General features: G+C 38.8%; 4 protein-coding genes and 1 pseudogene across 4 annotated transcripts in view; 4 read left to right on the top strand and 1 right to left on the bottom strand.

The window, feature by feature from the left end:
* Window positions 1-5,855: 5,855 nt before the first annotated feature.
* Window positions 5,856-22,944, top strand: LOC123326956 (zinc finger protein 585A). The gene is made up of 4 exons (XM_044922197.1): window positions 5,856-5,909; window positions 17,804-17,930; window positions 18,392-18,484; window positions 20,551-22,944. The coding sequence occupies exons 2-4, from the start codon at window positions 17,897-17,899 to the stop codon at window positions 22,566-22,568; spliced, it is 2,145 nt and encodes a 714-aa protein (XP_044778132.1). The 5' UTR covers window positions 5,856-5,909; window positions 17,804-17,896; the 3' UTR covers window positions 22,569-22,944.
* A 19,506-nt stretch (window positions 22,945-42,450) lies between these two features.
* Window positions 42,451-42,880, top strand: LOC110590149 (annotated as a pseudogene).
* A 30,050-nt stretch (window positions 42,881-72,930) lies between these two features.
* LOC110590103 (zinc finger protein 573) lies at window positions 72,931-91,624 on the top strand. Its single transcript, XM_021700820.1, has 2 exons — window positions 72,931-73,126; window positions 89,877-91,624. Exons 1-2 carry the CDS (start codon window positions 73,090-73,092, stop codon window positions 91,580-91,582), a joined length of 1,743 nt encoding a protein of 580 aa, XP_021556495.1. The 5' UTR covers window positions 72,931-73,089; the 3' UTR covers window positions 91,583-91,624.
* A 14,437-nt stretch (window positions 91,625-106,061) lies between these two features.
* LOC110590211 (zinc finger protein 420-like) lies at window positions 106,062-117,132 on the top strand. Its single transcript, XM_021700966.2, has 3 exons — window positions 106,062-106,182; window positions 108,670-108,765; window positions 115,595-117,132. Exons 1-3 carry the CDS (start codon window positions 106,062-106,064, stop codon window positions 117,130-117,132), a joined length of 1,755 nt encoding a protein of 584 aa, XP_021556641.1.
* Window positions 117,133-141,212: 24,080 nt separating this feature from the next.
* Window positions 141,213-144,179, bottom strand: part of LOC110590210 (WD repeat-containing protein 87-like) — a 16,507-nt gene continuing 13,540 nt past the window's right edge. The window contains exons 7-8 of the mRNA XM_044911378.1: window positions 142,270-143,480; window positions 141,213-141,984 (exon numbers count right to left, since the gene is read on the bottom strand). Coding sequence (XP_044767313.1) covers window positions 141,213-141,984; window positions 142,270-143,480 — 1,983 coding nt within the window. The remainder of the gene's footprint in view (window positions 141,985-142,269; window positions 143,481-144,179) is intronic.

Genomic DNA, 144,179 nt, shown 5'->3' with positions numbered 1-144,179 from the left:
AAAACTGACAGCACCCTTTTACAGATAACCAGCTCACGGTTTTATTAATCATATCTACTAGGATTTTTTTCCCTACTTATTTTATTAACATCTGTTTATCACATTAATTCCTCCTTTCCAATTTCTTTGGGAGTATTTAGTAGGACTTTAGTAGAATGTGATTGAATTAAAGCTTAATTAATTTGTTTTCACTCTTTCTAGTTCCCTAATTTTAGGTGAGATTTTCTTCTGGGTATCACTTTGGCCCATCCCTTAGATTTTTCATATGCAAGTACTATCTATCATTTTCCTCTTCATTCTAAATAGTTTGCAATAGCCAGTGTTATGTTGTCCTTAACCCCAGGATTATTCAGATGTGTGTATTTTAATGTACACATATTTTGAACATTTTATATATTTTATTGTCTGTTGGTTTCTATTTTCATTTTTATGTAGTCTGAGAGTATGGCATATGTGATATCAGTTTGGGGGGCTTTATACTGTCTTTTATGTCCTACTTTTTAGAGAATTTTTATGAGTGTTCCATGTATATTTGAAAAAATGTTCTTTTTCTGGTTAAAAATAAAACAAAATGTAGATATATATCAAGCAAATTACTTATGTTATCCCAATATATCTTTATACCTACCTTTCTTCTATTTGATCTGTTTCTGAAAGATATGTTAGTTTGTTACTGTGATTGTGAGTTCCTCAAAATTTCCCTATTTTACCAGTTTTTGCTATATATATTTCAGAGCTATATTGTTAGATAAATGTTATTAGTGTTGTATGCTCTTGGTAGCTGCATCTTATTAAAATTTGGAACATCTCTGTTAATATTGTTTGCTTTGAAATCTGTATAATGTAATACTATCAACACACCTGCTTTCTTCTTGATAATATTCCATTGTAAATGATTTTTATACTCCTTTTCTTTTTAAATTTTTACTGTGAAAATTTCACACAAATACTGAAGAAAACATTTTAATGAACTTTATGTATCTGTCACCTGCTTTCAACATTTACCAACATTCTGTTATTTTTTTATCCATCTACCCCTCCTCAGTGATGTTTTTTAAGCCAACATTTTGCTCGTTAGTATTTCTATAAAATCTCTAAAAGATAAGTCTCCTTTCTAACATAATCACACTACCAACAAAATTAAGTTATTCTTAGACCTCTGATAAAAATGTGTATTCACTAATAGATTTCCACAGATTTTTTTCCTTCAACCAGGCTTTGGGAGAAGGAGAACCTGGTGTAAGCATAGTCCAATCCTCTAACTGGCCCTATTTTTATTTTTATTTTTTTTTTATTTTTTTTTTTTTTTAAAGATTTTATTTATTTATCTGAGACAGAGAGAATGAGAGAGACAGAGAGTACATGAGAGGGGGGAGGGTCAGAGGGAGAAGCAGTCTCCCCGCCGAGCAGGGAGCCCGATGCGGGACTCGATCCCGGGACTCCAGGATCATGACCTGAGCCGAAGGCAGTCGCTCAACCAACTGAGCCACCCAGGCGCCCCTAACTGGCCCTATTTTTAAACTGAATCCCAGAGAGAGACATAACTAGCCTGAAGGTACCTAGCAGGCCCACACCAGAGCCTAGGTCTAGTTCCCTCAAAACACTTTCCCCACTTCTGGGACTGACACAGACTTTCAGTAAGTCATAGAACCTCCTACCACCGTCAGGTAGAAGAACTTCCTGGCAGAGGCAATATTTAGCGGGGTTTTGAAGAATGTTTAGGAGTTCACCAGATGAAAGGAATTGTGTCTTCACACGCCCCACCCCCAGACTTCAGGCTTCATTTACATCCCAAGGACGTTGTTATTACTTAGATTTTAATTTACAAAATAAATTTGTAAATTAAAACAGAAATAGCAGTTTTCCTTAAGTGCTTTTTGTCACACGTTGGCCATATTAAAAACCATTGTTGCCTACTAATGGAGATTGATGGGCATTCAAGGCTCCCATTTCCCTCCACCAGCCCTTCAGAAGGTGTCATCTTGCCATGGTAGTATCCTTCAGGAGAGGTCTGGACCACCACGACCTGTACCCTATTTCCCCAGGTGGTTCCTCCCATAAAAGGCTAAACGACCCTGCCTGCAGCCCATTCTGACATCTATCTTGCCGGGTGATTTCATCCAGGATGGGGCTCCCATTCTGACCTCTCCACATTCTCCCTAAGCGGTTTCTCCAAAAAGTAGACTGTACTGCCCTAACTTCTCCCCTCATCCCTTGATGACTCCTCCCAGGATTCAGTCGTAACATATAAAACGTCTGTCCTTCTCCTTTGGTGATTTTTCCTCCCTAGCTCCCCTCATTCCTGGTGGTTTCTCCCAGCAGATAATGGCTCTCAGCCAAGCGCCGTATCCCTAGAGGCAAACTAGCTTTTCTAAATATGACACAGAGTACGAGGCCCCATCGCCAATACCTTCTCCCTCACAGAAGCCTACCTCGACCAGGGCCTCACCCCTGCATTCTATGTGGCAATCCGGGCCTCGCTCTGTGAAAACCGGCGGGAAGCCTCTCCCTCAGCTGTGCGGAATGGACACGCCTCAAAGATGGCGGCTCGCGCGCAGAAGCACCATTGGGCGAGGCCATGTTCTCGGTCCGACAGCGTCTCTTACGAGAACCGCACCATGTTAACTGTTGGCATATGCGGCTTCCAAGGTAACTCAGAGCATGCGCACTAGCAACAGTTCATTAGAGGAGGTGCTAGAGGCCAGACCGGAAGCGGAAGTGGTCCTCGAAAGGTTTTTTTCGCCGCTAATGTCAGGAGTTTCTCCGCATTTTAATTCCGAGGGGTCTCTGAGGTGATTTTAGTTGGTCGTGATTAGGGATTCTGTGGCGTCGATGATGGGGGTGTTGTCCGCAGAGTGAGTGATGGTGGTTTCTGGGCTCAGTGGTGAAGAGTCTGTGGCGTCCGTTGCTGTGAGAGCAGTGATGGGAGTCTCTTGGGTCAGTGATGGGGATCTTTGAGATGAGTATGGGATTTGTGGGCTCAGTGATGGGAGTCAGTGGTCACTGAGCTATGGAGTCAGTTATGGGGGTCGGTGGGGTCTATGATGAGTTTGCTTTCTAAACATTAATAAGTTTTGATGTGTAGCATTTTATTGTTCAAATCTAAGTACTGGCTTTTTAAAAATTTTAGTGTTTTTCTTTCATCCGGGCGTTATTTAGAAGTGCGTTGTCTATTTCATGTAATGCCTCTGGGTAATGCTCGAGTTTAAAAATTTGCTTTACCGTTAGTTCTTGGTCGGTTTTCATAAATGTCACATCTATTGCATCAAAACAGTGTGTTCTCATTGTATTGTTTCATATATATTCTGTTTATCTTGTCTGCTTAATTAATTACAGAGAAAGGTAAACTCACTGGAGTGATTTGTCCACTTGTCCTTCCTTCTGTCAGTATCCGCTCTGTATATTTGAAACTATTATTAGGAACAGTTGCTTATTTTTAATAATAGATATGACTAAATAACTCAAAAGATACCATAACAATTCAGGCTCCCACCAGTAATTTATAAAACGGGTCATTTTCCCAAATGCTTTCCAGCACTGGATTTTTTAAAGTAAGTTTTTACTGGGCACCTTGGTGACTCAGTCAGTTGGGCGACCGACTCTTGATCTCAGGGTGGTGAGCTCAAACCCCGCGTTGGGCTCCACGCTGGCCTTGGAGCCTACTTAAAAAATAAAATTAAATTAATAAGTTTTTACTATTCTTAGGAGAAATTATATGTAATTGCTGTAATGTGCTTTCCTGGTAGTAAAATTGGCATCTTTTTGGTTAATTACTATTTAAATTTCCTTTTCTGTGAATTTTCATATCCTCTGTTCAGGGTTTTTTTCTGTGCTTTTTTTCCCATATTGATTGCTAGATTTTTTTTTTTTAATTTAGAGATAACTTGTTACATATTGAAATTTTATATATATCTTCATTTTTATTTTTAAAGTGTATTTTAATATATAATTAAGAAATATCCTCTAACCAGAAATATCCGTTTTTTTCTTTTATATCATCTGGGTTTTCTCATATACATAATAAGGATCTCTCCCACCCCACTACAATGTTCCTGCAAACATATACTACTAAAATTTATTTAAATATCTTTCGGAGTTTATAAAATACATATACTTAAATGTTTAGTCCTGCTGGAATTCAGTCTAATGTATAATGTGTGATGGGGATCTAGTTTGTTTTTTTTTCCAGGTGGATGGTCAATTATGTCAGTGCCACTTACACAATAAATGTCCTGTGCATACTCATTGAATGCCATTTTTGTTACATGTGTAAGTCAGTATTGTCTGAGCTGTTGTTTTCTCTGTTTGATTACATTGTTTTTATATTAAGTTTTAATATCTAATAGAGAATGGTAATTGCTGATATTTATTATGTGCTTCTTGTGTGCCAGGGAGATGTTGAATACTTTATGAGCATCATCTCATTTAATTTTTATAACTCTATGAAATAGATACTTTCATCCTTATTTTTGAAACTAAAATGGAAGGAACTTCTTCATATTCTCATAGTTGAAAGATATAAGAGCTACAGTTCAAATTTTAAGTAATATTACTCCATATCTCATGACTAATAATCCATCACAGCTTTCATTAAACTTTATATTCTCCACAGCATTGGTTCTCAAAGTGTGGTCCCTGGACTAGCAGCATCAACAGCACCTGGGCACTACTTAGAAATGCAAATTCTTGGACCCTGCTATGGTCTGAATGTTTGTGTTCCCCCAGAATTTTTATGTTGAAATCCTAATCTCCAGAAATACCATATCAATTGGTGAGGCCTTTGGGAACTGATCAGGTCATGGAGGTGGGGCACTCATAAGTGATTAGTGCTATTATAAAACATCCCACATAGCTCCTGAGCCCATTTTATCATGTGAAGACACAATGAGAAGCTGCTCGCTATGAACCAGGAAGAGGCCCCTGACTAAAATGCAACCATACTGTCTCCTTGATCTTGGACTTTCCAGCCTCCAGAACTGTGAGCAATAAATTTCTGTTGTTTATAAGCTACCCAGTCTGTGGTACTTTATTATAGCAGCCTGACTAGACTAAGACAATTGCTACCCAAGGCCTATTAAATCAGAAACTTGCAGTGAGGTTGAGGAATTTTAAACCTTTTTTTTTTTTTTTTTTTTTAAAGATTTTATTTATTTGACAGAGAGAGGCACAGTGAGAGAGGGAACATAAGCAAGAGGAGTGGGAGAGGGAGAAGCAGGCTTCCCGCGGAGCAGGGAGCCCGATGCGGGGCTCGATCCCAGGACCCTGAGATCATGACCTGAGCCGAAGGCAGACGCTTAACGGCTGAGCCACCCAGGCGTCCCGGTTGAGGAATTTTAACTGTATTCTAAGAAGTCCCAAGTGTTTTTGTTTTTTTTTTTAAGATTTTATTTATTTATTTGACAGAGAGAGAGAGGGAACACAAGCAGGGGGAGTGGGAGAGGGAGAAGCAGGCTTCCCACAGAGCAGGGAGCCCGATGCGGGGCTCGATCCCAGGACTCCGGGATCATGACCCGAGCCGAAGGCAGACGCCCAACGGCTGAGCCACCCAGGCGCCCCCCCAAGTGTTTTGAATCCACACTCAAGTTTGAGAGCCTCTGCTCTGTGTGTCTAGCTCAGGGAACTTCACCTTGGTGTTCACAGGAAAGGTTTGTGTGATGAATATCTAGTATCTGACTGTGTGGACATTGTCGTTCTAGGTTTTTTGGTGTCTCTGGGGAGCTCCTGGGTTAGATCTTCCAGACTTCAGCCTGCCTTTCTCCAGCAGCTCTGCTTGAGTTTACAGATGTCTACAAAGCTTTAGGCTCCTGAGAGAATAAAGTTTGAGACCTACCCTGATCATGTCAGCTAATCGGACCTCTCCCCAGAAATCCCTGGTCCAGGTTCCAGAGGAATGTGATAATTCATACGAGGTGAGAAGGAAGAATCCCAGGGGGTAGGGAATTTATCCTGCGAGTAGATACCTCTGATATGTCACCAGAGCCTCTGGGCAGCAGCAGGTGGGTCACAGGAAGCAACCAGACTCCTTTACTTCCCCGAAGCAAATCTTGATCTTTTCTGCCAAGAATGAGCAACACATGGGTGTCTCCACATCTAGAGGCCAACTGTATGACAGTGGAGAAGTAGAATGTCCAAAACTGCCTTTTATTTTGTCCTCATGCTATGCTGATCTTTGGCCGAGGATAAGATTCCTGATTAGAAATCGTTTTTGTGCGTAATTCTCAAAGTATTTCTCTATTTCTTCTTAAACTGTTTCTCCCCACATAAATATTTCTCTTCTTTTTTTAAAATTTGTTTTTTAGATGTTGGTTCTCCATTGATCTATTTTATGAACTACTTCCAAAAACATTAATTCAGGCAGACAAAAAATATGAAACCTTGCTATAATGTTGATTTTACTCTCTAACCAAGAGCATTAAATTAGAAATACGAAGTAAAAGACTTTTGCACAACTTTGGGAATAGACTTAATATCTGAACTATACATTTTAAAATGGTAAATTTTATGTACATTTTACAATTTTTAAAAAACAGTTTAAAAAAAGTAAAAGGCTAGCAAAAGAAACCCTCATATCTGAAAACTTTAAATTTTTTCCTACATAAATATTCTTTAAAGGGAAAACCATAAAGGATCTTAGAAAATTCCTTGAGTTTAATTTCCGTTAAATAAAGAACTACATTTTAAAGCTTGTGTGCAAAGCTAAACTATAGATAGAGGGGAAAAAATACAAATTTAAATGCCTTTTTAAGGAATCCTGGAAGTTTGGGGGAGAAAAGACCTAAGGTATGAGTAACACTTAGAACTGAAGAAGTTAGAAAAAGAATTCAATAAATAGGGCGCCTGGGTGGTTCAGTTGGTTAAGCGACTGCCTTCGGCTCAGGTCATGATCCTGGAGTCCCGGGATCGAGTCCCACATCGGGCTACCTGCTCGGCAGGGAGTCTGCTTCTCCCTCTCCCACTCCCCCCTCTTGTGCTCTCTCTCTCTCTCTCACTCTCTCTCTCAAATAAATCTTTTTAGAAAAAAAAGAATTCAATAAATATAAAATAACAATAAGGCCTAGAAAATAACAATAAAATAAGGGAAGAAATTAGTCACGTAGAGTCAAACATAATTGATGAAGATGTCTGACAGAAGCATAAGTGGCTTCTGAATGTGGTGGTGATCAAGAACAGGGAGTAAAGATACACTGGAAGTATGTAACAAAACAGGAGAGATGGTTACTGCTTTATCAAAGATTAAAACAATCTTGAATGAATATTATACAAAATCATAGAAAAATATGAAAACCTAAACAAAAGGGATACAGTTTTACAAAATATAAATGTCAAAATTGGTAAATACAGATGGTTCAGAAGCCCTTGAGGAAATTAAAATGTTTATCAAACATTTCCTATACAGTCAAATATGATGGAAAACATCATGTGGATTAATAGTTGATCTTTATGCCAAAGTTTCGGGTAAAGATGATGATCTAAAGTTATTCCCAACCTTGTTTGTGGTGTTTGTTTTATTTTGTTTACTATATGAATCTTGATGCCCAAACCTATCAAGAACAGTAAAAGAACTCGAAATTATGAACATAGATGCAGAAGTCATAAATGTATTAACTAACTGAATTCAAGAGTACATGAAAACAATAGCCAAATAGGGTTTATCATAGGGACACATGTGAAAGAGACATTATTTCCTCATTTAGCAGTCCACTCCAAAGTTAAAATAATAAAATATCTCAAAAATAATAAAAATGCTATATATCAAAAGATAAGATATACAGCAAAACAGTGTTCAGAAATAATTTAGAAAAATAATTTGTCTTATGCAAATAAATATAAAATTTAGATGGAGTGGATGAATTTCTAGGAACATATTAAATTTCTCACCAAATCGGGGCGCCTGGGTGGCTCAGTTGGTTAAGCGACTGCCTTCGGCTCAGGTCATGATCCTGGAGTCCCGGGATCGAGTCCCGCATCGGGCTCCCTGCTCAGCGGGGAGTCTGCTTCTCCCTCTGACCCTCCCCCATCTCATGCTCTCTCTCTCTCATTCTCTCTCTCAAATAAATAAATAAATAAAATCTTTTAAAAATAAATAAATAAATAAATTTCTCACCAAATCGTAAATTACTATTTACCACATTTTCACTTTTAGGTATTAAGATTTTTATTTAAGCTAATTCTACTTTTAATAAAATTAGGATGCAGCTTTGGAGAGATTTATTTGCACTGATTTTATTCTGCTTCGTGAAATGTTAAGTTTTGTGTAAAGTGTGTGTGTGTGCAAATTTTATGTTTAATATTTTTGAATGTTATATAGGCATATGAATTTTTTAGGATACAGAATTTGCTGTCTTACCAATAAGCTATCTTATGTAGTTATGACGTTTGTACAGTGTGTTTTTTGTTTTTACTTTATCTGTTGGAGCTGAGAGATACTGTTTCCCACCACAAATATATTTCTATCTATATCTGTAGTTTCTGTTCATAAACTTCGATGCTATGAAATTTGGTGTGATGATAGTCATGACATCTGAAATTAATTTTGGATTGTGTCCTTGTTATATTTAATAATTTTTCCCTAGAATTCAGCTCTATCTAATATTAAGATGGAGTTTCTTGTTTCTTTTCTATTGGCATTTCCAGATATGTCTTTTGCTCATCCTTTTACTGTCATCCTTCGGAGTCCTTGTGCACTTTTTCTGTACAGCAGTTTGGAAAGATGTATTTTACATACATTTCTGATAAAGATACTTCTTTTATATAGCTTTCACCTTATACTCTGTATTTTTACTTTGGTTCTGTGTCCGTTCTGGTAATTTGGAAGGTTTGGATTCTTTTCTGTATGGTTGGTTCTTTTAATATGATCTTTGTCACATTAACATCTTGAACTCAATCTTTTTTTTTTAATATTTCAAGTTTTTATCTAAATTCTAGCTAGTTAACATATAGTGTAGTATTAGTTTCAGGAGCAGAATTTAGTGATTTATCACTTACATATAACACCCAGTGTTCATCACAAGTGCCTCCTTAATCCCCCATCTAGCCCATCCCCTGCCAACCTCCCCTCCAGCAACCCTCAGTTTGTTCTCTATAGTTAAGAGTCTCTTATCGTTTGCCTCTCTCTCTTTTTTTTTTAACTAAATCTTTTAATCTCTTGTTTTAGACAATATCTATTAAATTTATACTGTGACTAATGATAGAAGTTCTATGCTTCCACTTCAAGGATTCTTTGTTGGTTAGATGTTTTTTTTTTTTTTTTTTAAGATTTTTATTTATTTTTTAGAGAGCGAGCGAGAGAGAAACAGCATGAGAGGGGAGAGGGTCAGAGGGAGAAGCAGGCTCCCCGCTGAGCCGGGAGCCCGATGTGGGACTTGATCCCAGGACTCTGGGATCATGACCTGAGCCGAAGGCAGACGCTTAACCATCTGAGCCACCCAGGCGCCCTGTTTGTTAGATGTTTTTATTGAACTCTATTTTTTATATTCTATTTTCCTTTAAAAGTCCTTATTTCCATTTCATGTTGCTCACTTGTCTTAATCTGCTCCTTGCCACTTTTTGTGTTTTCACATGGTGTTTTATTGCTTTCAGAGAGACCTCCCATTTCTGTATTGCTTGTTCATTTTCACTTCACTTTCACTTCACTTCTGCCAATTTATTTTTTAAAAATTTACATAACCATTTTCTTTAGGCTATTTGCCCATTATTTCTTCCTTGGACTCTTAGATTCCTATTTATTTTAGGTAGTTAATTGTTTTAGTGAATTCCTTGAAATCATGGTGAATGTGTTTTCTTCTGTATTGTGGTAATTTATTTCTAGCATGTTCCTTTTAATTTCTTCTTTTTTTTCTCTCATTCTTTTTGCTATAGTATCTTTGTACATCAGGAGATGTTTATTATTATCTTTGAATGAGGAGATTTTTTCCTGGACAAACTGTTTATAAGAAGCTCATTTGTTAGGGGCGCCCGGGTGGCTCAGTCGTTAAGCGTCTGCCTTCGGCTCAGGTCGTGATCCCAGGGTACTGGGATCGAGCCCCGCATCAGGCTCCTTGCTCTGCAGGGAGCCTGCTTCTCCCTCACCCACTCCCCCTGCTTGTGTTCCCTCTCTCGCTGTGTCTCTCTCTGTCAAATAAATAAAATCTTTAAAAAAAAAAAAAAAAAAGCTCATTTGGTAAGGAGTCAAAGCTACTAATATGACATCTTCTTTATTCCCCATTAAATTCTGATGACATTGGGTTTGAGGGCTGGGGTTTTGGTATATGTAGGGTATCAGTATCCAAGTGTGTGAAAGAGAAAAATCGGAGCTCATGTATTCTTTGCAAGTATATACGGAACATTTTCAAAGAAATGACAATGTTTTAAGCCTCATAAACAGAATCAACAAATCACAAAGAAACAAACTATCATCTGTGACCACAATTAAATGAAGAAATTAAAAAAAATCGTAATTTTAGACATTAAAAACCACAGATATCTAAGATATACTTTCCACAGATACAGATATACTTTGTCTATCCTTGTCCTCCCTGTATGCTCTTTCCCTCTCCTGAATACAGTGGCCTGCTCTGTACATACAACTCTTGAATCTTCATCTCCATGCTAGCTCTCTATTCAACTACTTAGCGTACATCCTCGTATATGTCTTATCACCTAAATTTCAATATGTACAAATCAACAGTTGTACTGAATAACTGATAATTGAGTCCCTTTTTCTCACCTTCACACCTGATGTCAATTTTATCTCCTTAATATCAATCCCTTCTATAGCTTTACTACTCCAGCCTTAACTTTAGGTAAGTAAGAAATTCATATTGTCTCACATGAATTGTGCAGGGGCCTCATGACCGACTTTCCACTCATGCCTATTCTGAAATGTTCTGTTTTGAGAATACACCTTCTTCAGTATATTTTTTAAGTCTTTTTATTTATTTTGAAACAATTCTAGATCCTCAAAGGGCATTGCAAGATACAGTGGTGGTGCATGATTCTTTTTGTTCATTACTGGTTGTAACTTGTTAATGTTTTGTTGAGGATGTTTGCATCTAAGTTCATGAGATATATTGTCCTGTAGTATTCTATTTTGTGCTGTCATTGTCTAATTTTGATATCAGAGTAATGCTGGCCTCACAAAATTAGTTGGGAAGTATTCTCTTTTATTTTCTAGATGAGATTGTGTAAAAATGAGACTAATGCTTCTTTAAATATTTAGTAGAATCCTCTAGTAAAACTATCTGGGCCTGGAGATTTCTTTTTTTCAGGAACTTTTAAATTAAGAATTTAATTTAATGGTTATAGGATCATCATCTTTTCTATTCCTTAATAGCTGACTTCTGGTAGTTTGTGGTTTTTGAAGAAGTGGTACATTTCTTCTACATTTTTGGGTCTATTAGCATAGAGTTTTTATAGTCTCTTATTTTCCTTTAAATGGCTGCTGGATCTGTTGTTGTTTTTTTTTTTAAGGTTTTATTTATTTATTTTGGAGAGAGAGCATGAGTGGGGGAAAGGGCAGAGAAATGGGGGGGAGAGGAACAAGCAGACTCTGAGTTGAGTGCGGAGTCTGATGCAGGGTTTGATCCCAGGACCCTGAGATCATGACCTGAGCCAAAACCAAGAGTTGGATGCTTAACCGACTGAGCCACCTAGGCACCCCTGGATCTGTATTGATATTTATTTCATTACTGACATTGATGATTTTTTTTTTAAGATTTTATTTATTTATTTGACAAAGAGAGAGAGAGCATAAGCAGGGGAGTGGCAGGCAGAGGCAGTGGGAGAAGCAGGCTCCCCGCAGAGCAGGGGGAGCCTGATGTGGGACTCAATCCCAGGACCCTGGGATTGTGACCTGAGCTGAAGGCAGTCACTTAACCATCTGAGCCACCCAGGTGCCTGACATTGGTGATTTGTATCATCTTTTTATTTTTGCCAGTCTGTTGACTATTAGGTCAATCAAGAAAGCTTATCAATTTTATTGATTTTTGTCAAATAACTGGATTGTGTTTTATTGATTTTTCTTGTTTTTTTAATTTTGTTTTCAATTTCATTGATACCTGCTCTTTATTACTTTCTTTCTTCTGCTTGCTTTGAGTCTGTTTTGCTCTTTTTCTAGTTTCTTGAGGTAGGAATTTAGTTTAGTGATTTAACAATTTTCCCCTTTATTTTATTGCTTTATGCTTGACATATAACATTATATTAGTTTCAGGTATATAACATAATATGATATTTGTATATATTGTGAAATGATCACCACAATAAGTCTAATTAACATTCATCATCACATATGGTTATAATTTTTTGTGTGAGTGATGAAAATTTTTAAGATTAAGCTACTCTTAGCAACTTTATACATTACAGTATATTACTAACTATAGTCACCATGCTGCAACATTATAGCCCCATGACATATTTATTTTATAACTGGAAGTTTACTTTTTGACTGCCTTCACCCATTTTGCCAACTACCCATCCCCCACCTCTGATAACCACGAACCTGTTCTCTGTGTCTGTGACTTTTGTTTTTTTATTTTGTTCTCTTTAGTTTTGAGATTCACATATAAATGAGATCATATGCTAATTGTACTTCTCTCTTTGACTTATTTCTCTTAGCATAATATCCTCTAGGTCCATCCATGCTGTCACAAATGGCAAGACTTCTTTCCTTTTTTATGGCTGAATAATATTCCTGTGTGTGTGTGTGTGTGTGTGTGTGTGTATGTATCACATTTTCTTTATCCATTCATCAATTGATGGACACATGTTGCTTCCACGTCTTGGCTATTATGAACAGTGCTGCAGTAAACATGCATATATCTTTTTTGATTTATTTACTTAATAAATAAGGGAGGGAGAGAGAATCCCAAGCAGATTCCATGCCGAGCGCAGAGCCCAATGCAGGGCTTGATCTCATAACCCCAAAAAAACCTATGAGATCATAACCTGAGCCAAAACCAAGAGTCAGATGCTTAACCGACTGGGCCACCCAGGCACCTATCTTTTTGTGTTTGTTTTCATTTCCTTTGGATAAATACCCAGACATGGAATTGCTGGATCATATAGTAGTTCTAGTTTTAGTTTTTAGAGGAACCTCTATACTGTTTTCTACAGTGGTTGCACCAGTTTACTTTTTTTTTTTTTAAGTAGGCTCCACACCCAGCATGGAGCCCAACATGGGGTTTGAACTCATGACCCTGCAATGAAGACCTGAGTTGAGGTCAAGAGTTGGTCGCTTAACCAACTGAGCACCAACCCCCCCCCCCGCCCCCGGCAAGTTACATTTTTACCTACAGTGCACAAGGCTTCCCTTTTCTTTACTTCCTCATCAGTAATTGTTACTTGTTTTTTGTTTTGTTTTGATAATAGTCTTTCTGGCAGGTATAAGGTATCTCATTATGGTTTTGATATGCATTTCCCTAATGTTTAGTGATATTGAGCACCTTTTCATGTACCTGTTGGCTTCCTATATGTTTTTGGAAAAATGTCTATTCACCTCTGCCCATTTTTTAATTAGATTGTTTCTGCTTTTCTAATGAAAGCATTTAGTGCTATGATTTCTCTTTCAGCATTGCTTTATGTGCATCCCAAAGGTTTTGATACAATGTATTTTCACTTTCAGTTCTGTGTATTTTCTGAATTTTCTTTTGAGAATTCCTCTTTGACTTACAGGTTATTTAGAAATGTTTTTTTTAATTTCCAAATGTTTTGTGGCTTTCCAGATAGTTTTTATTACTATTTTGTAATATAATTCCTTTGCAGATTTTTCTGTTGTCTTTTTAATTTGAGTCCATTATGGTCAGAGATGCTATGTATTATTTGAATTCTTTTAAATTTGTTGTGATTTGTTTCACAGGCTAGGTTATGGTCTGTCTTGGTCATTGTTCAATGGGTGCTTGAAAAGAATGTCTACTTCACTGTTGTTAGTTGGAGTAGTCTATAAATATTGATTAGATCCTATTGTTTGTTCTTTTATATCATTATTTCCTATCTACTGTTTCTATAAATTGCTGAGTGTGGGTATTCAGCTCCCTATAATCCTTTTTTTTAAAAGATTTATTTATTTATTTGAGAGAGAGGGAGTGTGTGAGTGAGTGCGAGGGGCAGAGGGAGAGAACCCCCCAAGCAGATTCCCCACTGAGCACAGAGCCAACATGGGACGTCATCTCATAACCCACAAGATCATGACTTGAGCTGAAACCAAGACTCGGACACTCAACTGATTGAGCCATCTAGGCGCCCCTCCTATAATCCTTTATTTTTTAAATGTGTGACTCGGGGCACTTGGGTGGCTCAGTCGTTAAGTGTCCGCCTTTGGCTCAGGTCATGATCCCAGGGTCCTGGGACTGAGCCCCACATCGGGCTCCCCACTCTGTGGGAAGCCTGCTTCTGCCTCTCCCACTCCCCGTACTTGTGTTCCCTCTCTCGCTGTGTCTCTGTCAAATAAATAAATAAAATATTTAAAAATAAATGTTTATGACTCTAGGTAAGAATTCCTTCAATTATGCATTTACAGATTAAATTTTTTTAATATGGAGGATCATGTTTTTAAAAAATATTTTATTATGAAAAGAAGTAAATGTATACAAAAGTAAAGAGAGTAGTTTAAGGAGCCCTTGTATCTGTTTTGCTTACCACCTAATGTTAGTAGTCATCAATATTCTGCCATTCTAATTCCACCTAAAACAACCCTCCTGCCCCCTTAGCTGCTGGATTATTTTATTTTATTTTATTTTATTTTTTTTTTTTTTTTTAAAGATTTTATTTATTTATTTGAGACAGAATGAGAGAGAGAGAGACAGACCACATGAGAGGGGGGAGGGTCAGAGGGAGAAGCAGACTCCCTGCCGAGCAGGGAGCCCGATGCGGGACTCGATCCAGGGACTCCAGGATCATGACCTGAGCCGAAGGCAGTCACTTAACCAACTGAGCCACCCAGGCGCCCAGCTGCTGGATTATTTTAAAGCAAATCCCAAACACCTATCTTATCTGCAGATACTTTGACATGTATCTCTAAGAGATGAGAATTCTTTTTTTCTTTCTTTTTGTTTAACATAACTAGTATGTCATTATCACACCTAAAACAACGGTAATTCCTAGATATCATCCTGTACCTGGTTATTGTTTGAGTTTTTTAAAATATGTCATAAATGTCTTTTTAAGGTAGTTTGTTTTAGTGAAGGGCCAAAGTCTACAAGTTGCATTTAGTTAGTATGACTCTTAATTCTTTTTTCTTTTTAAGATTTTATTTTTAAGTAATCTCTACACCCAGTGTGGGACTCAGACTCACTACCCTGAGATCAAGAGTCACCTGCTCTACCAACTGAGCCAGCCAGGCACCCCTTAAAGTCTCTTTTAATAAAGAAAAGATTCCCTTCCACTATCTTTTCTATTGTAATTTATTTTTTTGAAGAAATGGGCCATTTGCTGCCTTCCGGATTTAGCTGACATTTCCGTCTTACATTGTTCCATATGTTCTTCTTTCATTTTATCTATGGATGATTTGTTTGATCTGGAGGGTTAGAAGATTCAGGTTGGATTTTTCTTTTTCTTTGATAAGAATACTTGATGGTAATGAAATCAGTTACTATATCATTTCAGGAGGCACATAATTTTTGGTTCTCTCTTTTGTAATGTTAAAATTGATCGTTGGATGTAGATGTTATTAGCTGGTCCATCCACTGTAAACTCCTCAGCCTTTCTTTTTTTTTTTTTTTTTTAAGATTTTATTTATTTATTCATGAGAGAGAGAGAGAGAGGCAGAGGCAGAGGGAGAAGCAGGCTCCCCATGGAGCAGGGAGCCTGATGTGGGACTCGATCCCAGGACCCTGGGATCATGACCTGAGCCGAAGGCAGACGCTTAACTGACTGAGCCACCCAGGCATCCCTCTCCTCAGCCTTTCACTTGAAACAGTTAAGCAATCACTAATGATTACTGAATAAATTCATTATTTCATAGGAATTACAAAATTATGATATTCTAATTCTGTTCTAATGTCTTCATTTATTAGCTAGAATCATTCTGTAAGAAACTTTTCCTCATCATTTATTTGGTTATCCTGCAATAGGGATCTTATATGAAAAAAATTAATATAAATCTAATTAATTACCTTTACTGAAAGTAAAAAATCCTTACTTGTTTTGTGATCAAACTGTTTTCCATAACCACCTTCCTCTCATGACATGCAGACTTCTCTCCATTATATAGAGCTATTTAGTATTCCCCAAAGTCATCATGTATTTTCCTATCTCCTCACAAGTTTGTCTTCTTTGGGAAATGACCTTCCCTACCCTCCATTTTGTATTACACTTATCATCTTTCTTTTTTTTTTTTAAGATTTTATTTATTTATTTTTGCAAGAGAGAGCAGAGTATGCACACAAGTTGTGGGGGGTGCAGAGGGAGAAGCAGACTCCCCACTGAGCAGGGAGCCCAATGCAGGACTCGATCCTAGGACCCTGGGATCATGATCTGAACCAAAGGCAGATGCTTAACTGACTGAGCCACCCAGGCATCCTACACTTACCATCTTTCAACTTAAATTCAACTAATAAAAACTTACTGCCCCATGTCAAATACACCTTTTCCTTTTTTGGGTCCTCAGTGTGTTCTAAAGAGATTTACTTTTTGACACTTTAGTGAACTTGTGTCTTCTTTTTTCCTTCTTTTAAATCTTAGGACTTTTAAGTTGCTAGAAGATTAGAAACAATTCATTTCTTTTTTCCCAGGATTAGCATATTGACTGGTCCTAAATTGTTCAGAAACTGTATCACAAATTATTCATCCACTTGCTAGAAAACTAAAAGAGCCTATTTCATTTTTCAGTTTTGAAAAGTAATTAACTATAGTATAGAAAAAATGGCAGAAATTCTTTATTGGATTTCTTTCTTCTACAAAATATTGTGTAAAACTAGATATTCAATATGCACTCTGTAAAAAATACCATTTTTTAAAAGTTCCTGTATTAAACAGGTATATGTATTTATCAAAACTTCAAATGGTATATTGTGGATTTGTACATTTCATTGTGAGTAAATTTTACCTTAAGAAAGGTGAACAAATATTACACTCAGGTTAATGATTTGCATTCTCAAGTATTTAGGACAAAGTATACTGGCATTTACAGTTTACTCTGAACTGTATAAAAGTAAGATGGATTGATGGATGGATAGAAAGGATGGATAAATGTGTGAAAACAAAATGTTAATGATAGATCCTGAGTGGTGGGTATACAGATTTTCACTGTGCAGATTCTTTAAAATTTTCTGTATGTTCAAAATCTTCCATAATACAATGTTAGGGAAATGGGAGGTGAGTTTTTAAAAAGAGGAAGTAGGGGCGCTTGGATGGTGCAGTCGGTTGGGCGTCCAACTCTTGGTGTTGGCTCAGGTCATGATCCCAGGGTCATGAACTCGACCCCCACGTCGGGCTCTGCACTCAGCATGGAGTCTGCTTGAGATTCTCTCTCCCTCTGACCCTCCCACTCTTGTGCTCTCTCTCTCTCTCTAAAATAAATATATCTTGGGATGCCTGGGTGGCTCAGTTGGTTAAGTGGCTGCCTTCGGCCCAGGTCATGATCCCACGGTCCTGGGATTGAGTCCTACATTGGGCTCCTTGCTTAGCAGGGAGCCTGCTTCTCCTTCTGCTTGTGCTCTCTCTGTCAAATAAAATCTTTAAAAAAATGAAATAAAATAAATGTATCTTTTAAAATGAAAAAAAAAAAAGAGGAAATAAATTAACAACAAAACCCACTTTCCATATTCCTAAATATAGTCTCTCCATCCCCCAAAGCTGATTATTCATATTGAACAGGAATGTGCCCTTACAGGGATCGGTGTCCTTCAGGGATGTGGCTGTAGATTTCAGCAGAGATGAGTGGCAGCATCTAGACCTTGCTCAGAGAAACCTGTACCGGGATGTGATGCTGGAGACCTACAGTCACCTGCTCTCTGTAGGTAAGCACAGTCACTTGGGTCCACACAGAGTGTTTCCATTCTCAGTTGCTGAATGCTGTGAGACATCTGAAGTATGATGGTTTTGTCTTTGATTTGTCTAGGATTTTTTTTTTTAATATTTATTTATCTGACAGAGAGAGACACAGCAAGAGAGGGAACACAAGCAGGGGGAGTGGGAGAGGGAGAAGCAGGGTTCCTGCCGAGCAGGGAGCCTGTTGCGGGGCTCGATCCCAGGACCCTGGGACCATGACCTGAGCTGAAGGCAGCCGCTTAACTGACTGAGCCACCCAGGTGCCCCTTGTCTAGGATTCTTTATCCCCTTGGGCATTCTGAATATTACTCTGTTCCCGGAAATACATGGTTACATTCCTGAAGAACAAAACTTCATTGAACAAGACTTTATTGATTGTGCTTTGAAACATAATTAGCTGATCCAGTCCTTTATCATTTCTTACAAACAGGGTATGAAGTTCCCCAACCAGAAGTTTTCATGTTGGAGCAAGGAAAGGAGCCATGGGCATTGCAGGGTGAGAGCCCACATCAGAGCTGTCCAGGTGAGTGAGTGTGACTTAGACAGATGGGAGAAAGGGGAGCAAATCTCAGCTGTTTTGAGAAAGACTGGCATCTTTGAAATGCTATTAAGAGGACTCTTTTGGAAGGCTTTAACTTTTTTTGTATTGCTTGAAGACCCTTGACATTGGCCTCTCAAATGACTAAATGCCTTCATCACGCCTAATTATCTTCTTTGGCTTTTTAGAATCTGGATCATATGCCAGTCTGCCTCATTAAAGGTTTTCTTTTTTTCTTGGTTATGCTCCTTTTCTCAAACATTCTTTTTCTTTCTGCCTTCCCCATTGTCCAAGATTCTTTATGCATTCAGGCATTTGTGGATCTGCTTTCTTTCAAAGTTACTGTAAGTCACACACTCCCAGTCCTGGTAGTCCTCTGTCATTTCTTTCTTTCTACTATGGGATGCTTCAGAACATTAACTCCCAGCAGCCTGTCTTCCTGTTTTCTCCATAGGCACTAACATAAGATTTCTCATTTCCTCATTCCCCATGCCTTTCACCCAACTGATGACTTAGGGGTAATTGTCTCTTAATCTTTAGGGGGACTTTTTTGATATTTCCTTCCAGTGTTGGTTGACTTCACACTAACTGGGGTCTCTCTGCCTCATTGGCTGATTTTTGTAATTGTTTCATTTCTATACTTCACATGATGAAGTTTGAGTTTAATCATGGTCCTCATTCAGGGCACACTGCCATTATCAGTCTGGGTAAAGATTCTCTATTACAGTAGTTGGACCTTATCCGCAGTTACAATTACCCATAGTCACCCATGGTCTGAAAATATTAAATGGAAAATTCCAGAAATAAACAATTCATAAGTTTTAAATTGTGTGCCTTTCTGAGTAGCATTATGAAATCTCTTGCCATCCCACTCCATCCTGCCTGGGAGTTGAATCATCCCTTTGTCCAGCATATCCATGCTATGAATGGTACCTGACCACTAGTCAGTTAGTAGCTATCTTGGTTATCAGATTGACTCTCATGATATTGCAGTGCTTCTGTTTAACCCTTATTTTACTTAACAGTGACCCCAAAGCACAAGAGTAGTGATGGTGGCAATTTTGATATGCCAAAGAGAAGCTATAAAGTGCATCCTTTAAGTGAAAAGCTGAAAGTTCTTGACTGAATAAGAAAAAAAAAAAATTAGGTTCGGTACTGTCTGAGGACTCAGGCATCCACTGAGGGTTTTGGAACATGTCTCCTTCAGATAAGGGGGGAACTCCTGTATTTTATTTTTTGATTTATTACCATTTCTTTTTCCCCACACCCATCTCACTTCTGACCATAGGCAATTGTTTTATATGATGGAAACATATTTTTTAATGCATGGATATTTTAAAATTTAAAGGGACGGGGTATTATTCATTTATGTAAATGTTGCTGTGCTGTATATCTTGTTCTTTGCCTTACTTTTTCCACTTCTGTCCATGGTGGTTTATGTTCATAATGTTTATTTAATCTAACCAGTGAATTATATTGTAGAATGTTTCCTATTGCCACTGTCACTAGCCTCTTCATCAAATGATTCACCCTCACCCTTTTCTCTGTTCAACATGGATGAGCCATATGACCCTCCCCTCTAGCCTCTGCTAACTGGTCTTTGAGCTAAAACATCATTCTCCTTTGAGGAGGGTTTAGGTTTCAAACATCACAGCAAAAAATTTCTGAAAAAGCTTCTTTCTACATTAAGAAGGAAGGTGATGCTACAAGTGATATTTTGTTGTATTTCATTCTAGAAGAATTGTGGCAGATGGGTGACCAGATAGAGAGCTATCAGCAAAGAGAAAACAAATCTTTAAGAGATGTTGCTTTCATCAAGAAAATTTTGACTACAAAGGATTATGAATATAAGGACATTAGAAAAATAATTCATGTGAGCCAAAACATTCTTTCACCAAAAAGACCCCATCAGTGTGACTCATTTGGAAATGCTTTGAAGCATAATTTAGATTTACACAGTCATTATAGAAACAGTGCATCAAAGAACATTAATAAGATTACTGAAGATAGTAAAATTTCTTCCTATACTGACCCTGAGTGTTCTCCAACAGGAGAGAAGTTATGGGACCATAATCAATGTGGAAAAATCCTCAGCTATAAACAAGCACCCTCTCAACATCAGAAAATTCATACTGGGGAAATATCTTACGAATGTGCTGAATTTGGAAAGATCTTCACCCAGAAGTCACAGCTCAGGGTACATCTGAAAGTTCATACAGGAGAAAAACTTTATGTGTGCATTGACTGTGGGAAGGCTTTTGTAAAGAAGCCAGAATTCATTACACATCAGAGAACCCATACTAGAGAGAAGCCCTATAAATGCAGTGAATGTGGAAAAGCTTTTTTCCAAGTATCTTCTCTCTTAAGGCACCAGAGAATTCATACTGGAGAAAAACTTTATGAATGCAGTGAATGTGGAAAAGGATTCTCTTATAACTCCGATCTCAGTATACATCAAAAAATTCATACTGGAGAGAGACACCATGAATGCAGTGATTGTGGCAAAGCATTTACACAAAAGTCCACACTCAAGATGCATCAGAAGATTCATACAGGTGAGCGATCCTATATATGTATTGAATGTGGACAGGCCTTCATCCAGAAGACACACTTGATTGCACACCGAAGAATTCATACTGGAGAAAAACCATATAAATGCAATAACTGTGGGAAGTCCTTCATTTCTAAGTCACAACTCCAGGTACATCAACGAATTCACACAAGAATGAAACCCTTTATATATACTGAATATGGGAAGATGTTTAATAATAGTTCCAACCTTATTACACATAAGAAAGTTCAAATTAGAGAGAAATCTTCCATATGTACTGAATGTGGTAAGGCCTTTACGTACAGGTCAGAACTGATTATACATCAGAGAATTCACACTGGGGAAAAACCTTATGAATGCAGGGATTGTGGAAAAGCCTTTACTCAGAAATCAGCACTCACAGTGCACCAGAGAATTCATACAGGAGAAAAATCATATGTATGCATGAAATGTGGACTAGCCTTCATCCAGAAGGCTCACTTGATTGCACATCAAATAATTCACACAGGAGAGAAACCTTATAAATGTGGCCACTGTGGGAAATCCTTTACTTCCAAGTCACAACTCCATGTACATAAACGAATTCACACAGGAGAGAAACCTTATATGTGCACTAAATGTGGGAAGGCATTCACCAACAGGTCAAATCTTATTACACATCAGAAAACTCATACAGGAGAGAAATCTTATATATGTCCCAAATGTGGAAAGGCCTTCACACAAAGGTCAGATTTGATTACGCATCAGAGAATTCATACTGGAGAGAAACCTTATGAATGTGGTACCTGTGGAAAAGCCTTTACCCAAAAGTCACACCTCAATATACACCAGAAAATTCATACGGGAGAAAGACAGTATGAATGCCATGAATGTGGGAAAGCCTTTAACCAGAAGTCAATACTCATTGTGCATCAGAAAATTCATACAGGAGAGAAACCTTACGTATGCAGTGAGTGTGGAAGAGCTTTCATCCGGAAATCAAACTTCATTACTCATCAGAGAATTCATACTGGAGAGAAACCTTATGAATGCAGTGATTGTGGGAAATCCTTCACCTCCAAATCTCAGCTCCTCGTGCATCAGCCAATTCACACAGGAGAAAAACCATATGTGTGCGCTGTGTGTGGGAAAGCCTTTAGTGGCAGGTCAAATCTCAGTAAACACCAGAAAACTCATACTGGAGAAAAGCCCTACATCTGTTCTGAATGTGGGAAGACCTTCAGACAGAAGTCAGAGTTGATTATACATCATAGAATTCACACTGGAGAGAAACCTTATGAATGCAATGACTGTGGCAAATCTTTCACTAAGAAATCACAACTCCAAGTGCATCAGCGAATTCACACAGGAGAAAAGCCTTATGTATGTGCTGAGTGTGGGAAGGCTTTCACAGATAGGTCAAATTTGAATAAACACCAGACAACACACACTGGAGACAAACCTTATAAGTGTGTAGTCTGTGGGAAAGGCTTCGTCCAGAAATCTGTGCTCAATGTCCATCAGAGTATTCACACTTGAGAGGAATGGTATGAGAAAACCTCAGTGAGATCAGGTCTGATTTTACATCATTGAATTTGTTCAGAAAAATATGCATATTATCATAAGTAGAAATACCCCATCAAAATGTCACACATTACTGTACAGAAAAGAGCCTTGAATGAAGGGGGCCCTTCCCACATTGTCACTACCTTCATTAAGCCTTGAGGCATTCATACTGGAAGAAAAAGTAATTTTGTCAATTTGACAGATTAGAAGAAGGCTTCTCACCAAAAATACGATGGAACAGGGACGCCTGGGTGGTTCTGTCGTTTGAGCATCCAGTTCTTGACCTCGGCTCAGGTCTTGATCTCATGGTTGTGAGTTTGAGCCCTGCATTGGGCTCCAAACTGGGCATGGAGCCTACTTTAAAAAACAAACAAACAAACAAAGACAACATATATATGATGGAACATTGTTACCAAATTTTGCATAGGAAAGTTTATGTTATGTCGTGTTAATGATAATCCTGTTTACTGTGGAATAGGTAAAGTGCCAACAAGTTGAATGGTAGAACAACATAATATATACAATAGTGACAAACCCTAAGTTCTGTGAGATGTTTGCTGCAGAACACATTGTCTGACAATTTCAGGTGTTTTTTCATACTTCTCTTGAATCTAACGTGGTTGTGTGTATCCATCCCCCATTGAGTATTTCCATCAAGAAAGAGATAACTCAGTAAAAAAGTTCTTTATGTATACGGACACAAACCTCAGAGTGTATGTTGACCCATTATCCTCTAGCATCATGACTTGTAACCCCCCTTTATCATCTACCAGTAAAGTGTCTTTGACCCTCATGAGTCCCTAGCACATTGTCTTCTGACACCCATAAGTGCATTAGTGCTAAACACTGTGTCTGCTGACTGCCATTACCTCATTTAGCTCCCAACATAGTGTTTTCTGAACCTCTACTACCCTCAGGAAAGTTTCTGAGGTAAGAATTTTCAGGTCATTAAGGAAGGCAAATGAGCTAGAAGAACTATGACAGCAAAAGGGAGACTGGATGAAAAGCTGACCAAAATGACCTGACATTTATAATAATAACAAATCAGTAACTCATATTTTAAAAACCTTGACATTTGTTCATGTCTTCTCTGTGTCCATCTTCATGCCATGGGCTCCACAAGCACCTCTCCCCATGTGCCTCAAACACATCAGTTCTGGTCCTGTCTCAAGGCCTTTGCACTCTCTTTGAAGAACAAAGTTCCTCATATCTGTGTGGTTAGCTCCTTCATGTCTTCCAGTGGCACCTTTTCACAGAGGCCCCTGTGCTTTCCTGCCTGGTTTAAAATTTTGGCCCCCTCCCCTCTATCCTTTATCCTTCTCCATAGCACTTACTGCCATGGTACCCTGTATATTTTACTTACTTGTCTATGGCTCCCACACTAGAATGTTTTTCCCTGTTTTGTTCACCACTGTGAGCCTTGACCTGTGCCTGACAACAACAAGCATTCCATAAATGCACATTGTGGAGTGTTGACCCTGTTCATCACAACTTCCCTTTGATCTTTTCTATATTGCAGCATAAGATGCTCCAACAGGGAGAACAAACTTGCCTAAAACACCAAGCTTTTTCATCTCTAGTTTTTACCTGGGCTGTGCCTCCTTTCTGGCCCTAAAGCTGAAATATCACCATAAACCTTTTGGTCTGATGCCAGCCACTTGAAAGAAGGCAAAACTGATACAGTGGAAATCCCACATAGATGCTTGGTGTTCCAGGATTTCTTACCATGATTCAGAAATACCATAGTGAGCTCCAAAATCATTGCAGAATAGCCTGCTCACTTTGCCCTAGCATGCACAACCTTACCTCACCCCAGACCCTTACCTGTAGACCCACTCCTTATGCTCTGACAGGCCCAAAGCTAATAGTATGAAGGGGCTAAGAGCAAACAGGGCAGACCTTCCTTGGAAGTTAGGTGTCTGACCCAAGACTGGCAGCAGTGGCCTCTGATTGAACACTTAGGTGCTGGGCAGCCAAATTGGAACCAGCAGAATGGTTCCTCCAGGTCAGTCCACTGGTAACAACTGGGAATGGGAAGTAGTGGGGTTGTGCAGAGATGCTCTCGCCTTTGTGAACAACAGCATAGTGGTTGAGGATCGGGACAGAACCTGGTCAAGGGGGCAAGCCTAGGAATTGCCCCTTTACCCTCCTCAAATTTCGTAGTGCTTAGTGACACATCCCATTACTCCACCTTAGATCAGTGTCTGATTCATCTTTAGCTCCCTTTCACCTCACCCTTTCACAGTATCTGATGATCTACCATATGCCTTCTATCTTTGAACAATGTATGGTGGGCAACCCACTGTTAACCCCTTTACTTCATCCAGTACTGTATCTGGGGTTTTTCTAAATGTCTTGCAACCCAGAATTCTGCCCCAACTTAGGACAATGTTTGCTGACCCCTTAAGAGAGTGTCTTGAGACCCCCTTATCCTACACCAGCACAGTATCTGGATACCCATTATCCCTCTTTTACTCCACTACTGTGTGTTTATCACTCCTCCTTAATTCCAGGAAATAGTGTCTGGAGATTTTCTCATTACCTCCTCCACAATTACTTTCAGCATAATGTCTGTTACTTCACTTGTGACAAAGTCTAGTAACCTCCATACTCCTCATTTATTCCTACTTTCATGTAAGTAGTGATGCATGACCACTTACTGCAGTCCTCAGAATAGGGAGCTGTGATATACTTCCCCCCACACACCCAACTATTAATAATATCTTTTTTTTAAAAGATTTTTATTTATTTATTTGACAGAGAGAGAGACAGCGAGGGAGGGAACACGGGGAGTGGGAGAGGGAGAAGCAGGCTTCCCGCTGAGCAGAGAGCCCGATGCGGGGCTCGATCCCAGGACCCCGGGATCATGATCCAAGCCGAAGGCAGACGCTTAACGACTGAGCCACCCAGGTGCCCCTAATAATATCTTCTAATACTCTCTCTATACTTATAGTAGGATGGTTTCTGATCTCCCTCCAATACTTGTCCATCACAACAATGGTAACTAATTATCTCCCATTTCCCCACCTAGCAGTGTCTGTAATGATCCCCAAGCCAGCATGTGGTGATGCCCTCAATAACCTCTGAACACTGGTAAGTGCCATTAACCTGCTTCGCTCCCCACAAATAAGGGCAGTGACTGATAATGCACCATAAACTCCACATTTTCATCTGCATTTTGGAGCCTCCACTATCCCCCGTCTCTGTAGGACCTCTTAATAACCAGCAAAAAGTCTGTTGATGCCCATTACCCAGTAACACATTATCTGTGACCACTCCATTAAATCCTGGTAGTATTTGCTTTTCCCCAATTGGTCCCCACTAACATAATGCTGATTCCCCATTGCCCACATTGCTTCACGAGGCCCCTGAGTGGCTACTGCAAGTTCTCCAGCATTGCTTCTCCACATCCCCACTATTTGCATGGACAGGAGACCTGGAAGAGGGAGAAGGGTTGAGGATGAGATCCTAGCTTCATAGATCCCTCTGGGGAATTAGTGGCCCAGAGTGGGCTAGAGAGGATCTGAGGGCATCAGAAGACCACAAGCTGAGCTTCCCATGATACAGTCAGAATAGAGAACAGAGAAGGCTATGGATGTGGATCCAAATCCTGGTGCCAACACTGATCTGCAGACTTTCCCTCCGGGCCTCAATTGCCTCACCTATAAAATGTAATTACAGAGAATGAAGTGACTTAATATAAGTCAGGGCTTATTAAGGGAGCAGGGCTAGTGGAGCCCACTGAGGGTATCCTGTTATTGTTAATAATATTACTAGTTATAAATTGACACAAGCATCTGACCAACATCTGTATGGCTGTGCCCAAACCTCACAGAGGGAAACATGTTATTTTATTGTAAGTTACTTTCAATTATTTCTCTTTTATATGTATTATGATACTGGAGTACTGAGATTTTTAAAGTCAGATATATTGAGGTATTTATATAAGATAATATTTACCCTTTTTAGTATACAATTCTGAGTTTTGACAGATGCATACAATTATGTAATCAACACCATAATCAAAGACAGAGAACATTTCCTTCGCTCCCCAAAATTCCTTCCTATCCCTTTTTAGGCAGTTTCTCTCCCTATTTCCAGCCTCTTGCAGTCACTAATTTGATCTGTTTCTTGTCTCTATAGTTTTGCTTTTTTCCACAATGTTATAGAAATATGTGTGCATGTACATATGCATGTATCTCCTTTTGAGTCTGACATCTCTTATTTTATGATTTATTTGAAATTCATCCATATGGTTGTATGAGATACAGATGGAAAATAAGCTGATGAAAAGATGCTCAACATAATTAGTCAGAAAAATGCGAATTAAGACCATGATGAGATACCACTACACACTTATTAGAATGGCTTTAAAAATTTTTTTTTAAAATAGTACCAAAAGTTGTTGAGGATGCATAGCAGTGGAAACTTTCATGTGTTGCTGTTGGAAAGGTAAAGTGGTTTATCCACTCTGAACCAAAATTTGGCAAGTTCTTATAAAATTAACCATATACTAACCCTATGACCCAGCAATCCCACTCCTTGGTACTTAACCTATAGAAATGAAAAATTATATATGGACTCAAATGTTCACAGAAACTACTGCCAAAAGATTGGAAACAACCCAAATATCATCAGTGGGTGAATAATTCAGCAAATTGAAGGACAGCTATACGATGGGATACTACTTACCCATAAAAGGGAATGATTTATTGACACAAGCTACAACGTGGATGAATCTCAAAAGTATTATGTTTTACCACGTGATAATTTAAATTATATTTGATAAAAAATTATTAGATATTAGATTATAAATATAAATAGGTTTGTATAATTTTATATGTGCATATTATTACATATTATAGTAATATTGTATATTTACAATATATAGCACATATTTATTGTATATTCCTTATAATAAAATGCTTATTTTATGATATATAATATGTATTGTATGATTATTGAATTATATAATTTTTATAATATATCAAACTTTCACATAACACTTCAGTTATTTGTATTTTTACATGTTTACGTAAATTTAATGTTTATAGTGTAAAGTTGTAACTAGAATAAAAGGGAGCTTATTGTCTGGAGAGCCTGCAGTTGTAGCTGGTCAACATTTTTAATATTTGTCAACAGCTCAACTCTGGCTGTTCTTAACATCAAGGAAGCTGTGCCCAGCTTTGTTCTCTGAGAGTACTCTGCCTCCCCAATGCCCATGCAGCTTGCTGTCTTTTCCATTCTTTGGAGAACCCCCTGCCACCATCCTTCAACCATTGTATGTGAAGTAACACTTCTTGTGATCACTTTGTATTTTGTACTGTATTTGTGTTGCAAGTACCACCATCTGACCTGATATTAAATATTTCTGTTTTTGGTTTATCATTCACCCCTCCCCACTGGACTGTCAACTTCATGATGCCCAGACTTTATCTTGTTCTTACTGTGTTCAAGGCACCCAGCATAGCACTAGCACAAAGCAGACACTCATGCATAAGTTTTTTTTTTTTAAGATTTATTCATGAGAGAGAGAGAGAGAGAGAGCCTGCTCGAGTGGGGGGAGGGACAAAGGGAGAGACTCTTCAAGCAGACTCCCTACTGAGCACAGAGCCTGAGCTGGGGCTCAGTCCTATGACCCACCACACCCTGAGCTGAAACCAAGAGTCAGATGCTCAACCGACTGAGCCACCTAGGCGCCCCTCTGTATAAGTTTGTTAAATGGAAGAATGAATGATAGTAATAGCAGCAAGGCTGACCAAGTGCCCCACACCAAGTGAGCTAAACTCATGGTGGGGGGGGGAGGTGAGGGAGGGAAGGTAGGTTGGTTACATGCCCCCTAATTCAAGATTTAATGCCCCTTCCCACACCTCAGCATATCTAAGCCCTAACCCTTCCTCACCCAACCTCAACCACCCCATCCTTCCCCTCCCCAGTGTATCTGACCTGCATCCTTCCCCAGCGTCCACAAGGTCAGTGCTGTGTCTCCTTACTCAGCCTCCTGGTTGCAGTGGGCAGGCCATGTAGAGTGGGGAGGGACAATAGCAGGGAACCAATAGGGGCCCTCCTGTCAGCATCCACCCCAGCACTTCTGTATCCCATGATCCCATGTGGTCTGCCCTGCCTCCTCCACCAGAAGAACCACCAGTGGATATGAAACTCTGGGGACAAGAGGAAGGTGGCAGGGCTGAGGCTTTCCAGCTCCAGGCACCTTGCTGGACAACAAATATGACACAATGTGGCAGGTGTTGACCCTGTGGCAAGGTTGGGTTAAAGCCATAATTGTCATGGGCACTTGCCCTAATAGCAGGATAGGCTGAGCCCTCCACCCTCAGCCGTCAATTGGGGTACTGGTGCTGGTGTGACTATTATCTATATTATATTATCCCCTAACCACACCCTACCCCACTTTCCATGCCATACATCATACCATACCATACACAATACCATACCAGTTATTAACCATTTTACTTAATTCCATAATTATATTGATTCTATTATTGAAGTATAATTAAATGTATCAAAATTTCTGCCATTATTTATACTATGCCTGTAATTATTAAGATATGAATAAGACAAACTCTGATGCTAAGAAATCCTGTATCCCTTCTGCTTTCTGCCACCTTCAGGTCAGTGGTGTTTGCACTGTGTACCACAATGATAGTGCCACTTCTAGAGGTAAAGTTTTTTTTCCCCCTTCTGTGAAATGAGCTCAATTAGATTACTCCCTTAGTGATATTATGATTGTACTATTTTAATATTTATTATAATGGGCATTGCTATTCAAACAAAAACTGGTGTTCTGTTTCCATCTGTTAAACAGGACAATGTAAATGCTACTTTAATACAATCATTTGAATTACATTAAGGTTATGACTATAATTGGGTGCCTGGCTGGCTCAGTTGGTAGAGCATGCAACTCTTGATCTCAGGGTCATGAGTCTCAGGTTCATGTTGGGTGGAGAGATTACTTAAAAAGATAGGACTATAGGGGCGCCTGGGTGGCTCAGTCGGTTAAGTGTCTGCCTTCAGCTCAGGTCATAATCCCAGGGTCCTGGGATCGAGCCCTGCATCGGGCTCCTTGCTCGGTGGGGAGTCTGCTTCTCCCTCTCCCTCTGCTGCTCCCCCTGCTTGTGCTCTCTCTCTGTCAAATAAATAAAATCTTTTTTTTAAAAAAAAGATAGAACTATAATTAATGTCAATTCTGAGAACCCATGGTGTGTTCCATTGCATTCTGGAAAATGGCACGTTTATAATGCATTGCTGACTACAGTATTTATTGCTATGTAACAAGCTACCCAAACGTAATGGCTTAAGGGCACCTGGGTGGCTCAGTCGGTTAAGCATCTACCTTTGGCTCAGGTCATGATCTCAGGGTGCTGGGATCGAGCCCCATGTTGGGCTTCCTGCTCAGCGGGGAGTCTGCTTCTCTCTCTCCCTCTCCCTCAGCCCTTCCCCCTCCTCGTGTTCACTCTCTTGTGCTCTCTCTCTTAAATCTTTAAAAAAAGAAACTTAATGGCTTAAAACAATAATAAACATGGGGCGCCTGGGTGGCTCAGTTGGTTAAACGTCTGCCTTTGGCTCAGGTCATGATCCCAGGGTCCTGGCATCAGGTTCCCTGCTCAGCGGGGAGCCTACTTCTCCCTCTCCCTCTGCCTGCCAATCCCCCCACTTGTGTTCTCTCTCTGTCAAATAAACAAAACCTTTAAAAACAAAACGAACAAGGGGCGCCTGGGTGGCTCAGTTGGTTAAGCGACTGTCTTCGGCTCAGGTCATGATCCTGGAGTCCCGGGATCGAGTCCCGCATCGGGCTCCCTGCTCGGCGAGGAGCCTGCTTCTCCCTCTGACCCTCCCCCTCTCATGTGCTCTCTGTCTCTCTCATTCTCTCTGTCTCAAATAAATAAATAAAATCTTTAAAAAAAAATAAAAAATAAAAACAAAACGAACAAAACAATAAATATTTATTCTCTCAGTTTCTGAGGGCCAGAAAGCTGGGACTAGCTTAGCGAGGTGGTTCCAGCTTAGGAACTGTCATGAGGTTACAGTCAGGATGTTGGCCAGAGTTGCAGTCATCTGAAAGCTGATTGAGGCTTGCAGGATCTGATTCCAAGCCAGTTCACATGACTATTGGCAGGCCTTAGTTCCTCACCATATGGGCCCCACTTAGGGCTCTTGAGTGTACTCACAAACATGATGGCTGAATTTGTTATATTGGTCAACCCATTCATTGTGGAAAGGGTTTGAATACCAGGAAGCAAGATTCATTAAAGGAAATCTTGGAGACTAGCTACCACAGAAACATTGTGATTATTTGCATTTATGTTAATATTATCATCGCAACTGATAACACTATTAGGAATCATAACAGTCTTGCAAACCAGAGGGAAATAGTCCACATATTATAAGGTTTAAATGACAGAACCCAGTACACAGTGCTAATAGTGATTGATGATGATGATGATGATAATGATGGCAGCAAATTTTATTAAGTGTCTGAGTGCACCAGTCCCTGTTCTAGGCACTTTAAATCTATAATAAATCAATCCACACAACAATGCTTAAGATGGGCTCATTATTATTCCTATTTCACAGATGAAGAATGTGTGTCATAGAGAAGTAAAGGAACTTGCCCAAGGTAAAAAGTAAACAGCACAGGGGAGATTCAAAGTCAGGCCAAAATGTGGAAGGAGCCAAGATGCCCTTCAACAGATGAATGGGTAAAGAAGATGTGGTACATATACACAATGGAATATTATTCAGCCATCAAAAAGGATGAATACCCACCATTTGCATTGACATGGATGGAACTGGAGGAGATTATGCTAAGTGAAGTAAGTCAAGCAGAGAAAGACAATTATCATATGGTTTCACTCATATGTGGAACATAAGCAATAGCATGGAGGACCACAGGGGAAGGGAGGGAAATCTGAAGGGAGAGAAATCAGAGAGGGAGACAGACCATGAGAGACTATGGGCCACGGGAGACAGAATTTTGGAAGGTCCAAAATCAAGGTGACAGCTTTTATGGCTTCTGATGAGGGCTCACTTCCTGCCTGGCTGCCTTCTCCTTGTGTCCTCACATGGTGTTTCTTTGGTGCATGTGCATGGAGAAAGAGTGAGCTTTCTTTTTCCTCTTCTTATAAGGCTAACTACCAATCCTATTGGATTAGAACTCCATTCTTATGACTTCATTTAGCCATAATGGCCTCCTAAAATCCCTGTGGCCAAATACAGTCACATTGCAGGTTAAGGCTTCAACATAAGAATTTTAGAGGGACACAGTTCAGTCCGTAGCACCTTCCAAAGGACATTCCTTTCTTTGAAATCTGTGGTGCTAACTCCAACCATCAGGTGGTAGACAGTATTTCTGATTGTACAGTTTTAGCATCAGAAAAGTTGGTGTTGCCCTTGGTTCAGGAAAGCCCTGTATTTCTCACTTTGTATCTCTCAATTCCCATTGGGAGAAATCCTCATTCCAACTGCAGAATAAATTATCTTCTTGGCCAAGCTGGAGACTCCACAGAATCACTTTTATTCTTTTGAAGTATCATTCAAAACCAAGAGAGAAGCACCTGGGTGGCTCAGTTGGTTAAGCATCTGCCTTTGGCTCAGGTCATGATTCTGGGGTCCCGGGATCAAGCCCCACATTCGGCTCCCCGCTCAGCGGGGAGTCTGCTTCTTCTTCTGCCCCTCCCTGCACTCATGCTCTCTCTCTCTCCCCCTCAAATAAAATCTTTAAAAAAACAAAAACAAAGACACAAGAGAGACAGCTTTAAATTAGAGTAGCTGGCTGAGGCCTGGGAGGCTTATCTCCTCTTCCTGACAGTCCACGTCCATAGAATGACTACATTCCATAGTGACTGCCTTCTTCTAGCACTGCTGATTCCCAACATCATCAGCTAATCTTAATGATCAAGGACTCCTCTACCTGCCTTATACACAAACTAAGCAGAATCATTTTAACTTACTTTACCTCATGTGGGTGCAAAAGAGGGAGGTGCTAATATCATCCTACCTGGTTTACAAAGGGGAGTCACAAGTATTCACACCCTGGAGAGAATGAAGTTATGAATTGACCCATCATTCCTGAGGCAGGAAAGGCAGAAAGCCAGGGTCAGAAGCAGTTCAGAAATTAAGGGTAACACACACCAGGAAATAGCATCAACCTCCCATAGCTCAATGCCTCCTGACACTGTTTTGTTCGCACAATATGGAAATGGATTGTTTCATGACAGAGGTAATCATATGTTGTTTTGGAAGCTATAGAGAAGAAAGGACATTTTCTGTTTCTTATCCTGTTGAGAATTCCCTCACCAGCAGTAGGAGAGCCTAGAATTATTAAACTTGAAACACAGAAATTGCATAGTGAATCCTGAGGCCAAAGGGAGCTCCCGAAGATGTTTAAACTGTGAAGAGGCATAAAGAGGATGCACACAGGAAGAACCATAGCATTTTTGGTTCTCCAGGATATTTTTTTAAATTATTATAACTAAGTAAACTGATATTGGGCCTCGCTACTCATATCCAAATTATCTGGATGATTTTTTATTACATAGATTTCTGGGCCCCACCACCAGTTTCTGATTCAGGAAATGTGGACTGCGGACTACGAATCTGAATTTCTCACAGGTTCCCAGGTGGTGGTAATACTGTTGGTACTCAGATGACACTGTAAGCAACACAGACCTAGAGAGGTCAGTGGTTCACTCAAAGTCATAGAGCTTAGTAAAAGGTAGAGATGGGAACTGAAGCCAGCAAGTGTGAGTCTAGAACCTAAGGGATACCTGAGAGAGAGGATGGATGGTAGAATTTCAACAAATATCCTCCTGCCAGAGGCCTGGTTATGATTGATCCAAGGAATCTTTCCTGGTCCCCCAGACAACTCAGCGAAGTTGAAGAACATGTGTGAAACAATCAGTTTTGAGGGACTAGGAGGGCACTAGAAGGAAACTTAGTTGTATATGATAAAAAACCACGACTATGCTTAGAACAGATAGATGTAAATCTTTGTAACCTTGGATTAAGCAACAGTTTCTTAGGTGATGTCTAAAGCACAAGCAAACAAAAAATAGGTAAACTGGACTTCATCAAAATTAAATACTTTTTTGAGTCTGAGGACATTATCAAGATGCAAAGAACCCACAGAATGGGAACAGTATTTTCAAATCCTCTCTCTGATAGGAATCTAATTTCCAGAATATATAAAGAACACTTACAACTCAACAATAAAAAGACAAATAACCCAATCTAAAACGAAGAATTTGAAGACATTTGTCCAAAGAAGACATACAAACGGTCAATAGCCCATGGGAAAATGTCCAGCATCATTAGAGAAATGCAAATCAAAACCACAATGAAATACCACCTTTGTACCCATTAACACAGTCATTTAAAAAAAAAAGGAAAATAGTAAGTGTTGATGAGGTTGTGGAAAAACTGGAACCCTCACAGATTGCTGGCACAGATTTCACATACCTGTTGGCCGTTTTTATGTCTTCTTTGCAGAAATGTCTATTCAAATCTTTAGCCCATTTTTAAATAGAGGTATGCAATGGGTTTCATTTCTTTGTTTTGCTATTAGGTTGTAGGAGTTCCTTATATTTCTTTTAGAAATTAACTCCTTATATGACATCGCTTGCAAATATTTTCTTCCAGTCCATGGGTTGCTTTTCACTCTGTTTTTGCTTTGCTGTCAAAAGCATTATTTGCTTTTAATTTGATGCAGTCTCACTGGTCTGTATTTGCTTTTGTTGCCTGTGCTTTATACACATAGTGGTGTATCTATGCTGTAAAGCTTTTCCTCTGATTTCTAGGAGTTTTAGAGTTTCAGAACTTACATTTAAGTTTTAAATCCATGGGGGTTGATTATTGTGTATGGTGTAATACATAGGTCCAATTTCATTCCTATGTATGTGAATATCCAGTTTTCCTAACACAATTTGTTAGGACTATCCCTTCTCCATTGTGTATTCTTGCCATCCTTGTTGAAGATGAACTGATCTTATATGTGTGGATTTAGTTCTGGGCTCACTGTTCTGATCCATTGGTCTATACAGTCTGTCTATATGTCTGTCTTTTTACCAGACCATACTGTTTTAATTACTAAGGCTTTGAAATATATTTTGAAATCAGGAAGTGTAATGCCTCCGGTTTTGTTCTTTCCCAAGATTGTTTTGGTTATTTGGAGACTGTTTCCATGTGAGTTTTAGAATTATATTGTAAAAAAGTAGTCCAGTTTCATTCTTTAGTATGTGGCAGTCCAGTTTTCCCAACACCATTCATTGAAGAGACTGTCCTTTACCCACTGTATATTCTTGGCTCCTTTGTTGTAAATTAATTGACCATCTACGTGTAGGTTTATTTCTGGGCTTTCTATTCTGTTCCTTTAATCTATATGTCTCTTTATGCCAATACCTTGTACAGTTTGATTACATAGATTTGTGATATAGTTTGAAGTCAGGAAGTGTGATGCCTTTTTTTCTTAAGATTGTTTTGACTATTTTGTTTCCATACAAATTTTAGGATCATTTGTTCTATTTCTGTGAAAAATACCATTGGAATTTTGTTAGGAATTGCATTGGATCTGTAGATTGCTTTGGGTAGTATAGAAATTTTAAAAATATTAATTCTTCTAGTCCAAGAACATGGAATATCATTCCATTTATTTGCATCTTTTTCATTTTCTTTCATTAATGTCTTACAGTTTTCAGTATATAGGTCTATCACTTCCTTGGTTAAATTTATTCCTAGGTATTTTATCCTTTTTGATAACACTGTAATTGGGATTGTTTTCTTAATTTTTCTGATAATTTGTTATTAATGTATAGAAATGCAAGTGAGTTTTGTATACTTTTGTATATTTTATGACCTGCAACTCTACTGAATTTATTAGTTCTAAAAGTTTTTTTTTTTTTGCTGAACTCTTTAGGGTTTTCTATATATACTCTCATGTTATCTGCAAATAGTGATAGTTTTATTTCTTCTTTTCCAATCAAATGTCTTTTATTTCTTTTTCTTTCCTAATTGCTTTGGCTGGGACTTCCAATATTATATTGAATAAAAGTGGTGAGTGTGGGCATCCTTGTCCCTGATCTTAAAGGAAAAGTTTCCAGCTTTTCACCATTTAGTATGATGTTAGCTGTGGGCTTTATTATGTTGAGGTACATTTCTTCCCTACCTGCTTTGTTGACAGTTTTATCATTAATGGATGTTGACTTTGTCAAAGTGCTGTTCCCGCATCATTGAGATGATCATATGATTTTTGTCCTTAATTTTGTTAATGTGGTGTATTACATTGATTTGTGGATGTTTAATGATCCTTGCATGCCTGGAATAAATCCCACTTGGTCATGGTGTATAACCCTTTTAATATATTGTTGAATTCAGTTTGCTAATACTTTGTTAAAGATTATTACACCTATGTATCTGGTTTTAGTCATGGTAATGCTGGCCTCATAAAATGAGTTCGGAAGAATTTGAGAAGGATTAGTATTAATTTTTCCTGAAATGTTTGGTGGAATTCACTAGTGAAGCCATCTAGTCCTGGACTTTTGTTTGTTGGGAGGTTTTTGATTACTGATTCAATTACCTTACAAGTAATCAGTCTGTTTAGATTCTTCTATTTCCTTATGATTCAATATTGGTAGGTTATATGTTTCTAGGTATTCATCATTTCTTCTAGGTTGTCCTTTTTTTTGGTGTATGATTGTTCACACTAGTCTCTTATAATTCTTTGTATTCCTATGGTATCAGCTGTAATGCCTCCTTTTTTATTCTGATTTTATTTGAGTCCTCTTTTTTTTTCTTGTGTGTGTGTGTGTGTATAGCTAAAGGTTTTATCTTTTGAAAAAACCCAGCTCTTAGTTTCATTGATCTTTTCTGTTGTTTTTGGTCTCTATTTCATTTATTTTCACTCTGATTTTTGTTATTTCCTTCATTCTACTACCTTAGGGCTTCATTTGGTATACTGTATGTCCATTTTCTTTGTTTTAAGATATATTTTTAATTTAATGTACATTCTGCTCAAGTGCATATATACACTCAAAATAGATCATATGCTGGTCTTAAGGTCTTAAAATGTCTTAAGACACTAAGAAGGATTGAAACCATACAGAATATGTTCTTTGGCCACAATGGAATTAAATTTGAAATCATTAAAATATCTAAGGAAACTCCCAGTATTGGAAAATAAATACTACACACAGGAAATTAGAAAATATATAGAAATGAACAATAATGAAAATGTAGTATATAAAAATGTATGTTATGTAGCTAAGATAGTATTTTGAGGGAAATCTATAGTTTAAATGTTTATATTACAAAAGAAGAAAAGTATAAAGTCAACAAACTAAGGTTGTACTGCAAGATTCTAGAAAAAGAAAAGCAAAATAAACCCACAGTTACTGGAAGGAAAGAAAATAAGAAGGATAAAAACAGAAGTTAATGAATTAGAAAACTGACAAATAATAGAGAAAATCAACGGAGCCAAAGCAAAGTTGAAAATATCAGCAAGCTTGATAAACTCTTAGCAAAAATGACCAAGAAAAAATAAAGAAGAAAAACACAAATATCAGAAATAACAGAGGGGGGCACCTGGGTGGCTCAGTTGGTTAAGCAACTGCCTTCGGTTCAGGTCATGATCCTGGAGTCCTGGGATCGAGATCCGCGTTGGGCTCCCTGCTGAGCAGGGAGTATGCTTCTCCCTCTGACCCTCCCCCCTCTTGTGCTCTCTCTCTCATTCTCTCTCTCTCGAATAAATAAATAAAATCTTTAAATAAAAAAGGGAGAAGCAGGCTTCCCTCGGAGCAGGGAGCCCAATGTGGGGCTTGATCCCAGGACCCTGGGACCATGACCTGAGCCGAAGGCAGATGCTTAGCGACTGAGCCACCCAGGTGCTCAAAATAAATAAAATCTTAAAAAAAAAAAAAAAGGAATTACAGAGGGTTTCTAATTACAGATCCTATACAAATTAAGTAATAAAGAATACATGAGTAAATAATAATTAAAGAAAATATTATGAACCCTTTCATACAAGCTAGATGAAATGGATACATTCCTTGAAAGACAGCAACTAGCAAAGATTACTCAAAAAAATATGTAATATGAATGGCTGTATATCTACCATAGAAATTGAATTTATAGTAAAAGTATTGCCCTAACAGTTATAAGTATTGCCCTAACAAACATGGCCCTAATGATTTTATGGATAAGTTCTATCAAGAAATAACACCAATACTACACAAAATCTTTTAGAATTAGCTCCCAACTCACTGCAGGAACCCAACATTAACCCTGCTACTAAAACCAGGAAAAAGGCATTATTAGAAAACTATAGATTTCCCTCATGAACACTAGTGTAAAAATCCTTTTCAAGTACTAACAAATAGAGTCCAGTAATATTTATAAAATACATAGTGCAGCATAATCCAGAGTTTATCCCATGAATACAAATTGGATTAACATTTGAATATCAATTAATGTAATTCAACACATTAACAGATTAAGAAAGCAAAATGATAAGATCACTTGAATAAAGGTATAACATACTTAGACGAAATCAAAACAGAGTCCTCATAAAAATTCTTACCAAGTTAAGAGTAGAGAGGAACTTTCTCTCCAATAAAGGGCACTCAAAATACATAAATAATGTATTCAATAGTAAAATATTGAAGGCTTTCTCATTTAAATCAGAAACAATGGTAGTGATTGATACATTTATAATCTTGATTATGGTAATGGTTTCACAAATATACACATACATCAAGATCTGTCAAGGGGCTCCTTGTTGGCTCAGTTGGTTGGGCATCTGACTGGATTTCTGCTTAGGTCATGATCTCAGGGTCCTGAGATTGACCCCTCTGGCTCTGTATTGGGCATGGAGCCTGCTTAAGATTCTCTCTCTCCGTCTCCCTCTGCCCCACCCCCACAAAATTTGTCAAAATGTATCTTGGGCCTTTGAGGGAAACTTTTCATATAGTATCTCAAAGGAAAGACACCACTACTCTGACTAGTTTTGGGTTCCTTGCAATGCATTCCTATTGCTCCCAACACGCTCACCTGGACACCATCCTGCTTTTCACCCATCCGAGGTTCTCTCCCTTGTTCCAAAAGGGAAATCACTGCTGGCTTTGAAATAGCAAGTCCTGCTCAAAGATATGGGATATTAAAAATGAATATAGTAGGGGCGCCTGGGTGGCTCAGTCATTAAGCGTCTGCCTTCGGCTCAGGTCATGATCCCAGGGTCCTGGGATCGAGCCCCGCATCAGGCTCTGCTCCGTGGGAAGCCTGCTTCTCCCTCTCCCCCTGCTTGTGTTCCCTCTCTCGCTGTGTCTCTCTCTGTCAAATAAATAAATAAAATCTTTAAAAAAAAATGAATATAGTGTCAACTATACTTAAACTACGATGAATGAATGAATGAATGAATGAATTTTTTTTTATTTAGAGTTGGTTTAACCTAAGCAAATTCAGATCTAATTGTTCATCAGAAGAATGATGGAAACAGCAATTCACCATTTGGCAAATACCAGAGTAATAATTGCTGCATGCAGCAATCGTTGATGGAAGCTAAAATATAGCGGAAGGTATCATGAGAAAGAGGACAGATACAGAGTCTTCACAACAAGCTTAATGACTGCAGTGGTAAACTAGTGGCTTTATAGTGCAGAAGTCTGGAGAACACTACTATAACCAACAGATCAAATTAGCGTTACTGGTAATAAGGGACGCCTGGGTGGCACAGTCAGTTAAGTAAATGACTCTTGGTTTCGGCACAGGTTGTGACCTCAGGGTCATGAGATCGAGCCCCATGCCAGGCTCCACACTGAGTGCAGGGTGTGCTTGAGACTCTCCCTCTCCCTCTGCTCCTCCCCTCTGTGCTCTCTCTGTCTCAAATAAATAAGTAAATCTTTAAAAAAAATAGCATTAATAAGTATACAAACATCAACCAAATGGGACTAAAAAAAAAATAAATAGATGGTAGATCTATCAAGATGGTAGGCTTAAAGCCAACCATATCAATAATTCCATTGAACAATGACTTAAACATTCCAAGTGCAGGTGGCTGAATAATTACCCCAAAGATATCAAGTCCTAATCCCTGGAATCTTTAACTATTACCTTATATGGTAACAGAGACTTTGCAATATGATTAAAGATGGTGAGGTGGTGTGAATATATTGGATCATCTGGTAGGCTATAAATACAATCACAAGTATCCTTGGGTCTGTGATGGGAGAAAAGGGGTAGTGCAGAGAGAGATATGAGATAGATCTACAGAAGAGAAGGCCATTTGAAGACTGAGCAGAGAGAGTTTTAAGATGCTAGCCTTGAAGATGGGAATGATGCAGCCACAAGCCAAGGAATTTGCAGCCATCAGAAGTTGGAAGAGGCATGGAATGAATTCTTCCTTACAGTCTGCAGAGGGAGTGCAACCCTGCAAATATCTTGCTTTTGAGATTCTGGCCTAGAATTGTGAGAATAAAACCCCACTGTTTTAAGCCATTTTGTGGTAATTTGTTACAGCAGTCATAGGAAACTAACAGACCAAGAAAAAGGCAGAGATTGTCAGATTGGATTTTAAAAAGGCAAGATCCAACTATGTTCTGCCTACAGAAACAAATCTAAACATAAAGACACAAATAGGATAAAAGTACAAGTATGGAAAGGAACATACGTTGCTAAAACTAATCAAAAGATTGTTTCAAAACTCATAAAACCAAAGTTGGTAACAGTGCAACACCAAATCCAGTTAAGAGTTAGGGATTTCAACATTCCTTTCTTAAGGATTGATAGAACAAGTAGATAGAAAATAAGTAAAGATCTCAAATGCCTGAACAGCATTATCAGTCAACTTGTCCTTGATGTTTGTAGCCCACTCCACCCAAGAAGAAAATACAGTCTTTTCAAGTGTACACAAAACAATTACCAAGATAGATTACAATATGGGTCATAAACAAGGATCACTAAATTTAAAAGGATTCAAGTCATACAAATTATATTCTCTGGTCATAATCATTCAAATTATATTCTCTGGCCACAAAAGGATTAAATTATAAATAAAAAATATAGAGATATCTAGAACACCCCCAAATATTTGGAAAAAAATAATACAATTCTAAATAGCTCATAGGTTAAAAAATTAAAATAAAGATATTAGGGGGCGCCTAGGTGGCAGAGTCGGTTAAGTGTCTGACTCTTGGTTTTGGCTCAGGTCATGATCTCAGGGTCGTGAGATCAAGCCCTGCATCAGGCTCTGTGCTCAGTGGGGAGTCTGCTTCAGACTCTCTCTCTCCCTCTCCTTCTGCCCCTTCTCCCCACACGTGCTCTCTCTCTAAAATAAATAATAAAACAAAAATCTTTAAAATAAGGATGTTAGAATTAGTAATTGAAAGAAAATGAATACAAAAATATTGAAATCTGTAGCTAAAGTTTTTAGAGGAAAATATGTAATTTCTTATAGGTAGATATGTAATTCTAAATGTTTATATTAGAAAAGGAGTAAGGCTCAAATAAGTGAACTCAGCTTTTACAGCAAGATACTAGATTTTTAAAAAGGACAAATAAAAAAATAATTTTAAAAAGGGGCATAGTAGGGGCACCTGACTGGCTCAGTTGCAAGCATGCAACTCTTTACCTCAGGGTTGTGGGTTTGAGCCCCACATTGGGTATAGAGACTACTTAAAAATAAAGTCTTAAAAAAAGGCACAGTAATAAGAAGAAAAGAAATAATAATGATCAAAGCAGAAATCAATGACAGAGAAAAAATTAGAGAAAAAAACCCAAAGTTCATCTTTTGAAAAACTGATAAAGCTCTAACCCACTGGGGAAAAAGAGAAGACACAATTACCATCAGAAAGAAGAAAGATGGCATTACTGCTAATTCTATGGGTATTGAAAGGAGAAAAAAAGTATTTAGAACATACCTATGTTAATAAATTAAAAACTTAGATAAAATGGACAGATTCCTTGAAAAACACAAATTACTAAGGCTCACATACAAAGAAAATGAGGTGATGTCAGTAAGATATTGGAATAGGAGGTTCTAGCTCTTGACCCTCAACAGAAACACTAATTTAACAACTATCCATTCATGAAAATACCTTCATAGGAGCTCCTGAGTCCAGGTGAGAGGTCATAGCACACCAGTGGAACAAAGAAATAAGACAAGACATACTGGAAAGGGTAAGGAGTACAATTTAATTTTATCTACATCACTTCTTCCCGAAATTGGCACAGCACAGAACCAAGAGAAATACTCTTGGTCTACAAGTTCTGCATGGAGTAAACAAAAAATTAAATGAATGCCCAAATTGTCCCAGCCTTTCAGGGTGCTACTTGAGAGGTCTGTTTCTGTCTGTCACACCTCACACAAAACAGAAGAAACTGGCATGGCTAGATCACCTAGCGGGTAACTAGGAACACAGGGCCAGGGGCTCTCAACAACCAGCAGGCAGCCCTCAACAGATGGCCCATGGATGAGCCTGAAGGACATTATGCTCAGTGAATAAGGTAGACACAGGACAAATATTTCATGATACCACTTATGTGAGGAATCTAAAATAGACTTATAGCATAGAGTAGAATGGTGGTCGCCAGGGGCTTGGGGGATAGGGAAATGGGAAGTAATTAGTCAAAGAGTACAAAATTTCAATTATACCAGATAAGTCCTAGAGATCTACTGTACAGCATCGTGCCTGTAGTTAAAAATACTATATTGTATACTTAAAAAGTTGCCAAGAGGGTAGATCTTAGGTTAAGTGCTTTTATCTCTCACACACACACATCATCATCATCGTCGTCATCATCAAGAGGGCAGATCAAGGTGGCCAAGCGGATCGGTGGCAGTGGCCTTGCAGAGATGCAGATTTTTGTGAAGATCCTGACAGGCAAGACCATCACCCTTGAGGTCAAGCCCAATGACACCAGTAAGAATGTCAAAGCCAAAAGCAAGAGGAGGGCATCCCACCTAACTGGCAGTATCTGATTTTTGCCAGCAAACAGCTGAGGATAGCTACACTCTCAGATTACAATATCCAGAAAGAGTCCACTCTGCACTTGGTGCTATACCTGCAGGTTGGCATCATCGAGCCTTCCCTCCACCAGCTTGCCCAGAAATACAACTGCAACAAGATGATCTGCCGCAGATGTGTTATGCTTGCATGCACCCCGGCACTGTCATCTGCTGCAAGAAGTGCAGCCACACCAACCACCTATGCCCCCAAGAAGAAAGCTCAAATGAGGCCCCTCTGCTAGCTCCTCCTTTGCCTGCAGGGTGGCCTCCTGTCTGAGCCCCAAGGCCTTTGGGCCTCAATAAAATTTCTCTTTCATTGACTGGAGCAGTAAAAAAATAAAATAAAGAGGGCAAGAGGAAACTTTTGGCAGTGATGGACATGTTCATGGCATAGACTGGTGTGATGGTTTCACAGGTATAAACTTATATACAAACTTATCAAGTTGCATACATTAAATATGCACAGCTTTGAGCCCTACGTGGGGCTTGAACTCAAGACCTGAGATCAGGACCTGAGCTGAGATCAAGAGTTGGATGCTCAACCAACTGAGCCACCCAGGTGCCTCAAATATGCACAGTTTTTTGTATGTCATTCATACTTTAATAAAATGAGTATTAAAAAGGAAGAAAAGGATCGTCTGAGTAGCTTCATATCTATCAAATTGAATTTGCAATTAAAAAATCTTTCCTTTATTGAAAATCCAAGGACAAATGGCTGGGAAATTTTACTAAACATTTATAGAAGAAATAATACTAATTCTAAAACTAACTCTTCCAGAATGGGAATACATCACAGGTCATTCTATGAGTCAGCATTATCACGATACCAAAATCAGACAAGGACATTATAGGAAAAGACTAGTATCTCTTACGAACACAGTTTCAAAAATTCTAAACAAAATTTTAGCAAATCAAATCCAACAATATATAAAAAGTATAAGAAATCATGATCAAGTGGGTTTTTATTCCAGAAATGTAATGTTAGTTTATAATTCAAAAATTAATAAAATTGTTCCTGGTAACAGAAAAATCAAATTCAATATATTAATTAAAAACGAAGTGCTGATTTCAAAAGATGTAGAAAAAGCACTTGAAAAAATCTAACATACTTTCCTCATATAACTCTAAATAATGAGATGAGGAATACAATGGGATATCCTCAATCTACAAAAAACCTGCAGCTAACATTGTTCATAATGGTGAGTAACTGAATGCTTTCTCCCTAAAATCAGGAACTAGACAAAGATGTCCAGTCTCACCACTTCTAATCAATACTGTAAATACTAACCCATCCAACAGGGCAAAATTAAAAGAAAAAAAAAAAAAAGCAACCAGAACAAAAAGGAAGAATCAGTCTCTCTTCAAAATGGCAAAATCTTCTACAGAGAAAATCCTATTGAATATACAAAAAACTTACTAGCAAGTGAGTTCAGCAAAGTCAATTTTATTTCCTTCCAAATCAATTGTATTCCTAAAACATAACAACAAACAACTGGAAATTAAAACTAAAAAAAAAAAATTTACAGTAGCATCAAATATATAAATTACTAGGTGTAAAAATCTGACCAAAAATGTATAAAATTTGTACAAGAAAACTACAGAACACTGGTTGAAAGAAATTAAATAACACCTAATGGAGATATATACATCATATTCATGGGTTAGATGACATAAATGTTAAGATGTCAATTCTGCCCAAACTGATCTATAGCCAACACAAACCCAATCAAAATTCCAGCAGCCTTCTTGTAGAAATTGGAAAACTCACTCCAAAATTCATATGGAAACAAAAGACTTAGAACACTGAAAACAACTTTGAAAATGAACAAAGTTGGAAGGCTTATATTTCCTGACTTCAAAGTCTAAGTCACAGCAATCTAGACTGTGTTATTGCCTTTGAGACAAATTAATGGAACAAAATACAGAGTCCAGAAATAGGCCCACACATATATGGTCAAGTCAATTTTTGCAAAGGTAATTCATTTGAGAAAGGGTAGTTGGGTCAACAAATAGTATTGGAACAACTGGATATCAATAATTAAAAACATTACTTTAAATCCATACCATTGAGTCATTTGAAGTTTATCCGAGAATGAATATGGATCCAACTTCCTTCCCCCATCCTTCTCTTCTTCCTCTCCCCCTCCTTCCTTTATTTCAAGAATGGATACCAGTTATCCCATAATTATCAATGAAACTGCTAATATCCTTAAGATGCCACATTCAAAGTATACCAAATTTTCTTATTTTTTGGATCTATTTCTAGATTATATATCTGGTTCATTCTGTTCCATTGGTCTGATTACGTATCAGTATGCTATTCTTTTAATTAGGGCTAGTACTCACTCATTGATCCTTTTTTTCCCCCAGACTTCACTTCTATTATTTTTTAAATTTTTAAAAAAGATTTTATTTATTTGAGAGGGAGAGAGAGGGAGAGAGAGCACAAGCAGGGGGACCGGCAGAGGGAGAGGGAGAAGCAGACTCCTCGCTGAGCAGGGAGCCCGATGTGGGGCACAATCCCAGGACCCTGGGATCATGACCTGAGCTGAAGGCAGATGCTTAACCGACTGAGCCACCCAGGTGCCCCTCACTTTCTATTCTTATATGTTTATTTTACTGTACAAATTTTAAGATAATCTAAACTAATTTTTAAAAGTTGCTGGTATTGGGGCGCCTGGGTGGCTCAGTTGGTTAAGCGACTGCCTTCGGCTCAGGTCATGATCCTGGAGTCCCGGGATCGAGTCCCGCATCGGGCTCCCTGCTCGGCGAGGAGCCTGCTTCTCTCTCTGACCCTCCGCTCTCTCAAATAAATAAATAAAATCTTTAAAAAATAAAAAATAAAAAAAAATAAAAGTTGCTGGTATTTTTTTTTTTTAAAGATTTTATTTATTTATTTGAGAGAGACAGAGCACAAGAGGGGGGAGCGGGAGAGGGAGAAGCAGACTCCCTGCTGAGCAGGGAGCCCAATGCGGGACTCCAGGATCATGACCTGAGCCAAAGGCAGTTGCTTAACCAACTGAGCCACCCAGGCGCCCGCTGGTATTTTTTTTTTTAAAGATTTTACTTATTTATTTGACAGAGACACAGAGAAAGAGGGAACACAAGCAGGGGGAGTGGGAGAAGGAGAAGCACACTTCCCGCTGAGCAGGGAGCCCAATGTGGGGCTCGATCCCAGGACCCCAGGATGATGACCTGAGCCAAAGGCAGACGCTTAATGACTGAGCCACCCAGGTGCCCTAAAAATGTTGCTGGTATTTTTATGTGAATTTCACATAATTGATAAAATGACTTAGGGAGAATCGGTACCTTTATGAAAGATATTTTCCTTTCCAAGATTATGGCATGTCTTTCCATTTGCTGAAATCTTCTTTTATGACCTTCGGTGGTAATATCCCATGACTGTTTTGCATATTTCTTACATTGTTTTAAGATATTTTATCTTATTGGTTGCTTACTTAAATGATATTTCCTTTCATTAAATGTTTTTTTAATTTAAATGTACATATTTGTTTCTTAATTTGGCACGCAATTTCTGTTCCTTTTTAAGATTTTATTTTTAAGTAATCTCTACCCAATGTGGGGCTCGAACTTACAATCCTGAGATCAAGAGTTGCATGCTCTACCAACTGAGCCAGCGAGGCACCCTTTACCCAATTTCTTAATAGCTTTATCATTTAAATTTAAATGCAAAGAAACTGTGGTGAAATAGTCACAGGAAGGATCTTTGAGAGATGCAGTATGCTTTATTACATCCCAAAGACACTGTGGCCTGGGGAAAACTGGAACAAATTAGCAGACTGAATCTGGTCTAGACTCACTGAGGAATGGCTTAATCCTCCTTAAACAGGATTTCTCTGGGGCACCTGGGTGGCTCAGTCGTTAAGCGTCTGCCTTCAGCTCAGGTCCTGATCTCAGGGTTCTGGGATCAAGCCCCACATCGGGCTCCCTGCTCAGCAGGAAGCCTGCTTCTCCCTCTCCCACTCCCCCTGCTTGTGTTCCCTCTCTCTCTCTCTCTGTTAAATAAATAAATAAAATCTAAAAAAACAACAACAACAGGATTTCTCTGAGCTAATGTTTTCTCTTCAGGAACTGCAGTTACAGTGCCTCACCTAGCATCTTGAACCCCAAATTCTAATCTATGGTAGTCAGTGTTGCCTCTTAATTATTCCTTAATCCAGGGCTTCTCAAACCAGCTACAAGAACATTCCCTAAACAACAGAGTAAATGCCTACTTTGAGAGTCTGATACAAAAACAGGAGTCCCATAAAAACAAGTTCCTTTAAAATATTTCTTCCTATCTACACTTAAAATCCACATGAATTTGGTATTCTATGCAATAATAAATTTATTTTTTATACTGTTTTACAGTATTTAATATATAATTATATAAAATTACTTCTATAATTACATAAAATTATATTAAAATCCTGTTTAATATTATTTATTATATTAATTAGATCAATTATTTAGCTTTATGTCTTCCAAATTTTCAAGTAAAATGTCATCCAAGAAGAAATGCCCTTATTGGGGCACCTGGGTGTCTCAGTCAGTTAAGCCTCAGACTCTTGGTTTCCACTCAGGTCATGATCTCAGGATCCTGAGATTAAGCCCCAATGTGGGGCTCCCTACTCAGCACGTGGAGTCTGCTTGAGATTCTCTGCTTCTCACTCTCCCTCTGCCCCTCCGCACACTCCCACATGCTTGTGCTCTCTCTCTCTCTCTCTCAAATAAGTAAAAAAAATCTTAAAAAAAAAAAGACATCCTTATTTTCACCATTTTACAGTCGAAGAAATGAGGATCAGGGGTCACAAATCCCTCTCACCCATATTCAGAAAATGATCACGCATGTTCTCTCTGCACTCTCATACAATCACACCCTCCATGGAGCTTTTCACTCAAAATATGTCACACTTGCAATCACACTTAAGGTCATACATAGCCAGAATCCCCTCTGGATAAATCTATGCACATCCCCAGCTATGACCTAGAATGCCAGTTCATCTCCTACATATACCAGGCCAGGCCTGCTTCTAATACACCCAGGCCTCTCCTTCTGCACTCCAAACTGTTTGAAACCAGACTCACCCCCACACAAAAGCATAAATCATGCATCTGTGCACTCCTAGGATGAGCAAGTGCTCTCCAAAGTCTCTGGCACAAGCTGGGTGACCCCCATTTAGGTCAGTCTGGGCACTGAGATGTTTCACAACAACCTCCCCCTCTCCAAGTAAGTTCGCTGTTTTTTTTTTTCTCCCCCAAATCAATACAGCTTTTATTGTATCTTTAAAATATCACAAATACATCTGAAAAATCATCTGGCATCTTGCTGTTTTTGTAGCTGGACAACTTAGATCTTATTCATCAGCCTGCTGAACTGTTCCTTTTTCAGAAACAGATACCATCCAAAAATATTTTGATATCCTTGTTTTTAACTGTTGTAGCTTGCTGAATCAAAGCAACAGTGCATCCCTTCAGAGTGATGTTGACTTTTCTGGAATGGCGACAGTGTGATTGCTGAGAATGGTCTTCATTCCCACAGTAGATGTGGCAGAAAGCATCTCAGTTCCACTGTTTTGGGACTCATAGCCTGGACATTTTCCAGGAGGCTACGCTGCTGCAGCTAAACATTTCATGGAATATGTTCTTCTGAGCTTGAATAGGCAAGTTGCTGAAACCTATGAAGCATTTCACTTCAGGCTGGGTGGGAGTTCTTTGCTTCAGGCTCAGTCTTGTGGCAGAGAGGGACTGACGACCCAGCTCTGGTTGTCCCCTTATTCTTGGAGCACTGGACTACACTTCACGGAGGCCTTAGAGGTTCCATGCTTTCCACTGGAAATCAGCCGTCTGCCGACCTGAGGAGCCTTTAGTGGAGCTCTGGAGGCATGATGTTCTGCTAGGCAAGGCCCAGGGCTGCCCAAAATGTAGGATCTCAGTGCCGGAGCAGACAGGGCTTAGGCCTGTGTGGGTAGAGGCGGCAGAACAAGGCAGTGGAAAGATCCTGTATGCAAGACTTTTATTTATTTTTTTTTTAAAGATTTATTTATTTATTTGACACAGAGAGAGAGAGACAGCGAGAGAGGGAACACAAGCAGGGGGAGTAGGAGAAGAAGCAGGTCTCCCGCGGAGCAGGGAGCCCGATGTGGGGCTCAATCTCAGGACCCTGTGACCATGACCTGAGCCGAAGGCAGACGCTTAACGACTGAGCCATCCAGGCACCCCTATGCAAGACTTTTAAATCCACCTGTAACATCTGTCTCTTAAAAGCAGCATTTATGGGCGCCTGGGTGGCTCAGTTGGTTAAGCGACTGCCTTCGGCTCAGGTCATGATCCTGGAGTCCCTGGATCGAGTCCCGCATCGGGCTCCCTGCTCGGCAGGGGGTCTGCTTCTCCCTCTGACCCTCCTCCCTCTCATGCTCTCTGTATCTCATTCTCTCTGTCTCAAATAAATAAATAAAATCTTTAAAAAAAAAAAAAAAAAGCAGCATTTATACCATTTACACTTAATGTAGCTACTGAAATATTTTGATTTAAATATGCCATTTTATATTTCACTCTGTGTTGCATGTTTCCTTTTTCTCTCCTTTATGTTGGATTTTTAAAATTATTATTATTCCAATTTTTCCCTTTACTAGTTGGTAAGTTCTTTTAGTCACTGCTCCAGGAATTGTCATACTTACCAAAATACAAGGTTTTCAATACTCTTATTCTCCTCTCAAGTAATGCATTTAATTACATTTGTCCCCTTAGACTTAAAATACAAGATCAATAACCGCATATCTCTGTATGTATATAATTACTGAATTTAAATGACACCCTTACCCAAATTACAACAGTACAATTTTGTTTGGTTAGTGTTCATTTACATTTACTCATAACACTGATACAAGTGGTGCTCAGAAAAAAGTTAGGTCTTGTCAAAGAAAAGCAAAGCAGGATGCTACTTACAGGTGGTAAAGAAAGATTTTATTCATTAATAACTACAATAGTAGGGAAGAAAGTCCAGTGTAAGTAGCTCAAATTTCCTGAAACAAAAAGCAGGAGACCTTTTTTTTCCCCAAGATTTTATTTAAATTCCAGTTAGTTAACATACAGTGTAATATGTTTCAGATGTAGAATTTAGTGATTCATCACTTACAACACCCAGTGCTCATCACAAGTGCCCTTCTTAATACACATCACCTATTTAACTCATCCCAACACCCACCTTCCCTTCAGTAACCTTCAGTTTGTTCTCTATAGTTAAGAGTCTGTTTCCTGATTTGCGTCTCCTTTTCCCCCCATGTTCATCTGTTTTGTTTCTTAAATTCCACATGAGTGAAGTGATATGGTATTTGTCTTTCTCTGACTGACTTACTTCCCTTAGCATAATACTCTAGCTCCATCCGCGTCATTGCAAACAGCAAGACTTCATTCGTTATGGCTGAATAATATTCCATTATATACACACACACATATGTAAACCACATTTTCTTCTTTGAAAGATTTTATTTATTTGAGAGAGAGAGAGAGCATGAGCAGGGGGAGGGGCAGAGGGAGAGGCAGAAGCAGACTCTCCACTAAGCAGGGAGCCCGGGGCGGGGCTCGATCCCAGGTCCCCAGGATCACAACCCAAGCCAAAGGCAGACACCCAACTGACTGAGCCACCCAGGTGCCCCTATATATATAAGCCACATCTTCTTTATCCATTCATCAGTCGATGGACACGTGGGCTATTTCTATAATTTGGCTATTGTTGATAATGCTGTTATAAACATCAGGTGCATGTATTTCTTCAAATCAGCATTTTTGTATCCCTTGGGTAAATACCTAATAGTGCAATTGCTGGATCATAGGGTAATTCTATTTTTAACTTTCTGAGGAATCTCCATACTGTTTTCCAGAGTGGCTGCACCAGTTTGCATTCCCACCAACAGTGTAAGAGGGTTCCCCTTTCTCCACATTTTGCCAACACCTGTTGTTTCCTGTTGTTGATTTTAGCCATTCTGACTGGTGTCAGGTGATACGTCATTGTAGTTTTGATTTGTATTTCCTTGATGATAAGTGATGTTGAGCCTCTTTTCATGTGTCTGTTAAGGGCAAGAGACTTTTTAAATGTTGCTAAAAAAGACACTGCGGGTTTTAAGTTGGTCCCTGTGACTAGGCCACCTGGGTTTGCTAATTTGCACTTATCCAGAGGAGAAACAAATTCTTTTTTTTTTTTTACTGCCACTGACAAGACCTTGAAACAGGTAGAGTGATCTACCTCTAGGTGCTCAGCTGCCTCGATGTTGACACTTTGCTAAGGGCAAAAGGCAATCTTAGTCCAGTGCCTCAGGATCCAGTAAATCTTATTTAACATATAAAAATTCCTTTGGAAACTTCCTTTATCTCTACCCCCAAGATATATGTTGGCAATCATCCCTCAAGCATATGGCTCACTGACATACATCTGAAGGGTCTCATGACTAAGGTTTTATTAGACAATAATAAATGACCTTTTCCTAACAATAGCCAGCCTCCTCGAGGTTCTGGAAACCTTGCTTCCAAAATTCCTTAGAGACTTATGCTATCCCTGACCCCCTCCCAACTTGAAAGTATATAATCAGTCACTCCTCATAACCCCAGTGCAGCTCTTTCTGCCCATGGGTGCCTATGCTTTAATAAAACCACCTTTTTACACCAAAGATATCTCAAGAATTCTTTCTTGGCCATCAGCTCCAAACCCCAACATTTCCTACATCAATAAATAACCTAGAACTACATGCAACAACATGCAACTGGTGAATCACACAAAAAATGCTGGGCAAGAGAAGTCAGATACAAGAATATATACTGTGTAATTCCATTGATATAAATTAAAAGATTGCCAGGGCACCTGGGTGGCTCAGTCTGTTAAGCGTCTGCCTTCGGCTCAGGTCATGATCCCAGGGTCCTGGGATTGAGCCCCACATCGGGCTCCTTGCTTCGCGGGAAGCCTGCTTCTCCCTCTCCCACTCACCCTGCTTGTGTTCCTGCTCTCGCTATCTCTCTCTCTGTCAAATAAATAAATTAATTAATTAAATTAAATAATAAAAAGATTGCCAAATCAATCTTTGCTCTTAGAAATTTGGATAGTGATCATTCTTGGAGAATGAGAAAGAAAACAGAAGAGAGCATGAAGACATACTTTGGGATGCTGGTAATGTCCTGTTTCTTGATCTGGATACTAGTTAAATAAATGGATGTGTTCAGTTTCTGAAAATCCATCCAGCGGTACTTAGGCTATATGTGCTCTTAGGTATGTATATTACACATCAAAGAAGTTACTATTACAAAATCAGAAGGGCTTTTGCTTTTTTGCTCCAAAATGGAAAAAGCTTGTAAGTGATCACTACTGTCCTCAAAGCAAGAAAAAAAGCTAATAAGCAAACTGAAAATTAATAATTCTTTTTATTGCCCTCAGAGAATTGAGGTCACAGGGCAAACAAATGGTCTGAGAACTGGAGCGAGAATCACAGATAACCTGAAGGAGAAGCTGCTAGAGTCAGGGACTGGTAGGAATTGATGAACTGCTGGAAACTGAGTGGGGACCAGCTTGAGAGTTAAAAACTCCTACAGGCCCCCACTTTCTTGAGTTTGACCTCTAAGAACATCACCACTTTCTCAGAATGAAGATAAGAAGAAATTCTCCTCATGCTTCTAGCAGGGGGAGGGGAAAATAACCATTTTGAAATATTTTAGATAGTCTGTTGTCCACCTGCCCTCAAGGGAAACTAATTTACCAGAGAATAACCAATATGGAGGAAGGGAAATACCCAGCCCCCTCTAGCCCTCCTGTGTCACCTACCTGGTTGAGGGAGGAAAGGACCTGAGAAGAACTTGTGCAGGTCACAGCTCAGGGTCTCAGGCAAACTGAGAGACTAGGACCTAAAATTCTTCCCCACCCCTACACTTCCTCTATATCAACAGGATTCTTGTATAAAAACAGGGTTAGAGCTGAAAAAAGAAAAACCCGCGATCATATCAATTGATCAGAAAATTATTTAACAAAACTCAACAGCCTTTCATCATAAAAACATTAAACAACAAAATCCTTGCTAGTTATTTTGTGGATATCGACAGAATGATACTAAAGTTTGTATGGAGAGGCAAAAGACGAGAATACCCAACACAATATTGAAGGAGAACTAAATCGGGGGTCTGACAAATAATTATCCAGTCAAATCTTAATATTTATATAACATTTCTCTCTTTGATTATGCTTGGAAAAGCTATTCCTAAACCAATATTACCAAACATATACAAGAGTATCACCAGATCACTTTTACATTTAATTACTCAGTCAGCGTTGAATATATCCTAATGTAAAATATTAAATTAATATTACTTTCCTCCTACTCACCATTATTAAATGTAGCTAACACGGTGTCTTGAGAAAACCAGCCCATTCTTGGCAGTACCAAAAGTTACTTTCCTGTATGTTATCACCAGGCTGCAGCTACCTTAGGGAACACTGCACCAGAGTCCCCGCCATGGTCCAGGGGCCGCACCAGTGACCCTACCTTGCGGCTCTGCACCCACAGGCCTGAGGTTTCGGCAGCCGCCGTTCCGGACTGCCCTTCCCTGCCTTCTAGCCTGATCTGGACCACCAGGACGCGCGCACCGCGCCCTCTCCTGTTTCCCCTCCAGCGTTACCAGTCCTCGCGTGCCGCACTCCTCAGAGCGACAACTCTCGCGGTGCCCGCGCAGAGACGTCCCAGCGGCCAACTCGCGCTCTAGCGAGGCTTCTGGGATGCGGGCTACTTTTCCCACAAGCCACCGCGGCCACGGACATTCAGGTTCGAACTACATTTCCCAGAGGGCAGCGGTCACAGCGGATCTTTGGCTTCCCTTCCATTTTCGCGCGGTTCTCGCGCTGCGCACGGTGAGTTGAACTCATCTCAGGATGTCAGCGGCGCGGGGTGCGGACAGGCTGGACTCCGGACAACCAAGTTAATCCGGGGTGGGGGAGGAAGTCTTTAAAGCGTGGAAGCCGGTAGTAGGGGCGGCCAGTTGTTACCGTGATCTCAGGCCTGCGGTTCAAGCACCATAGAGGAGGGTGGTGTGTGTCTATAGGGACAGGTGGGGGGGGGCGGTGGCGCGCGCGCGGCGAGGTGTGCCTCCGTTACAGTGGGTACGCTTGTGGAGTGAGAGTGAGACAGGTGCGTAGCTGTGCGCGTGTGATGTGCATTTGGTTGCGTGTCTTTTACCTGTGCGGCGATTGTTGTGGCTCTGTTGTGTCATTGTCCCATGGCTCTAGGTTCCCTGCTGCTTCCTTCATCTTCTCTCCTCACAGCTACTTGAGGCTGCCACCGGGGAACGGTCGTAAGAACGAAGTTCGAGGTTGGGAACGCCTTGGAAATTCTTTACTTGGGAGCTCTGAGGGGCAGCCACGTGTCTCAGAACCATGGCGTTCCCAGAGATCTGACCGCAGGAATTTGCTGTAAAACTTACACAGATTACACGCTGTCCCACTTCCATCTGTTTGTGTGTGTGTGAGCAGGGCAGGGGTGGACCTAGAGAATGTTGTACAACGAAGTCATTCTGTACTCCAAGGAAAACCTGGCGTCCTATGTATGACTCCCTACCTGGTCCTGCCATTCCCCCAAAGAAGGACCCTGATGAGGAGGAAAGAATTGTTATATCCAAAAAAATCAGTGTTTGGGCTAGTTTTTCTTTCATAAAATTACTGGTTTTAGGGCATGCTTTCCTTTGTCAGAAATGTCCTAATTGTGATCTGGTTTCTTCCCAGTGGATGTTGGGTACTACTGAGGTAAACCTCGTTAACATTCTCATGTTCATTTGGTTATCAATACATCCTCCTGTGTATTCTGTTATTGTAGACCAAAAAGATTCAGAGTTTTTGGTCTAGAATCTAGGACAATTTTCCTGTTTTTGATGATGTGAAAAATTAATGTTCAGGGTTATGGAAATGTTTAATGATTAACCCATATGGTTGACTATTATGCAGCTGATAAGATTATGTTTATACAGGGGCATCTGGGTGGCTCAGTCGGTTAAGCGTCCCACTCTTGGTTTTGGCTCATTATCTGGGGGTGGTAAGATGGAGCCCCTAGTACAGCTCCCGACTCAGGCAGGAGTCAGTTTGGGATTCTTTTCTTCTCCCTCTGTCCCTCCCCCATTCATGCACATGCTCTTTCTCTCTAAAATAAATCTTTTAAAAAAAAAGATTATGTTTATAGAGTTAGACTTAAGAAGAAAATGTACACTCTATAATGTTAAGCAATATTCATATTTATCAACAGTAATACCTTGGAAAATTTTTAATTAAATATGAATCCCACTTAAGAAGGTATTACTGTGAGAAATTTTCCAAGGAGTGCATCATAAATATTTTAACTGTTTATTGAGGAAGGGTAGTGGTGTAGCTACATTTATCAAGCATCTATTGTCTATCAAACACTCTTCTACCTTTATTACATTCTATGATGCAATCTGCAAGTGCCACTTACCTGTATTGTGTTCATTTTCGGTAGAATCTTAGTAATGAAAGTGTTGGGGAGATATAACCAAAGGATATCCAAGGACTAGGTGTAATTTGTTTCCCTTGTAATAATTGCCCATGTCATGCATAGAGTTCAGGTTTCATAAATACAAGAATGAACAACCTGTTCCTGTTTTTTCTCTATGATTTTTAAAAAAGATTTTATTTATTTATTGAGAGAGTGCGTACACGAGCATGAGTGAGGTAGGGGATGGGCAGAGGGCAAGGGAGAGAGAATCCCAAGCAGACTCCGAACTGAGGGCAGAGCCCTACCCAGGGCTTGATCTCACGACTTGAGATCACGAACTGAGCTGAAATCAAGACTCGGTTGCTCAACCGACTGAGCTGTTCTCTGTGACATTTTAACATTAGTCATAATGTTGAAATGTCTTTGAAATATTTTGAAATACCTTATATTCTGGTGATGGCATTAATGAAGGCTTGTTGTAAAACATGCAGTATCCTAAGGAACTTCTGATAAAGAAATATAAACTACTCTCATTCCCATCACCCAGAGTTATGCTATTAATATTTTTTCCATTTAGTATATATGTATTGTTTTGTTTTGAAGAGTATGATCACATTAAGTGTAAGAGTCAAACCATAAAGAAATAAGAATCTGAGTTTGCAAAAAGAGTCCATGAGTTTTATTATTTTTTTAAAAAAAGATTTTATATATTTATTTGACAGAGAGAGAGAGAGAGAGCACAAGCAGGAGGAGTGGCAGGCAGAGGCAGAGGGAGAAGCAGGCTCCCGGCAGAGCAGGGAGCCCAACGTGGGACTCGATCCCAGGACCCTGGGATCATGACCTGAGCCAAAGGCAGTGGCTTAACCAACTGAGCCAACCAGGCGCCCAGTCCATGAGTTTTATTATATGTGCATGTGAGTGGAAGAGAGAAGTGACAATTTCTGGTTTGAAAAACTTTCCAGATATTTACATCTTTTAGATAATAGAAATAACCATTAAATTAATTACCAGGGCAGCAAGTATCAAACAGACGGTATTTCAGAGTTAGATTTTCTTTAGAGATTTTTTTTTATTTTTAAGAAATCCCCAACATGGGGCTCAAACTCACAACCCTGAGATCAAGAATTACATGCTTGGGGTCCCTGGGTGGCTCAGTTAAGCATCGGACTATTGATTTCAGCTCAGGTCATGATCTCAGGGTCGTGAGATTGAGCTCTCTGTAGGGCTCTGCGTTGAGCATGGAGTCTGCTTGGGATTCGCTCTCCCTCTCTCTTCGCCCCTCCCCCTGTTCCTGCTCTCTCTTCTCTCTCCTCTGTCTCTCTAAAAAAAAAAAAAAAAAGTCCCATTCTCTACCAACTGAGCCAGCCAGGCACCCCCAGGGTTAAATTTTTAAAAAGAGATTTAAGATTGGTTTTACAAAATTTTGCAATAATAACTGATTTTTTAGGTGTCTTCCAAAAAACATTTCCAAGTATGGATTGTACTAAGAGAAAAGAACTAATAATTTTACTTATTCACATTTCTTTCTTTCACAGATTAAAGGTATTGAGCCTCTCATTAATGTTCTCGCTTTATGAGACACCTGATCAGATCAGATTCATTGAGCAAATTATGATTCAAAAAAGTGTCTTTTTTTGCTGCTGCAGTTAGGGGAAAGGCAAATTTCTTTCCTAGATACTCTTAATATTTTCTTCAGAAGAAATGCATTCTTGGGGTGCCTGGGTGGCTCAGTTGGTTGGGCGACTGCCTTTGGCTCAGGTCATGATCCCAGAGTCCTGGGATCGAGTCCCGTGTTGGGCTCGCAGCTCAGCGGGGAGTCTGCTTCCCTCTCTGACACTCTCCCCTCTCATGCTCTCTCTCACTCTCTCTCTCTCAAATAAATAAATAAAATCTTTAAAAAAAAATGCATTCTCAAGCCAAGGTCCTCAGTTTTTTTGTGCGTGTTATAAGAGTAGAGCTGAGAAGCACAACTTTACTCTAGAAAGGAGATTTTAGAATTGCTTCTTTTGTAATAATCAATTAGAGAACATGAAATGTTCTTCAGTAAAATAGCTAACATTAATATAGTATTATAGCATACTCTTAAGTTTTTATAGAGATTATCTTTCTCTAAAATATTAATATTTAGTAGGTGAACTTCATACTCTGGATTTTACTGATGAAAAACCAAGGTAATCAAATCTCAGGGACTCTAAGAACATTTCCACATTTAGAAAATCTGAATACAGATTTCGTCTTAAATTCAACAGAATGCCTGGGCGCCTGGGTAGCTCAGCCATTAAGGTCTGCCTTCGACCCAGGTCATGATCCCAGGGTCCTGGGATCAAGCCCCACATCGGGCTCCCTGCTCAGTGGGATTCCTGCTTCTCCCTCTCACACTCCCCCTGCTTGTGTTCCCTCTCTCGATGTCTCTCTTTCTGTCAAATAAATAAATAAAATCTTAAAAAAAAAATTCAACAGGATGCCATTCCTACATTATGTATATTTATTAGCCCGGACCAGTATCATGATTAATAATGGTCTATATGCCATCACATAGTAGAACTGAATTAATTAACCTGTTACCTACTGGTAGATTTTTGTGTAGATATTTAATTAATATAAATTCCTAGGAGTAGAATTTGGGATAAAACAATCAGACTCTTACTAAGTGCTTATGATATGCCTAATCATGCAATCTTAGTATTTGGGTTGATAAAAAAGACTCAAATGACATGGTTGCTACTTTTATGTTTCTTTTAGTAAGTAAGGTAAACACTGAATGGGAATAAATGCATCAGAGGCCACTAGGGAGATTCAGATAATGCGACTTGTGATTTTATAAGGGAGTGATGTTATTCTGACAGTAGCTCCCACTGTCACCTTACTGTCAAATTATGCTGACCTAAAAAAGCACTGTGATGGTAAGGAATTTATGTATAAATTTTTACCTTTTTTATTAATATAATTCTTTACTATAAAAAATATCTTTTTAAAGTATATAATTTAGTAGTTTTTAATATAGTCACAGGGTTGTATAACCAGTACCACTATTAATGCACCACTATTAATTATGTGTAAGTACTGCATTTGTTTTTTTACGTGGTAAATTATACATAACAAAATTTCACAGTTTAACCTTTTTTTAGAGGGGGGAGTGGGGAGAGAGAATCTTAAGCAGGCTCCATGCCCAGTGGAGCCTGATGTAGGGCTTCATCTCACAACCCTGAGATTGTGACCTGAGCTGAAATCAAGAGTCAGACACTTAGCCAACTGAGCCACCCAGGTGCCCCAACATTTAATCATTTTTAAGTGTACAGTTAACTAGCATTAAGTATATTCACATTGTTCTGCAACCATCACCACCAGTCATCTTCAGAACTTCTTCATCTTCCCCAACTGAAACTCTACCCGTTAAACACTTGTCATCCCCCTTCTACCCTCCACCCCAGCCCCTGGCATCCACTTTCTGTCTCTATGAATTTGATTATTCTAAGAATCTCATATAAGAGGAATCATACAATATTTATCCTTTTGTGACTAGCTTATTTCACTTAGCATGATGTCTTCAAGATTCATCCACGTTGTTGGGGCGCCTGGGTGGCTCAGATGGTTAAGCGTCTGCCTTCAGCTCAGGTCATGATCCCAGGGTCCTGGGATCGAGCCCCACATCGGGCTCCTGGCTTAGCAGGGAGTCTGCTTCTCCCTCTCCCTCTGCCTCTCCCACTGCTCATGCTCTCTCTCTCTCTGTATCTCTGTGTCTCAAATGAATAAATAAAATCTTTAGAAAAAAAAAAAAAGATTCATCCACGTTGTAACTTGTATAAAATAACCCTGATTTTTGTGGCTGCATAATATCCCTTGCGTGCATATACCACATTTTATTTATCCGTTTATGGACATTGGGTTTCTTCCACTTTTTGTCTGTTATAAATACAAACACTTGTGTACAAGTTGTTTGGATTTTTTTTTTTTGAGTGCAGGTGTATTTTCTATTCTTGGGTATATATGTAGGGGTGGAGTTGCTGGATCACATGGTAACTCCTACATTACCTGTTTTATTCTCATGATGTTGATGTAAGTGAAACTAATAGAATAATTCAGCAGCTTTCTGGAGGATGTGACTAACAGGGTGGGAAATAGCTCTGTGAAGAAAACTCAACATCAATATATGTAAGACTATTCTCAGAGACTTTACCCATCTTTTAGGCAGTGATCCAGTGGTGAGCATACATAAAAATCAGAGAGTGTTGTATTACTGGTAGCTGAAGAAAACAAGAACCATTTAGCAAAACAATCCAAATTTAATGTACTTCTCCAAGACCAAGTAAATACTGTTTAAAAGAATGAACTTTGCACATTTTGGAAAACAACTTCCACTTAGAACAAAGGTTCATATGCATATACATTTTAATTTAAGACATGGCCATTGAATCAGTAACTTCATATACTGAAATTCTCATCAAGATCAAAAAAATATGTGCCATATATACAGAGGAATATTATACAGCCATTCAAAAGAAGATTTTGCTATTTGCAACAACATGGGTGGATGTTACCCTAAATGAAATAAGTTAGAGAAAGACAAGTAGCAATACTGTATGATCACACTTATATGAGGAATCTAATCCTCCACCCCCTCAAAAAAAAAAACAAAACCTGAACTCAGATACAGAGAAAAGATTGGTGGTTGCCAGAGGTGGGGGGTGGGTGAAATGCATGAAGGTGGGCAAAAAGTTCAAGCTTTCAGTTTTAAATGAGTCATGGGTATGTAATGCCCAGCATGGTGACTATAGTTAATAATACTGTTATAATAATAATACTGTATTGTATATTTGAAAGTTGCTAAGAAAGTAGATCTTCAGAGTTCTCATCACAAGAAAAAATGTAACTATGTATGATGATGGATATTAACTAGACTTAACTGTGGTGATCATTTTGCAATATATACAAATACGGAATCATGCTATATACCTGAAACTAATATAATGTTGTATGTCAATTATATCTCAAAGAAATATGTAAGTTTTAGGGTCAAGTCTAATGCAACATTATCTCTAAAAACTGGTTATTGAGGCATGACCTTCTTGAGGTTGCTTTAGATATTTTCCATCAGCTTTGTTTTCTAAGTATCTAGTTACTTGATCCCTGGTGAAATTTTGAGATTTTATGACTCAGATTGCATAACAATATTCTGGAACACATACACACACACACGTGTACACACACACACATGTACACACACACACAAATACACTTTGGCTAAGATTAGCCATGTGAGCTTCACCTTTCTTCATTCATCAGTACAATGAAATGCCTATGTCAAAGGAAATCTTCTCTTCAAATGTCTATGTAAAGAAACCTGTCTCTTGTGTGTAGGCAATTATTATTACTTTCCAAGAAAAAAAAATCAAGAGAAAAAGAAAAGCACTGTATGAGTGTATAGCTTTCTGGACTTTTTCTGTCTACTGGAGCCTGATGATTTGTCAGCCTTTCAATATTGAGATATGCATATATTTTACAAATAGTATAGTGTAGCTATGGTTTCATAATCTGATTTTTCTGACAGTATTTCTGGAGTATTTTCCATGTCTTCATTATTTTCCCTTCACATTTTGTATGTAATGTATTCAGCAGTCAGTTTTTCTGGAATCAGAATGTTGAACCCTGCCTGACCAATTCTATGGCTTTTCTAACCTGTACACCCTTTCTTTTCTTTTCTTTTTTAAACGACTTATCATTTGAGAGAGAGAGAGAGTAGGGGGAGGGGCAGGGGGAGAAGGAGACAAGCAAGACTCCCCACTGAGCAGGGAGCCGGCCGCGAGGCTCCATCCCAGGACCCTGAGATCATGACCTGAGCTGAAATCAAGAGCCTGACACCCAACTGACTGAGCCACGCAGGTGCCCCTAATCTGTACACCCTTTCTAACCTGTTCATCCTCACTGATCCCAAAGCCAGGAAGTAAGGTGTAGTTTGGCTGGTGTAGGTCCTTTTCAATCCTGAAAGCTGTGAATAAAGGGAGGAGAATGTGTTCAGGGCAGGACTGAGCAGCCCAGTCTCAGGTGCTGAACAGCTTCCCCAAAATGGAAGACTGGCCAGAAAGCTGTCTGCTGAAGTATCTGCATTTCTGGGGATTAGGGGAAGAGTTTCAATTTATCTAAAATCCTTCTTTTGTAATTGGGTGTGTTTGTATGGTGGGAGGTATTAAGTAAAATGGAATGGAGAAGCAAAAACATTTAATTTCTTATATAGTAACACTAAAGCATGCTTGCTCTCACAGGGTCTCTTTTTCCTTCCCAGTTCTGGATTCTCTTGTTTTTCTCCAGTAGAGAAACCCCAAGGAAGACTGATCAGTTTTTGCAGATATCAAACCATGACATATGTAAGTTGGTGTTCCCTTCTTGTTGAAATAAATGTTTTCATTACATTTCATTTCATTCTTGTGATATAAATGTTTTCATTAATTATCCTGGAAACTTACTACCAGGAAACACCCCAATCAATTATTGGTTCCCTATACCAGTGAACAATCGTTGCAGATAACCTCGTGTTCTCCTTCTGTGACCCAGGCTCTTCCAATCTGTGTTTATGTATATACTGGCTAGAATATGCATTATCTCTTATGTGCCCAACTTACTTTAAGAGCAGTGATGAAAGAATGAAAAAATAAAGTCCTGTAAAGAAATCATTTGAGCTTCCCATGTCAGGGTTATAGCTGATGAATTAGAGATGAGGATCCCATTTGGCCAAACATGGAAAGATTCTGACATTGTCATAGACAGGAGTTTTCTAGGTACAGGTGACAAAGCCTGGTAATAAATGGTCTCTGTCTTAGTGTGGATTGAGATTAATGCTTTGTGAGGCTTTTAAAATTGAATAGACATGTGATTTAGAACTTGCAAATATATGGATCATGGGTTTTAGTAAGGAATTTCTTTTTTTAAATATAATACTGTTTTGTTTTTTTTTTTTACTTCTTTTAAGATTTTATTTATTTGAGAGAAAGAGAGAGCTCAAGCGGGTGGGGGGTAGGGAGGGGTAGAGGGAAAGAGAGAGGGAGAAGCGACTCCCTGCTGAGCAGAGAGCCTGACTTGGGACTCCATCCCAGGACCCTGAGATCATGACCTGAGCCGAAATCCAGAGTCAGATGCTTAACCCACTGAGCCACCCAGGCACCCTATATTTGATTTTTTAAATTGAGATATAATTGACATATAACATTACAAATGGTTCCCCACTTCATTTTTCAACTTTATGATGGCATGAAAGCAATCATTCTGTTTTTCAATTTCAGCATAGTATTCAATAAATTACATGAGATATTCAACACTTTATTATAATGTAGGCTTTGTGTTAGATGATTTTGCCCAAATGTAGGCTAATGTAAGTGTCCAGAGTATGATTAAGTTAGGCTAAGCTAACAGCGATGTTCAGTAGGTTAGGTGTATTAAATGCATTTTTGATTTATGAGATTTTCAGCTTATGATGGGTTTATCAGGATATAACGCCATCATAAGTCAAGGAACATCTGTATATTAGTTTCAGGTATACAGCATAATGATTTATTTGTATACATTGTGAAATGATCACTACAGTAAGTCTGGTTAACATCCACCACTGTACATAGGTACAAGTGGATTCATTGTGAAATGTGTATTTATCCATGAAACCATCACTACAATCCAAATAATGAACAGATCCATCACCCCCAAAAGCCTCGGTAATCCTTCCCTCCCAACGCCCCCATCTCCTCCCACTGTGCTTCCAGGCAGTTACTGATCTGCTGTCTGTTAACATAAATTAGTTTACCCTTTCTAGATTTGCATACAGATAGAATCAAACAGTATATGGTCTGTCTTGTTTCTTGTATTCAGCATAATTATTTTGAGATTCATCCATGTTGTTGCATATATCAGTTCAATCCAAAATATAGTTGAATAGTATTCCATTATATGGATATATTATAATGTAGTCATCCTTTCTCCTGTTGACATTTTGGTTGTTCCAGTTTGCATTATTATAATTAAAGCTGCTAAGAACATTCCTGTGAAAGTCTTTGGGTGGGTCTAAGTTTTTATTTCTCTTAGGTAAATGCCAGAAAATCAAACTTCAGGTGAGTTTCCGTGTTCACAAAACTTTTATTTGGACATGAGAACATTTGATTTTCTTTGCCTGAAGTATATACTAGGTAGAGATCGTCTTTACACCTTCCATCCCCAGTTAATGGATAGAAGTCATTGAGATAAATCCTTCACGTGGCTCTGATTTTCTCTGTCTTCTCCAGGTAATGGTCATATATTCAATTGGCAAATCATTTGAATTATACAGTTGGTCTTTATTTTATTTATTTTATTTTTATTTTTTATTTATTCGAGAGAGAGAGAGAGCACAAGAGTGGGGTGAGGGGCAGAGGGAGAAGCAGACTCCCCACTGAGCAGGAGTCCGATGCGGAGCTCGATCCCAGAACTCCGGGATCATGACCTGAGCCGAAGGCAGACACTTAACTGGCTGAGCCAACCAGGTACCCCAGTTGGTCTTTATTTTAGATGGTGATTAAGCAAGGCAGCGTGGGTTTATGTGGAATTACATACCACATATTTCTGATATTCTGCAGAGGCCTAATAGTCAACAAATGACAAAGGCATCTGCTTTGTGAAGCTTTTGGAAGTGGGACTGTAACTGGGTATTTGAGGATAGAGATCCGTGTCAACAAGGGGAGGAATATGTTCAGGTGATCTCTAAGTTATGACCAGTAGTACTAGTCAGGTGTTATTTTTGGCCTGGCAGCCTGAGTTTTTTTCAGGTATGTCATTGGGTGAATTGTGAGAGGCAGTGTGGTGTGATATTGAAGAGGATGGGCCCGGATATCCGATATTTGGTTTGAATCTTGGCTCTGCCACTTCCTAGCTGTATGAGCTTGGTGTATTCACACAGCCTCTGTGTTCCACAGTGCTCAGATGTACATTATAATAGTACATATTTCATAGGGATATAACAAGGATAAAAATGTAAAGCTCATGACAACAGAGCCTGGAACATAGGATTGTTCAATAAATATTAACTGTTGTGATTCTAGGTGATTCCCCTTCAGGGTCCAATAGTAATAATGGAAATACGAAGGTAATTGATGGTTATTTGCAAGGTAAGAAAATTATCCACAGGCTCAACTGGTTAAAAACAGGGGTTCTTAATCTTCCGTTCTTTGATTGCTCTTGTGAGCTTACAGGGGCCCATAGATCATTTGAAACAGTATTCAGAAGTGTGTATTTACTGATTATCAAAGGTAACTATGACCAAAAATACTCAGAAATGTTGGTTTGGAAACAAAATGGTAATAATGGATACAATCTTGTATAAAGTGTTCAAGATTACAGAAATAGTTGAGTAAATCCCACCGCATACTACATACATACATGAGATAAAATAACATGCAGCTAGTGAAATTATGCTTACAAAGATTCTTCATGGGGCACCTGGGTGGCTCTTGGTTAAGCAACCGACTCTTGGTTTCAGCTCAGATCATGATCTCAGGGTCGTGGGATGGAGCTCCATGTCAGGCTCCGCACTCACTGGGGAGTCTGCTTGAGATTCTTTCTCTCTCCCCCTCCTTCTGCTCTTCCCCCCAACACACTCACATGTGCTCTCTCTCTCAAATAAATAAATTAAATCTTTAAAAGATTCTTCATAAGAAGGAAAAATACATAATGTAATGTGAAGCAATATTCACAAATATGAGAAGTATTATTCAAAAGCACTTTAAAATTAGATATGAATCTCATTTAATACTATAGGGTTATGTAAAATATTTTACAAGGTTTGTATCCAAAATGGTATTTTAATTACATATGTGTAAAGGAGACATCTATATCTACATTTATTGAGAATCTACTGTATACAAAACTGTTTTCTGTCTGCTTTTTACACATGTATTCAATCTGCTAATTCCACTTACCTGAATTATGTTCATTCACAGAAAAATCTTGATAGTGAAACTTTTTTTTTATTATATTCAGTTAGCCACTGTATAGTACATCATTAGTTTTTGATGTAGTGTTCAGTGACTCATTATTTATGTATAACACCCAGTGCTGATCACAACACGTGCCCTCCTTAATACCCATCACCCTGTTACCCTCTCCCCACACCCTCGCCTCTGAAACCCTCAGTTTGTTTCTTGGGGTCCATAGTCTCTCATGGTTCATCTCCCTCCCTGATTTCTACCCCTTCAGATTTCCCTCCCTTCCCCTTTCGTCCTCCGTGCTATTGCTTATGTCCCACATATGAGTAAAACCATAGGATAATTGTCTTTCTCTGCTTGACTTACTTCACTTAGCATAATCCCCTCCAGTTCCATCCATGTTGATGCAGATGGTGGGTATTCATCCTTTCTGATGGCTGAATAATATTCCATTGTTTATATGGACCATTATATATATATAATCTTCTTTATCCATTCGTCTGTTGAAGGGCATGTTGGCTCCTTCCACAGTTTGGCTATTGTGGACATTGTTGGTATGAACATTGGGGTGGATGTGGCCCTTCTTTACACTACATCTGTATCTTTGGGGTAAATACCTACTAGTGCAATTGCTGGGTCGTAGGGTAGCTCTATTTTTAACATCTTGAGGAACCTCCATACTGTTTTCCAGAGTGACTGTGCCAGCTTGCATACCCACTTTTGAATTATACTGATGATATTACTCAAGGATTGTCCAAGAAATGGTAGGTGAAATTTATTTCAACATTGTCCTTCCAATTCAGAGTTAGAGTTTACAGTTTATGAGTGGAAAGATCTCCCTATAATTTTACTTTAAAAAATATTTTGTGTAGGGGCACCTGGGTGGCTCAGTTGGTTAAGCCACTGCCTTCGGCTCAGGTCATGATCCTGGAGTCCCGGGATCGAGTCCCGCATCGGGCTCCCTGCTCGGCAGAGAGTCTGCTTCTCCCTCTGACCCTCCCCCTTCTCATGCTCTCTCTCTCTATCTCATTCTCTCTCTCAAATAAATAAATAAAATCTTTAAAAAAAAAAAATTTTTGTGTAATATTGGTGCCGTATTTCCAGGTAGGAATTATATCTGACCATTGCAGGAAAATCCAGTAACCTAAAGAATTAATGAACAAGAAAGATAAAATTATCCATAGTCTCTTCCTCCCTGCCCCCCCCACTGCCATTAATCACCAATTATATTTTGATATAGATTTTTCCAGTTTTTATCTGTAAGCATATATTTTTGGTCTTGATTCTGTAATGTAAAATAACCGTATTTGATCACATAAGGTGACAAAAGAATTTCCAACTCTTAATTTGTAAAAGAAATCCCGAGTTTCATTATTGTCTCTATGCATGTAAAGAGAAGGCCCTTAATCCCCTTACTCGAAAAACCTTTCTGAGTATTTTCACCTCTTAGGAACATAGATTTGTCAATTAAAATCAATTACCAGAAAATGATAACATTTCTGCTAACATACCATTTTTTCTAAAGATTTTATTTATTTATTAGAGAGAGAGAGAGAGCACAAGCAAGGGGAGCTGCAGGCAGAGGGAGAGGGAGAAGCAGGCTCCCTGCTCTGCAGGGAGCCCAATGTGGGGTTAGATCCCAGGACCCTGGGATCATGACCTGAGCCAAAGGCAGGCACTTAACTGACTGAGGAACCTAGGCACCCCAACATAGCATTTTAAAATCAATTTTTTAGGGGCACCTGGGTGGCTCTTAGTTTTGGCTCAGTTCTTGATATCAGGGTCATGAGATTGAGCCCTGCATCAGGCTCTGTGCTCAGCTTAGAGTCGGCTTGAGATTTCCTCTTCCTCTCCGTCTGACCCTCCTGCTCGTGCTCTCTCTCTCTCTCTCTTTCAAATAAATAAATAAATCTTTGAAAAAAAATAAAATCAATTTTTAAAAATTAGATTAAATGTCATTTCAGAGAATATAGAAAAGATCTGATGTCTGGGTTATTCCAAGTATCTGTTGTATAAACATTTCCAATGATAGATTTATGTAAACAGAAACATGGAATAGGTAGTAAAAGTTACGAATAATCAGATAAATCTCCACCTTGTTCCAAAAAAACAGTATTTAGACACTCACTAAATTCTTAATTTGGTACCTGATCATCAGATTCTCTGAACTCCTCTAGGATGTTGAAATGATTTTTCTGAACTGCCTGGGGCATATTTTCTCCTAAAGCGTTGGAGAATCTTTTTTGTTAATATTTGTTTATTGAGGAGAATTACATGCTTAAAGCCAGGCTTTGATATTTTGTAATTAGCATTATAAGAATGTAGGCCTAAGGAACTTAAACTTTATTGTAAGAAAAAATGGAATTAGCAGAATTGTGTTTCTTTTAAAACAGTAAATTAAGGAACTTGGAAGGTTCTCCACTTTATTTTTTTTAAGATTTTATTTATTTATTTGAGAGAAAGAGAGAGAAGACAAGAAGGGGGAGGGTCAGAGGGAGAAGCAGACTCCCTGCTAAGCAGGGAACCTGATGCAGGGCTTGATCCTGGGACTCCAGGATCATGATCTGAGCCAAAAGCAGACAGATGCTTAACTCACTGAGCCACCTAGGTGCCCCGAAGTTTCTCCACTTTAAATAATAATAACTAACTTAAGCAATTATTTTATTAAGTATTTTATATAGATTACTTAATCTTCAGACTATTTTATATGCTATTTGATATTCTTTCCCAGTTTACCAATGAGACTTCAAGGGACTGGCATGTTCGTAAACATCAGAGTTTCAATCTGAAATTCATGTCCTAAAGGTCTGACAACAGTCTGTATTCATTATAGCAAGAGACCACCTCCCAAATATTGATTATTTTTAAAAGCTACCTGCCTCACTCAGTAATTCATCACAAGTATCTTTTCTTCACTTGTTTGTGTGAACCAATATCATAATTATTAATAATAGCATAGTATGCCAGAATGTATTACAACATAATTCTGTTTTTTTAAAGATTGATTGATTGATTGATTTGAGAGAGATAGCACCGGTGGTGGGGGGAGTGCAGAGGGAGAGGGAGAGAAATCTCAAAGAGACTCCCCACTGAATGCAGAGCCCATCTCTGGGGCTCAAGGCAGGGCTCGATCTCACGACCCTGAGATCATGACCTGAGTGGAAATCAAGAGTCTGCTGCTTAACAGACTGTGCCACCCAGGTGCCCCCATCATAATTCTTTTAACATGTTGCCTACTGTTAACATGTTTTCAGTTTTTTGTTATAGAAAAATTCTCTGAAAAACATTCTGCATATAACTTTTATACCTCTTTTTATTTCCTTAATTTTTAATAGTGGACTTTCATATAAGAAATTAGACATTTTAAGGGCCTACAGTATTGTCTGACCCTGTGATACTAGCATTTGAGTTGATTAAATGACTATACATATGTAGCCCTTCCTTCCCCCCCTCCCTTTTTCTTTTAAAGAGAGCAAATGTACTGAATGGAGTGGAGGGAGGTGTGCGTAGGAAGAAAGAATCTTAAGCAGGCTCCACACTCAGCACAGAGCCTGTGACACAGGGCTCAATCTCACGACCTGGAGATCATGACCTGAGCTGAAATCTAGAGTCAGACGCTTAACCTAATAAGCCACCTGGGTGCCCCTTTAGATGTTACATTTAAATGCCAATAATCCAGCGGCATATAAACTACGATTAAGAATAAGTATAGATCAGTGTATAGTAAAGACTACTAAAGAGAGTTAGATGACCTACCTTGGGAATTCATGGGAAAGTGACATTGGTTGGATTCTGGCCATTACTGTAAAGTATGAACAAGTTATACTGAGCCCATGGAATCTCTCTGGAGATAAGTGGGATTTATTGTGTAAACTTTTGCCTTCTAATTTCTTCCCTCAACTGATGTTTAGATGCAAAATGAGACTAATAGGATAAGTTGATTGGGCAGTTGTCTGGAAGACATTGTGGCTAAATGTCAAGAAAAAACCTCCTTGGGGTCAAGAAGACTTTAGAGTACTCAGCTTTTTTCCAAGCTCAAGAAGAAGGTGTTTGGGGCGCCTGGGTGGCTCAGATGGTTAAGCGTCTGCCTTCGGCTCAGGTCATGATCCCGGGGTCCTGGGATCGAGTCCCGCATCGGGCTCCCTGCTAGGCGGGGAGCCTGCTTCTCCCTTTGCCTCTGCCTCTCTCTCTCTCTCTCTGACTCTCATGAATAAATAAATAAAACATAAAAAAAAAAAAAAAGAAGAAGGGGTTTTAAAATTAAATGAAATCTCGGGTCGCCTGGGTGGCTCAGTTGGTTAAGCGTCTGCCTTTGGCTCAGGTCATAATCCCAGGGTCCTGGGATTGAGCCCCACATTGGGCTCTCTGCTCAGCGGAGAGCCTGCTTCTTCCTCCCACTCTGTCTACTGCTCTGCCTATTGCGCTCTTTTTCTGTCAAATAAATAAATAAAATCTTTAAAATTTTAATTTAATTTAATTTAAATTAAATGAAACTGCCCGGCTAGCTCAGTCGGTAGAGCATGAGACTCTTAATTAAATGAAGTCTGTACTTTTTGGAGAATAGCTTCTTCTAACACATACATTTGTGTATATATATATATATTTTAAGTTAATGTATGGCCATTGTTAATTATGAAGTATATTTAAAACAAAAAGAAAACCAAGATTACGCCTGTAAAAAAAGGGATGGTAACATAGGATTGTGTAATGTAATAAAATGGATAAATTACCAAACCTTTCCATCAGTTGATATCCTATTCCCTGTCCCCCAATGTCTGTCTCTTTTTTAATGATCTAATCATGTTGTACTCCTATTTTTTATCTTATTTTTCTATTGGTGTAATATCGTCCATGTCCTTAAATATATTTTCCTTTTTAGCATTTAATGGCTGCTTTATATTCTGTTGCCTGAATATTTAGTATTTAAGTAGTCAGCTTGGCTGGACTCAAAACACAGAATGTAGGCCTAAGCAATTCCTTCTTTGTGTTCATTTCCCATATATTGACCAACTTCAGTGGACCATGAGGCCATAAAAGCACCTCTGGTTTGGATGGTGAGGCCTCTTTCAGCCTTGGAAGGTGGGAGTGAAGGCAGGTGGATCCACTCATGGAAAGACTGAGCAGCCCAATCTCAGGACTAGATCAGGCTTCCCAACATGGGAGCTTGTCCAGGAGATCTCCTGCTCCTGTGTTTGGATCTGGCTTCACTGCAAGAAGTGACTTATTCTACAACGACCTTTGTGTAGTCTGGTGTCCTGGGACTTGGGAGAGACCTTAGATCCATCTTCTATTTTTCCCTAAATTGTGTGTGCAGTAGTGGGGGCTAATTTTAGAAGAATGGAGGAACAAAAAGATTTTGTTAAATTAAGTCATATTGGGAACACTAAAACTTTTTTTCTTCTCTCAGCTCTGGATTCTCTGGAATTTGAATTGTTTTCAATGGAGGAACACCAAGGAGCACTGATCAGGTCTTATATTTCTAAAACCATGACCTGTGTAAGTTGGTTATTCCTGTCTTCTTGCAATATTATGATTTTAGTCTATGTGGGTTTTTTGATTAATTAACCCAAAGCTTCCTACTTAAGAGGGCCTCTTTCAGTTATCTGCTCTACAGTTTGTTCTAAAATAAAAAAAAGTAATAGAAAATAGCTCAGTTTCCTCCTAATGAGTGTTTGTTATCCAGTTTTTTATTTATCATCCAATTTACTCAATCCACTTCTATGCTTAGTCTTCAATCAAAGGCTCTGATAGAGCAGTAAAGGAGTGAAGTCCCGTGAAGGAAATATTTGAGTTTCCTTTATAGGTCTCTGGTTTGATGAGTTAGAGGTGTTGGTCCCATTTAATTACCACAGGTAGACTTTCAAATTCTCCACAGACCTGAATTTTCTAGGCAGATGAGATGGATATTGGTATCAGTTGGTCTTAGTCTTAGTATATGATGGTATCTCATGTTCTTGAGCATTGTAGAATGATTGGAAACATTTGGGTCATGCATCTTTCTAAGGAATTATTGAGAGACAAATATATCTATTTTGTGGTTGAATGTGATCTGATGAATTTGGGTGACATCTATTTGATTATGGCTCCCATCCTTCATCAGTATACAGTTAGAAACAAAAATTTGAGTAACTGATGAAAGATGACAATGAATGAGAATTTATCCTAAGGAGTGTAAATGTGTTAATTTCTAGAATTGATGAAGACCTTTGAAATTTTGTCCAACCAGGTATATAAATGTCAGGAATGGATTAAGTCTGAGATATCTATAATAAAATGGATTGTGACATCCAGAATTTATTTGTCAAAACAAAGAAAAATGTTTATGATGTGTTCTGACAAAGGATGAACTGAATGCCTATAGAAATGTCAACTTTTTTCAAAAGCTTTTACTTAATACAGAAATTTTTATATTCAATATGGGAGGCAAATCCCATCTTCATTTAACTCTGAAGGAAAAATAATTTAGAACCTGGCGTTTTTTTGAGAATTTATACATCATGCAGCTAGCTGACTACATGATTGTGCATTATACTTTATTGAATAGGAAAAAAACTTTAATCTTATCCATTCCCCAGTAGGTCTGAGTTTTTGTGATGGCCCACAACCTACAAAGACTTGTCTGTAGCAATAGGATTCTTCAGGAATATGTAGACATTTGGCTTTGATTTTCTAGTCCATTTGTACTATATCACTCCCTTTCTTTAATTCATTCCTGTAATCTCCTGTCTTTACCATCTTGAAAATGTTTTCCAATTTCATACTACATGGGTTTGCAGTTTCAGGAATTAGTGACATTCAGGGATGTGGCCATAGACTTCTCTCGGCAGGAGTGGGAATACCTGGACCCTATTCAGAGGGACTTGTACAGGGATGTGATGTTGGAGAACTATAGAAACTTGGTCTCATTGGGTAAGTTCATTTGCCACGAGAAATTTAGAATGTGCTCTGTGGTATGTTGACTTTCAACACAGGGAATTTCAAAGCTGTCTTTCAAGATGTAAGCTGAATTTCTTTTTCTTGTTCCCAGAGGGAGGTTTGAGGTCTGTCAGTTTGTGAGTGCCTCTGCCACCAACCATGGTCATTTCCTCTTTTGGTGATGTTCACATCTGCCTCTCGCCCTTTCTGTCATTGCCTCCCTTCCTTACTTCCCATGGGGCTGGACAAAAATTCCTTATATTTATTCCATATATAGCTGTTGTCCAAGAAGCCTTGTTTCCCATTGTGTTCAGGCTGAATATTGCTGTGGATTTGCTGGGTCATCCTCTGATCCACCTGCAGGGCAATAGTTAGATGAAGATTTGTGATTGGCTGTAGCTGTGAGAAGAGCTCTATAACTTCTGTAGTGGTGGACTGGATAAACAATATTCATTTAAAACTGAAGGGTACACATTTCATTTCCTGCAACCAATTTTATATGATTTATGGTCGAAAGTTACAATTCATGAGCATGACATTTATAATTGAATGAATATTTTATAAGTGAATGAGGATGCTTCTTGTTTTCCTCTTAAGGAAATAAAATAATTTTAATTGGCATTCTGTCCCAATTATGATACTCTTCCTGGGAAGCAGGGGGGAGAGGAATATATATACATGCATACAAATTTAATCATCAAATAACCACACAATAATAGTATTATCATACCGATTTTACTTGCCAACATTGGGGAGCAGTGTGTTGAAATGGTTTCCTCAAAGTCACAAGATTGGTAAACATTAGAGGAGAAAGAATTTGTGCACACGCCCTTAGCTCCAATGAGTGTCCTCAAACATTGTTAACCTTTTCAGTCACTTTGTTCAATTTTCTCTTAAGAGGAAGAGTCTATATGAGTTTAAATTAGAATAAAATTTCATCATACCTGCCTGGTTCCTTAAATCATCTCATCCTTCTATTATCTGAAGTCTGTATCATTAACATTTAACCTTGATTTCATGACAAATTTAAGCAAAGCTAAAGATTTTGTGAGTTCTGTTTTTATTTCTGTACCATGTGGCATTTTTTTTTCTTGTAAGCAGGACATTCCATTTCTAAGCCAGATGTGGTTGACTTATTGGAGCAAGGAAAAGAGCCCTGGATGATTTTGAGGGAAGAAACACAAAGACAGTACACAGGTAAGGAGGGCAAGGAAGGCAAAGAGAAGCCATCAGGGCTGGTAGCAGCCTATGTGGTAAGGGGAAGGAATACATCTCTGTGGTATTTGTAAAGCCCTCCAAGGTACCAAGACTTGGTGATGCCAAGAGCATGGGCTTGTGACGTGGGGAGGAAATCAAGGTCTCAACATGAGCTGTAGAAGAAACTTCAACTTTACGCCATTTGCCATTCATCTTCTTTCCTTATATTTCAAACCCATTTTCAGTGACAGGGAATCTCATTTTTCATTCGTGCAATATTTTATCTATACATTGGATTCAACTGTTCTCTATCTCCCCTTTTGTACACACACACATATATCAATGCAGTGATAGTGAACAAGACTTATAAGGTCCCTGCTCTTGTGGAATTTACATTGTACTAGAGTGAGGATAACAGTAAACAGCTAAATAGATAAATAATATTGGGCAATGGAATGATAGAAAGTAAGCAGAAATGGGGCCATTTTAGATAAGGTAGTTGCGGATGACTTTTCTGAGGTGGTAACCTTTGAGAGGGGACCTGACATAAGGGCCCAGGACATGTGTTTGTCTGGGAAGAATGTTCCAACCTAAATGAACAGCTTGGAAGGCTCAGGAGTGGCTGGGGCAGGGAGAAAGGGATGAGGAGACTGGAGGGAAGGGGGCCAGAGAGAGCTTTGTGAGTTTGAGGAGCACCATCGTAGACCAGAATAGAAGGCCTCAGGAGAGAGTAATAAGTAACGCAGCCACAACTGTTAGGAGGAATCAGCTCATATGAGGTTTTATTAGATTTGAATCATTAGGAATAATAAGTATTGGGGCGCCTGGGTGGCTCAGTCATTAAGCGTCTGCCTTTGGCTCAGGTCATGATCCCAGGGTCCTAGGATCGAGCCCTGCGTCGGGCTACCTGCTCAGCGGGAAGCCGGGTTCTCCCTCTCCCACCTGCCCTGCTTGTGTTCCCTCTCTCGCTGTGTCTCTCTCTGTCAAATAAATAAAATCTTTAAAAAAAAAAAAGGAATAATAAGTATTAGAATCAATTATGTTATCTGTTTTTAAATTTTTAATTTTAAACCATTTTTTAAAAAATGTTAGTCAAATACAGAGAGCCGCATTAAGCACATGTCTAGTTCAATTAGTTAAATGCGTTAAACACCCACGTTAGGAATTAAAACTTTTTTTCTTAACTTCTTATTCTGAAATAATTTCAGGTCACAGAAAGGTTTTAATAATAATGCAAAAACTTATTTTATACCTTTCAGCCAGTCTTTCCAAATGAGGAAAACTTTCTAGTCCACCCTGAAGCCCTTCACATGTCCACACCCAATCACAATCTTCTCCCCCTGCTAAGTGTAACCACTCTTCTGATTTTAATGGAAATCAGTTCTTTCCCTTTTTTCTCCCTCCAATGTCTTTATATGCTTTTAAAAAAATTTTTTGTTATGTTAATCACCATACATTACATCATTAGTTTTTGATGTAGTGTTCCATGATTCATTGTTTGTGTATAACACCCAGTGCTCCATGCAGAACGTGCCCTCTTTAATACCCATCACCAGGCTAACCCATCCTCCCACCCCCCTCCCCTCTAGAACCCTGTTTGTTTTTCAGAGTCCATCGTCTCTCATGGTTCGTCTCCCCCTCTGATTTCCCCCCCTTCATTCTTCCCCTCCTGCTATCTTCTTCTTCTTCTTCTTCTTCTTTTTTTTAACATATAACGTATTATTTGTTTCAGAGGTACAGGTCTGTGAGTCAACAGTCTTACACAATTCACAGTGCTCACCATAGCACATACCCTCCCCAGTGTCTATCACCCAGGCCCCATCCCTCCCACCCCCCACCACTCCAGCAACCCTCAGTTTGTTTCCTGAGATTAGGAATTCCTCATATCAGTGAGGTCATATGATACATGTCTTTCTCTGATTGACGTATTTCTCTTTATATGCTTTTAAAATCTTCTTTAATCTCTAAGTTTCCTCTTCATCTCTTTTGTTCTTAACCATTTATTTGCTGAAGGAACATCCTCCATTCTGTTTTGCTGATGCCATTTTGAGATTTACTTAAACTTGTTCTCTGACTTCTCTGTATGCTCTAAAGATTTTATTTATTTATTTGACAGAGAGAGAGACAGCAAGAGAGGGAACACAAGCAGGGGGAGTGGGAGAGGGAGAAGCAGGCTTCCCATGGAGCAGGGAGCCCAATGCGGGGCTCCATCCCAGGGCCCTGGAATCATGACCTGAGCAGAAGGCAGTCGCTTAATGACTGAGCCACCCCGGCACCCCTCTCTGTATCCTCTGAATAAGTAGTGGGATCAAGAAGCATAATGAGATTTAGATTATCTATATATAATGATATTATATCATATAATATATAAATATATACATAAATATTTACATATAATTTAAATATATTTACTATATAAAATTTAAATATATAAATATATTTTAAGATTTAAACATATTAAAATATATATTATATAATATATATTTTGGCAAGACAGCTTTCTGGACAGTCTTGTATACGTAATCTGTTTTCAGTATTGAATGCTGGCTGCCTAAATATCAGACAGAACTGAGCTTATTGCTTACTGTGGTAAAGGAAAACACCACCTATAAAGAGCTTTGGTAGTATTTCAAAGGAGGAAATGCAAGGATGGATGTTATTGACAATTGGAAGTTTGGTTTAAGGCCAGTCTTTCAATGTGATTAGGATTGGGTGAAGATCAAGATACAACAGTGGAAAATTCATGGAAATTAGGTAAGAATTTTGAGGCTTGGGGGCCACCTGGGTGGCTCAGTCGGTTAAACATTTGCCTTCGGTTCAGGGTCCTGGAGTCAAGTCCTGCATCGGGTTCCTTGCTCAGTGGGGAGCCTGCTTCTCCCGCTGCCTGCCACTCCCCCTGCTTATGCTCTCTCTTTCTCTGTCAAATAAATAAATATTTTTTTTTTTTTTTTTTTTTTTAAAGATTTTATTTATTTATTCATGAGAGACAGAGAGAGAGAGAGAGAGGCAGAGGGAGAAACAGGCTCCCAAGGAGCAGGGAGCCCGATGCGGGACTCGATCCCAGGACCCTGAGATCATGACCTGAGCCGAAGGCAGACGCTTAACCATCTGAGCCACCCAGGCGCCCCATAAATATTTTTTTTAAAAAAGAAATACTCTTCAATAAAAACAACAGAATGTACTGTTATACTTTTAATTTTTTACAAACCTGATAGGTGAGAAATGGTATCTCGTTGTTTCAATTTGCATTTTCTCTGTGAGTGAAAATTTTTTTCATATGTTTAAGAGCCAGTTCTCTCTATTTCATGAGTATTGGGGTTGTGTGTCTCCCCCATTTTTCTATCTGGCTTTTTATCATTTGTCCCTCAATTTTTTTTTAAAGATTTTATTTATTTATTTGAGAGACAGCGAGCAAGTGAGAGAGAGCACAAGCAGGGTGAAGGGCAGAGGGAGAAGCAGACTCCCCGCTGAGCAGTGAGCCTGATGGGGGGCTCGATCCCAGAACACTGGGATCATGACCTGAGCCGAAGGCAGCCGCTTAACTAACTGTGCCACCCAGGCGCCCCATCCCTCAATTTTTAAGAGTGTTTTTATATATTAGGAGTATTAGCCTTTTGTCTGAAGTGTATGTTGTAAATATTTTCTCCCAGTTTCTCAATTTTTTTTTGTTATTTTGATTATGGCAGTTTATTTTTTATTTATTTTTTATTTTTTTTAAGATTTTATTTATTTGTCAGAGAGAAAGAGACAGAGAGCACAAGCAGGGAGAGCGACATAGGCAGAGGGAGAAGCAGGCTTCCCGCTGAGCAGGGAGCCCAATGCGGGACTCCATCCCAGGACCCTGGGATCATGACCTGAGCTGAAGGCAGATGCTTAGCCGACTGAGCCACCCAGGCGTCCCATGGCAGTTTATTTTTTAATATAGTCAAATTCATCATTCTTATTATCTCTGAATTTTGTGTCTTGGTTAGAAGCTATCTCAAGGTTAAAGATAAATATACATCTTTTCTTCTATCACATGTATGATTTTATATTTTACATTTAAATCCCTAATCCATTTGGAGTTTATTCTTATGTATAAAGTAAGGTATGGATCTAATGAAATCTTTTCCCACATGGCTACCCCAGTTGTCCCAACACCATTCATTTAAACATCCATCTTTGCTCCCTTCATTTGAAATGCCACCTTCGGGGCACCTGGGTGGCTCAATTGTTAGGTGTCTGCCTTCGGCTCAGGTCATGATCCCAGGGTCCTGGGATCAAGCCCCGCATCGGGCTCCCTGCTCAGCAGGAAGCCTGCTTCTCCCTCTCCCACTCCCCCTGCTTGTGTTTCTTCTCTCACTGTGTCTCTCTGTCAAATAAATAAAATCTTTAAAAAAATGAAATGTCACCTTCATCATATAATAAATTTCCATATATTCTTGGGTCTATTTCTGGGCTTTCTTTTCTATTCTACTTGTGGATCCATGCACCACTAACACATTGCTTTTATTACAGTTATATTGTAGCGCATTTTAATGTTTGTTAAAGCTAGTCACCCCTTTTAGATTTTCATTGTTTTTCTGCCTATTTTTGAATGTTTGTTTTTCCATGTAAACTCTATTATTAACTTTTCTAACTCCATGGAAAGCTTATTGGTATTTTATTTGAATTGCACTAAATTTACAGATTAATTTAGGAAGAACTGAGATCTTTATACTGTTTATTAATTTTCCCTAAATACTTAATCATGTTCTTTACTGTTATAAATTACCTTTTTTCTACCGTTTTGTCCTTTACCTAGTTATGGTTTTCCAGTAGGAAGACTTAATTTTTTCAACAGGTTTATTGATACATAATTTACATAACATAAAATCATTCTTTTTTTTTAAAAAAGATTTTATTCATTTATTTGACACAGAGAGAAAGAGATGAGAGGCAGAGAGCAAGTACAAGCAGGGGAAACAGCAGACAGAGGGAGAGGGAGAAGCCAGGCTCCCCACCAAGCAAGGAGCCCGACGTGGGGCTCGATCCCAGGACCCCGGGACCATGACCCTAGCTGAAGGCAGACACCCAACCGACTGAGCTACCCAGGCACCCCTAAAATCATTCTTTTAAATTGAACAAGTCAGGGGGGCACCTGGGTGGCTCAGTTGGTTGAGCATCCATCCAACTCTTGATACTGGCTCAAGTCATCACTTCTCAGCCTTTTGGCTAAGATCAAGTGATATTAGTTCAAGTCATGATTTCAGCATAGTGATATGGAGCCCTATATAGTGTAGGGCTCCACGCTCAGCAGGGAGTCAGCTCGAGATTCTTTCCCTCTGCCCCTCTCCCTGCTCGTGCACGCTCTCTCTCTCTCAAATAAATGAATGAATAAATCTGAAAAAATAAAGGGAACAAGTCAGTGTTTTTTAATATAATCACAATTTTGTGCAACCATCACCAGTATGTAATTCTGTCACCCCAAAAAGAAATCTGATACTTATTAGTAGTCACTCTCTATACCCTACTCTCAGCCTCTGGTAACCACTAGTCTACTTTCTTTTTTTTTTTTTTTTTAATTTTTTTTTTTTATTATTAGAGAGAGAGATAGCGAGAGCAGGAACACAAGCAGGGGGAGTGGGAGAGGGAGAAGCAGGCTTCCTGCTGAGCAGGGAGCCCGATGTGGGACTCAATCCCGGGACTCTGGGATCATGACCTGAGCCGAAGGCAGACGCTTAACAACTGAGCCACCCAGGCACCCACCACTAGTCTACTTTCTATAGATTTGACTATCAGGAGTATTTTATATACATAGAATCATACAACATGTAGCCTTTTGTGAATGGCTTCTTTCATAGTGTTTTTGAGATTCATCAATATAATATCAACTTCATTCTTTTATTCTGGCTGAATAATATTCTATTATACTCTATGATTTCTTTTGTTGTTTTGATTTTGGTATCATACTTAGGAAATCATTGTGTAATCCAAGGTCTCAAGAATTTACTGTTACGTATTTTTCTAAGAAGTTACTAGTTTTAGCTCTGACATTTAGGCCTTTGATCACTTTGAGTTAATTTTCATGTGTGTTATAAAGTGTAAGGTTCCAACTTCATTCTTTTGTACATGAATATCCACTTATTCCTTCACTGCTGCTAAAAAGACTCCATTGAATTTTGTTGGCTCCCTTTTCAGGAATGAATTGATCATAAATGGAGATTTTATTTCTGGACTCTGAATTATATTCCATTGATCTATGTATCTGTCTTTATGCCAGCACCATACTGTCTTGATTTATTGTAGCAGTGTAGTAAGTTCTGAAATCAGGAAGTGTGAGTACTGTACTTTCTTCTTCTCTTTTTTTTCCTTCAAGATTATTTTGGCTGTTTGGAGTCTCCTATATTTCCATATGATCATTTTCAGCAACAAAAGCAGTTGACATTTTGATATGGATTGCATTGCATCTGTTGATCAGTTTGCGGAACATCACAATCTTAACAGCATTGTCTTTCATGAACCTGAGAGGTCTCTCCTTTTATTTAGGTATTTAATGTCTTTCCACAATATTTTGAAATTGTCAGTGTATAGATCTTAGCTTCTTTTTTCAATTTATTCCTACATATTTTATTCTTTTTGGTATGATTGTAAATGGCATTTCTTTCTTAATTTTGGTTTTAGATTGGTACCCTTGATTTTAGTAAGTTGACTTTATATCCTGATATACTATTACACCATCTATGATATAGTGATAATCTTATTTTTTTTGATAATTTTATTTCTTCTTTACCTCCTTTTCTACCTCTGATTTATCTTGTCTAATTGAATGGCTAATATCTTTAGTACAGTCTTGAATAGTTGCAGAGACAGTCGGCTTCCTTGATTTGTTCTTGATCTTGGCAGAAATGCCTGTAGTGTTTCCCGACCTAACAAACCGGCTTTAGAACTAAGGATGTAAAATTAGGGTAGGGACGCCTGGGTGGCTCAGTCAGTTAAGCGTCTGCCTTCAGCCCAGGTCATGATCCCAGGGTTCTGGGATCGAGTCCCGAATTGGGCTCCTTGCTCAGCAGGGAGCCTGCTTCTCCCTCTGTCTGCAGCTTCCCCTGCTTGTGCTCTCTCTCTCTGACAAATAAATAAAATCTTTTAAAAAAATAGTAAAATTAGGGGTGCCTAGCTGGCTCAATTGGTAGAGCACACAACTCTTGATCTCAGGTTCAAGCCCCATGTTGGGCATGGAGCCTGCTTAAAAAAAAAAAAAAGTAAAATTCAACACTATTGAAAGAGCCTCACAATGAAAATGACATTTACATAGATCACCAACTGATAAGATTTTGCCATATCTTCTTTATTTCTCTCTATACCACATTTATTGAGGTATTTGAAGGCATGTCTTAGGTATCATGACTTGACCCATGAATCATTCACCAAACATCTCCTAAGAATAAGGGTGTGTTTTCTTATTTTTTAAAAAGTTTATGTATGTATGTATGTATGTGTGTATGTAATCTCTACACCCAATGGGGCTCAAACTCACAACCCAGAATCAAGAGTTGCATGCTCTTTTGACGGAGCCAGCTAGGCTCCCCAAGGGTGTGTTTTTGGGGCACCTGGGTGGTGCAGTCCATTGAGTGTCAGACTCTTGATTTCAGCTCAGGTCATGGTCTCGGGGTCCTGAGATCAAGCTCCGAGTCGGGCTCTGCGCTCAGTGCAGAGTTTGATTATCCCTCTCCCTCTCCCTGCTTGCTCTTGCTCTCTCTCAAATAAATAAAATCTTTTTTTTTAAAAGTGTGTTTTTAAAGGTTTATATAATATTTTTCACAGAGAAGAGGTTCTGTTTTACATAATTGCTAAGATTTTTCTCAGGAATTATTCTTTCTACATTTATTGACATAATCATATGATTTTTTTTCTCCATTGTTCTCTTTCTATGTCGAATTCTATTTATTGACTGACTGAATTCTGAAGTCTAGTTCTGGTCATGGTGTGTTGATATATTATCCCTTTTCAATATTATTAGATTGGAATTTTTAATATTTTATTTAGGTTTCATGAATGAGATTAGCCTGTAACCTTCCTTTTTTATTATCCTTTTTAAGGTTGGATATAACAGTTACATTGGCTTTATGAATATGTTGAGGAGAATGTATGCTTTCTCCCCACTTTCAGAGTGTTTGAAGAAATATGCCAGAAAAACCATCTGGGCCTTCAGTTACCATTGTAGTTTTGGTTTTTTGGGGTTTTTTTTTGAGACAGAGGCGGGGAAGGGAGGGGCAGAGGGAGAGGGAGAAAGAGAATCTCAAGCAGGCTCCACACCTAGCGTGTGAGCCCCACACAGAGCTCAGTCTCACAACCCTGAGATCATGACCTGAGCTGAAATAAGAGTCACTTTTTTTTTTTTTTAAGATTTTATTTATTTATTTGACAGAGAGAGACACAGCGAGAGAGGGAACACAAGCAGGGGGAGTGGGAGAGGGAGAAGCAGGCTTCCCGCCGAGCAGGAAGCCTGATGGGGGGCTCCATCCCAGGACCCTGGGATCATGACCTGAGCCGAAGGCAGACGCTTAATGACTGAGCCACCCAGGCGCCCAGTCACTTTTTTTTTAAGATTTTATTGATTTAGGGGCGCCTGGGTGGCTCAGTTGGTTAAGCGACTGCCTTCGGCTCAGGTCATGATCCTGGAGTCCCGGGATCGAGTCCCGCATCGGGCTCCCTGCTCGGCAGGGAGTCTGCTTCTCCCTCTGACCCTCCCCCCTCTCATGTGCTCTCTCTCTCCTCTCATCCTCTCTCTCAAATAAATAAATAAAATCTTTAAAAAAAAAAAAAGATTTTATTGATTTATTTCAGGGAGAGAAAGAGAGAGAACACAAGCAGGGGGAGGGGTGGAGGGACAACCGGACTCCCCACTGAGTGGGGAGCCCAAGTGGGGCTCAAACCCAGACCCCAAGATCGTGACCTGAGCTGAAGTCAGACACTTAACTGACTGAGCCACCCAGGCACCCCTGTAGTGTTTTTTTTAAACTTACTTGGTTTGGGGCGCCTGGCTGGCTCAGTCAGTAGAGCATGTGACTCTTGACCTCAGGGTCATGGATTTGAGCCCCACGTTGGGGATAGAGATTACTTAAAAAACAAAATTTTTAAAATATTAAAACTCACTCAGATTATGTAATGCTAGAATTTTGAAGTTTTCTGTCTGTTGATTTTGTAGAGGCTGTTTTGTAGAGATGTATGTGTTTCATCCAGGTTATTAACAAATGGCGTTTTCTCATGATGTCATTTTACTCCGTTTGTGAGGTGTAGATGGCCCAAAAGTGAGGTCCCTGTTAGCTGGAATTCCTGCATTGAATATTGTTGCTGTCTCCTTTTACTTTTATTAGTTTTGAGAGAATCACATTAGTAACATTGCTTTAAAATACAATATTTGGCATTGTGGATCTTCTGTGTTATTTGTGGGCACTATCTTTTAAAAGTACTTTTATCTTTCTAATCTGTTTTCATTTTGTTGCTCTTTTTCTAGCTTCTTACAATAAATGTTTAGATCGTCAATTTTCAGGTTTTCTTTTCTCATATGCATTTAAATCTGTTACATAAATTTTTTCTACTTTAACTACATTAGATATAAATGGATGCAGATGTTATAATTTGGTTCAAAATAATTTCTCTATGGAAATTTAGAAAATACTGTTAGATTCACTATTTTCTTTCTTTCTCCCAGCTTTTTGTCTTTAAAAATTACCAAGCCAAATGATAATATTAAAAATACATATGTAGTTAATTACCCTTCACATAGATTTAACTTTGGTTATTAACATTTTGCCTTTTTCTCTCTATATATGCACCTTCCTTCTTGGCTCACTTGATGGTAAGTAGCAGTTAATCATTAAATTTCACCTCTCAAACACTTCTGTGTGCCTCTCCTAAGAATAAAGGCTTTCTTCTATATAGTCACACTATTTTTTTTTTTTTTAAGATTTTATTTATTTGACAGAGAGAGCACAAGCAGAGGGAGAGGGAGAAGCAGGCTCCCCACAGAGCAGGGAGCCTGATGCGGGACTCTATCCCAAGACCCTGAGATCATGACCTGAGCCGAAGGCAGCCGCTTAACCGACTGAGCCACCCAGGCGTCCCTATAGTCACACTATTATTATCATAGCAATTCAGCCTTACCATCTAATATAGAGTCCATATTTAAATTTTTGAACTTTTTCCAAAAAACGCCATTTGTAAGATTTATTTCCAGGATTCATTCCAGATTCATACACTGCACTGCATTTGGGTGTTAGGATTTTTATCTTACTGTTATCCTGCCTTTTTTTTCACTTTGCGTTTGGTTATTTTGTAGTGTCCAGTTTCGTTTTCTTATGGAATGTCTGCGTTCTAGGTTTGAAGCTTTCTTCTTATAATTAGAATAAGGTTAAACATTTTTGCCCAGAATACTACAGAGGTGGTGTGTGATTATTTTTTTTAGTAAACTTTATTTTAGATTGATTCTAGATTTATGGAAAATTACTAAGATAATAGAGAGACTTCCTGTCTATACCTCTCCTGATTTCTACCATTGTTAACATCTTACATCATTAAGATGCATTTGTCAAAACTAAGAAAATAACATTGGTATTAACTAAACTCTTGGCTTCATTTGTATATTTCACAGGTTTTTCCATTAATGTCATTTTCTCTTCCAGGATCCTTCCAGTCAGGGTAGCACATTGCATTAATTTGTCATGTCTCCCAGTGTCTCCTGGTTTGTGACAGTTTTTCATTTTTCCTTGTCTTTCTGGAATTTCCCTGCCAGGTATCCTTCAGAATACCCCATAATCTGGGTCTTGTTTTTCTCATGATTAGACTGGAGATAGGGGTTTTTTAGAAAGACTGCAACAGAAATGAAATGTCCTTTTCATCACATCATATGAGGGGTACATGATACCCATGTGACGTCACTGGTGATGTTAACTTTTCTCCACTCCGAAGTTACTATTTTTCCTTTTCCATACTCCACTCTTTATTTTTACTTTTTTAAGATTTTGTTTATTTATTTGACAGAGAGAGACACAGTGAGAGAAGGAACACAAGCAGGGGGAGTGGGAGAGGGAGAAGCAGGCTTCCCGCTGAGTAGGGAGCCCAATGTGGGGCTTGATCCCAGGACTTTGGGATCATGACCTGAGCCGAAGGCAGACGCTTAATGACTGGGCCACCCAGGCGCCCCTCATACTCCATTCTTTAGAAGCAGCTCACTAAGTGTAGCTCATCCTGTGGGTAGGGGTGCAGGATTGGGGATTAAGCTTCTGTAGGGTAGAAAATCTATATATTTTATCTGAAATTCTGTATAAAAGATTTGTCTCCTCCCCCTTTATTTCAGTGTGGACTCATTCATATTTATTTTATACTTGGAGTTCTAATTACATGTTATGATCTTTATTTTGCTTTGGACACTGATAGCTCTTTTGGATTGGTTCCTGTGTCCATTAATATCCCTATCCTTTTGGTTTTTGAGGATTTCTTTCCTGATACGATTTTCAGATTCATTTTGTTTTTTCCCCTTCCCTGGTCCTAGAATCAGCCATTTCTCCTAAGAGCCCTGGTTCCTTTTATTGGAAAATAGTATTTAGAAACCAACATCGGGGTGCTAGGTATACTCATTTCTGTTGGTATGCCACTGCCTCTGGGCTCTCTACACTACCTAACCAGGCAATAAATGTGTGTATACATGTATATGGACATGTAACTGTAATTGTTTTAGTATCTATCTGTCTATATCTACATGAAGCTAAACATGAGCTCATACTGATGTCTCCAACTCCCATCCCATATTTCAGGGTGCATTCTAGCCTTCTTGTCCTGTTTATCTGTTACTTTTTTTCTCAGACAGTGAGAAAACTGGCTCCCACCATCCATCATCCATCCCCACGAGAAACAAATTTACTAACTTGGTAGTGCTTATGTGCAGTTCCTTTTGTCTTTAACTTTCAGTCAAAACATTGTTGTTTAAGGTTTGTAATTATTATATCATAGGGTACAGTTTGTATAGTGTATTGATCAACTACAAGCACTTTTTAATTTCCCAATATATGTTGATAATCTAGTTGGTTTTGTCATATTGATTTCTAGCATAACCTGTGATCGGGCAACATAATCTGTATGATTTTGATCCTTTGAAATTTGTTGAGACTTGCTTTGTAGCCCAGTTTCTGGTCTATTTTTTTTTTTTTAAGATTTTGTTTATTTATTTGAGAGAGAGAGAATGAGAGAGAGAGAGCACATGAGAGGGGGGAGGGTCAGAGGGAGAAGCAGACTCTCTGCCGAGCAGGGAGCCCGATGCGGGACTCGATCCAGGGACTCCGGGATCATGACCTGAGCCGAAGGCAGTCGCTTAACCAACTGAGCCACCCAGGCGCCCTATGGTCTATTTCTATAAGTAATTTGTCTGTGACTGAAAAGGAACTGAATTCTGCAATATTTGGCTTATAGCCACAAAGTTCTAGATCCTTTATTAAATGTTTATTATTAAACATTAGTATTTATTTTTTTATTAAATGTTCCACTCAGACTTTGGATTGTGTCGATATTTGGTTTATTTCATGCTGTGTTAATAGATGAACACAAAATTAATAACCCTTATTAAACAATCTTCCATGTGCTTTGTAGAAAATTAGAAAATAGAGACAGGTAAGATTTTTTTTAAATATTAAAATATCTTGGGGCGCCTGGGTGGCTCAGTTGTTAAGTGTCTGCCTTCGGTTCAGGTCATGATCCCAGGGTCCTGGGATCGAGCCCCGCATCGGGCTCCCTGCTCAGTGGGAAGCCTTCTTCTCCCTCTCCTACTCCCCCTGCTTGTGTTCCCTCTCTTGCTGTCTCTCTCTCTCTGTCAAATAAATAAATAAAATCTTTAAAATAAATAAATAAATATTAAAATATCTTATTCCTACCACTATAACACCTTAGTGGATATAGTACACACACGCCTCTACATGTTTTTCTTTTTACCAAAGGGACACCATAGTCTTACTGTTTTATAACCTGATTTCTTTATCAGTGATTTTTCTACTTACTGTTTCTATGACATTTTTATTTTATTGCATCTTCAAAACCCAAATTCTATTCCTATTACTCCATTTGGCCCAATTTGATTTGTTCAAATCAGTATCCCAATGCAAGACTGTGCATTCCATCTGGTTATTATACACTGAAATCCCTCTTAATTTAACACATTCCCTTTATTTATGATACTAACACTTTGAAGAGACAAGGCCACTTAAATTGCACAATTTGCCATCTTTTGAACTTATCTCAATACTGTCCATGATACAATTTGTTTATTCTCTACTCTGTATTTTTGTAGATTGGAAATTATTTTCTGTCCTGAGAGATTCACATTAAATATTTTTGGCTGAAGTACATCACATAGGTGATTATGTGTATTCTATCAAGAGACACATGTATTGAATTGCACTGTTAGTTTTGGAATGTTAAAACTCGATTAAGCTAACAGTTTGATTCCTCCATTATCTATCTTTCATTTACTTAATATGTTTAATCAACATAATCATTTTTTCTTTTTTTTTCACAATATTGGCCAAACACAAGTTAATACTCAGAAGCATGTGTTTTTTAACAAAAACATATATCTTTTAAATTTTCCTTACGTGTTTGGCCCAAGATTTGTGAGAATTATCTTGTATCTTCCCTGTCCCGTTCTTGGAATTAAACATTTCTTTAAGGGTTCCCTGATCATCATAGTAGGTATTTAGAGATGACAATGTAAATGATCAGGGTGCTTATTGCTACTAGCCTTTTTGACATTTTTTCTATTTCCTGAAAATTAACCTGTTTCAGATTTTTGTCCTTTGCAGGATTGATTTTGATCAATATTTTCTTATGTTTGTCTTTCACTTTTATAATATCTTAATTTTTTGTTTGTTCTCCCCCTCTTTTCTTGATTAGTTTAGCTAGTGTACATTCATATGTTGATTTTTTTTTCCCAAGAGATACCTTTCTGTTTTTCTGTTTTGTTTTTTGGGTTTTTTTGTTTTCTTAGAGAGTGGGGGTGGAGGAAAAGGGAGCGGGAGGGAGAATTTTAAGCAGGCTTCATGCCCAGCTCCGAGCCCAACACAGGGCTTGATCTTAAAACCCTGAGATTATGACCTGAGCCAAAATCCAGAGTTGGACGCTAACCAGCTGAGCCACCCAGGCCACCCTCAAGAGATATCTTTTTTAATTTATGTGTTGATTTTCTTTTTCTGAACTCATTACATTCTGGGTTTTTTTGGTTTTTTTTAAGATTTTATTTATTTATTTGACAGAGAGACAGCAAGAGAGGGAACACAAGCAGGGGGAGTGGAGGAGGGAGAAGCAGGCTTCCCACCGAGCAGGGAGCCCAATGCGGGGCTCGATCCCAGGACCCCGGGATCATGACCTGAGCCGAAGGCAGACACTTAACGACTGAGCCACCCAGGTGCCCCTACATTCTGGGTTTTTTATCTTTATACTTTCTGCTTTCCTTTGGCTTACTTTGATGTTTTTTCTAAACATTTTCATAAATTGTTTATTTAATTTGTGTTGAGGTGACAACTTTTCTCTGGGCACTATGGTTAAATATTGTACCTTCTGAAATGTAGTATTTTCATTTTTTGTCTGGTTATATTTCTCTAGTTTCACTGTTTATTTCCTCAGTATAATAAAGATACTGACTCTGTTTTTGATTTTTGACTGCTGACAGCTTTCAAGCCCCATGTCTCTACCCGACTTTTGGGCAAGCAGATAAAAAGCCTGAGAGCTGCCTACTTTGGTGCCTGTGGAAAGTTCAAACCATGCAAACCTCATGCCCAGGAAACCTTAGCCCTGCCCCACACCCTAACTACCAAAAAAAACCCCCAAGTCATTCTCTTCCAAATCTCTCAAGTCCTCTTCAGACCTATTTGGGAATCACTCTGCTCTTTCTAGGAAGCCTTGTTATACAAGTAATAAATCTTTTCACATCTTCCTGATGTATATGTGTCATCATTAGTCTTGACGTCCAAGTCAAAGTTTGTGTGGGTATCCAATCTGCCTCTGCTGGTGCATTTAATTAGCAGAGAGCCTTTTTTAGATGAAGTGCTTTTTGTTTTCTAATGTTGCTGTTATTTTCAGTGTTATTTTTTGAGGTCAGAGAATGTATCATGTCACCTGTTACACACATCCCCCAATTGAGTCATATACTCTTTGCCCTTGACTCATACCTCCCCTCATTCTGCAGTGATACTCCTGAGTCTTTTCCTGAATCTGGATTGCCATCTTCCAGCTTATAGCTGATATTTCCTTTTAACAGTCCCAGGCACTCTGGTATCCCAGGACTTTACCCCACATTTTAATTTCTTGATTCTCTCCAGCATCTCCAAATGGAAGGAATTTCTTATTTCATTCAAGTACATATCTGTGATTGTCTGAAAAGGCATCACAATACTGGGAAGTACAAGGATGGCTGGCCTTGAAAATAAAGAAAAGGAAGAAAGGATATGAAAAAGGATATGAACCAACACAGAGTTAGCATATTTAGAATGGAGAAGGAATAATAAAACTCAACTGAAGATAAGTAAGAACAATTATTTAGCACCTTGATATATCAGAACCTTATAATTCAGTGATGAAAAAAAAGAGGGACTGGGTGCCTGGGTGGCTCAGTCAGTTAAGCATCTGCCTTTGGCTTAGGTCATGATCCCAGGGTCCTGGGATTGAGTCCTGCGTCAGGCTCCCCGCTCAGCGGGGAGTCTGCTTCTCCCCCTGCCTCTGCCTGCCACTCTGCCTACTTGTGCTCTCTCTATCTCTCTGTCAAAGAAATAAATAAATTCTTAAAAAAAAAAAAAGAAGGATTGTAGAGTTTGCTCTTGGGGAAGTTTAGGGAAATGTAAGTAGAATATCAAATAAGGAAACTAATGATACCATAATTGGAAACAAAGGGATGGTGGAAGTAATGAAGTGCTAGAACATAAAAAGAGAGACATGGATATGCTAGAGTTAGCAGGTGCAGCCTTTCTAAGGGATAGGACATTTATCCTGAGACTAAAGGATGAGAAGGATCAGCTTACAAAGTGCCCAGGTCCAAGGAGTCTTGTCATACGAAACAGTCTTTGGAAAGCATCAAGTGAAAGAGAAGATTGTACCATATCCTAAGTGCTGAAAAGAGAATGTGAAAGGGGGCACCTCAGTGGCTCAGATGGTTAAGGGTCTGCCTTCGGCTCAGGTCATGATCCGGGGTTCTGGGATGGAATCCCACATCAAGCTCCCTGCTCAGCGGGGAGCCTGCTTCTCCCTCTCCCTCTACTGTTCCCCCTGCTTGTGCTCGCGCTCTCTCTGTCAAATAAAATCTTTTTTAAAAAAAGACTGTGAAAGGAGATGGGGCAAAGGAGTCGGTGTTTGGACATTCCAAGAGTAAAGAGAAACACTAGAGAAACTTAGGATAAATTCTTAACCTTTGATCTGCATTTAAATCAGTGGTAGAAAGATTCAAAATAAAGATGCCAAGGTTTTTTCCCTCTTAATTCTAACTTAGTTGGTCTCTGACAGAACCAGGATATCAGATTTATAACAAGCTTGCCGAAGATTCTGGCCCACACCTAAATTTCAGTAACTTCACTATCTCACATAATTTCACATACATCTCTGAACTCTTGGCCTTTCAAAAATTTCATAACCATATTTTACAATTCAATAAGCCCTTCATTTATTATGATTGTTGGTTCGTATTTCTGTCGTAGAAGTTCCATGTTCTCTAGTATAAGAAATACAAATATTTTTTTGTTTTCTTCTTTTGTTTCAGATTTGGATTTACATTGTGAGGTAATCAGCTATGTAGAAATGCCCACTTATGAGAAAGATATATCTTCTGCACAACATCAGAGCACATACAACAGCGAGAAACTCTATGAATGTAAGAAATGTCAGAAGAAATTTAGTAGTGGCTATCAATTTATTCTACATCACAGGTTTCATATTGGTGGAAGACCCTATGAATGCAAGGACTGTGGGAAGAACTTTCGTAGTGGCTATCAACTTACCCTACATCAGAGATTTCATACTGGTGAGAAACCCTATGAATGTACAGAATGCGGGAAGAACTTTAAAAGTGGTTATCAACTTACTGTACATCAGAGATTTCATACTGGTGAGAAAACCTATGAATGTAGGGAATGTGGGAAGGCCTTTATTTATGCCTCACACATTGTTCAGCATGAGAGAATCCACACTGGAGGGAGGCCTTATGAATGTCAGGAATGTGGGAAGGCCTTTAGTCAAGGTGGACACCTTAGAATTCATCAAAGAATTCATACCGGTGAGAAACCCTATAAATGTCAAGAATGTGGGAAGGCTTTTAGTAGGCGCTCAAACCTTGTTGAACATGGGCAAATCCATACCGATGAGAAACCTTATGTATGTGAGAAATGTGGGAAGGCCTTTAAAAGAGGTCATCAGCTTACTGTACATCAGAGTGTTCATACTGGTAAAAAACCATATGAATGTAAAGAATGTGGGAAGGGCTATACCACTGCCTCATACCTTATTCTACATCAGAGAATTCATAAAGGCGGGAAACCATATGAATGTAAGGAATGTAAGAAAACCTTTACCTTGTATAGAAATCTTACTCGACATCAGCGTATTCACACCGGTGAGAAACTTTTTGAATGTAGGCAGTGTGGGAAGGCCTATAGTACTGCCTCAAAACTTTTTCAACATCAGAAAACTCACACTGGTGAGAAGCCCTATGAATGTAAGGAATGTGGAAAGGCTTTTAGCTTATATGGATACCTTCATCAACATCAGAAAATTCATACTGGTGTGAAACACTTTGAATGTAAGGAGTGTAAAAAAACCTTTACTTTATATAGAAATCTTACTCGACATCAGAGTATTCATACTGGTAAGAAACTTTTTGAATGTAAAGAATGTGGGAAGGCCTATAGTACTGCCTCAAATCTTGTTCAACATCAGAAAACTCATACTGGTGAGAAACCCTATGAATGTAAAGAGTGTGGAAAGACCTTTAGCTTGCATGGATATCTTAGTCAACATCAGAAAATCCATACTGGTGTGAAACCCTATGAGTGTAAGATATGTAGGAAAACCTTTACTTTCTATAGAAACCTTACCCTACACCAGAGTATTCATACTGACGAGAAACCTTTTAAATGTAAGGAATGTGGGAAGACCTTTAGACGTAGTTCACACCTTACCGCACATCAGAGTATTCATGCTGATAAGAAACCCTATGAATGTAAGAAATGTGGGAAGTCCTTTAAAATGTATGGATATCTTACACAACATCAGAAAATTCATACTGGTGGGAAACCCTATGACTGTAAGGAATGTGGGAAGGCCTTTAGTCGTGCTTCAAACCTTGTTCAACATGAGAGAATTCATACTGGTGAAAAACCCTATGTGTGTAAAAAGTGTGGGAAAGCCTTCAGATATGGTTCAGCCCTTAAAGTACATCAGGGAATGCATTCTAAGAACATAGGAATGTGACAATGCCTTTAGGCATGGCCCAGACTTTTTTAACATCAGGCAGTTCACACTGGTGAGAAATTATTGAATATTAGTCTTTATAGGTATGTCTTCACCAGGTGAGAGAATTCATAATGTAGTTCTTATCACTTTATGAAGATTTCAGTGTCACTCCCCTTTTAATGGAATGTTTGACTTTAAACAATAGCAAATTAAACCCTGAATAGCCAAAGCAATCTTGAAAAAGAAGAATAAAACTGGAAGTATCATGATCCCAGACTTCAAGATATACTACAAAGCTGTAGTAATCAAAACAGTGTGGTACTGGCATAAAAATAGGCAAACGGACCAATGTTACAGAATACAGAGCCCAGAAATAAACCCATAGCTATATGGTCAATTAATCTTCAACAGAGGAGCCAAAAACATGCAATGGGAAAAAGTCTCTTCAACAAATGATGTTGGGAAAACAGGACCACTTTCTTACACCAGACACTAAAAATAAACTCAAAATGGATTAAAGACTTAAATGTGAGACCCAAAACCGTAAAAATCCTAGAAGAAAGCACAGGCAGTAATTTCTCTGACATCGGCCATAGCAACATTTTTCTAGATAGGTCCCCTGAGGGAAGGGAAACAAAAGCAAAAATAAACTACTGGGACTACATCAAAATAAAAAGCTTCTGCACAGCAAAGGAAACAACCTACAGAATTGGAGAATATATTTGCAAAGGACAAATCCAATAAAGGGTTAGCATCCAAAAAATATAAAAAACTTACACAACTCAACACCAAAAAAAAATCCAATTTAAAAATGGGCAGAAGACATGAACAAACCTTTCTCCAAAGAAGACATGAGATGGCCAACAGACACATAAAAAGATGCTCAACATCACTCATCATCAGGAAAATGCAAATCAAAACCACAATGAGATATCACCTCACACCTGTCAGAATGGCTAAAATTAACAACACAAGAAACAGTGTTGGCAAGAATGTGGAGAAAAAGGAACCCTCTTGCACTGTTGGTGGGAATGCAAACTGGTGCAGCCACTGGAAAAAAAAAAAAACCAGTATGGAGGTTCCTGAAAAAATTAAAAATAGAATTATCACAGGATCCAGTAATTCCACTACTGGATATTTACCGAAAGGATACAACAACACTAATTTGAAAAGGTGTATGCACCCTATATTTATTGTAGCATTATTTCCAATAGCCGAATTATGGAAGCAGCCCAAGTGCCCATCAATAAATGAATGGATAAAGATGTGAAATATATATATATATATTTGCCATAAAAAAAATGAAATCTTGCTGTTTGCAATGACGTGGATTGAGCTAGAGGGTATAATGCTAAGTGAAATAAGTCAGGCAGAGAAAGACAAATACCATATGATTTCACTCATACGTGGAATTTAGGAAACAAAACAAATGAACAAAGAAAAAATAGACAAACCAAAAAAAAAAAGACTCTTAACTATAGAAAACGAACTGATGGTTACCACTCTGGGGGCTGGGGGGATGAGGGAAATAGGTGAAGGGGATTAAGAGAACACTTATCATGATGAGCACTGAGTAATGTATAGAATTGTTGAATCACTATATTGTACACCTGAAGCTAATATAACACTGTATGTTGACTGTACTGGAATTAAACTTTTAAAAAAAATAATGACAAATTAAGACAAAAAAATGGGAACCTCAATTTTTTCATGCCTACAACGTGCATGGAATTTTCAATTAAGTTTGTTAGTTTAGGGGTGCCTGGGTGGCTCAGTCAGTTAAGCATCTGCCTTCGGCTCAGGTCATGATCCCAGGGTCCTGGGATTGAGCCCCACGTCAGGCTCTCTGCTCAGCCGGAAGTCTCGAGACTTCCGGCTGAGCAGAGAGGACTTCTCCCTCTCCCTCTGTCGCTCCCCCTGCTTGTGCACTCTCACTCACTCTCTCTGTCAAATAAATAAAATAAAATCTTTTTTAAAATTTTGTTAATTTAATGAATGGCTAAAAGCCTTCCATAATAATCAGTGGCTGTGTTACAAATTACCCCAAATCTTAATGGCTCATCACAACAGCTCTCACAGTTTCTGTGGGTCAGAATTCAGGAGTAACTTGGCTGAGTACTTCTGGATTGGGTTTTTCATGAGATTTCAGTCATCTGAAGGATCGGGTCCAGGTGGCTCATTCACATTGGCTTCTGGCACAGAGAAAGAGTGTCAGGAGAAAGCCATCCTCATCCACAGTGGACCTGATTTACATGAGGAAATCCTGGTCTGCCTTCAGCTCAGGTCATGATCCCAGGGCCTTGGGATCGAGCTCCGCATCGGGCTCCCTGCTCCTCAGGAAGCCTGCTTCTCCCTCTCCCACTCCCCCTGCTTGTGTTCCCTCTCTCTCTGTCAAATAAATAAATAAAATCTTTAAAAACAAAACAAAACAACCGACAAAAAAAAAACCCAATTTATACTCAGAGGACCAGTGGTTGTGTTTTAAGAAATATATCCACAAATTCTTTGAAACTGCACCCTTCAAAACTGAAGCCTCTCTCTTGCTGCATTCCAGGCCACCTGAAAATCTGAGTAAGTATGTCTGCTTCTCACAGTTTCTGTGGATCAGGAATTTGGGAGCAGATATGTGAAGGAGTTCTGGCGCCAGGTATCTCATGGATTGAAGATCTCAAAGAGATTGATGGGGGTTGGAGGATCTGCTTTCGAAGATGGCTTCATTTTGTGGCTGATAAGTTCATCCCGGCAAGTTATTTCCTCTCCAGGGGGACCTTTCCATGTGCTGCTTGAGTGTCCTTGTGACAGGATAATTGGCTTTTTTCAGAAGTGATCCTATAATCTAGCCTTGGCAATCACTTCTGCCTCATCCTCCTGATTAGCAGTAAGTAGGTCAAGTCCAGCCCACATTCACCAGTCGTCCTTCCATATTAATCTTGTCTGCTCCAAAATTATGTTAACTTTCTTTTATAAGTATTTAACTGGTATATAATTTTTATCATCTTTTTCATTGCCACTTTCTCCTTAAGCTTTAGATGTGACCCTTTTAACACCTACACCCAGATTTTTATTTTTATTTATTTTTTTAAAGATTATATTTTTTAAGTAATCTCCACACCCAAAGTGGGGCTTGAACTCACAACCCCAAGATCAAGAGTAGCACGCTCCACCTACTGAGCCAGCGAGGTGCCCCTATTTTAATTTTTTTTAATTAATTTTTTTTTGATGCAGTGTTCCATGATTCACTGTTTGCGTATAACACCCAGTGCTCCATTCAATACGTGCCCTCTTTAATACCCATCATCAGGCTAACCCATTCCCCAACCCTTAATTTTTTTTAACAGGAGGAAAAAAACCCAAAGTTTTATTTTGTGCAGTGGAGGCTCAATAATGAAATTGAGACCTCCTTAATTTTTAAATTGATGTTTAATGGAATTAATCCATTTAATTTACCAATGATTATTGACAAACATGAATCATTTTTAGTTGCCTAATGTTCTTTCTGTTTTTCTCAATTTCTTGTCTTCTTTCACATTTACCTATTCTTTCTTGATCCATTTTTTTTTCTTTTATCACTTCAGAAAATTTTTACTCTTGTTTGATTCTGCAGGCTGTTAATATAGAAATATAACAAGCATTTTAACTTAAGAAAGTCCAAATTTAATTAATACTTACAGTTTTCCACAACCTGACATTTGTTAGAATTCTTCAATTTCAGGGACACCTGGCTGGGCCATGTGGTTAAGCTGGACTTTTGATTTTGGCTCAGGTCATGATCTCAGTGTCCTGAGATGAGCCCCAAGTGGGGCTCCTCACTGGGTGTGGAGCCTACTTAAGATTCTCTCTCCCTTACCCCCTACCCCTCTCATCCTGTACCCGCGTGTGTATTCTCTCTCTCTAAAAAAAAAAAGCTTCAAATTCAACCTGGCACCTCCACCTACTGCCAGGTGGTGGCTGTCGGTATAAAAGGCACCCTATCGATGGTTGTAAGGCCCTTTCGGCTCCCCAACCAGATGTCACCCCAACCCGGATCTGGGCAAGCTTGTGCAGGGGAGAGGAAAAGGCAAGGATGATGGCTTCAGGTAAGCAGTAGATGCTGCCATCAGCTTGGTGTTGGACCACATCAGCTCGTGTCTGGACCTCCTGGAAGAGAACCTCTACCTCCATGTCTGTCTCCAGGAGCTGCCTGAGTCCAACTGGCAGACATGCCTTGAGTTCCAGCCCAGCTCGGGGAGGCCCCTAGGCTCTGCTAGCCCCCAGCCAGGCCCCAACCCTTCCTCTCTGGGCTAGGCTTTGGCCCTGGGCACTCAGCACCTGACTTAGATACCTTTTCAGGGTCAAACCTACAGGTCCTCTGGTAGGTCTGCCTGCCTGGGCCACCCTTCTGGTACTCCCCTTGGCATGCCTGGGCCAGCCCCCACCACATGGCGTCCCCTCCTGGGGCCAGGTGTGAGCCTGCAACCCACCCACCTTGCCTGCCTGTCTAATTCCTGGGCACTCCCCACTCTGCACAGGCCTTGAGTGTCTACATTAAGCAGATCTCAAACACCAATGAATTAAAAAATAAAAAAAAGTTTCCACTTCAATCCTCCCTTAAAAGTTGCTATTATGGGGCACCTGGGTGGCTCAGTTGGTTAAGCGACTGCCTTCGGCTCAGGTCGTGATCCTGGAGTCCCGGGATCGAGTCCCACATCGGGCTCCCTGCTCAGTGGGGAGCCTGCTTCTCCCTCTGACCCTCCCCCCTCTCATGTGCTCTCTCATTCTCTCTCTCTCTCTCAAATAAATAAATAAAATCTTTAAAAAAAAGTTGCTATTATGTAGTTCCTTGATACTTTTTCCTTTAATTTTTTTTCAGGTTTTTTTTTTTTTAAGATTTTTATTTATTCATTTGAGAGAAAGAAAACATGAGTGGAGGGGAGAGGCAGAGGGAGAAGGAGAAACAGACTCCCCACTGAGCAGGGAGCCTGACTCAGGGCTCCATCCTAGGACCCTGAGATCATGACCTGAGCTGAAGGCAGACGCTTAACCGACTTAGCCACCCAGGTGCCCCCCTTTTATTTTTAACTGAGCAAATTAGACATTATATTAGCAGTTCACACAGTAAATGGTAAGATATATACAGGTTATACAGTAGGAATAGTTTGCACATTTTATAAATATTTTATTTTTTATTTTCTGTTGAATTATTTTCTGCCTTCATCTTTATTTCCTTCTTTCTGCCTTTTTTTTTTTTTAAAACTAATCTCTATACCCAACATGTGGCTCCAACTCACCACCCTCAGATCGAGTCACACACTCTACCTACCCAGCCAGTCAGGCACCTCTGCTTTATTTTTAGTTTGGCCTTCTTTTATTGAAATCTTTCTTTTTTCCCCTTTGTCCCCCCATTTTGAGAAGCAAGTCAATCTGTGTAGCCCATCCTTAAGAAAGAGTTACACATTCTGGAATTTTTAAGATCAATTATAACATTTTTTTAAAAATTGTGATTAAAGGGGTTGCATTGGGCTCCCTGCTCAGTAGGTAATGATATTTTTCTGATATATAAAGAGGAGTCCAATGATGCGCCCCTGTGAATGATTAATTTTTTAGTCTTTGTTCCTTTTTCTCTTAGGGTATTGACCAATATTTTAAGTGAGAGAGACATTAAATTAATACCTGTTTGTCCATTTAATCTGTTATATTTCCCCCAAATTCATAGATGTTGTTTTTATTTTTGCTTTATTTACTTATACTATTGAAATATTTTTGATATTTATACATAACCATTAAGATTTACAAATAACGGGGTGCCTGGGTGGCTCAGTTGGTTGAGAGACTGCCTTCGGCTCAGGTCATGATCCTGGAGTCCCTGGATCGAGTCCCGCATCGGGCTCCCTGCTCGGCAGGGAGTCTGCTTCTCCCTCTGACCCTCCCAACCCTCCCAACCCTCCCCCTCTCATGTGCTCTCTCTCTCAGTCTCTCTCTCTCAAATAAATAAATAAAATCTTTAAAAAAAAAAAAGATTTACAAATAACGATTATGTGAAGGTTCTCTCTCTCTGTCTCTGATTTCTCCCCTTGCTTATGTTTAGAAAACCTGTAGCCTAAACCAAAATAATAAAAATATTTTCAAGATATTTCTTCAGATCGTTTTTTTTTGCCACTTCTAATTATTCAGTCCCTCTTTAATGTTTCTAAGAATGAAGACCGCAATGGCAGGCGAGAATTCTACCACTGAACCACCCATGAACCCATTGAAGAACGCAATGGAATGAAGAATGTAACGTTAGTTAATCATTTACTTAACACTTCGTTGGACACGCTAGACCTTTTCCTATAGTATAAAAGTTAACATTTGCATACATTACTGAACAGGTTGTCTTTTTTTTTTTTTTTAAGATTTTTTATTTATTTATTTGAGAGAGAGAGAATGAGAGACAGAGAGCATGAGAGGGAGGAGGGTCAGAGGGAGAAGCAGACTCCCTGCCGAGCAGGGAGCCCGATGCGGGACTCGATCCCGGGACTCCAGGATCATGACCCGAGCCGAAGGCAGTCGCTTAACCAACTGAGCCACCCAGGCGCCCCTGAACAGGTTGTCTTTATTTCAGGGGACACAACAGACTCAGCATCCCACGTTCAGGGGCTCCACCCAAGCAAGCACACCATGGTCTTCGGGGCCACATCGCTGATTCTACAGGGCGGGCCCTCACACACACGCCTGAGGCCTCCGAAGAGAAGAGCTCCGCAGTCCCCTTCTCAGAACTCCCTGGTCCGGGACCAGCCGGACTCGCCTTCACTCGGCAAGGACAGCCGCTGCACGGGCCCTTCGCCTCAGGTCCGGGCCTCCAGCAGGTCGGTGATTTGCGCTTGCGCACGCCCAGGCCGCGCGGCCACTCCCAGAAGTCTCCGGGGCTCGGTAGCGGGGCTGGCCGCTTTACTTCGGGACTTTTACGGCCCTGCGCTTCGGGTCCCACGGTGCGCGTGGTGACTGGGACCTCGGGCTCTTTTTGTGTGTCTCCTGTTGGGCGCCGCGCGTGAGTGGCCCCAGCGTGAGGAAGATGTCCTTGTGGGTCGCCGCGGAAAAGGCTGTGCGGACGTAGCGTGGAGCCCGCGTGGACGGCGAGTGGCGGTGAGAGTGGGAGCCGGGGGCGCGGGTGCAGGTCCCCTCAGGCCTGTGGGTGCTCGAGCCGCAGAGGAGGGTGCTTGTGTCCCTGTGAGAAAGACGGGAAGCGTGTGTGTTTGTGGGAGGCGGAGCTGGGGTGCAGAGGTTAAGACTAGGAGGGGTGCGTGGTTGCCCTCGTATGACGGAGACGTAAGGTGCGTGTGCTTCGTCTGAGCTTCGGTTGTGGTGGCTCTGTGGTGAGTGGCTCTGGGACCGGTGGCTCTGGGTTCGCTGCCGCTTTCTCCACCTTCCTGTCAGCCACGTATGATTACCACCTGGCGGGAAACCATATACTGAGCCCTCCATGGAGGATTTTGGTAAGAAGGTATAGACCACCTGTTAGGATGGGAGTTTTAGATCATGAATTACCCCTGAGACAGGCTTCTAGGAACGTGTGGGTAGGGAGACTCCAAGAATGGTATTCCTTCCCGGGACTGTCCTTCTTGGGAGTTTTCTGGGATTCATTTACATACTTGAGAATGTCAGCATTCTCTTAGCCCTAAAGGAAGGAACCACATGTGAACAGTCTTTCTTCATTATGGTTAATATGTATGAGATCACAGCGGATGTAGCCACGGAGGGTAGAACATAAATGCTCAGCACTGTAGTGACTCTGATTATTCCCCTTCAGGTTTCTGTAGTTAAGAAGAAATGAAAATATGAGGTTGTGACGTGTGTTTACAATATAAGGGACTGAGCCAGAATTCAAGTGTTCAAGACCAGAATTTCTTAACAAGGGTCCTTTGTATTTATGGGTGTAGATAATTGCTGCATATATTTGGAAACTTTCATTTTCCAAGGGTGTATGTAATTCAAAAAATTTACACCTGGTTTTATCTAGCATCAAAAATTGTTATGCGTTGGTACAATTTTGCACAAAATTAGTGATCAAGATAATGGGAATGGTTGACAAAGCCCATGACATCAATGAGAGATTATTATGCAGATGATACAATTTCTGTTTATAAAAATTAGTCATTATAAGGAAAGAGACTGTTATCTAATGAAACCATTAATATTTGTGGAGATAGTATTCAAGAAAATTTTAGGGGTGCCTGGGTGGCTCAGTTGGTTAAGTGGCAGCCCAGGTCATGATCTCAGGGTCCTGGGATTGAGCCCCATGTCAGGCTCCCTGCTCAGCAGAGGGTCAGCTTCTTCCTCTCCCTCTGCCCCACCCCCTGCTGTTATGCGTGCGTGCTCTCTCTCTCTCAAATAAATAAATAAAATCTAGAAAAAAGAAAAATTTAAATTATATATGAAGTTCATTTTTAAAAATAAAATTTTGTAAAACCCTTTTGGGAGGATTGTATCCAAAATGATATTTTAATTGGTTATTCAGAGAAGAATGGAAGGTATGTAGTCATATTTATTGGACAGCTTCTGTGTACTCAAAAAACTTTTCTGCCTATTTTACATACATATTCTCATTAACCTGCAAAGGCCATTTCCCTTCTGTTAATGGAAAAATCTTTATAGTAAAATGTATCTGATTATTTCTGTGTAGTACAACTAAAGGCTATTAAACAACAGGTAAGTGGTAGTTGTTTCAATCACTGATTTCTCATGGTAGGCCTAGTATGTACAGATTTTTTAAATTTTTATTTTTTTTTAAGATTTTATTTATTTGTCAGAGAGAGCACAAGCAGGGGGAGGGGCAGGCAGAGGGAGAAGCAGGCTTCCCACTGAGCAAGGAGCCGGGTGCAGGACTCAATCCCAGGACCCTGGAATCATGACCTGAGCCAAAGGCAGACGCTTAGCCTACTGAGCCATCCAGGCATCCCAGTACAGATTTTTTTAAATGATGAAAATATAGCCTCTGCCATAACAGTGACTTAAAACATTTTAAATACTTTTGAATATCTTTTTGTTGTATTTATTATAATGGAATTAATGCAAACTTATTGCAAAAGAAATTAATGTCCTAAGAAATTTAAGAACAATATCTCACTGCCTAAAAATAATCACTTTTAATATTTGGTGTATGTGTTTCCAATTTATGTGTGAACATTTCTGTGTGGCTTTGTTTTGGCAAAACATAATTGGTGAAATAAAAGAGTCAGAGTTCTACTCTTAGTTTGAAAAAGAAATCTAACCCATTCATGGGTTTTCTTGTACCTCTGTTTGTTAGGGAGGAGGAAATGCCAGGGATCTCCTTCTTTGAAGAACATTCAATTTTCCCCTTTTAGATATTAGGAATGTTGCTCAAAATCTTATTGTGGCACCAAATTACTAAATAATACATCCTTTCATAATTAATAATTTAGGCAGTGGCATGTGCCTGTAGTTCCTGCTACTTGGGAGGCTGAGGCAGGAGGATCACTTGAGCCCAGGAGTTCTGTGTTGTAGTGCACTGTGCCCATCGGGTGTCTGCAGTAAGCTTGGCATTGATACAGGAGACTACTGTGTTGCCTGTGAACTGGTCCAGGTCAGAATCAGAGCAAGTCAAAACTCCTGTGCTGATTATAATTAATAATTTACAGATTTAAGGTTACTTTCTGAGAAAATAGCACTAAATTCTAATTCTAGGTGTCTGGAAAGTACAAATAATATTCCCAAAGATAGTTTTTATAACAGAAAATAAAGAGTGTAATATAAATCCCCCATTACGCAGAATAAGATTTACTCATTTGTTAAGATTGCATTTTATCACATCCTGATTATAGGTGTAGATATAGATAATATATATATTTAATATATACCCTTTATCAGTCCTCAGCAGCCATAGAGAGCAAGAAGAACTCCATTCAGCATCATAAATACGCTTGTGTGTGTTTATATAGCTGCTGGGGAGTGAGGAAAGGGACATACTGTCTTTTCCTGTCTGGTAATCTCTCTGTCTCTCTCTCTCTCATTACTAATGATTTTATCAAGAAGAATTATATTTTTTCAAAGATAGGAACTGAAATTTTTAAAAGTAAAGAGAAAGCCCAAGTAGCACAAATTTTCTATGAGAAAAACATAATGCAGCAGAATTAATTTCCATGTATAATAATGGATTAAGGGTCATGTAATGACTTTCACTTTCAGTAGTGATAAATAATTTATATCAGCCATCTTATACTTTTTAGTGTTTATATAGATTGTCTTGTTTATTCTTCAAAACAGTCATATGTGGTAGGTAATACTCTTAAAGTTTGTAATAAACAGAGGCACTGAGGTAATATTAACCCTCACAGCTTAAAACTCATTTTCAATTCCTATAAGTCTGACAATAGAGCCTGTGTTCTTAATGTCAACAGAATATCACCTCCTACATTATGCATACCATTTAAAACCTGTCTTCTTCACTGAGTTAATATTGTTTTCCATCATTTCATATGGATTATTAATGAAGCCACAGTACCATATTGCAGACCGTAATATGTTTAACCTGTTGGCTTCCGTGAGAAAGTTATGTTTTTAATTTTTGGTTATCAAAAATTATTGTCCGATGAACATCCTTGTGCACATGCCCTACAGATTTCTAGTTATTTCCTTTAAAAATTTCCCAGAAGTGGAATTTTGTGGTTAAAAAATATCAGACTTTTTTAAGTGCCTACAATATGCTAAACCTAGAAATTTTTGGCTTTGGAGTATTACAATCCTGGATAGCCATAGTTGGCTTCCTGGAAAACGCTTATTATCTAAAATGAGGTAAAATCTGAATAGAAATAATTGAATCTGAATAAAATTATTTATCACTACTGAAAGTGAAAAAGGCAGTGTGTGGTGAAGACCACTGGAGAGATTTAGGTGACCTATTTTGTGAATACAGGAAAGACACACCAGTATATCTACAGCAACAGTCAGGATATAAACAAAATATACCAATTTTATGGAATATCTATGGTAATAAGTGTATTTTGTGCTGTGACTTTTATACTCACAGTTTTCCTTCTAATTTTGTTAGATGTAAAACTAATAGGATATCAATTCAGTTGCTGTCTGGGGGACATGATGGCTTAGCTGACAGGTTTAGAAACCAAATAAACCCTTCTGTCAAGAAGACTTCAAATAAAGCTATATGAGAGCATCATCAGTTCATACAAGACATTATACAGAGACTGCTTCCTGTTTCTTCTAGACAGAACTCCATCATACCTGAGAAGAAATGATAGCATGAGTTCAGATAGTGGGATCCAAAGGAAACAGACAGAAGATAAGCTGTTCAGTAAAATAGACTAACTTTAGATAACAAAGGACTTTCTTGAATTCTCCTTTTTGGATATCTTCCTGTTAATAAATAAAGAAAAAACACACATGTATTTCAAGTTAATCTGTGGTCATTGTTATAGTAATTATGAAGTACGCTTTAAAAAAAAAATCAAGAAAGGGGTGCCTTGGTGGCTCAGTCAGTTAAGCATCTGACTCTTGATTTCAGCTCAGGTCATAATCTTAGGGTCCTGAGATGAAGCCCCGAGTCGGGCTCTGTGCTCAGCAGGGAGTCTGCTTGATTTTCTCCCTCTCCCCCTTCCCACTGTGTGCTTGCTCTTTCTTTCTCTCTCAAATAAATAAATCTTAATAAATTCATACATACATACATACATACATAACAAAAGAAAAATCAAGATCAAAATTAAAAAGAAAAACACTGTTGTTGGATGGTCCCATAACCTTCCAGGCTTTTTTTTTTTTTTTTTAAAGATTTTATTTATTTATTTATTTGAGAGCGCGCGCGAGAGAGAAACAGCATGAGAGGGGGGAGGGCCAGAGGGAGAAGCAGGCTCCCCGCCGAGCCGGGAGCCCGATGCGGGACTCGATCCCAGGACCCTGGGATCATGACCTGAGCCGAAGGCAGTCGCTTAACCAACTGAGCCACCCAGGCGCCCCAGGCTTTTTTATCTATTGATTTCAATTGTCCGTTTCTCTGCCGGTTTTCCTCTACACTGATTGATATATTCTTAGGGTGTTTTTTTTTTATTATATTGGTCAATCTAATTATTCTTGACAGTATATCTGGAATATTTCTCATATCCTTAAATATTTTTCCCAACTTCACATTTGATATCTACTTTGTATTGTGGTACAATGATGGTTTGTCATATATTTAGTAAGATTTGCTAGACTTAACATACTGAACACTGATGTTCCATCTCCAGTGTCTTAACCAACTTCACTCAGTTCCAAAGCCACAAAAGAGTTTCTCACTAAAATCACGTAGGCTCTTTTCAGTCTCAAAAGATGAGAAGGGAGAGGATCAAAATAAGACTGCACTGCCCATTCTTGGGTCTGCATCTGTCTCACCAAAGTGATGCAGTGGCCAGAGAACTTCTGCTGACATTTGTAGGTCTGATTTTAATGCAGATATGCTTCTGTTCTATGACTTTGTTCATCAGAGACCCCTGGGATTTGGGGAAGGAAATGGCCTTATCTAGAATCCTAATCTCCCCCAAATTATGTGTGATGGATAATAGGTTTGGAACCTGGAGTGGAAGATCCTAACATTAATTTATGTCCTGTTGGGATCACTAAAGCAAAATCGGTCTCAAGGTCTTTCTCTTCTCCCAGCTCTGGCTTTCTGGATCTGTGCTTTTCTGTTAGAGGAATCGTGAGGATTGATCCGCTCTTGCAGGTCTAAAACCATGGCCCATGTAAGTTGGTGTTTCTCTCCTTCTTGAAATATGTGTGGTTTTTTTAGATCATGTGAGTATTTTCACTAATTTTTTTGAAGTTTACTACCAGCAGAAGTCCTGTCCAATAACCTTCTTCCCATCTTTTGTTCCAGTGAAATGTGATACTAGATGACCCAGCATCCTCTCTGTGTGACCTGTTGTAAACTAACTAGTGTTTATGTTATTACTGTGAAATTATTCAACCTGTCTTAAGTGTGCATTCTTTTATCAAGGGCAGTGATGGAGTAGTGGAGGAGATATGTCCTTTAAAGATTTATGTTACGTGAGGTTGTTCTATAGTGTGGACAGATGGTTACAATGGTTGTATTTGACCATCCATGAGAAGACTTTGAAATTTTCCAGACTTGAGATTTACAGGTAGATAGGATAGAAATTTGGTATTGAATGACTTAAGTCTCAATGTAGAGTAAAATCTCATAATTTGTGTGAATTAGTATATAATTGTGATTTGCAAACTGAGTCATAGACTTTGGGAGGAAATCTCTGAGATAAATATGAAGACTGTTCTGTTGTTGGATGAGACATACTGAATTTAGGTGATATCTGTATAATTCATCATCCTTCTTCAGTATTCTTTAACTCAATGTATTAGTTCTCTATTGTTGTATAACAGATTACCCCAACACTTAGCAGCTCAAAGCAGTAAACATTTATCTCACAGTTTCAGTGGTTTGGTAATCTGGGCATGGCTTAGCTTGCTCTCCTGTCTGGATCTCTTACAAGGCTATCAAGGTCTTGGTGAGGCCTGAAGTTGTCTTAAGGCCAACATTGGGTGTATCTGCTTCCAAGCTCACTCACCTGGGCTTTGACAGGATCCAGTTGCTCATGGGCTGTTGACTGGAGGCCACTCTTGGTTAAGCAGGTGAGACATCAAAAGAGGGCAGGCAATGTGGAAATCATAGTCTTTCGTAATCTGTCAGAAGTAACATTTCATCACTTTAGTCATATTCTACTTATTAAAAGCAAGTCAGTCAGTTCAGCTCATACACATGTGAAGGAGAGTACACAAAGGCGTAAATATCAGAAGATGATCATTGGTAACCTAAGTAGAAGCTACCTACCATACTCAGCATAAGCCAGGTGTTCAATGACAGATGGTAGATGGCAACAAGAAAATTATATGTTATCATAAGTAGTAGGTGAACACAGAATCACAGAATTGGGGAAGACCTTATAACTATGATACATCCTACCTGTATAAATGATTAAATCCAACATATCCATAAATTATGTCATGTGCCAGAAAGTACATGGGTTTGTCAAAACAAGAAAAAATATTTATGGTAAGATTCCACATAATGAAGTATTTAATGCTTGAGGGAATTCTTAATTTTATATAAACCTTATTTTCTAAAATTGAGACTTCCTACTACATTTTGAAAAATATTTGATTAAATTTTCTCTTCTCTAAAAAGCAAAAATTTTCTTCAGCAACCCATGTTTACTGAGAGTTTATGTTACAGATAACAGTCAAACATGGTTGAATTCACTATTTAATAGTCAGTGGTTATTATTTTATCTAGTCTCAAGTGATTCAAATATTTAGGAATATTTTGCCTATTCTGGCAGGCTTCCTCAAAAATATGTATATATTCTGCTTCAGTCCCCTCCTGTGTTACAGATTTTTAGCCTACATACTTGCTATATTGCTTTCTTCATGCAGTGCAGTCTTTATCTCCTCTCCTTCCATCTTCAACAAAATATTTCTCTAATTTCTCTAGTAATACATGGGTTTGCCATTTCAGAGATCTATGACATTCAGGGATGTGGCCATAGACTTCTCTCAGCAGGAGTGGGAATATCTTGACTCTCTTCAGAAGAACTTGTACCGGGATGTGATGATGGAGAACTATGATAACTTGGTTTCATTGGGTATGTTTATCAGCGTCTAATGATTTAGGATAATTTAGAGTCTGTTCTTTAAGATATGTATTTTTTTTCCACTGTGATTTTTAGGGCTGCTTTTAGGGAACTAGTTATATATATATTTTTTTTTCCCAAAGAAATGGTTTGAGCTTTGTCAGTTTGGAAATTGCCCCTCCATTAAATATTGCTGGGGAAGAAGGATTTTTCTTTACCCTTCAGGATTCTTCTAGCTGGTCTAAGAATTAAACTGACATGAGACAGAGTAACAGGAGGAAAAAAAGTTTATGTGTACACAGAGTCCTCAAATGAAGAAATCAGGCAGTTTTTATACTTTTTAGACAAGGAGACAACAAATCTGTGAAGAATTGACAGGACAAAGAAAACTTATGTTCAGAATTTCAATTAGTAAGTAATCTTTTTTTTTAAAGATTTTATTTATTATTTGACAGAGACATAGTGAGAGAGGGAACACAAGCAGGGGGAGTAGGAGAGGGAGAAGCAGGCTTCCCCGCGGTGCGGGGAGCCCGATGTGGGGCTCGATCCCAGGACTCTGGGATCACGACCTGAGCCGAAGGCAGACGCTTAACAACTGAGCCACCCAGGCACCCCAATTAGTAAGTAATCTTAACCGGAATTTGGGCTGCGGTAGTAAATTAGTAAAAAGTAACAAGGGTAGTTAACACAGCCTTCTCAGCTTTAAGTTCTCTATATTTGTTATAAGGATGTCTCTTTATCTCCTGATACAGGGAGGGTACCTTCCATTAGGAGATTTATTTCCTGCTTTCTGAAGACAAAGTGGGGATCATAGTGTTCTTGCATTTAACTTTTTATTTTTTTAAGTAGGTTCCATGCCCAGTGTGGGACTTGAACTCATGGCCATGAGATTGAGTTTCATGCTCTACCAACTGAGCTAGCCAGTCGCCCCTGCATTGAACTTTTAATTTAAAATAATCAATAAAGGGGGGGTGGCTCAGTCAGTTAAGTGTCTGTCTTCGGCTCAGATCATGATCTCAGAGTCCTGGGATCGAGCCCCACGTTGGGCTCTCTGCTCAGCAGAGAGCCTGCTTCTCCCTCTCCTGCTCCCCCTGCTTGTGCGCTCGCTCTCTCTCTGTCAAATAAATAAGTCTTAAAAAAAATAAAATAAAATAATCAATATGCCGGAGTGCTGGGGTGGCTCAGTCAGTTGAGCACCTGACTCTTGGATTTGGCTCAGGTCATGATCTCAGTGTCATGAGATCGAGCCCCATGTCAGGCTCTGTGCTCAATGGGGAGTCTGCTTGAGTTTCTCTCCCTCTCCTTCTGCCCCTCCCCAACTTGCACGTGCTCACTCTCTCTCTCAAATAAATCTTAAAAAAAAAAAAAAAAAATATGCCGGAGTGCCTGGGTGGCTCAGTCATTAAGCGTCTGCCTTCGGTTCAGGTCATGATCTCAGGGTCCTGGGATCGAGCCCTGCATCAGGCTCCCTGCTCAGCAGGAAGCCTGCTCTCCCTCTCCCACTCCCCCTGCTTGTGTTCCCTCTCTCGCTGTCTCTCTCTCTCTGTCAAAAAAATAAAATAAAATCTTTAAAAAAAAAAAAATGCCAAAGTAGCACATTTTGGGATGGTCTGCCCTTGGCCCCTACAATATCTTTATCTTCCCTGTCCTTCAGTGATATTTATACCCCCTCTGGTCTTAAGTTGCCTCCCTTCCTTTATGAATAAGGTCTTGTTTAGAATTCTCTAGTGCTTATTATATAACCATTGTTAAAGGATTCACGTTTCCTATTTCTTTATGCTCAGAATGTCTATAGATACTCAATTTTATTATCTACTTGAAGGTTAATCAGCTTGACACAGGGTCCTAAATTGCTCTTATTGCCCTAAAAGAGCCTCTATAGTTTAAATAGCAGTGGATTAGATAAATGGAACTCATTGAAAACTGAGACATACACATTTCATTTCATAAGAAATTCTGTTTTGTGATTGGAGGTTGTAATCTATGGACATTACATTAAAATGGAATGAATATCTTATAGCTAGCTCTTCTTGTGTACTCTTCCTAAAACAACAATATCAGTAAAAATTTACTGTTCTTAGTATGTAATAGACAATGCTCTGAGCACTTTATATATATATATATATATATCAACTTGTTTGATCCTCCTAACAGCCCTGTTCACATTTTTCAAGTGAGAATACTGAAGCACTGGGTTTAAGTGACTTTCCCAAGGTCAGACATAGCTGGAAGGTCAAAGACAAGAATTGAACCAAGGCTCTACATTTTGTATTTTAAACTATGGTATTATGCATACTCTCAAGAAAAAGAGGATTTATGAGTGTATTTTAAAAAACAAAAAAACCCTTATTATATTTGATTTCTTGTTCTTTAGTTCCTTTACCCTCTCTTCTCAAAAATCTTATTCAATATCATTTTGACCTTTAGTTTATTATTATAATTTTAACCAAGCAACATTTTGTTCTACATCATGTGGCATTTTTTTTTCTTTGTAAGCAGGACATTCCATTTCTAAGCCAGATGTGATTACATTATTGGAGCAAGGAAAAGATCCCTGGATGGTTGTGAGGGAAGACACAAGAAGATGGTGTACAGGTAAGTATGAGCAAGTCAAGCTATGGGAATATATCTGTGTAGGTAAAAGCTAAGTGGTCAAGGAGGAGACACACACTTGAAATGTTGGTTGGAAAACTCCATTAACATTAGAGAAAATACCTGTGATCTAGAGGGGAAATATATGCTGTGCATGAGCTACCCAGTGAATTTCATCTTCACCTCATTAACTACTCCCTTTTGTTACTCTTCTCATATTTCCCTCCCAGTTCGGTAATGGGCACTTTCATTCTTCCTCATGCACCATTTTATCTGTATTTTGGACTCAGCTGCTCTCCAGATCCTCTTGTGCACTTAGATTTGTATATGTGGTTTCACTGTCTAAAAATAAATACATTTCTATATCTGGCTAATAAAATGGAGTTTATAGTATATTAGGGAAAACATAAAATATATAAACAAATAAGTAGGTAAATAACCTCACATGATGAAATATAGTATAAAGGAAACTAAGGACAGGACAAATTTCAGTAAGGTAAGATGGTCAGGAACATTTTCCTGAGGAGGTAGGATGTGCAGGGTAAGGTCCCAGGCTATTTGAGTGTAAGAGGAAGAACATTCCAAGAAGAGCAAACAACAAATGCAAAGGCCTGAAGGGGAACATGAGTGTTGTGTGTTCAGGAGCAGCAGGTAGATCAGAGCAGAGTTATTGAAGAGTGACTAACAAAGCAAAGTCAGTATGTTATGGGGGATCAAATGTAAGGTGTCGTGATTCATTAAGAGTTGTAATTGTTGGGGCGCCTGGGTGGCTCAGTTGGTTAAGCGACTGCCTTCGGCTCAGGTCATGATCCTGGAGTCCCTGGATCGAGTCCCACATCGGGCTCTCTGCTCAGCAGGGAGTCTGCTTCTCCCTCTGACCCTCCCCCCTCTCATGTGCTCTCTCTCATTCTCTCTCTCTCAAATAAATAAATAAAATCTTAAAAAAAAAAAAAAGATTTGTAATTGTTTTCCAAGATTATTTGTAGAGCTATGATTTGGTTAAATTTTTTATATCCTTTATTTTCAAAAATTAAACTTTTTTATTAATTATGAGACTTATACAGAAATCTAGATAAAATAACTATTAAGTGATTAGTTATTCACTTCCTCTCATATACTTTTTATATATTTCTTAATTTTTATTTTAAAAAATTTTATCCTAATATTAATCTATTGGGAGTTTTTTTCTTTATAGGTTAGTATTCTGAAATCATTTTTTCTTTATCTCTATTCCTGAACTCTATCACTTCATTTGTCAGTTTTTCTAACTCTGATTTATGTTGTTTTTTCATTTTACATAGCATTTTCTTAAAATCAGAACACTTAATATTGTTAAGATGGCAGTACTACCCCAAATCCCATCAGCTTATTTGTAGAAATTCACATTCTGATCATAAAATTCATATGGGTATGCAAGGGATTTGGAATAGTAAAAAAAAATATTGAAAAAGAAAAAAGTGGGATTCATATTTTCCAATTTCAAAACTTACTACATACCAAAACTTAAGGGATGCTTTGAAAACACTACTAAGAAGGAGGTTTATAGCTGTAAATGCATATATTAGAAAGAAAATTCTCAAATCAACAACCTAACTTCATTACCTCAAGGAACTAGGTAAAAAAAAAAGAATGAACTAACCTCAGAGATAGTAGAAGAAAGAAAATAATAAAGAATAGAGCAGAGATAAACACAGTAGAGAATAGAAAAACAATAGGAAAAAAATCAATGAAACCAAGAGTTGCCTTTAGAAAGATCAACCAAAGTGAGAAAACGTTAGCTAGATTGACTAAGAAAAGGGAGAAAAGACTCAGCTAAAATCAGAAATGAAAGAAGAGACTGTAAACAATTGTATGCCAACAAACTGGGAAATCCAATGAGATCCTGACTTAATAGAAAATCTAAACAGACACACTAGTACAGAGATTGAATCAGTAATCAAAAATGAATAGACACATGCAGAGATGCTCAACATCACTCATCATCAGGGAAATACAGAACTACACCTGTCAGTTGGCTAAAATTAACACAGGAAATAGCAGGTGTTGACGAGGATGTGGAGAAAGGAGACCCTCTTACACTGTTGGTGGGAATGCAAACTGGTGAAGCCACTGTGGAAAACAGTATGGAGGTTCCTCAAAAAGTTAAAAATAACACTACCCTGCAATCCAGCAATTGCACTACTAGGTATTTACCCAGGGGATACAAACATACTAATTCGAAGGTATACATGCAACGTGATGTTTATAGCAGCATTATCAGCAATAGCCAAATTATGGAAAGAGCTCAAATGTCCATCGACTGATGAATGAATAAAGAAGATGTGGGGTGGCACAAACAATGAATCATGGAACACTACATCTAAAACTAATGATGTAATGTATGGGGATTAACATAACAATAAAAAAATTAAAAGAAAAAGGTGTGTGTGTGTCTACAATGGAATATTACTCAGCCATCAAAAAGAATGGAATCTTGCCATTTGCAACGACATAGATGGAGCTAGAGAGTATTACGCTAAGTGAAATAAGTCAGAGAAAGACATACCATATGATTTGTGAAATTTAAGAAACAAAACAAACGAACATAGAGGAGAAAGGAAAGGAAAACCAAAAAATAGACTCTTAACTATGGAGAACAAACTGATGGTTACTGGAGGGGAGTAGTTGGGGGGGGATGGGTTAAATAGGTGATGGGTATTAAGAAGGGCACTTGTGATGAGCACTGGGTGTTGTATATAAGTGTTGAATCACTAAAATCTACACCTGAAACTAATATTACACTGTATGTTAAATAAGTGGAATTTAAATAAAAACTTGGAAAGAAAAAAAAAACTAACAAAAAACCCTGCTAAACAAAGAATTAACACCAATTCCCCTCAAACTTTTCCAAAACATTGAAGAGGAAGGAACACTCCCAGACTTACTCTGAGGCCAGCATTACCCTGATACCAAAGCCCGGCAAATCCAGTGCAAGAAGAAAACCACAGGTCAGTGTTCCTGATGCATATTGAGGCAAAAGTTCTCAACAAAAATACTAGCAAACAATTCAGCAGCACATGAAAAGGGTTATATTTATTTCTGGAATGCAAAGATGATGCAATGTATAAAAAGCAATGCAATACACATTAACAGAATGAAGGGGAGAAAAGCCACACGATTATCTCAATGTAGAAAAACCATTTAACAAAATGTAATACTTCTTACGATAAAACACTCAAGAAACCAGGAATAGAAGGAAACTGCCTCACCATAATGAAGGCCATCTATGTTATTCCACAGCTAACCTCATACTCAGTGGTAAAAGACTGAAAGCACTGGTTTTGCTGCATTCATAAGTTTGGTATGTTCTGTTTTCATTTTTATTTATCAAGGTATTTTCTAATTTCCCTGTAATTTCTTTGCTGTCCCATTGGTTATTTAAATGTATGTTATTTAATTCCCACATGTTTGTGTATTTTCTAGTTTTCCTTCTTCTGATTTCTAATTTTGTTCCTTTGTGATTGGAAAAGACACTCTCATTTCAGTCTTTTAAATCTTATTGATAGTTGACTTGGGTCTATGTGGTCTATCTTGGAGAATGTTCCATGTGTACTTGAGAAGAACATGTATTCTGTTGTTGTATGTTGAATACACATGTATGTCTCTTAGGTCCAGTTTGTTTAGACTGTTTAAGTCCTTTATTTCCTTATTGATCTTCTGTCTGGTTTTTCTTTCCATTATTGAAAGTAGAGTATTGCTGTTATATTTTAGCAAGTAATCAAAGCAGTAAAACTTAGACTGTACATTCTGTCCTGCTGTTTGTGGGCAGTAGTTTAATTCTCAGTTTAGTTCTCTAACGTTTTGCTTACAATGCTTTGTGTCCTCCTCATGCACATATGATTCAGGTTTAGGCTAAGCTTTGAACTGGTTTGTATCTGAAACTAGGGAATCTCTTTTTCAGAATGTTCCCCCTCGAGAGTTCCTCCCTTTCTTTCCAATTTGGTAGTGTTCCTTGCCATGATTCTTGCAGCAAGAAATATGTCCAGGCTTTTACAGCCCATTTTTTGCCCCAATTTAACTGGGCCCCTCCCTTGTGGCAAGATTGTGAGTGATAGAGAAAATAGCAAGAAACTCACCCTAGTGTAGTTTACTTTTTTTTTTTAAAGATTTTATTTATTTATTTGACACAGAGAGAGAGAGCACAAGCAGGCAGAGGGAGAGGGAGAAGAAGGCTTCCCGCGGAGCTGGGAGCCTGACGTGGGGCTCGATCCCAGGACCCCAGGACCATGACCTGAGCCGAAAGCAGCCGCTTAACCGACTGAGCCACCCAGGCGCCCCTAGTGTAGTTTACTTTTTAAAGTTTTCACTCCTCTCCACAGTCCTCTGCTCTGCTCTTTTTTTAACTTAATTTTTTTTTAAGTAGGCTCCACACCCAACGTGGGGCTTGAACTCACAACCCTGAGATTAAGAGTCGCTTGCTCTATCTACTGAGCCAGCCAGTCACCCTTCCAGAGATACCTTCTTTGGTTTAGTCTAATTACTGACCTCAAGTGTTTGGGTTTTTTTATTTTGCCAAGCATTTTTAGTTGATATCAGTCAGAGAGGGAGACGACTATAAGGGATTTACACCATTATGATGGAACTAGAACTTCTTCAATTAAAGAGTTATTTAATGGTGAAATTATTTTTCATTTATTTTCTCGTATCATTGTGGACTCATTTTTTAATTATATTGTTTATATTTATCACAGTCATTTTTATACTACTATTTTCACAGTGTTGGTCAGTCACACTTCTGTAAGTCTGACATTTTCATTTCTTTCATTCTTTTTGGCATAAGATTTCTAAGCTTACCTTTTTTGCCCTGTTCCAAACTGTTTAACCATGCTGGATCTATATAAATGACATTGATATTTAGAAATGATAATTTAGGAGTTAAAGAATACTCATTATAACTATCTTTTTTTACAACATTTTCTATTCTATTGCACTTGGTCTGTTTAAGCTTTCTCTTCTTAGTGATTTTTTTGAGGAATTTTGATGAATTTTTCTAGAAGTATTAGTGATGTATTCAAAGTATTCATAATATCAATAAAATTCATTTTAGTTTTGCATTTCCCCCTTAATCATTTCTTTTTTTTTAAGATTTTATTTATTTGACAGAGAGAGCGAGAGAGGGAACACAAGCAGGGGGAGTGGGAGAGGGAGAAGCAGGCTTCCCGCTGAGCAGGGAGCCCGATGTGGGGCTCGATCCCAGGACCCTGAGATCATGACCTGAGCCGAAGGCAGGCGCTTAACGACTGAGCCACCCAGGCGCCCCTCCCCTTAATCATTTCTTTCTTATTTTTTTATTTTTACCACTTTTTGTTGGTTTGGCTAATGTTGACTTCTTGATTTTTAAAGCACCAGCTCTTTAGTTTACTTGTTAAGACTACACTTTTCAACTCATTACATTGTGCTCTTAATTTGTTTTGTTTTTTTTTCTTTACTTTTTTTTTTTTTTAAGTTTTGGAATTGGCTCCTTTGAACTCATTTATTTCTTCCCTTTTAATGGTAATAATTACTGAAGTCTTTGAATTCTCTGAATGCTCAAGTTGAATGCCCCAAATTCAGGTATGTACTTATTTTCTCTGTTGTACCCTTTCAGTTTTTTATTTCCATACTTACCCAGTATTTATTCTGGAGAGGATATTTCCATTTCCTATCAAATGTATTTTGGTTTTCTGATATTGTTACTAATTCCTATTGTTACTTGTTTTTGGAGAGAAAGTGTTTGTATTATCTCAGAGTTTAGCACATACCATACTCTACTCACAAGGTAGTATTTCTTGCCCCCAAGTGTCTTCCCACTTGTTCAGCACATATAAATTTAATCAAGATATTCCTTCATATTGGTTGTTTCTCTGCAGGCTTCGTCTGTTCATTCTTTTTCACATATTTCCTGAAACTCTTTTTCCAGATTCCTTTACTGTATAGTTCAATTTCACTTTTCCTCAAAGTACCCAAATGCTCAGAATTCCCTATGATTTTCATTAGGGTGTATACCTAGTCCCTGTCTGAAAATTCATTGACAGACTTATAGGAGTTAATAGAATGGTCAATCTTGGTTAAAAGGGAAAGTGAGAGAGGACCTGAGAAAAGATATGAAGGAATAAAACAGATGGAACATTTGTAGAATGTGTACTTAATAAGAAAAAGCTCAGTGAAGATAAACAAGAACTCTCATTATTTTATTTAAAATGAGATCAAAGAGGGCGCCTGGGTGGCTCAGTTGGTTAAGTGACTGCCTTCAGCTCAGGTCATGATCCTGGAGTCCCTGGATCAAGTCCCGCATCGGGCTCCCTGCTCGGCAGGGAGCCTGCTTCTCCCTCCGACCCTCCCCCCTCTCATGTGCTCTCTCTCTCTCATTCTCTCTGTCTCAAATAAATAAATAAATAAAAATCTTTAAAAAAAAAAAAAAAAAATGAGATCAAAGAAATGCACACATGGCTATGCATTGGAGGGAATGACCACAATATTTATATTTTAGGGGGAAATTTTAATTGCAGATTAAAAGATTTAATTGCAGATTAAAAGATCCAGTATAAAAAATAGTTTTTAATATATTTATATTTTATATGGAAACTGATATTGGAGAGAATACATTAAATTATAGTAACATGTAATGAGTTATGGAGACACTATCAGTAATTATGGCAAACTGTACAGCTGATTTTAGAGTTCTCTAAAATATTCATCTCTAATGGGTCATGTTTTTTATTTTTTTAATGTTTTTTAATTTTTAAAGAAATGTACTATAAAACAGTCACTTATTTTGTCCAGGAAAACAAAATATTTTTCTCCTTTCTTTTAGATTTGGAGTCAAGATATGAAATAATCAGCTGTGACAAAGTACACATTTATAAAAAACATTCGTCTTTTACTCTACATCAGAAAATTCATACTAGAGAGAAACCCTATGAATGTGACAAATGTGGTAAGGCCTTTAGTCGACATACAGACCTTACAGTACATCAGAGAATTCATACTGGTGAGAAACCCTGTGAATGTGAGCAATGTGGAAAATCCTTTAATCGTGCATCCAACCTTCTGCAACATCAGAGAATTCATACTGGTGAAAAACCTTATAAATGTGAGGAATGTGGAACGACATTTAGTCGTAGGATAGACCTTAGAGTTCATCAGAGAATTCATACTGGTGAGAAACCCTATGAATGTGAAGAATGTGGGAAGGCCTTTAGTCGTGCCTCACAACTTACTCAACATGGGAGAGTTCATACTGGTGAGAAATCCTATGTATGTAATGAATGTGGGAAGGCCTTTAGTCAGGGTGGAAGACTTAGAATACATCATAGAATTCATACTGGTGAGAAGCCCTATGAATGTAAGGAATGTGGGAAGGCTTTTAGTCAAGCCTCTCATCTTGTGCAACATGACAGAATTCATACAGGTGAAAAACCCTATGAATGCCATGAGTGTGGGATGACCTTTAGCCGTGGTATAGATCTTAGAGTACATCATAGAATTCATACTGGGGAGAAACCCTACAAATGTAAGGAATGTGGGAAGGCCTTTAGTCGTGCCTCAAATCTTGTTCAACATGAGAGAATTCATACTGGGGAGAAGCCCTATGAATGTAAGGAATGTGGGATGACATTTAGTCGTGGTTATCAGCTCATTCCACATCAGAGATTGCATATTGGCATAAAACCCTACGAATGTAATGAATGTGGGAAGGCCTTTAGTCATGCTTCATCACTTATTCAACATGAGAGAATTCATACTGGTGAGAAACCCTATAAATGTAAAGAATGTGGGAAGGCCTTTATCCATGGTGGAAGCCTAAGAATGCATCACAGAATTCATACTGGTGAGAAACCCTATGAATGTAAAGAATGTGGGAAGGCCTTTAATCGCACCTCAAACCTTGTTAGGCATGAGAGAATTCATACAGGTGAGAAACCATATGAATGTAAGGAATGTTGGAAGGCCTTTAGTCATATTGAAAGCCTTAGAGTGCATCATAGAATTCATACTGGTGAGAAACCCCATGAATGTAAAGAGTGTGGGAAGGCTTTTAGTAGCGGCCGTCAACTAATTGTACATCATAGATTTCATACTGGTGAGAAGCCCTATGAATGTAAGGAATGTGGGAAGGCTTTTAGTGTGTATGGACGACTTACTCGACACCAGAGTATTCACAGTGGTGAGAAGCCTTTTGAATGTAACACATGTGGGAAGTCTTTTAGGCTTAGTTCAAGTCTTAAAGTACATCAGAGAATTCATACTGGAGAGAAGGCGTATGAATATAAGGACTGTGGAAAGGCATATATATGCAGTAGAGAATGCATAGTACATCAACTTTATAACACTGAGAAACAGTGTGAATGAAAGGGATGTGGGAATGATTTTAGATATGATTCAGTTCTTATAAGGCATTAAATAATTTATACTAGTGAGAACTCAAAATGTAAATAATGTTTGGAATTTTTTCATTATGATTCAAATGTTCATATTAAGAAATTTATAATGTATTTTTATATAATATAGAGAAGCCTTTATTAGCATTTCTCTATTTATGGATTGTCAGAATATTAATAATGGAGAAAAATTTAGAGAATGTGGAAATGCCCTTGTTTTTTATGCTTTATTTATAAAAGCTCTCCAGCCCTAGTTATTGTTAAATTTGAGGAAATTCATACCACAGAAAACCCCTGTTGACCTAACGAGTATGCAAGAACCATAGTGATTGCCATTTGATTCTTTACAGCCTGTATGACATCGGGCAAGATATTATATCCTTATGGGAGTCATTTGTAAATGGTGATAATAGTACTTGCATTATAGTGCTGTTTTTGGAATGTAGAAAACTTGGAAAGCCACCTTAAACATAGTCTCTGTTCAGTAAGTATTAGATACTATTTTTTAGATACTATTTTTAATATTATTATTTGTATTATTAGTGAACTATTAAGAGATCAAGTCAATATGAGTGTAATGAACTTAGAAAAGCTTTATTACTTATGTATTTATTTATGCTTTTTTGAATTTTAAGTAATTTTTTTTCTGGGCAAAATCTAGTAGAATATGAAAGTCATGAGGATTTAAAACATGAGTTTTATTGGAGGACTGACACATTCGTTTACATACTGTGGATGCTTTCATACTTCTCTGGCAGAGCTTAATAGTTGCAATGGATGCTGTATGGCTCACAAAGCCTAAAATATTTACTGTCTGGTTCTTTTTCTTTTTTAATGTTCAGTTAACCACTGTATAGTACATAATTAGTTTTTGATGTAGTGTTCAGTGATTCATTACTTAAGTATAACACCCAGTGCTTATAAGAGCACATGCCCTCCTCAATACCCATCACCCTATTACCCCCTCCCCCCACTCTCCTCCCCTCTGAATCCCTCAGATTGTTTCCCGGGGTCCATGGTCTCTCATGGTTCATCTCCTTCTCTGATTCTCCCCCTTTGGCTTTCCCTCCCTTCCCCTATGGTCCTCCGTGCTATTGCTTATGTTCCACATATGAGTGAAACCGTATGATAATTGTCTTTCTCTGCTTGACTTACTTAACTTAGCATAATCCCCTCTGGTTCTTTACAAAAAAATTTGCCAGTTCCTGTTTTAGAGTAATATCCCCACCATTTTTTCAGTACTTTGGATTTTTGTAGAGTACAAGAAAGTTGTCTTACTGAATGGCCCCACCTTCTGGGTTTTTTAAATTATTTCCTTGTGGGTCATTTATCCTTTCTTCTATCTGTAATAGTTTAAATTCAAAGTTAAAATAAGAGGTTTCATTGAGTCAGTGTTGTGAACATTAAAAAGCATACAATGTTGAGTTTTCCCACTACTAATGATGCTGGATGTTAACACTGGTTATAGTGGTGACTGCTAGATCTCTCCATTGTAGAGATCCATTTTATAGTTATTAATTTGTATGGTAATATGTTATCACCTCCTTTTACAAATTGATCATCTCATGTACAAGTTCTGAATTAAATAGAAAATTGAATCAGGTCCTATTCAGAAAGGAATGATAATGAAATGCTTATACACCAGAACTTTGGTATGTTATCAGTGTTATACTCATTGGAAATTTAATACTCTTCAGTACATGGAGAAAACTAAAAATGAAGACTAGAACTTTCTGTTCTCAGCTTTATCTCCAGATTGTATCAATTGTCTGCTACTTAGTAGGCATTGATAAAATAATGAATAAGAATTCTACAAAGCTAGAAATTAAAAATGACATAAATTCTAAGCCAATATAAAAAAGCAATTAATAAAACTAAAATTACTAGAGCTTATTGATTATTAATCAAATTCTAACAGCTTTGGGTTTTTTCTGGGAAAAGCAATGAATACATCTAGAAGTAGAGTTTAGTGATTTAGAAATGAAACTGAAGTCTTGAAACAATGTTTTTTAACTTTAAATTTTTTTCTGTTAGAAGTATCTTTTTTTTTTTGAAATGTGGATATTTCTTTTTTTTTTTTTTTAAGATACTATTTATTTATTTGACAGAGAGAGAGCACAAGCAGGGGGAGTAGCAGGCAGAAGAAGCAGGCTCCCCGCTGAGCAGGGAGCCTGATACGGGGCTCGATCCCAGAGCCCTGGGACCATGACCCGAGCTGAAGGCAGACGCTTAACTGACTGAGCCACCCAGGCATCCCTGTTAGAAGTATATTAACATCAAATAGGCTTTGGTAAATCTGCTCAAGGTAAAAATAAGAATGATTATATTATAGTATCATTAGTAAGAAAGGGGATATAATCATAAATATGGAAGAAGAATTTTAAATTATAAGAAAGTACTTCAATTTATTCCAGCATATTTAGAAATCTAGAGAGAATGTATTATATTCCTAGGAAAAATGTAATTTCTCAAAATCAACCTAAGTTGATATCAGACACTTTTTAATTAATTTAAAGATTTTATTTATTTGACAGCGGACAGCGAGAGAGGGAACACAAGCAAGGGGAGTAGGAGAGGGAGAAGCAGGCCTCCTGCTGAGCAGGGAGCCTGATGCGGGGCTCAATCCCAGGACTCTGGGAACATGACCTGAGCCGAAGGCAGACGCTTAACGACTGAGCCACCCAGGCACCCCTAATTTAAATTTTTGAAAATGAAAAGAAAATAACCTTTTTCTTTTAAAAACAGCACTATGGGGGCACCTGGGTGGCTCAGTCAGTTAAGCATCTGCCTTCAGCTCAGGTCATAATCCCGGGATCGAGCCCCACGTCTGGCTCTCTGCTCAGCAGGGAGCCTGCTTCTCCCTCTCCCTCTACCACTCTGCCTACTTGTGTGTGCATGCACTCTCTCTGTCAAATAAATAAATAATCAAAAAATAAAAATAAAAACAGCACTATGGCACATATTCAGGTAAGAGTTAAGGAATTATTTCTAACAGAGTCTTTCTAGCTCATTGCTACATGGATTATATAATTATAACAAATCTCTAATAGGTCCTAAAAATCAAAAGCAAAATGAGTTTTCCATGTGAAATTAAGCATAGAAAATCTAAATACATTACATACCAATTGAAACAAAGGATCTACCAAAAGAAATATGAAACTAAAAAGCATTAATTTAGAATATCTAAGAGTTAATTTGTGGTTTCATTATAAATCTTGATGAATGACAAAACAATTGATCTGGTACTTTCAAGATTAGAAAAAAGCAACAAATGACAGGTTGTGGGCCAACCACCTATTTTTCTAAATAAAGTTTTATTCAAACAGCCATACTTGTTCATTTACATATTATCTAAAGGTGCTTTCTCATTTCAAAAGCAGAATTGACTAGTTGTAACATAGATCGTATGCCCCATAAGCTGAAAATATTTACTATTTGCTCTTAACTACTGGCCTTTTAAGAAACAGTTGGCCAACCTGTGATCTAGGTTCATTAGTTTTTCTAATCTTTATTTAACTTTAGGAATGAGTTGAATTATAGATAACTGATTTCTTCAATACTAAATGGAAACTTGCCCCCACTGCCACATTTTACCATTTTCTAAATCAGGATGCTATTTACAATTGATAACAACTTTCATTTCCTTCCAGGCAGATAAATGTCTTAAGTTAGTCATTTAAAATAACTTCCTCTGTATTTTCTGGCATTGTCAAGAAAGTGCCAGCATCAAATCATACTAGTTTTGATGAAATACTCTGTTTTTCCACAATTAGTGTTCAATCCTATAAAAGAATCAATACCTTCCAAATAAGAATGATTGTGGAAAATCACACCCAGTGTCAACTAATCATCTATGATGTCACTGTGATTGTCCCTTATAATGAACACTTCTATGTCCATTTATTGCAGATGGGGAATCCAGTATCCTATTCATTCATCATCTGACAGTTAACACCATTGTCCCATACAAGTTTAGATTTGAGAATTAAATATAACACAAGACAATAATTTGAGTTGTATAGTAAAATATGTCATTGCGATAGGGCAGCATGTTACTTCTCCAGGTTACTGTATATGCATGTTGAATATAGAGACATATCTCTACCCAGTGTTTTGAAAATTATGCCCCCAGGCACACCATTAGTACTTAATAGTACTTTTTAAAAAGTTACTATGCTTAAATAAGTTAATGAAATACTGAATACTAAATCTCTACCTTTGAACAATGAAAAGCTTATTATCAACCAAACATGATTAGAGATCTGTGGTAAAGAACATTTTAAAATGTTACCGGGGGGTGCCTCGGTGGTGCAGTCGGTTAATTTTCTGACTCTTGGGTCCTGAGACCAAGCCCTGCATCCGCTGGCTGTCTCTCTCCCTCTGTCCCTCCCCCACACTTGTGCTCGAGTGTGCCCTCTCTCTCTCTCTCAAATAAATAAATAAATCTTAAATAAGTAAAATGTTACCAGGGAATCCCCATTCCTAATGCCTATGAACATTTCCAGGAAATGTTGCCAAATCCAAGGGGAGTGACTCTAAGGTTGGAATTATCAGTCATTATTTCATGTTATTAGTGATGATTGGATGGCAGACAGCTCACATTATGAACCACAAATATCTTTGTTTTTCTGAATGTACAGCTCTATTTTTCTACAAACTGAAATATCTTTTAGCCCAATCTTTATGTACATATACCTCAATGAATTTAAATCTTGCCTTTTGACCATGATACAATTGTTGACAATTTTTTTTTTTTTTTTAAGATTTTGTTTATTTGACAAAGAGAGAGACAGCCAGAGAGAAAACACAAGCAGGGAGAGCAGGAGAGGGAGAAGCAGGCTTCCTGCCGAGCAGGGAGCCCGATGCGGGGCTCGATCCCGGGACTCCAGGATCATGACCTGAGCTGAAGGCAGATGCTTAACCATCTGAGCCACCCAGGTGCCCCAATTTTTCATCGTGGAAAAAAAAAGTGAATAGCTTTGCTCCTATATACTAGTGTTACTAGTTTTACCAAGGCATAGGTTGCATACATTTTCAGCCTTGGTATGTATTGCTAACTTCTTTATTTTTGACGTCTGACATCTGACAACTCAAGGCAAAGGTGAAGTATGTCTTAAGTTTCTCCTTCTAGTATGTGGTTTAGTTTTTAGGGTTCTTTTTAAGATTATTTATTTTAGAGAGAGAGAGAACATGGGGGAATGGGAGGATCAGAAGTAGAGGGAGAGGATCTTAAGCAGAATCCCCACTGAGCGCAGAGCCTGAGGCCAGGCTCAATCACAGGACCCTGAAGTCATGACCTGAGCTGATATCCAGAGTCTGACGCTTACCAGCTGAGCCACCCAGGTACCCCAGTTTTTAGTTTTTCTAATTACTAGTGAGTTGAATATTTTCCACATATTTTTATTAGCCAGCCATGCTACTTACTGTGATTTTTCTAGTTCTTTTACCCATTTATTTATTTTTTTTCTCCTGATGCCTTAAAAAATACTCAGTATCCAAATCCTTTGCTTTTTTCCCAGACTTATGTTGATTAGTGATGTTTTTTACTGTGTTCAGTACCCCTCATACAAATATTTTAAATTTTGATATAGTAAGTTTTTGGTCCTACCAAATATTCTTTTTTTTTTTTTTTTAAGATTTTATTTATTTGCGAGAGAGAGAATGAGAGACAGAGAGCATGAGAGGGAGGAGGGTCAGAGGGAGAAGCAGACTCCCTGCTGAGCAGGGAGCCCAATGCGGGACTCGATCCCGGGACTCCAGGATCATGACCTGAGCCGAAGGCAGTCGCTTAACCGACTGAGCCACCCAGGCGCCCCTACCAAATATTCTTATTTCTATTCATAATTTTATTAGACTATTTACTTTTCTAAATAATCAGTTATCTGAAAGTCAAAATGAAAATTCCTTTTCTTAATATTTATATGGATTATTTACTTTCATTGAAATAGCTTTGCCTTTGCTTAAAGCCAGTTTCCGCTCTTTTAATCTATCAGCATTTCATTAAACATTATTCAGCATTTCTCTAAATAATTGCTCTATTTATATTGCTAATAAAGCAAATCTTAGATTTAACAAATGAAGTGTCTTTAATTATATAGTGATCAGTTGCAAATGTAAGTTCTCTTAACATCTGCTGAAAATCAGAAATTTATTGTTTTTAAAAATCACCCCAAATCTGTAAATGTTGAGACAACATTCACAAAAGATTGAAACATTCATAAAACTTAGTGAATTTACAGTAATTTGTTTTCAGACATACTGCCATAGATTTGATTATTTTTTCTCTATTCTTATGTATTTTTATTTATATTCTAATACCTTCCCAGTTTTTTTTCCTTGGTCTTTTTTCCCATTGGGAAAAGTTTTTTTTGTTTTTTTTTAAAGATTTTATTTATTTGACAGAGAGAGACACAGCGAGAGAGGGAACACAAGCAGGGGGAGTGGGAGAGGGAGAAGCAGGCTCCCCGTGGAGCAGGGAGCCCACCGTGGGGCTCGCTCCCAGGACCCTGGGATCATGACCTGAGCCGAAGGCAGGCGCTTAATGACTGAGCCACCCAGGCGCCCCAGGGAAAAGTTTTATAGTTTATAGTTTCAGCATTCTTACCTGACAGACAAGGTAGCAGGATCTAAATGATCACCTAGTTGTTTCTTGGTCAGATTATTGGGACTGGTCAGAGTCCATGTGATCCTGAACTCCTTTAGGTCTTTTTTCTTTTTTCATCTGATAATACATTTTCAAACCATGGTAAAGTACACATAATATAAAATTTATGTTAAGACAATAAAACTTACTGTCTTAACATAAATTTTTAAGTGTACAGTTAGTGGTATTAAGTACATTCATATTGTTGTACAGTCATCACACCATCTATCTCTAGAACTCACCATCCTGCAAAACTGAAATTCTGTAACCATTAAACAGTAACTCCTTATTCCCATCTCCCCCTAATCCATGGCAGCCATCATTCTACTTTCTGTCTCTTAAGATTTGAACAGTTCTTGGTAAATAGAATCATACACTATTTGTATTTTTGTGACTAGTTTATTTCTAGCATCCCTGCTTTCTTTCGGTTACTGTTTGCATGGAATACTTTTTTCCACCCTTTCACTTTCAACTTGTTTGTGTCTCTGGTAAGTCTAAAGTAAGTCTCTTGTTCAATAATCTTTTTATTCATTCTGCCAAACCGTCTTTGATTGTAGCTTTTACTCCATTTATATTTAAAGTAATAACTAATAAAAGACTTATTTATATCATTTTGCTATTTGTTTTCTATTTGCCTTATAGTTTGTCCCTCATTTTCTGCATTATTGTCTTCTTTTGTGTTTAGTTGCTATTTTGCAATGAAGTATTTTAATTTCCTTGTCACTTATTTTTTTGTATTCTAAAGCTATTTTCTCTGTGATTACCATGGAGGATAACACTTAACATAATAACATTATAACATTCCAATTTGAACTTACACCAGCTTAAAGTTTGGGTCTCTTTTAATAATAAAGATTGACTGATTAACTTGTAGGATATTTAAGGCATAATCAGTTCTTTTTTTTTTTTTAAGGTATTATTTATTTATTTGACCGAGAGAGAGACAGTGAGAGAGGGAACACAAGCAGGGGGAGTGGGAGAGGGAGAAGCAGGCTTCCCGCCGAGCAGGGAGCCCGATGCGGGGCTCGATCCCAGGATCCTGGGATCATGACCTGAGCCGAAGGCAGACGCTTAACGGCTGAGCCACCTAGGCGCCCCAGCATAATCAGTTCTTATTAACTAAAATTTTGTGTGATTTTCCCCCACTATTATATTAAATGTGCCAGTTTGCTTTTTTATTTTTTTTTATTTATTTTTTTTTCAGTTTGCTTTTTTAAATGTTTTGCTTCTTATTAAAAGTAATAGTTCTTTTAAAATAATTGATAGATATTTCAACTCCTGAGAGATGAATGATTTAGCCTGTTGTTATATATTCTCTTAAGGATGTTGGCAGTTTTTTTTCTTTTTGGAATGCTATTGAATCCTATATCTATTTTGTTATTGTTTGTGACATGCCTCATACTGATGACCTTTTTGGACTTCCTTCTGTGTGGTTATTCTGAATGGTCATCAGTGTTGATCCATTTTTCCTTTTCTTAGTACAATTCTTTTTTTTTTTTTCTTAGTACAATTCTTATTGCTTTCATGCCTGCTTGGAATTCCTCTATTTCCCTCCCTATTTACACAGATTAACACAATTAGAAATGGTTATCTTGGGGCGCCTGGGTGGCTCAGTTGGTTAAGCGACTGCCTTCAGCTCAGGTCATGATCCCAGGGTCCTGGGATCGAGTCCCGCATCGGGCTCCCTGCTCTGTGGGGAGCCTGCTTCTCCCTCTCCCACTCCCCCTGCTTGTGTTCCCTCTCTCGCTGTGTCTCTCTCTGTCAAATAAATAAATAAAATCTTTAAAAAAAAAAAAAAGAAAAGAAAAGAAATGGTTATCTTCACTTTTTTAACAGACAACTGATGATAGGGCACCTGGCTGGCTCAGTCAGTAGAGCATGCAACTCTTGATCTCAGGGTCATGAGTTCAAGTCCCATATGGGGCATAGAGTCTACTTTTAAAAAAATTAATCAAGAGGCGCCACAGGATGGCTCAGTCAGTTAAGCATCCAACTCTTGGTTTCAGCTCAGGTCATGATCTCAGGGTTGTGGGATCAAGCCCCATCTTGGGCTCCGCACTCAGCGGGGAGTCTGCTCAAGATTCTCTCTCCCTCTGCTATTCCCCCCACTTGCTCACATGCTCTCTCTCTCTCTCAAATAAATAAATAAATCTTTTTTTTTTTTTACGATTTTATTCATTTACTAGAGAGACAGTGAGAGAAGGAACACAAGCAGGGGGAGGGGAAAGGGAGAAGCAGGCTTCCCGCAGAGCAGGGAGCCCGATGCGGGGCTCATTCCCAGGACCCTGAGATCATGACCCGAGCCGAAGGCATTTGCTTAACCAACTGAGCCACCCAGGTGCCCTAAATAAATAAATCTTTAAAAAAATTAATCAAGTCTCTTGGCTAAACAAAACCAAATTAAACTTGCAGTCTGGGGCATTCACTCCTCAGATATTAACTAATTAATTAATTAATAGACAACTGATGAGAACAAAAAAGTACCTGTTTGTATTAACACTCTAACTTATTGATGTGAACAGTACAATACATGTAACTTACTGTACATGTTTATATCATAACTATTTTATACATTTTTATATTAACTTTTCTCTAACCCTCTCATTTTAATGTTATCATTTTATGCCTGATTATTAAAATATTGTTGAGGTGCCTGGGTGGCTCAGTTGGTTAAAAGGAAACCTCTGCCTTCGCCTCAGGTCATAATCCCAGGGTTCTGGGTTCAAGCTCGGCATGGGGCTCCCTGCTTGGCAGGGAGTCCGCTTCTCCCTCTCCCTCTGCTCCGCCCCACTCGTTCTCTCTCTCTCTTTCAAATAAATAAAATCTTATAAAATAAAATAATAAAATATTGTCATTTTGTACTAAAATGGAACTTCACCTGAAGCGGTCCCATTACATTGACTCCTTTTTCTTTAGCACTGTCCATGACTTCCTTGAAAGCATTACGTTTTTTGAAAATGTGTTTAGACCTGTCCTTTTGCCTGTTTGCTTTCAATTTTGCCCTGAAACAGGGAATCAACCTCTCTCCTTATGTAAGCTAGAGAACAACATTAGAAACCAAAGTTTGGGTGTTGTGTGATGAGATGTGAAACTGGGGAGGGAAATGGAAGAAGATGACTAGGTTTTTTTCAGATGCTCTGGAAGTGAACCTGTATGTCCTCAATTCCAGGATCTTGGTTGAATTCAGTAAGTCTTTCTACCAGTAATAGTCTCCAGGAAATCACTGAATCCCACTGTGCTTAGTTGCATTTAGCCAAACTTAAAACTGTATCTTTGGCTCCCTTAGTAAGCAGTCTTACTTATAACCTGTGTGGAATTCATTATATTCCTCCTTTGAGGTAATATTCCAGTTGTTATTTGGTGTAATGACCATTCAGATGAGGGACTTCATTTATTGCTGCTGGGTGTAGCCACAGAACAAATATAATCAACAGGCTGACACTGGAATTTTCTAGCAGTTTCTGGGTAACTTTCTTGAAAGCATTTGCTCAGATCCTTTACTCCTTTTCTTCCCTTTCTCTATGCTATTGCCTGCATATGGACATCACATATTTGTCATATTCATATAGTTTCTCCAGACTTTTATGTGGTAGGGAAATACACTACCTGTCTGGCTGGAGCCGCTAGTTACTTTGTGGAACAAGGCTAGATAGGAAGTCTCATGAAAGAAAATAAATGTTCCTAATTGTGTTAATCTGCTTAGGCTACTATAACAAAATACTGTGGACTGGATTGAAACAACAAATTCATTTTCTCAGTTTTGGAGGCTAGAAGTCCATGATCAAGGTGCCAGTCAATCTGGTTTCAGGCTAAGTACTTTCTCCTTAGGTTGCAGATGGCCACCTTCTTGCTATGTTCTCACGTGGCAGAGCAAGCTCTCTGGTATCTCTTATGAGGGCACTAGTCTCATTATGAGGACCCCACCCTCATGACCCCCATCTAATTCTAATTACCTCTCAAAGGCCCCATCTCCAGATACCATCACATTGCAGTAGGGGCTTCAACATATGAATTTGGGGCTGGGGGCACAAAACATTCCATCCATAACACCAGTCCTTGAAAAATACAAGTATAGCAGATTTGCAAAAGTAAAATCAGTAATTCACCTGATATTTTTTCAGAATCAGGTTTCAGAATCATGATACCTGATCATTCCTTAAGGTTCCTTTTTTGTGCAGATCTTTGAGGCAGGCAAACATGAGTTGCAGAAGTCCATGAAAGCATACATATATTTATCAAAGGTGATATACTAGAATATTCATAGTAGCCCCTTATATTAGAGTCTAAAGTTGGAAAGTACCTGAATGCCCATCAACCGTAGAATGGATTGGGGCACCTGGGTGGCTCAGTCGTTAAGCATCTGCCTTCGGCTCAGGTCATGGTCCCAGGGTCCTGGGATCGAGCCCCGCATCGGGTTCCCTGCTCAGCGGGAAGCCTGCTTCTCCCTCTCCCACTCCCCCTGCTTGTGTTCCCTCTCTGGCTGTCTTTCTCTCTGTCAAATAAATAAAATCTTTATAAAAAAAACCAACAAACCGTAGAATGGATAAATTCTGGTATATTTACACAATAGAATAATATACAGCAATGACAATGAATCATCTAAAACTAGTCAGCATTATATATGAATCCCCCAAAGAAGAATGTTGTTGAGAAAAAGAAACCAGATACCAGGACTATGTAATATATAATTTCAATTATGTTTTCTAACAGTACAGATTGGTAAACTAATTTATGCTCTAATAAATTAGGACAGAGGTTTCCTTCAAAGGTAGTGACTGGAGGAAATCATGAAAGGGAACCTTGAAGGTGCTGGTAATGATGTTACTCTCAATCTGGGTGCTGGTTACAAAAGATTGTTTAGCTTAGAAAAATTCATTGCACTGTTCCCATGCATGTGCATGTTGGGTGAGAATCTGTCTTAGACCCTGAACAACTCTGCATATTATTGCTGAGTGTTTTGGGCTGAACTGTGCTCCCCCTCTGCCAAAAAAATTTTAAAAAATCACGAAGCCCTAACCCTCACTACCTTAGAATGTGACTGTATTTGGAGATAAGGCCTTTAAAGAGGAGTTTAAGGGGTGCCTGGGTGGCTCAGCTGGTTAAGTGTCTGCCTTCAGCTCAGGTCATGATCCCAGGGTCCTGGGATTAAGCCCCACGTCAGGCTCCCTGCTGCCTGCTTCTCCCCCTCCCTTTGCCTCTCTCTCTCTCTCTCTTCTTTAAAAAAAAATAGGTGATTAAGTTAAAATAAGGACCCTTGGGGTGAGCTCTAACCCAATCTCTGTGATGTTTTTATAACAAGAGGTTTGGACACAGAAATGACCATGTGAACACACAGCAAGAAGGCAGCCATCTGCAAGCCAGAGAGAGAGTGTCATCAGAACAAATCAACTCTGGCACCTTGATCTTGGACTTCTAGTTTTCAGAACTGTGAGAAAATTAATTTCTGTTGTTTAAGCCACCCAGTCAGTGATATTTTGTTATGGCGGTGCTAGCAAACTTACACTGTGTATACGAAAACCACAGATCTCTAACTACCTTTTATCAGGACATTCTCAGGGGTGTGCTTGCAGCAAGTAAGTTTGAGACATAAGGAAATGTCTCACTCTAGACAAAGAGGCTTGCTCATAGGCTGTTAGAAAGTAGCGTGCTCTTTAGGATCAGTGTTCCTCACCTGTAACATAACCCACCACCTTGTGGGTAGGCATCTGTCTAGAGCCACCTGCTTCCTGCCTCTGGGACTTTGGGGGCATGGAGAACTGACACAAACAAGAAGCTCAAGTTTCTTGGTGTGCCATGAGTAAAGTCCTTTGTTTTCAACCAGAAATCTCGTGTCTTCTGCCAGCTTCCATGGAACAGTAATAGGCTAGCTCAATAGCCATCACATAGGGTAAAATCTCAGCCTCTTCAGAAACCTTGACAGTGCATACTGTAAAAAATATATACATTTTTAGGTTCATGAGAGAATAGTCTTGACTTCTATCTCGCAAACTGACTTATTTGAAAAAGCCCCTCTCCAGTCCAAATATGTTGAGCAAGTCTGGATAACAGCCCTTCCTTCAGCACCAGGGACTGCAGTCTCTTTCTGGAGTGGAGACAGAAATTAGCCATGTTCTCTCCTTCATGCATATGCCATATTCATTCTCCCTCAAAGTTTTCACAGAGGAGACTCACAGCTTCCCTTATAACAAGGAAAGATTCTGGGGATCCACATCAGGACCAAAAATTTCTTGAGTATAGCTTAATCTGACTGAGTAAGAGACTGAATTTACTTTCTTGGTATTCCAAGTATAATAATTTTTTTTAAAGATTTTATTTATTTATTTAAACAAACAAAAATCAATTGTGTTTGTATACATGAATAATGAACTGAAAGAAATTAAGAAAACAATCCCATTTGCAATTGCATGAAAAAGAAAATACCTAGGAATAAATTTAACCAAGACTTAACAACTGAACCACCCAGGTGCCCCCAAATATAATAATTTTTGCTCTTAACCTCTCTGCATATAATGTTAGTGGCACTCCCTCTTGGGCCTGAGGGGGCAAAAATCCACTCGCTTTTTCTACAGCTTTGTTATCCATTCATTTCCCAACACTTCCAGGCCATTCTTACTTCTGTCAGGAAATAGAACTACTGCTTGGAGATTATACTGTAACTGTTGTTAAAATGATAATTGAAATAGATTTAAAAAAAAAAAAACAGACGGAAAGCAAATATTATTAAAAACACTAGACCGTGGAGCACCTCGGTGGTTCAGTCGGTTGAGCGTCTGCCTTCGGCTCAGGTCATGATCTCCGGATCCTGGGATTGAGCCCCATGTTGGGCTCTCTGCTCAGTGGGGAGTCTGCTTCTCCCTTTCCCTCTGTCCCTCCCCCAGCTTGTGCTCTCTCTCTCAAATAAATAAATAAAATCTTAAAACACACACACACACACACACACACACACACACACACACTAGACACGTTTGAAAAACGACAGACCTTAAAGCAGTTAACTGGTTTGATAGACCTGGGCAGGGAGGGAGGATGAGTAATTTAACAATTAGAGGAAGTTAAAGAGAAGAAAATTTAGATGTATAGAGATAGAAACTATGAGAGGCCATGAGGCAATATCATTGAATGAGAAGTGCCAACTTACTTGTAATCAGAATTCCAGAGAATCCATAGAGTGAAGGAGGAGAGGAGGTAAGAAGAATGTTAACAATTGAGAATTTCCCAGTACTGAAGAAACACATGAATCCTCAGATGACACAATAAAAAAAAAAAAGATTGTTGCCAAACATTTAAAGAACTAACACCTTCTCAAACTCCTCCAAAACATAGAAGAGGAGGGAGTACTTCCAAGCTTATTTTACAAGGCCAGTGTTACCCTGATACCAAAACCAGACAAGGATACTACAAGAAAAGAAAATTATAGGCAAATATCCCTAATGAACACGGATGCAAAAATCCTCAATACAATATTAGCAAATCAAATTCAGCAATACGTTAAAAGGATCATACCTGGTGATCAAATGGGATTTATTCCAGATTGAAAGGATGGTTCACCATCTACAAATCAATGTGATACACCACACTAACAAAATGAAGAATAAAAATCATATGATCACCTCAGTAGATTCAGAAAAAGCATTTGATGAAAATCAATATTCATTCATGATAAAAATTCTGAACAAAGTGGGCATATAGGGAAAGTACCTCAACTTAATAAAAGCCATATATGACAGACCCACAGGTAACATTGTACCAAACAGTGAAAAACTGAAAGCTTTTTCTCTAAGATCAGAAACAAGACAAAGGCGCCCACACTCACCACTTTTATTCAACATAGTATTGGAAGTCCTAGGTTAGAATCAGTAAGCAAGAAAAAGAAATAAAAGTCATCAAATTGGGAAGGAGGAAGTAAAACTGTCTCTATTTGCAAATGACATGTATAGTAAACCCTAAAGACCCCACCAAAAATCTGTTAGAATAAATGAAATTAGTAAAGTTGCAGGATACAAAATCAATATACAAAAATCAATTGTGTTTGTATATGTGAATAATGAACTGAAAGAAATTAAGAAAACAATCCCATTTGCAATTGCATGAAAAAGAAAACACCTAGGAATAAATTTAACCAAGGAGGTGAAAGACCTGTATATTGTAAAGTATAAAACAGTGATGAAAGAATTGAAGACACAAATGAAAGATATTCTGTGCTCATTTATTAAAAGAATTAATATTGTTTAAATGTCCATACTACCCAAGGTAATCTACAAATTCAGTGCAATCCCTTTAAAAATTCTAATGGCATCTCTCAAAGAAATAGAACAAAGAATCCTAAAATGTGTATTGAATCACAAGAGGCTGAATAGCCAAAGCAATCTTAAGAAAGAACAAAGTTTGAGGCTTCACACTTCCTGATTTCAAACTATTACAAAGCTACAGCCATCAAAACAGTATGGTATTGGTATTAAAATAGACACATAGATGACTGGAATGGAGCCCAGAAATAATCCCATGCTCTATGTTCAATTTATGACAAAGGAGCCAAGAATATACAATGGGGAAAGGATGGTTTCTTTAATGATGCTGGGGAAACTGGACAGCCAAATGCAAAAGAATGAAGCTGAATCATGATCTTATAGTCTACCCAGAATCAACTCAAAATGGATGAAAGACTTGACATAAGACTTGAAACCATAAAACTCCTAGAAGAAAACATAGGAGATACGCTTCTTGGCATTAGTCTTGGCGATTTTTTGGATTTGACACAAAAGCAAAGGGAACAAATGCAAAACTAAACAAGTGGGATGTATCAAACAAAAAAGCTGCACAGCAAAGGAAACCAACAAAATGAAAACGCAATCTACAGAATGGGAGAAAACATTTGCAAATTATATATTTCTAAGGGTGTAATATCCAAATTATGCAAAGAACTCACAACTCAATAGGAAAAAATTCAATTTAAAAAGTGGACCGAGGAACTGAATAGACATTTTTTCCAAAGAAGATATATAATTGGCCAATAAATGCATGGAAAGGTGCTCAACATGATTAATCATCAGGGTCATGCAAATCAAAACTATAATGAGATATCCTGTCACACCTGTTAGTATGGCTATTATCAAGACAAGAAATAACAAGTGTTGGGGAAATAACCCTATGAGTGTGGACTGTGCACTGTTGTTGGAAATGTAAATAGGTGAAGCTCCTATGGAAAACAGTAAAGAGTTCCTCAAAAAGTTAAAAACTACCATAAGATCCAGCAATTCCATTTCTGGGTATTTAACCAAAGGAAACAAAGTCATTATCTTGAAAAGATAAGTGCACTCCCATGGTCACTGCAGTATTATTGTAGTAGCCAAGACATGGAAACAACCTATGTCCATCCACAGATGAATGGATAAAGAAAATGTTACACACACACATACATATACACACAGAGGGATATTATTCAGCCACAAAGAAGGAAATACTGCCATGTGCAACAACATGGATAGACTTTGAGGGCACTATGCTAAATGAAAGAAGTTGGAGAAAGACAAATACTGTGTGTTTTCACTTATATGTGGAATCTAAAAAAAAAAACAAACTCAGAATAAATTGGTGGATGTCAAAGGCAAGGAGTCAGGAGTGGGTGAAATGGATGAAGGTGGTCAAAAGGTACAAACTTCCAGTTATAAGTAAGCTGTGGGGAAGTAATGTGCAGCATGGTAACTATAGTTGACATTATTGTATATTTGAAAGTTGCTAAGAGAATAAATCTTTAAAGTTCTCATCACTGGAAGAAATTTTGTAATTATGTGTGGTGATGGATATTAATTACACCGATTTGGTAATCATTTCACAATATATACATAAATCATTGTGTGTACACCTAAAACTAATACAATGTTATATGTCAGTTACACCTCAAATTTTATGTATTTTAGAGCACATGCACAAATGGGGGGAGGGGCAGAGGGAGAGAATCTTCAAGCAGACTCCCCGCTGAACATGGAGCCCAATGTGGGGCTTTATCTCACGACCTATGAGATCACAACCTGAGCTGAAACCAAGAGTTGGAAGCCCAACCGACTGAGTCACCCGGGGCCCCTATATCTCAATTTTTAAAAAGCCCACAGTGATGGGGGTGAGTCAAAAGGATACCAACTGGAGCCAACTGAAAAATCTCCTAATAGTTAGCACTGAACAATTTAAGCAACAAAATACATAACATCATGTTGGATTATAACCCAGCATATAAAGTAAATATCCAGAAATACATGATATAAATAAACGATTTAATAAATAAATGGGGGAGAATAAACAAATCTATGCAGTAGAAGTCCAAATAATGTATGTAGATTCTCCACCCTTAAGGAGGTGCATTATAACTCTCCAATCCTTGCATGTGGGTTGTGCATAATGACTTCATTCCAAAGAACACAGTATGGAAAGGGGAAAAAAGAGTAACTTTACAACGGAGAAATCTGACATGCTACCTCAGCTAGGTGATCAAGTTAACTTCATCAGTGAAAATTTATGTTTGTAGTATTATACTTGATATGATTTGGTGAAAATGGTGCTTTGCTTCCATGGTCTTCCTCCCAAAAACCCATTAACCCATGATTATGAGAAAAAGATCAGTCTCATTTGAGGGACATTCTACAAAATTCCTAACTAGTATTCCTCAAAACTTCCAATGTCATCAGAAGCAAGGAAAGTTTGATAAACTGTCACAGCCAGAAGAACCTATGGGAATATGACAACTAAATGTAACATGGTGTCCTAGATGGGATCCTAGAACAGAAAAAAGGACAGTAAGTAAAAACTAAATCTGAATAAAGTTATCAGATTAATACTTTATAATGTGTCAGCATTGGTTCATTAATTGTGACAAGTGTACATTAATAATGTAAGATAACAGTAGGGGAAACCTGGTGTGGGATTTATGGCAACAATCTATGCGATCTTCACAACTTTTCTGTTAAAGTTTACCAACAAAAATTCAGCATGCTCATAATAGAAGTTTTCAGCACACTAAAAATAGCATGCATTTCCTCAGCTTGATAAAAAGAATGTAGGAAAAACATACAGCTAACATCATATTTAATGGTGAACTTTGGAACACTTTCTCTTAAGGTTGGGAATAAGGTAAGGATGCCTGTTCTCACCACTTGTATTCAGCATTGTATTAAAGGTCCTAATCAGTGTGACACTGTAATAAAAAGAATAAATACGAGAAAAGATGAAGTAGAATGTTTTTAAAGCAATTACAAATTGAAGGATTTAGATCTTAAAAAGCTAAATAGCTAAGTAAACAAATCTGGTAAGACAAGGGTATAAGACAAATCTCCAAATTGGTCTCTCTGCCTTGACTGATAGCAAGTGTCCTCTGCTTATGGATATAAAACTTTTATTTGCAAATAACATGTTTGCATTTGAAGAGAACTCTATGGAATATTTTTAGAATATTAGTGAGTTTGTCAGCTTCACAGGATATAAGGTTAGTATACAAAATTCTATTGAATTTCTGTATTCTCCCAACAAACAATTGGCAAATGAAATGAACAATACCGTTTACCATGACATCAGAATCATCAAATTCTTGGGCTTAAATCTGCCTAAAAGGTGTGCATGATCCCTATTTTGAAAACTGACTATTGTTAGGATAAATTAAGGGAGACCTAAACAAGTGGAGAGATGCCATGTTCATTGGTAGGTTTGATATTCTTAAAATGTCCATTCTTTCTAAATAGATCCATAAAATTAATGCAACCCCTTTCAAAACTTCGAGCAACCTTCCTTGAAGAAATTACTAGTTGATTTGAAAATTTATATGGAAATGCAAAGGATCTAGAAGAGACAAAATATTATTTAAATGAAAAGCAAAATTGGAGGACATTACTGGATCTTACCACTCTCTACAGTAATCAAGGTAATGTGCCACTGATGTAAGGACAGATAAATATATATCAATGGGACAGAATACAGAGCCCTGAAATAGATAGTCAATTAATTTTTGACAGAACCAGTGCAATTCAATGAGAAAGGAAGGTTTTAGCAAATGTTATTTGGAACAATTTAGCTATTTCTGTGGAAAAAAGATTGAAACTTGGTGTCTACTTCCACCATACACAAAAATTAACTTGAGATAGATCAAAGACCTAAATGTTAAACCCTGAACCATAAAGTGTCTAGAAGAAAACATAGATGGACATCTGTATCACTTTGGTTGGAGAAAGGAAAGTTTTCTTGAACAGGACACACTAACCATATGCACTAACCATAAAAGGAGAAATGAGGGTGCCTGTGTGGCTCAGTCATTAAGAATCTGCCTTCAGCTCAGGTCATGATCCCAGAGTCCCAGGATGGAGTCCCACATCGGGCTTCTTGCTCAGCGGGGAGTCTGCTTCTCCCTCTACCAGCCCCCCTGCTTGTGTTCCCTCTCTCGCTATGTCTCTCTCTGTCAAATAAAATCTTTAAAAAAAAAGTGGAAGAAATGATATGTTGAACTTCATCAAAATATAAAATATCTGCTCATCAAAAAACACTGGCAATAGACAAGAACATCTTTAAATCAAAATAAACCCAATTTAAAGGGAGTGGGGGACAAATGACTTGGACACTTCGTAAATGATACATAAATGGTCAATAAGCACTAGAAAAAGGGGTCAACACAATTTATCAGCATTAAGTCACAATGACATACCTGTGCCCACTAAAATTATCTATGCCCACTAGAAATAAAAGAATGTGACCACATGAAATGTTGGCAAGTATATAGACCAACTGGAATGCTCATATATGGCCTGTGGGAGTATAAAGTGATACAACCTCTTTGGGAAAATATTCCTTTTTTTTTTTAAGATTTATTTGTTTATTTGAGAGAAAGAGCAAGGGGAGGGGCAGAGGGAGAGGGAGAGAAGCAGACTCCACACTGAGTGCGGAACCCGACTCAGGGCTCGATCCCAAGACCCTGAGATCATGACCTGAGCCGAAATCAAGAGTCTGATGCTTAATCAACTGAACCACCCAGGTGCCCTTTGGGAAAATATTCTTAAGAACCTAAATTCCTTGGGGTGCATGGGTGGCTCAGTCGGTTAAGTGGCTGCCTTTGGCTCAGGTCATGATCCTGGAGTTCTGGGATTGAGCCCCACATTGGGCTCCCTGCTCAGTGGGAGTTTGCTTCTCCCTCTGACCCTCCCCCCTCTCATGCTCTCACTCTCAAATAAATGAATAAAATCTTAAAAAAAAAAAACAACCTAAATTCCATCCTGAAGTGTGTACCCAAGAGAAATGAAAACATATCCACAGTATTGTCCAAGAATGTTCATAACAGCCTCACTCATAATACCTCTACCTGGAGATAATTCAAATATCCATCAACATGAGAATAAACAAATCATGGTATGTTCATACAATAATTAAAGAACAAACTACTGATATGCACAATATAGATGCATCTCAAACGTATTGAGCAAAATAAGCCCCAAACAGGAGTCTACATACTTTATGAATCCATTTATATGAAGTGTAAGAACAGGAAAAACTAAAGGCAATAAGAGTGGTTACCTTGAAGGAGGGAGTTGGAGAAATGACTGGAAATGGACACAAAAGAACTGGAAAGGGCTATGTGGAAATACTTTACCTTAGCCTGGGTGGTTGTTATAGGGGTGTATACAATTGTCAAAACTTGGTGAACTGAAAGTTTAATATCTGTACCTTTTATTGCATGTTAATTACACCTCAATGAAACAATAAAAACAAAATACACATAAGGAGCCTTATACTTTATTTCAAAGTTTGTGAAATACATTTAGATTACTGCATAAAGTCAGAAAACGATCACTAGAATGAACCCTAATGGTATTTTTAAGATTATACCAATTGACAATTCCTTTAAAAAAAATAAAAGTAGAAGTACCATATGAGCCAGCGATTCCACTTCTGAGCATATACCAAAAAAAAAAAATAATAAGATTTTGAAGAGATATTTATACACCCATGTTCATAGCAGCATTACTCATAAAAGCCAAAAGGTGGAAGCAACCCAAGTGCCCATCAACAGATAAATGGATAGATAAGATGTGGTATATACATACAATGGAATATTATTCCATCTTAAAAAGGAAGTACATTCTGACACATGCTACAACATAGATGAACCCTGAAGACATAGACACTATGCTAAGTGAAATAAGCCACAAAAGGACAAATACTTTAAGTTTCCACTCATATGAGGTACTTAGATTCGTAGAGACATAAAGTAGAATGGTAGGTGCCAGGAGTTGGGGAGTAGAGAAAATGAGAAGTTATTATATAATGGGAACAGAGTTTTAGTTTTGCGAGATGAAAAATCTTCTCTGGACAGATGCTGGTGATGGTTACACAACAATGTGAATGTACTTAATGCACTAAACTGTACACTTAAAAATGGCCAAAATAGCAAATTTTGTTATGTATCATTTACCACATTTTAAAATAATTTTTAAAATTGTATCTGTTGATAAAAATAAGTCAAGCTCAGTTTCTTCACCAAATTTTAACAATTGTATACACCCCTGTAACAACCACCCAGGCTAAGGTAAAGTATTTCCATATGGCCCTTTCCAGCTCTTTAAACTAAACATTTAATACCTTTCATCTTGTTTTTCCCTCTTCTGGAAATAGAATATTTGAGGAGATATTTTATGGGGGGGGGGTTGTATAGGAAAAACTCAATATGTTTTTCTTTACTCACACTGACAACATGTTTGACATTAGATGTGTGGGGTTTTTTTCCCCACACAGACCAATTCTCAAATATGAACTTGGTGTCCTGTAATTCAATTCAATTATGACACTAACTAGAGTCAGCACAGATCCCACAGGTTAAGGGCTCAGTCCCAGAAGACTGCCCTCCACTTCATACCCTAATCAGAGGTAGTTGGTACCCAGGTTACCCAGAACTGTCTGACTTGGATAGAATTTGCAGGCTCCCACAATCCCCTCCTCAGATTCAATAATTTGCTACAACAGCTCACACAACAAAAGAAAACAGTTTACTTACTATTGCTGGTTTATTACAAAGGATATTTTAAAGCATTCATATGAACAGTCAGATAAAGAGATACATAGGGTGAGGTGTGGAAGGGTCCTTAGTGCAGGAGCTTCTGTACCATGGAGTTGGGGTGCACCAGCCTCTGGCATGTAAATGTGTTCACCAACCTGGTAATCTCCCTGAGCCCCATACTTTTGGGAATTTTTTTATGGAGGCTTCATCATGTAGGCATGATTGATCATTAACTCTATCTCCAGCCCTTATTTAGAGGATGGGACACGTGGCTGAATGTTCCAAGCTTTTATACATGGCTTGGTCTTTCTAGTGACCAGCCCTTTCTAGGAGTCCACCAACAGTCACCATATTAGAACAAAAGACACTCCTATCTCCCAGGAGATTCCAAGGGATTTAGGAGTTCTGTGTCACAAACAGGTCCAAGACCAAATATTAGCAGGAACCAGAGGCAAAGACTTTATATGTGTATGTGTGTGTGTATATATATTTTTTCTTATTATTTTACATGAGGGAATTAACTCAGATAGGTGTATGTTTTAAATCTTTAGACTTACTCAACTTATTCTGACCTTGCAGACTGCTTCTCTGTGTTCTTGCTCCTTCCCTGGAAGCTTGCAGCTTCTCAAAGTTTTGGTTCTTCCCTTTTCTCCTAAACCCTTCTGCCTTGCACTTTGGCTTTTCTCTTAAGCTTCCAGGCATCTCGCCTAAGCTCTGGCTCCTCCTTCAAGGGCTCCCTGGCTCCTCTAACCACAAAATCTGCTTCTTCTGCTCTTCTGTCTTATGCCTTTGCTGAGCATGGGGTCTTTCCCAGAACTTATTAGCTTCTGTACATTGTCAACTCCATCTATTCCCTTTGGCTCTCAGACCTCTCCCCTGAAATCTGTCTCCTGCTCCAGGGTTTCTTCTCCATATTCCCAAGCTTCTGATCTCCTGGGCTACCAAAATTTTTTCCTCAGAATTTGTCACCTCCCTCAGGAGTCTGATTTCTGATGTCCAAGATCTTCTCTTGGGCTTCCAAACACCTCCTTCAAGCTCTAGCTTCTCCCTTGCTCTTGCAGACTCTCTCCTTGAGCTCTGTTCCCTCTCGCAAGGTACCCTCAAACTCCCTTGAGGTCCCAGGCCCCTCCTCTAGCCTTCAGTTCCTTTCCTATGTTCCCAGTACACTAAAATAGGCATACTCAGAATCTCATTTGGGCCTCTCAATGAGCCTCATTTGCACATGATAAAACTGAGAATTAGAATAAAGTAAACAATTGAAAAATTAAAAAAAAACAAAAACAAAAAAACAAAACCTGAGGCTTAGAGAGGTGAAATCACTGGCTCAAGATTACATGTCAAATTGAAAGGCAGGGATTCGGGGCGCTTGGGTGGCTCAGTCGGTCAAGTGTCTGCCTTTGGCTCAGGTCATGATCCCAGGGTCCTGGGATTGAGCCCCATGTTGGGCTCCCTGCTCAGTGGGGAGCTTGCTTCTCCCTCTCCTCCCCACTCACTCTTGATCTCTGTTACTATCTCTGTCTGTCTCTGTCTCTGAAACAAATTTAAAAAAAAATTTTTTTTAAAGGCAGGGATTCAAATCCTATTTGAATCCTAGACCTCCTATTTTCATCTACACACTTAAGATAGCTACATCTCCCATTAAAATAGCTACCCATTAGAAAAAGAGAGCTATATTCCAGGAATTGTGTTAAGTGTTTCACTGAGGTAGGCATCATTATCACCATTTTACTTTGAGGAAACCAAAAGCTAAGATTAAAGAGCTAATAAATGGCAGAAAAAGAACTGGAATGAGAGTTCTTCCAAATTCAAAATTGGCATTCCATCATTATTTCATTCTATTTCCGCATTATGTAGATGAGAACACTGAGGTTTAGAGACGTCCAGGAATTTTAGATCAAAGTTTGTGAAGGGGCAAAATTATGGATCTTCTCTGCTTCCTCTCAGATTAATGCTAAATAAATAAAAGCCCCACTGTACCATTCTCCCCCTAGGAACCTTTGAGGAAGGAAATACAAACCAAAGAAAAGAGCCCATGGACAGACTTTTCTATCAAAAGTTGATCAAAAAAAATAAAAAGATCAAATGCTGGCCCCTACCATCCAAAGGATGTACCCCACTGACTGAAAAAGCAATTGGCCCTGTTAGGACAAAGGTTATCTGTCTTCTCATGGGGATTCTAGGCTTGGGGAGGAAGAGAAATAAGCCAAAATATTGTTACAAATGAGAAATGTCATTTTATTCAGCACAAGGTAGCAAGTTTCTGGAACTGAATGAGTACAAGACCTTGTCTAGCCGCACCTTGAAGTGGGGAAAAGGGAAGGAGGCTTAAAATCCATTGCCAGGCTTATTTCCCACCAAGACCCCAAAGTCCTAATGTTAGGCCAAATCATAGAGTAGGAGTAGGGATGTTGGGCGGCTTGTCAATAAAGTAAGAATTGACTTGTGGTAGGTTTTTCCAGGCAAGTTCTAGGAATCCATACTGGGCGATACCCACAGGTTGGATAGTATGCACCCTGCTCTTTCCAGGCAAAGGTACAATGTTATGGAACTTGAGAGGACTTGCAGGGGCATGGGAATGACCCCAAAACAAGCCACAGAACAACCGTTCACCAAGTACCAGCTCCTGAGTTTTCAGGGCCTTTTTGTACATGATCTCTTGGGGTTGGAGTTCCTCTTTCTGCAGCAACTCTAGTAGAAGCCTCTGGATTTGAGGGGACTTAAATTTGTACAGATCCATGAGTTGGTAAAACTGTTCCATCCAAGCAGTGCTGTCTTTTGCATATTGTTGCTGCATCATCTGCAAAACATGGTACAGTGCCACAAATGTCTCCCATTGAGGCACCTCTTCCTTTTTTTTAGAGATGGGCTGTGTCTTCTTCAACTTGGGCAATGTGAGGGGCCTGTCTTTTCCCTTAAAAGCCCTCAGATCCTTCTGAAACATCAGTGCTAGAGTTTGTTTGTCCACAGAGGCATGGGCACCTGTGAAAATCTCTCTTGCAGCAGGATAGAAATGTTTCATTTCCATCTCTTTGAGAGCATTGGATAGTTGCCTTACCCGTGCACTCCTGTAAGGTTCTCCTAAAAGATGCCAATTTATAGCCTTTGGGACTCGAATCCTCTTGGTGGTTGATGGTAACACCGGTGAAGGTATGGACAGTGTGTCCCTCTTTGCCTTGTGAAATTTGAGGAGCTCTCCCTTATCCCTCAAGGCCTGGAAGTCCTTCTGGAATATCAAGTCCAGGGATTTTTTATCAACAGAGGGATAGACAGTTGGGGGAACATCTTTTCCGATTGGATAAAGGTGCGGTATCTCCTTAACAGCAGAGGATAATTGTTGTGCCTGCTTCTTCCTGTAGGACTCAGCTAAGAGATGCCAATTGAGAGCTTCTGGGGTTTGAGACCTCCTGGTAGCTGATGGTAACACTGGTTCAACAATAGGGAATGGCTCTAGCCGGCTCTCTTTTTCTTTTCTTTTAATTGGAGGGATCACTTTTAAGTGCACTGGACTCAAAGCATTCTTATGTTGTTGTGATATGTCTGTGTGACTTACCTCGAGGTTCTGCCTTAGGTGTTTAGCAATGGCTTTAAGATTGCACAGATGCATCCATTTCATGTATCCCTTTGAAGTGAAGTCTCTGAGGAGCTGGTGCAGTCTATGGAAACTGTCCCTGGAAAGCTGCTCTCCTGCTTCCAGTCTTATTAAGGCATTGTTAATCCAGTCCTCATCTGAGAAGCTTGCTTCTGAGTAGCATGGCCTTTCAGCTGGTATAGGAGTAAGGGATGGGGCTGGGGCTGGGGCTGGCCCTGGGACCTGGCCTTCAGTTTTTCTCACTGGAGAATCATGGTACTTAAAGAACCACTTCCACCTGTCACCTTTGGGCCAATGTTCAGGTTTCTGTGATTTCATGATAATATCTGATAAGTGGGACTCTGGCCTGTGGAGGCCTTCTGGAATCTGGGTCTCTAAGCCTATTCTCAAACCCCTCGCTTTCTCCAAGAGCATATCCTCTTGTCTTCCCCAAGAACTTGTCCTAGGGTGTGCTCCAAGAAGTTGATTTTCCTGTCCTTCCAAATCCAGATGAACTCTCAACACTTCCAGGGGCATTCTCTCTTTTTCCAAGGCTACTGGGAGTGGTATTTTGAAAGGGCTCTTCAGAACTGTTGGCCACATGACCTTATCCGTACGTGTGGGATCTCTCTTTCCATCAAGCAATCTTTCTTTCTTAAAAGGAATTTCCCTTCTAATTGTACCTTCCCTTTTCTCAGCAAGAGCCTCATCTTCTATTGCTAGCTTTGATAAGCTCACTTCTTCCTTGGAGAGCTCTGTTTTCAATTCTCTCTCTTCTGAGCGTATCACCTCCATAAGTCTGCTCTCCTCGTCCTTCTGCCTTTCCTCCTTTTCCTCCTCCTCCTCCTCTCTTTTCTCTATCTTCTCCATTTCCTCCTCTTCCTCCTCACTCAGGCTCTTCTCCTCCTCCTCATTTAGGCTCTCCTCCTCCTCACTCAGGCTCTTCTCCTCCTCCTCTCTCAGGCTCTCCTCCTCCTCACTCAGGCTCTCCTCCTTCTCCTCACTCAGGCTCTCCTCTTCCTCCTCATTTACCCTCTCCTCCTCCCCCTCACTCAGGCTCTCCTCCTCCTCCTCAGTCAAGCTCTCCTCCTCCTCATGTGGGCTCTCCTTTTTCTTCTTACTCAGCCTCTCTTTCTCTTGAGTCAACCTCTTTTCCTTTTTCCTTCTTTGGGTTGAACTCTCTTTCTTATGCTTCTTATCCAAGTTCTCCTCCAATTCCTCTTCACTCGGGCTTGCCTTCTTTTTCTTCTTCCTAATCAAATATTTCCCTTTCTCTCTCCTGGGCAATATTTCTTCCTCTTCTCCTTCCTCAGTGATGCCCTCCTCCTCTTTCCCCTTCATTGTTGGACCTTCCTTTATTTCCTCCTCAATCAAACTCTCAGATAAGCCTTCAAACAGGATATCTCTGATATTCTCTAATAAGTACTTTAGCTGAGTTTTTTCTGATTTATTCTTCTCAATTCTCCTTAGAAGTTTCTTTAGCTGCTTTTTTCCTAACAGATTTTGTTCCTGGACTTCCTTTAATATACTTTCTACCTGGACTTTATCTAATAGTATCTTTCCCTGGACCTTCTCTAATAACCTTTGGTTCTCCTCCAAGCTGTCTCTATCAGTCAGTGTTTTCTCTTTGGTGGCCAGTCTGTCATCTTCTACTTTTCTCTCTTCCTGATCCAGCTCCTTCTCTTGTTTCATTATTTCTCTCTCTTCCTTAAAAACTTCCCACCTCTGGCCATCCATTCCACTCTTCCCCATCATAGATGATCTTTCTTCCTCAGGTATTTCTGT

Source organism: Neomonachus schauinslandi, chromosome 16 (assembly GCF_002201575.2).
Source record: "Neomonachus schauinslandi chromosome 16, ASM220157v2, whole genome shotgun sequence".
Classification (NCBI taxonomy): domain Eukaryota; kingdom Metazoa; phylum Chordata; class Mammalia; order Carnivora; family Phocidae; genus Neomonachus; species Neomonachus schauinslandi.
The sequence above is the reverse complement of the archived record's forward strand: the minus strand, read 5'-3'. Positions and strand labels throughout refer to the sequence as shown.

Excerpts from the sequence above, each read along its gene's own strand:
- LOC110590211 (XM_021700966.2), top strand. The coding sequence starts at position 106,062 with ATGACATTCAGGGATGTGGCCATAGACTTCTCTCAGCAGGAGTGGGAA. Across the intron at positions 106,183-108,669 it reads TGATAACTTGGTTTCATTGG|GACATTCCATTTCTAAGCCA; the intron begins GTATGTTTATCA and ends CTTTGTAAGCAG. Across the intron at positions 108,766-115,594 it reads CACAAGAAGATGGTGTACAG|ATTTGGAGTCAAGATATGAA; the intron begins GTAAGTATGAGC and ends CCTTTCTTTTAG.
- LOC123326956 (XM_044922197.1), top strand. The coding sequence starts at position 17,897 with ATGCTGGAGACCTACAGTCACCTGCTCTCTGTAG. Across the intron at positions 17,931-18,391 it reads CAGTCACCTGCTCTCTGTAG|GGTATGAAGTTCCCCAACCA; the intron begins GTAAGCACAGTC and ends TCTTACAAACAG. Across the intron at positions 18,485-20,550 it reads CCCACATCAGAGCTGTCCAG|GAGAGAAGTTATGGGACCAT; the intron begins GTGAGTGAGTGT and ends GTTCTCCAACAG.
- LOC110590103 (XM_021700820.1), top strand. The coding sequence starts at position 73,090 with ATGATTTTGAGGGAAGAAACACAAAGACAGTACACAG. Across the intron at positions 73,127-89,876 it reads AACACAAAGACAGTACACAG|ATTTGGATTTACATTGTGAG; the intron begins GTAAGGAGGGCA and ends CTTTTGTTTCAG.